General features: G+C 39.4%; 6 protein-coding genes, 2 long non-coding RNA genes and 1 pseudogene across 11 annotated transcripts; 3 read left to right on the top strand and 6 right to left on the bottom strand.

Annotated features, from left to right (window-relative positions):
• Positions 1–14,811: 14,811 nt before the first annotated feature.
• Positions 14,812–15,586, top strand: LOC131249655 (uncharacterized). Its single transcript, XM_058250438.1, has one exon. It carries the CDS (start codon positions 14,812–14,814, stop codon positions 15,475–15,477), a length of 666 nt encoding a protein of 221 aa, XP_058106421.1. The 3' UTR covers positions 15,478–15,586.
• A 20,837-nt stretch (positions 15,587–36,423) lies between these two features.
• LOC131249654 (uncharacterized) lies at positions 36,424–55,979 on the top strand (annotated as a pseudogene).
• A 3,085-nt stretch (positions 55,980–59,064) lies between these two features.
• Positions 59,065–60,275, bottom strand: LOC131248871 (uncharacterized). Its single transcript, XR_009172514.1, has 2 exons — positions 59,404–60,275; positions 59,065–59,314 (listed from the first exon to the last, which is right to left on the bottom strand). It is a non-coding gene; the product is annotated as an uncharacterized LOC131248871 (long non-coding RNA).
• Positions 60,276–61,619: 1,344 nt separating this feature from the next.
• Positions 61,620–64,618, bottom strand: LOC131248870 (uncharacterized). Of its 4 annotated transcripts, XM_058249366.1 has the most exons (5): positions 63,990–64,617; positions 63,843–63,911; positions 63,183–63,239; positions 61,941–61,987; positions 61,620–61,702 (listed from the first exon to the last, which is right to left on the bottom strand). In XM_058249366.1, exons 1-4 carry the CDS (start codon positions 64,479–64,481, stop codon positions 61,967–61,969), a joined length of 639 nt encoding a protein of 212 aa, XP_058105349.1. In that variant the 5' UTR covers positions 64,482–64,617; the 3' UTR covers positions 61,620–61,702; positions 61,941–61,966. The 4 variants fall into 4 exon arrangements, with proteins under 4 accessions (XP_058105349.1, XP_058105348.1, XP_058105351.1 ...); XM_058249365.1 differs by lacking the exon at positions 61,620–61,702 and having other exon boundaries at positions 61,715–61,987; XM_058249368.1 differs by lacking the exons at positions 61,620–61,702; positions 63,843–63,911 and having other exon boundaries at positions 61,715–61,987; positions 63,990–64,618.
• Positions 64,619–64,778: 160 nt separating this feature from the next.
• Positions 64,779–71,571, top strand: LOC131249653 (helicase-like transcription factor CHR28). Its single transcript, XM_058250437.1, has 3 exons — positions 64,779–65,148; positions 65,381–65,523; positions 71,478–71,571. The coding sequence occupies exons 1-3, from the start codon at positions 64,813–64,815 to the stop codon at positions 71,569–71,571; spliced, it is 573 nt and encodes a 190-aa protein (XP_058106420.1). The 5' UTR covers positions 64,779–64,812.
• A 1,391-nt stretch (positions 71,572–72,962) lies between these two features.
• On the bottom strand, positions 72,963–75,543 carry LOC131249652 (uncharacterized). The gene is made up of 9 exons (XM_058250436.1): positions 75,490–75,543; positions 75,303–75,440; positions 74,993–75,106; positions 74,756–74,839; positions 74,583–74,633; positions 74,425–74,487; positions 73,696–73,742; positions 73,483–73,577; positions 72,963–73,409 (listed from the first exon to the last, which is right to left on the bottom strand). The coding sequence occupies exons 1-9, from the start codon at positions 75,541–75,543 to the stop codon at positions 73,207–73,209; spliced, it is 849 nt and encodes a 282-aa protein (XP_058106419.1). The 3' UTR covers positions 72,963–73,206.
• A 546-nt stretch (positions 75,544–76,089) lies between these two features.
• Positions 76,090–82,182, bottom strand: LOC131248869 (uncharacterized). Its single transcript, XR_009172513.1, has 3 exons — positions 82,106–82,182; positions 76,732–76,812; positions 76,090–76,554 (listed from the first exon to the last, which is right to left on the bottom strand). It is a non-coding gene; the product is annotated as an uncharacterized LOC131248869 (long non-coding RNA).
• Positions 82,183–91,222: 9,040 nt separating this feature from the next.
• On the bottom strand, positions 91,223–93,632 carry LOC131248867 (pentatricopeptide repeat-containing protein At1g63080, mitochondrial-like). The gene has a single exon (XM_058249360.1). It carries the CDS (start codon positions 93,040–93,042, stop codon positions 91,846–91,848), a length of 1,197 nt encoding a protein of 398 aa, XP_058105343.1. The 5' UTR covers positions 93,043–93,632; the 3' UTR covers positions 91,223–91,845.
• Positions 93,633–97,234: 3,602 nt separating this feature from the next.
• On the bottom strand, positions 97,235–99,353 carry LOC131248866 (pentatricopeptide repeat-containing protein At1g62720-like). Its single transcript, XM_058249359.1, has one exon. The coding sequence runs from the start codon at positions 99,245–99,247 to the stop codon at positions 97,535–97,537; it is 1,713 nt and encodes a 570-aa protein (XP_058105342.1). The 5' UTR covers positions 99,248–99,353; the 3' UTR covers positions 97,235–97,534.
• Positions 99,354–116,089: the final 16,736 nt, after the last annotated feature.

The following is a 116,089-nucleotide window of genomic DNA, read 5'->3' as shown; positions in this document are numbered from 1 at the left end:
GAAAAGGAGAAAATGACCACTGTAGACAAAACCTTTTACCCAGCGGTTTTTATGAAGGAACACAAACTTAAGTTACCAACTTAGACTAGCACGTGCGGACAGCGACTTTGAGGACGAAAATACCCCTCCCTTCCTTTCGAAGACGAATGCTGACGCTCCTCCAACCGAGAGTTGTACGAACGGCTCAAAAGAGATCAAAGTTACATGGCCCCACAGCTATGCCATTTCGACGTTCACCCATATTTCGATATCATTTCGGAGCATCATCCAGAATAAAAAAATGAAAAAAATCATAACCAAAGATCAACTGCAAAGAGCAGCAGTAAAACTGATTTTCACCGTTAAAAAATTTGTAGGGCCCACCATAACATTTATTTTCCATCCAATCTATTCATAAGGTCACAAAGGCCTGGATGAAGAGGGAAAAAAAAAAAAATTCATAATGATCCAGAACGTCTGTAACCCCTAAAAGGGTTTCAATGGTAGACGTTCAATTCCTCACTGCCTTGTACAGCGTGGTCCACTTGATAGTTAGATCTGTCTTATTTTATGTCTCAAGCTTGATATGAGCTCGCCAAATGGATGGACGGTTTGGATATAACACAAACCTCATGATGGGACCCACAAAAGGCGGTGGGGATTACAACAGCAAAAAAATAAAAATAAAAATTGAAATTGGAACCCATGGCTACGGTTTTCAATAGTACGGGTAATAACCGTAGCTATATCCGTAGCCCCTTAGGTAACCAAGCTCGGCGATCAATCGCGGGAGTCGCGATTCCACCGCAAGTTACTGTCCCAGTCGGCGATCAGTCACGGATTCCGCGATTGCACCCTCGATCTATGGCTACAGATTATAACCATAGCTATAACCGTATCCATATCCTTTTTTATTTTTTATTTTTATTTTTATTTTTTAAACTTTTGTACATGGAGAATTTTATTCTACTTACATTTTTCTCTAACACATATTTATATAAATATGCATATATAAGCATATAAAAAAAATTATCTCTTTTTTTCATTTCTTTCTTTATTCATACAACAAGAATATCTTCTAAACCAAAATTAGTTGCTTAACGTACCATATATGATGTTAGGGTTGAAAGTTGGGCGGGCTCAACCCGACGTTGGGTTGGGCTTGGGAAGGATGTATTGAGTTTGGTCTTGGGGTTGGGTCATACAAACACTAACCCGATAAAACTTGGGTTGGGCTCAGGTTGCCTGACCCAACACAAACCCGATTAAGATATAAGTTCCTTATAAATTAATTATAATTGAGTGCAGATCATTTGTGTTGAAGGCAAAGGAAATTTCAATGCCTCCCCTCAAGCTAACAAGATATGTCGAATTTTCCTCTCCCAAATAAATTGCTTGATACAAAATACAACTTGTAATGGAGTAGTTGTCCTATATTTTAGCTTGTTCGTTTAGAAAAAAAAAATGCATGGAGATGATTGTGAAGTGAAGGGAATTGACCGTGAAATAAAACGGAATCACTGGAATTGACCGTGAAATGCATGGAAATGACCTTGAATCAACACAGAATCGCGCAGGATTGACTGTGAAATGCATGGAAATGACCATAAAGTGGAGCGAATTGATCGTGAAATGTGTGGAAATGACCGCGAAGTGAAGGGAATTGACCGTGAAATGCTTGGAATTGATCGTGAATCAGCACGGAATGGTTGGGAATGACCGTGAAATGCATAAAAATGACCATGAAGTGAAGCGAATTGACTGTGAAATGCGTGAAAATGACCGTGAAGTGAAGGGAATTGACCATGAAATGCTTGAAAATGGCCAATGATTCCAACATTCTCTAACTTGGGATAATCATGATATTCTTCAATATGCAATGTATTATATGGTAATTCATTAATGATTGAGATTCTACTAGATATTTTAATGGATCTTATAAAGTATCCTGAATTATTTGATCGATTGGAACTATTGACACTAGACCAACCAACCTAGTTATTTTCTAAGATTTCATCAAGTCGATGGTGGAAAATCCATTTGAGCAGGGCAAACATGAATTTCAGCGGGGCAAACATAAAATTGAGTGGGCCAAACTGGAAATTGAGCGGGACAAACCGGAAATTGAGCGGGCTAAACCGGAAATTGAGCGGGCCAAACTGAAAATTGAGCGGGCCAAATTGAAAATTGAGCAAGACAAACTGAAATTGAGTGGGACAAATTGAAAATTGAGCAGGATAACTGGAAATTAAGCAGGCCAAACCAATACAATGACATTATATTAGTGAATTATTAAGCAATGAAAGCTTGCCATAAGACAAAACTCGATTAAATAATAGAGGACCGAGTACTCACGTTCTATAATAGATGACGATGATACAAAGCTTAAGGAAATAAAGAGTAAACAATGCGTTAAATTTTTTAAATAAATAAGAAGAGCTTATATGGATTACAAATTTAGAGATACAAATGATTTCATGTGGTGCTTGTTAAATTCAGCGACACTATCTATCATGGAATATCCATATAGTCTTCTATTTTAACAAGGGACAGTTCTATCATGACCTAGTACACTTTAATATATATATATATATATATATATATATATATATGTATATATATATATATATATATATATATATATATATATATATATATACGAACCTAACATTTCTACATGACGATTTGGGTTTAAAATATGTTAAACTTACATCAATTTTCAAAGCTAGTCTCAACAAGAAGAGTCTAGGGTTGAAATTTCACCTAAATTTTCACTATTAATTATTTCTAATTGTTGGAACATACGAGAGATGTTGTTTCTGATCAACGAGATGTATTTGGGGATTCAAAATACAAAATCCTAGTCTCAATATGCTCCATTTAGAGCTGAAATTTTTTCTCAAACCTTTATAAATTCGCTTCTAGTTAGTGTTAATTACTAAAAGTTATGAGAAATATCATCTCTAACTAATGAGATTTCTTAGCGAATTTTCATTTTTAACTCCTAGTGTGGGTTTTAAGTTTAGGGAGTACTTAAATTTGATCTAATGTACAATGTAATGGGTAAGGAACCACTTACAATGCCTAAACTCGTTTCACCTACTGTCTACTGAGTGTCTTCACAATGTCATTTCAACTAAGGAAAATTATGGAAAAATTCAAATCCTAAGTTGCAAAAAAGTACATTAGAGGTCAAGTTCAAGGAACATTCTTGTTTAATCTAATATTCATCATAGTAGTTTATTTGTTCTCCCATAATTCCTAAGTTTGGTTCTAAGTTCAAATGATCATTCTAAAAGTTTTTAATGGGGACCTAGGTTTTGTTCCTAGGTTTCATGGTTATGCAGGTAATCTTCTAGAGAACTTAAAATATTGAGTTTCTATCTTCTCAAATGTCATAATTCTTATAACAAGAATATCTTCTAAACCAAAATTAGTTACTTGACGTACCATATTTGATTTCAGGGCTTAGGCAGGATGTATCGGGTTTGGTTTTGGGGTTGGGCCATACAAACACCAACCCGATAAAACTTGGGTTGCACTCGGGTTGCCTAACCTAACACGAACCCGATTAATATATAAGTACCTTATAAATTAATTATAATTGAGTGCAGATCATTTGTGTTGAAAGCAACGAAAATTCCAAATGCCGACAGCTTTTATTAGTCCACATCATTTTTAATGACTCCTCTCACATATAGACTCCTGCATGTCAACATCACATCAGGGGACAATATATACATTGACTTCCCAGATGGAAATGATGGTTGTGGAAGATGTGGATAGAGTGTTTGGAAGTTAAGAAATTAGAAAAATAGAGGGCTTGGAAATTGAGCGGGCCAAACTGGAAATTGAGCGAGACAAACTGGAAATTGGAAAATTGAGCGAGACAAATTAAAAATTGAGCATCATTCAAAGCATTCCTCAGAAGATCTATAAAGTATTCTTTTGGGACACCTCCATAGTTTAGTAGTGAAATTAAAGTATTATTTAAGAACGTTTTCCTTGGTTGGGTGCTAAAAAAGGAAGACAAGTAATTTGGATCAACTCTTTACATCACATTTGCAGATAACCCATAACCGTTACATACAAGCACTAAAAGCAAATAAGGTATTGTATTATTATTCACACAACCAATTCAAAAACGGAGAACCCCAACCAATTTGGGAAAAGAATACATTAAACCAATGGGGGTAGGCATTGATAGCTAGCCTTATATAAGATGGAAATAAGAATACATCAAGCTAAAGGGGGGCTTAATCCTTACCCTTGGCCCACTCAATTTCCAATTTGGCCCGCTCAATTTCCAATTTGTCCGGCTTAATTTCCAATTTGGCTCGCTGAAATTCTAGTTTGTCCCGCTCATTTCCATGTTTGCTCGCTCAATTTCCAGTTTGTCTAGCTCAATTTCCAGTTTGTCCTGCTCAATTTTTAGTTTGGCCCACTCAATTTCCAGTTTGTCTCGCTCAATTTCGAGTTTGGCCTGCTCATTATGAGCTTAACACAATAGCCCATAATGATGTGTTCTTGTCGTGGGTCTCATCATGTTCTGATTTTTTGTTTCTTATCCAAAATTTCAAGATTTTCAAGGTCCCATCATGTTTGGATTTTTAAAATAACTCTTAGTTCAAAGATTTTCAAGGTCATTTCTATGCATTTCATAATCAATCTCGGCGATTCCGTTTCTCATTTCACTCTGGAATCGGAAGTCAATGTATATATTGTCCCCAGATGTGATATTGACATGTAGGAGTCTACATGTGAGATAAGTCACCGAAAATAAGAAAATGAATTAAAAATTTGTCCGTATCCAATTTCTAATCATTCACGAAAATGAATTTAAAATTTGTCCGTATCCAAAATAAGAAAATTCTAAAAGATTGTCCATAAACAACCAACCACACCGCTAAAAGCATCCAATAACTAAAATCACTAAAACCCAACTTAAGAATCACTAAATTAAATGCCCCACCATCAGTTCTAAATTCCTCAAAAGAAGTTACTTCCAAATTTTTGCTCCCACTCAATACCAGAAATTTCAAGGGGAAGATTTTTTATTTTTTATTTTAAAAAAAAAATTCCAACCATTTGAGCATGAAATTTTTTGCTTTAAAAATAAAAATTAAAAAATTTTAAAAAAAAGGACAATAACTTAATCGCTAACAGATATTTCATCTACTCATTCTGATTACACGGTAAACTTAATTGCCTCCACTGTATCCTGAACAAATAAGCTACTTCACTAGCAGTTCTTGTACAAAAAGGAACTAAGAGAGGTATGTCTCAAACCACTCTTAAGGCATTTTCCACCAAGTACTCCATATTCTTGAGATGCATATGAATGATGAAAGAAATTTAATTTGCTCTAGTAAAAGTCCTTTTGGGGAAGAAAGGGCCCAATAAAATATGAAAGTTTCATTCTAGTGGATACAATCCAAGCACACTACATGAGAAATAAGTGATGAGGGCAGACTAGAATCTGCATGGGCATATACATGTTGTAAATGGATGATAATCCAAACTCCAATAACCAGATTGGAATTCAATTCGAACTCCAATGACGGGAAGCAGGGATTGAAGCTGTTACCATTGCAAATAACATCCTACTACACAAACAATACTATACTAGTGCTCATGTACTTACAATTTACAGCAACATTATCCCAACTTCCATGCAACCTAGCATATTGAAATATGGTGAAACCTCAATCGATTAGTTCATACATGAGTCAAATAGAGATAGGAAGACTTTATTTGATGTCTCATTACCTTATTTTTCAATGGATTATTGACCAAATCATATGCAATCTCATCATATTTTGCATGAATCATAACTTATGAGTAAGTGCATTCCATGCAATCTCTTATTACAGAGTTTGACACAAGAGTCCTTCATCACAGAATGCGCAGATTGATTGTTTCTACAATGTGCTTGTGCATATATGATTGGATTGGCATGATGAATGGCCCAAATTTCTCTTACACATAGCCAGAACATTTCTCCTCTTCAATGAAAGAATTTACAAACTTAATAGGATAATGGAAGTGACCTAGCTGCTTTTCAAGCAATGGCTCACTAGATGAGCGGTTTGCATATGGCTGAAATAATGTAGTGCAAAATGGAAAGCAAAATTTATCTAGAAGTACTATCAGTCCACACCATTAATAACATGAAGAAAAGGAGATTTTATTTTCATTGCATAACGGGAAGCTAAACTTAAGCAATACATATCGTGAACTCCCCATAAGGAGAAGATGACACCATGCTAGGGATGGGGCCACAAAAAGGGGCGGCATGAGGGCCTACTGGTCCTCAGAGTCAGGCAAAAGAGGGGGTGCTCCCTCTTTCTGTACATAGCATAGGACTGCTATCGTGCTTCTTCACTCCACCCTTCACTTTGGCAAACCACCCTGTCAGTGTACACCTAGATATTGGGTTGGGGATTACGGCAGAATATTTGTCGGCTAAAGAGGTGAATTGAAAAACATATCAAACATAAAATTCACAAGATAAACATAGTGGACAAAATCAGACATAATTGAAAACAATGTATGTATGATCTTATGAATAGGTTTGATAACAAACAAACAAGTTATCCCAAGGAGCATGTTATCCATGTTAACACAATGACCATGGTGATGTATCATTGACATAATTATACATTGGTGATCTAATATTCACAGACAATGATAGTGTTATGGTTGATGAGTTTATAAAGGCTACTTCGTATATTTGAAATGACAAATATGAGTCTTATGGCATATTATCTTGAATCAGGATAAATTAAATAGATGATGTAATTTTTAGATTTGAGAACACGTATATTCATGAAATTCTAAAAATCTTTGAGATAAAAAATTCTAAATTAGTATGCATACTCATGGAAATTACATTGAAATTGAGCAACGACAAGAAAAACAATCTAATAGATCCTAAAGGGCTTCAAGTTGTCGATTAGAAGTTTTAAATACTTGACTCATACTAGCCTAAACAGCTTGTATATTGTGGAATTACTTAACTACCACATGAAATTTCTAAGTTATATTCATCTACAAGTAGGGAAAAAGATTTTGCATCATTTAAAAGGTATACTTGATCATGATATTTATATGTGTGCTAAAGAATATAGACTCTTTTTTCTTCACAAATAGTGATTAGGTAGGCCAATTTATATAGACAATAAAAAAGTACATTAGGCTACTTATTATATGTTCGAAGTGGTTCATTCACATAATTCTTAAAAAAGTAAGATGTGATAACAGACAAACATCACTGTTGGGCCCACTATGGTTTCAATGGTGGAAATCATTATGCCCACTGTTTCCCGTGGTATGATCCACTTGATCTTTTGATATGCTTCAATTTGGGGCTAAACCGCCTAAATTAGAAGGAAGAACGGATGGACGACGTGGATATACTACGGGCCAAACTGAAAATTGAGCAGGCTAAACTGAAAATTGAGCGGGAAAAACTGAAAATTGAGCAGGCCAAACTAAAAATTGAGCGGGACAAATTGAAAATTGAGCGGGCCAAACTGGAAATTAAGTGGGACAAACTGAAAATTGAGTGGGACAAATTGAAAATTGATATGTCGGATTTCCCTCTCCCAAATAAATTGCTTGATACAAAATACGACTTGTAATGGAGTAGTTGTCCTATATTTTAGCTTGTTTATTTAGAAAAAATGCATGAAAATGATCGTGAAGTGAAGGGAATTGAACGTGAAATGAAACAGAATCACCGGAATTGACCGTGAAATGCATGGAAATGACTGTGAAGTGAAGGGAAATGACTGTGAAGTGCATGAAAATGACCATGAAATGAAACAGAATCGTTAGAATTGACTGTAAAATGCATGGTAATGACCGTGAAGTGAAGCGAATTGACCGTGAAATGTATGAAAATGACCGTGAAGTGAAGCGAATTGACCGTGAAATGCATGGAAATGACCGTGAAGTGAAGGGAATTGACCGTGAAATGCTTGGAAATGATCGTGAATCAACACGGAATGGTCGTGAATGACCATAAAATGCATGGAAATGACTGTGAAGTGAAGCGAATTGACCGTGAAATGCGTGAAAATGACCGTGAAGTGAAGGGAATTGACCATAAAATGCTTGAAAATGGCCAATGATTCTACGCTTCATTCAATATTGAGGCTAAAAGGGTTGGAGGTATAACAAAATATATGCAATTTTTGAGAGTGAAGCTTTAAGTATATATATTTTTTTACTGTTCACTTTGCTTGATTTGACACTTACACTCCGTATATTAACATCAGTTTGGGTTCTTTTGTAGACTATCTTAATAAAGAACTTGGAACCCACCCTACGAGAATGGGAAACGGACGCCGTTGGCTTGCTCCGTGATAGTTTTCAGTGAGATATCATGAGCATTTAATTGAAATAAAATATTGTTTAATTCACCTTGGAGGGAACAGACATGTAAAAATTCATCGATATACTATGCAGTGGTCGCACCTTGGAGGGAACAGACATGCAAAAATTCACTATACATTGGAGGAAGTCAATAGCATATGATTATTTGTCTGTAACCTGTAAATGATACTTGTCGTAGGCATGAGATGAGAAGGATAATTTTGTGAAATGTTGTATTATATATGGTGTTGTATATTTCCCGCATAATTTGTACTTCAGGAAAGTTTATAATGAATTAAATTTCATAACGTGTAAATATTTCCATCGCTCAACTTTCATGCTTGCTTTGTTCAACTTCTAGTTTGTCCCGCCTAATTTCAAGTTTTCCTATCTCAACTTACACTTACCCTCGCTCAATTCCTACGGTCTTGCTTAATTTATACGTTGCCTCGTAGAATCCGTAGGTTCCCTCGCTCAATTCCTAGCTTCCCTCGCTCAATTCCTAGGTTGCCTCGCTGAATTTCTAGCTTCCCTTACTCAATTCCTATGTTCCCTCGCTCATTTTCTAGGTTGTCTCACTTAATTTATAGGTTCCCTCGCTTAATTCCTAGCTTCCCTCGCTTAATTCGTAGGTTGCCTCGCTCAATTTTTAGGTTGCCTCACTGAACTTCTAGCTTCCCTCACTCAAATCCTATGTTCCCTCGCTCATTTCCTAAGTTGCCTCACTTAATTTCTAGGTTCCCTCGCTCAATTCTTAGGTTGCCTCGCTCAATTTCTAGCTTCCCTCGCTCAATTCGTATGTTGCCTCCCTCAATTCCTAGGTTCTCTTGCTCAATTCCTAGCTTCCCTCGCTCAATTCGTAGGTTGCCTCGCTCAATTTTTAGGTTGCCTTGCTGAATTTCTAGTTCCCTCGCTCAAATCCTATGTTCCCTCGCTCATTTCCTAGGTTGCCTCGCTTAATTTGTACGTTGCCTCGCTCAATTTCTAGCTTCCCTCGCTCAATTCCTAGGTTCCCTCGCTCAATCCGTAGGTTCCCTCGCTCAATTCCTAGCTTCCCTCGCTCAATTCCTAGGTTGCCTCGCTCAATCCATAAGTTCCCTCGCTCAATTTCTAGCTTCCCTCGCTCAATTCCTAACTTCCCTCGCTCAATTCGTAAGTTGCCTCGCTCAATCCATAGGTTCCCTCGCTGAATTTCTAGCTTCCCTCGCTCAAATCCTATGTTCCCTTGCTCATTTCTTAGGTTCTCCCACTGAATTTCTAGCTTCCCTCGCTCAATTTGTAGGATGCCTCGCTCAATTTTTAGCTTCCCTCGCTCAAATCCTATGTTCCCTCGCTCAATTCGTAGGTTGCCTCGCTCAATTTCTAACTTTCCTTGCTTAATTCGTAGGTTGCCTCGCTGAATTTCTAGCTTCCCTTGATCAAATCCTATGTTCCCTTGCTCATTTCCAAGGTTGCCTCGCTCAATTCCTAGCTTCCCTCGCTCAATTCCTAGGTTGCCTTGCTCAATTTTTAGGTTACCTTGCTGAATTTCTAACTTCCCTCGCTCAAATCCTATGTTCCCTCGCTCAATTCGTAGGTTGCCTCGCTCAATTTCTAGGGTTCCTTGCTCAATTCGTAGGTTGCCTCGTTCAATTTTTAGGTTGCCTCGCTCAATTTCTAGCTTCCCTCGCTCACGGTCAATTCGCTTCACTTCACGGTCATTTCCATGCATTTCACGGTCAATCCCAGCATTCCGTTTTAATTCACGGTCATTTCCATGCATTTTACGGTCAATTCCCTTCACTTCATGGTCATTTTCATCCATTTCACGGGCAATCTCGGCAATTCCGTTTCATTTCATGGTCATTTTCATGCATTTCACGGTCAATCCTGGCGATTCCGTTTCATTTCACAGTCATTTCCATGCATTTCACTGTCATTTCCCTTTACTTCACGGTCATTTCCATGCATTTCACGATCATTTTCATACATTTCATGGTCATTTCCATGCATTTCACTGTCATTTTCCTTCATTTCATGGTCATTTCCATGCATTTCACTGTCATTTCCATGCGTTTCCCGGCAATTCCCAAGATCTCAACCTAAGCCCAACCCAAGTTTTATCGAGTTGCTGTTTGTATGGCCCAACCCCAAGACCAAACCCGATACATCCTGACCAAGCGCAACCCAATGTCAGGTCAGTCACAGGTTGGTCGAGTTGAGCCCGCCCAACTTTCAGCGCTAAAATTATATATGGTACGTCAAGTAACTAATTTTGGTTTAGAAAATATTCTTGTTATATGAATAAAGGAAGAAATGAAAAAAAGAGAATTTTTTTTTTATATGCTTATATTTACATATTTATATAAATGTGTTAGAAAAAATGTAGGTAGGATAAAATTCTCCATGTAAAAATAAATAAAGAAGAAAAAAGAGAAAAGAAAGTGCATAGGTATACAGTTATAGCTACGGTTATAATCCGTAGCCACAGCCACAGATCGAGGGTGGGACATAGGGACAGAGATTTGCGGTGGAATCACGGGTTGATGATTGATGACCGAGCTACTGTTATGGCTACGGATTATAACCGTAGCTATATCCGTATCTCTGTGCATACACCATTACCATTCTGCTTGAACGTTTACCGTTGAAACCCTTTTGGGGGCCACACAAGTTTTGGACCATTATGAAATTTGTTTTTCCTCTTCATCCAGGTCTTTGTGAACTTATGAATAGATTGGATGGAAAATAAATGTTATGGTGGGCCCTACAAAAGTTTCAACGATGAAAATCAATTTTCCACTGCTCTGTGTGGTGTGGCCCAGTTGATCTTCGGATATGATTTTCTTTTTTTTGATAATGCTCCAAAATGATCTCGAAATACGGATGAACGTTGTTGATATGATAAATACATAGTTGTGGGGCCATGTAACTTTGATCTCTTTTAAGCCGTGCGTACAACTCTCAGTTGGAGGCGCGTCAGTGCTCGTCTTCGCAGTGAAAAGGAGGGGTAGTTTCGTCCTCAAACTCGCTGTCCGCACGTGCTAGTCTAAGTTGGTAACTTAAGTTTGTATTCAAAAACCGCTGGGTAAAAGGTTTTGTCTACAGTGGGAAAGTCGGTAAACAAGGCTATGCTCTCACTTTCTCGCGCTTCGTTTATTATTCTCTCACCGTCATTTATTACTCTCTCACTGTTTAAATCTCTTCTCTTTTCTCTCCTTTCACAAGGAAAACACAGTTTAAAAATCTCTCTCCAAACAGCACGGAGGAGATGTGGAGATGTGGGCTTTGCGTCCCACCGTGATATGCATGGGAAATCCACTCCAACCATTATGTGAATGGTAGAAATTTAACCATAGAGCTAAAAATACAAATAGATTTGTGAATAAGTAGGCCAAACCAAGAGACAATGGAAGAGGTAGATGTCAACCCTTGATTTTTCAATTAAGTCAGATATAGCTATGTCTAGATCTCAAAATTCAGGTTGTCATGCAATTTAGGTAGGCCACAAAAAATAAAACAACTTTGATAGGATGTCCACCATTAATTTTTTACCGGGCCTATCATAATGTTTATGTGAAATCCACTCCAAATATTAGATTCAATTTGGTAAGTTATACATTTGGACCAAATATTAAGGCAGAGTAGATTTCACATATAAATCAAGGAGAGGCACACCATTTGTTGGAGACCACATCATTATTCGCGTGACATGGAGACTAGTGGCTATATTCACGTCTCGGTTTGCATGGGATTGCAGAAGCTGCACACCATCCATGCAAATAATAAGGGGTGGGCTGGGGTGGGCCCACATTGACTTGTATGTAAAATCCACTTTTATTATATGGTGTGTTACAGAGATTTACCAATACCAATAAAAATAAAAACTCTGCCATATTCATGATTCATGTGGCCCCCATGAGTGGAAACATTGTCTATGGGGATGCCTACCATTCAAACTATTTAAAATGGTATGGCTCACATAAATTATATATGAGTTTAATTTTTGGTTTCAAGGTATAAAATTTTATGATTTAGGTAATTGTTGGAATAAATTTTATATAAACATAACAACGGACCCTATAAAAATTAACAGTAGAGGTCCCTCCAAATTGTTGCTTTAAGTGTAGCCCTACCTAAATCATGTGTCAGCATAATTTTTGGACCCTCAATGTAACAATGGATCAAGCTGTTATTGTTGGAGAGAATCTCAAGGGAGAGAGTAATAAATGAATGGGAGAGAGAGGCTACCTTTCTAATAAGAGGGATTATAATTTGGAGTTATACAAGTGTGACTTATTTAGATAATGGATCAAATATGTAAGGGATCTGATCCATTGAACAAATATAGTACCTTATAATCATGTTGTGTAAGAAAATAAAATATTATTTTCTAATTAGTAGTTAAAATAATTATAGGAGAAATTTGGACAGTTAAAAATGCATTACAAGGGTTCAAAACCAAATCTGGACAAATTGAACCCTAGTGCTCATTTAGCTTCGCTCAAACTTAAATCAGAGAAGCTGATCAGGGTAATTGAACCCTAGTCCAAACGTATCCTGCTATGAACCCTAGTTTGGGGGCTCAAACTAGAGAACTATATCATGGAAAGAAACCTAAGAAACCTTTTCCCAAAAATTTCATGCGTTCGAGAAAAATGAAAAATTTAATGGAAAATTACTTCAAAATGGACAACGACATGTGTGAGGTGATTGAATATGGATAGTTGTATTATTATATGATGGACACTTGCGCACGTGGGTCATCCACACTTATCTTGTTGAATCATTAAGTACTTATGAAAGCAGGAAAATAAAAGAGTACCATACAACTATCTACTGGAAATGGGTTAGGGTCGACATCGCCCATGCCAGACCGATTTGCTAAACGGGCCAATAATTCCAGCCTATACTTAACCCACAACTCATCATTCCGTGGCCCAACCTGGCCCATTTAAAATTCATCAAGGCCAAGCCCAACCTAACATGATCCGTTGAATTTTAATTAGTTTGGACTCAACCAATCTGACCAGGTTTAAGAATGGTCCATGCATCTTTCTAAAGGTATGTCAATGCTGATAAATCACGTGTATGTATATCTATACTAATTATCTGTTAATTTGTTATGGGGCTTGGAGTAGGTTGGGTCCTATATATCATTTGATCCAACCCCTGATGAGCTATCTAGGCTGGCCAGGTTGGCTCAGTTCTACCCGAGCACAACCATTTACTTAGAATGGCAACATTTTTTAACCCGAGCCCAACCTACTACCCATTAACTTGGTCCAAACCCATTCCAGAAGCAGATTGACCCAACCATTGCTACCACTAAGGGGGCATTTGGATCGTAAGTTACTTTAGATAAGTTACTTATGTCATAAATAGCTTATCTTAGTTTCTACTTAATCAATAGATAAGTATGTTTGGTAAGCAACATACTTATCATCTAAAAAGTAAAAAAACATATTTGGTTTCCAACATTGTTAGTATTCAAAAAGTTTGTTTGGTCCCCCTCACATCCACTGTCTATCATATGGGGCCAACCTTTGATGTGGATCATTCATTGTGTGGGCCGTGCCATTGATACGGGCCATCGGCCCACCTTGATTGTGAGTCATTCATCATTAGGGGTCAACCTTTAATGTATATGGTTCATTAGGTAGGGCCCTCCTTTGATGTTAGTCATCCATCATGTGGGCCCATGATCAATGTTATTATCTAGCATGTGGGGCCCATCTTCAATATCCACTAACCATCATGTGGAACCCACGTTTGATTTGGACTGTTCGTCATATGGCCCCACCTTCGACGTGGGACATCCATCATGTAGGACCTGCCCTGGATATGAGCCACTTATCATTAGGCAATCTTTAATGTGGACCGTCCATCATGTGGGACCTACCTTGATGTGGATCATCCATCATGCAGAGCCCACGATTATTAATTGCCCATCATGTGGAGCCCACCTTCGATGTGGGCTGCCCATCATGTGGTGCTTGCCTTGGATGTGGGTCATTCATCATTAGGGGCAGACCTTTGATGTGGATCGTCCATCATGTGGGGCCATGGGCCATCATCATGTAGGGCCCACTAAATCATCTACCCGTTCATTGGATGCTTTTCAAATCTCATGAACTTACACGGGTTTCATGGCCACTGAGCATATTCTCTAAAATAATTTCATAAGTTGCGTTGTTACCGATGAAAATAAAGTAAATAAGTAATCTTCGGAGGTTAAAAAATAATAAAAAATAACTAATAAAAATAAGTTACTTAAAAAAAAAAAAACTACTTATTTAAGTTTAATAACCAAATTAATTTATTTAAAAAAAGTAACTTTGTTAACTTATATAAGTTAAAAAAGCCACTTATTCCATAGCATCCAAATGGCCCCCAATTGACTTATTTAATACAATGTTCTCATGCTTCAATGGTGTGCCACAGTTACACTTGCGTGGTAGGACACATATCCTGATGGCCCACTCACTATATTTACACCACTGCATCCATCCATGCACCTCAACAACTAAATCATTCCTATTTTTTCATGGCCGTCGCGAATGCGTCCTTTTTCAGTTATCTGGGATCTACAAGAACGTAATCGCCACAGACGCAAGCCCAGAACAGCTCGCCTTCGCACAAAAGCTCCCCAACATCCGCTACCAACATACTCCCTCCACGATATCCGCTGAGGAACTCGCACGTGATGTGGCCCCACATGGAACGGTCGATCTAGTGATAGTAGCCCGAGCCTTCCACTGGTTTGATCACCCCACATTCTACCAACGAGTGAACCTGGTACTCAAGAAACCCAATGGAGTGCTTGCAGTATGGTGTTACACTGTGCCACGATTCAATGACTCAGTCGACACCGTCTTTTTGCGATTGTATGCTGAGTCGGCACCCTACTGGGCTTCGGCTCGTAAGATGGTGGATGATGAGTATAGGAGTTTTGATTTCCCGTTCGAATCGGTGGAGGGAACTGACCACACTGGACCGTTAGAGTTCGAGATGAAGAGATCAATGAATTTGGATGCGTATCTTACATACATACTATCATGGTCCACTTATCAGACGGCGCATGAGAAGGGAATTGAGTTGTTGAGTGAGGAAGTGGTGGAAGATTTCAAGCGTGCATAGGGAGAAGAGGATACCAGTGCTCAGATTGTGAGGCATCCCATTTTTCTGAGGATTGGGAGAGTAGGGAATTAAGTGGGAATAGTTTATTATGAATTCCTTCTTTTATTTTATGAGTAGGACTGTCTACAACTTGCACATAACCACTGTATATATACCACATGATATACATGTATCTCAATCAAAACCATTGAAAACATGGGCCAGATTTTTGTAGATGGATCACTGAATGGACAGTTGAAAATAGTTAACTGCTGAAATTTGACATATGGGTCGTATCTAATCAGAGGTTATTATCATCTAACGAAAGTGGGGCCCATAATTTGGTTGGTTTAGATTGAGAATGTAGGCTATGTGTACAATGGTTGTGTGGATGCATACGAATAATGAAATTTAAGAGGGGGTAATTGAATGTTTTAATAATTTCCTTACTGAAAGAAAATGGAGAATATGTTCTATGTTTCATCTTATAATTTGGCCAGGAATTCCACTTGGATGAGTTGAGAAATAGTTTTTTTCTATTTTTCATTTGCATTCGTAAATCGAAGAAAAAATCGTTCTGTGCACATGTATTTATGATGTGTTGTTTGAAAGTGTAAAAAAGAAATAAAATAAAAAGGATGCTTTTGTCTAATTTTTAATGATTGTAAATTTTGTGGTGCTGCAAATGTGCAGAATATCTCAGCCGTTCGTTGGATGAGTTTGTGGAACCTGAAATTTGATTATTTTTTTTTTTTTTAAAAAACCCAATTCCTAACTGAACTTTACTAATCTGTCGGTCGATCAAGTAGGCCATGCATGTAGAAAGAAACAGACACTCGGAGGAACGAAATCAACTGTCCATATACAATATGCATAAGTTGCGTAATTGAGGATTAGAATGACATATATGTAGAATATAAGACATGTATATATGAAGTCACGTTAGGCTAGGAGAGAATAGCTGGGGTTGGGTTAAAATGACTTTGAGCACAAACCTAGCTAGAATATTGATTGGGCCATGCATGCCAGGCCCAAGTCCTCCCCATAGGCCAAGCTAATACTTACAAGCCCGGTCCAAGCCAGGTGGGCCGCCCTAGCTCACTGCAACTCAAACAACTTCGCAGAAATCCTTTTAATGATGTGGAATAGCTTGGCCACAACCCTTAAAGAAACCAAGAAATCCTTGCAATATCCTGAATACCATTGTTTATCATTTGATACTCCTCTTTAATCTTCAACATGTGATCTCAACATGCATAGCATTTGCTCTAGTTAGTGAATCTTCATCTCTCCCAAATCCAACAATCGATGACCTGATGAACTGTTTTGACACAACAATCAACGGGACACCTCTCTGTAATGTGGCCAAGGCCCAGCTGGTCCACAAATAGAGACCCATGAACAGGGCCAGGAAGATCGGATTCCCTTTGAAAAATCCTACGTAGTTGGGAGCCACTAGCAAGCCTCGTTAGAGCATCCACCACCGAGTTCACTTACCTCAGGCATAGGAAAACTCTACCTCCACGTTCTCCTTGAGGCAATTAATCCAGGCTCGCCAATACTACATATTCCAATTTGCACAGCTGGCTGAGTTGACCATGTCCACAACTACCTTAGAGTCGCTCTCAACTATGTTTTTTTTTTCAAAACCAGGCTCTACATACAGAGAGAGCCCATCCAACACTGCTCTTGCCTATGCTCAGACGTTTGAACCCTGCCTGTACCCATTCAAGAAAGCTAAAATGAAGCCGCCAATGGAACTTTGACAAACTCCCCCACCTCCGGATTGACCCGAGTTGCCCCAACATGATCAATCTGCTTTCACTTTAACCCAACTTGAACTCGGTTTCAACCATCTCAGGTGGGTGAGAGGTGAGTTGTGCATCAGCCTTGGCTTCAGCTCTGGCATTTGGAATGCTATCCTTTTGGAGAGGATGCTATCATTGGGAGGGGGAAGGGCTGGGCTAATAAGCTTTAGCCATCTATGAATCCGAAGGATGACCGTCTTCACATCAATATGAGTACCTTTCATAGTGGGTTTCATTCCTACATCTCTAGATTTTCCAGAAGATGATACTAGGAAGGATGCCACGGATAGACAAGAAGTAGTTCGATGGAGATGCTGCATGCCACCATTGAGTTGCACATCCAATTCCTGTTTGTCCTGGAATGAACAAAAAATCAAAGAGTTTGGCTGATCTGAATCCAAACCTTTGTAGCTAAATCGCTAGATGCAAATAAGTGGCTCGGGGACTCCCTCTTTGGGTGCATATCTAACTAGCAGTAGATGCATCTTGATGCCAACTGGATTCCTTTTGTTTGAACTCAGTTATCTATTGTGACTGCACCTTGAATCACTTTTCAGTTGAAGATAGATATCTTGGGTGGTATTTTTGAATGCCAGACCCATTTGGCCCAGATTTTTCGCTCCCCAGACGATCTAATCAGCTCTCACGCTAAACTGACCGAGAAAACACATGAGGATTCTCGAGCCCAAATGTTCCTATCCTCATCCGGAGACATGCACAACCCCTCTTGGCTTGCTAGGCCTATTGGTTAACATGATCCAATTCTTTCAGAGGTAAAAGTCTAATGATAGGTGATTTGGGAGTAGCCCTGCCGGGCCTAGAGCTTCATGGACCTCGATGCGCAACATATATGGAGGAACTTGGGCGACGCTCCGGCCTAGGAGAGGGCCAAGGCCCGACCACTCATTAGACCAGAAATTGCACTCTCCTCTTCCCACTTGGTAACGCACTTGCTCTTTAAGCATTGGGAAGAGACTGCATATACTTTTCCAAAAGAGAGATTTTTAAGACCGAGGGCCTCCTAGGTTGCTACCATTTAAATCACCTTTACTCTTTTTCCTCATAAAAATTGACCAGATGCTACTTCCTCCGAGAATCTGATAGCCTATGCTAGCTTCAATCTCAGACTCATCAGAATTTGTATGTACATGTGTGTGTGTGTGTATGTAAAGAAAAAGCCATGAAACATAGATACTTGCAAAGGAAGTCTATATTGGATTTACTGTTGTGCATGTTGGTATATGGGTGTTTGATCTGGATGATGGAGATTTTCTCCTCATGGCTCAACCGGTCGAGTGCCTCGCATGACCGGTCGAGGGTAGTGCTCGACTCAAAGTCCAACGACTAATTGTGTTTATTCTTCCACGCTGCATGATCGGTTGAGCAGTCTGCTTGACCAGTTGAGGGTCCGCTCAACCGGTCGAGGACTCTGCTCGACTAGTCGAGGTTATGCAGATTCATGTCCGGATTTTATGCGGATTGCATAAATTTAAGGCGGTTTTCACAAAGGTGCATAAAGGAGTTGCCTAAACTATAAATAAGGGTTCCTAGGGCTTTTCTATAAAATGCAAGAGAGTTTTCTAAAGCTTTGCAAGGGTTTGCTAAAGGGTTTAGGGCTATCAAAGGTGAGAGAGAGAGAGAGAGAGAGAGAGAGAGAGGAAGCTTGTGGAAGGGAGGTTCTGCTCGTAGAGGTGATCTACTTCGTAGTCAGCGTTTCAGTGCTTCTACATCCTCGTGATCGGTGAGATCTCTCCGTTTTCTTTTATTCTTTTATTATTTATCTACTCCTGCGTGAGTGAAGAAGGTTTGATCCAAGTAAGGTGTGCTTGTGATCGGTTATAACGTTTTACTTCATAGTGGATTACCGATCTGGACTAGGTCCCGTGGTTTTTACCTCTTTAAGGGTTTTCCACATAAAAATCTCTTGTATCATGTGGTTTATGTTTTGATTTATTTCATTGCTTTATTATCCCATAATTCTGTTGTTTTTGGGTGGTTAGATCCTAAGGTTTTGTGCAACGGCCCCCAACAAAGTGGTATCAGAGAGTCCAGGTTCATTGAACGGAGTGAGATCGGTTCTGAATTATGGAAGGTAGCTTATCAAGGATGATCAATCTCAATGGTTCTAACTGGACCATATGGAAGGCTAAGATGGAGGACTTGCTTTATTGCAAGGACTTGTATGCTCCAATCTTAGGCATATCAGCAAAAACAAAGGATATGACAGATGATGATTGGAAGAAATTGGACCAGAAGGCAATGGGGTTTATTAGAAAATGGTTGGACGATTCCATATTCCACCATGTGTCTACGAAGACATCAACTGCTAGCCTATGGTTGAAATTGCAAGGGTTGTATGAGAGGAAGACAGCCGGCAATAAGATTTTTCTGATAAGATGACTTGTGAATCTCAAGTTCAAAGATGGTGGTTCTGTGGCTGAGCATATGAATGAGGTCAGCAATATATTGAACCAACTCTCCGCTATGAAGATAGTCCTGGACGATGAATTACAGGCTTTACTATTGCTTAGCTCATTGCCTGATAGTTGGGAGACATTGGTGGTGTCTCTGAGTAACTCTGCACCAGACGAAAAGGTATCCATGGAATAGGTAACTAGTTGTCTCTTCAATGAAGAGACAAGGAGGAAGTCTCAGGGGTCTACTTAGCAAGAGGCTCTTGTGACACAAGAATGGGGGAGAGGAAAGAACAGAAAGGGTGGGAAGGCCTAAGATAAATTAAGAGGCAAGTCGAGCGTCAGAAAGGATGTTGAATGCTAGAATTGTGGCAAGAGGGGCCACTACGAGCATGAATGTCGTAATAAGAAGAACGACAATAAAGGAAAAGAAAAGGAGAAGGAAGATGAATCAGACTCCACTGTGGTTGCTTCAGATGACGACGTTGTAGTTATTCTTTCAGCAGATCATGATGTTTGTCTCATGGCTACGAATCAGGACACCGACTGGGTGATGGACTCAGGAGCCTTGTTTCATGTGACTCTACGCAAGGATTTCTTTTCAAGCTACAAGTTAGGTGATTTTGAGACCGTAAAGATGGGAAATTCAGGCATATTAAAGATCGTAGGGGTCGGTGATATTTGTGTGAAGACCAATGTAGGCTGCACATTGGTTCTCAGGGATGTGAGACACTTTCCAGACCTTCACCTCAACTTGATGTCGACGGAAAGATTGGATGATGATGGATATGAAAGCCGATTTTTTGGCGAGCACTGAAAGCTCATCAAGGGTTCGTTGATCGCAACTAGAGGAAAGAAGTGTTGCACCCTTTACAAGGCAAGTGTCAATATGTGCAAGGGTGGGTTGAACGCCGCAGAAGATTTAGCTACTGACATGTGGCACAAGCATCTAGGCCACATGAGTGAAAAAGGGCTTCAGCTACTAGTAAAGAAGCGGCCCCTTCCAGACATGACAGGTATATCTCTCAAAACCTGTATTGATTATTTATTAGGGAAACAACATAGAGTTCCATTTGTTAAATCTACTTCTCATGTTAATAAAGTACTTGTATTAGATTTGGTTTCTTCTAATGTTTGTGGTCCTATGAGGATAAAACTTTGGGTGGTGCATTGTATTTTGTCACCTTTATAGATGATGCATTTAGGAGGGTTTGGGTTTATGCTTTGAAATTCAAGGACGAGGTCTTTGATGTGTTTAAATTATTTCATGCTATGGTCGAGAGAAACAGGTAGATCATTGAAGTGCATCCGCACTGATAATGGTGGTGAATACATTAGTGACTTCCACGAGTATTGTAAGTCCTTGGGTATACGGCATGAACAGACGGTTCCCAAAACCCCCAAGCATAATGGTGTGGCTTAGTGAATGAATCGCACCATTGTAGAGAAAATCAGATGCATGTTATCCCATGCGAAGTTGCCCAAGACGTTCTGGGGAGAAGCAATGCACACGGCAATGTATTTAATAAGCAGGTCTCCATCAACCCCTTTGAATGGAGAAGTACCTGAGAAGGTGTGGACTGGACAAGATCCATCGTACAGTCATCTCAGGGTGTTTGGATGCAGGACATCCATTCACGTACTAAAGGACGAGAGGTCCAAGCTCGATATGAAGATCAGGCAGTGTGTGTTCTTGGGGTACGGTGATGAAAAGTTATGCTACAGATTGTGGAATCCGACTGAGAAGAAGCTTGTCAGGAGCAGAGATGTGGCCTTCTTTAAAGATTAGTGCATAGAAGACATTTGTAAGACAGAGAAGTTACAGCCTAGTTCAGGTGAACTAAAGGACCTGGATTCAGTTATTCCTCCCATGGTGCCTGATGATGGGGGAGTACTGTAAGGTTTAGAGGACGAGGGAGTTCCTACAGAAGATGGACCGGGAGAGTAGCCCCTACTTGATTTACCTATTAAGCCACATGTGAGGAGGTCATCTAGGGACAGACAACCGTCCAAGAAGTACTCACCGCATGAGTACATTATGCTCACTGATGGGGGAGAGCTGGAAGATTATTCTGAGCCCCTAGCTGATGAGCATAAGGGGGAGTGGTTGAAAGCTATGCAAGATGAGATAAAATCCTTACATAAGAACCACACCTATAATATAGTGAAATTGCCTAAGGGCAAGAAAGCTCTAAGCAATAAGTGGGTGTTCAGAAAGAAGACTGAGCAGAAGAATTCACAAACGAGGTTCAAGGCCAGACTTGTTGTGAAAGGGTTCGGTTAGAGGGAAGGTATAGACTTCGAGGAGATATTCTCACCAGTGGTGAAGATGACACCCATACGGGTGTTGCTTGGGTTGGCGGCTAGCATGGATTTAGAGATAAAGTAGTTAGATGTTAAAACTGTCTTTCTCTATGGTGACCTGGAAGAAGAGATCTACATGTACCAACTAGAGGAGTTCGAAGTCAAAGGCAAAGAACATATAGTGTGTAGGCTGAGGAAGAGCTTGTATGGGCTGAAACAAGCTCCAAGGCAATGGTACAAGAAGTTTGACTCGTTCATGTTAAAGCATGGATATGACAGAACAGAGTCGGACCACTGTGTGTTCACGCGCAAGTTCTCATATGATGATTTCTTAGTTCTGTTGTTATATGTTAATGACATGCTCATCATGGGTAGAGACATCAAGAAGATTGACAGGCTGAAACAGGAGTTGGGCAAGTCGTTTGCAATGAAAGACTTGGGCCCAGCTAAATAGATCCTAGGAATGGATATAACCTGTGACAGAAGCAGCAGGAAGTTTTGATTATCACAAGAGCGGTATATTGAGAAAGTCATAGAGCGGTTCAATATAAATGCAACGAAGTTAGTTAGTACTCCACTGAATGGTCACTTCATATTGAACGACAGACAGTGTCCCAAGATGAAGGCAGAGGTGGATGAGATGCAGAAGATACCCTAAGCGTCAGCAATAGGAAGTTTGATGTATGCTATGGTGTGTACGTGCCCAAACATAGCATATGTGGTTGGTGTTGTCAACCAGTATCTTGTCAATCCTGATAAAGAACATTGAGTAGCGGTGAAATGGATACCATGGTATCTAAGAGGCTCATCCGGGTTAAGCCTATGCTATGGTGACGGAAAACCTGTGCTAGAGTGCTACACAGATACAGACATAGTAGGTGACATAGACTCCAGGAAGTCTACATCGGGGTTCATGTTCACGTTTGCAGGGGGAGCGGTCTCTTGGCAGAGCAAGCTACAGAAGGTTGTAGCATTGTCGAGGACAGTGGCCAAGTACATTGTGGTCATAGAGGCATGTAAAGAGATGCTTTGAATGAAGAGGTTCTTACAAGAACTTAACTTGAAGTAGGAGGAGCACGTGGTCTATTGTGATAGTCAAAGTGCTATTCACTTGAGCAAGAATCTATGTCAGCACTCCAAGTCAAAGCACATAGAGATTCGGTATCACTGGATCAAGGATACTTTGGAACAGAAGGTGATACAGCTTGAGAAGGTCCACATGGACAATAATGGGTCAGACATGATGACTAAGGCTTTCCTCAAGGGCATGTTTGAGGTTTGTAGAAACTGGGCTAGCTTGAGGAAGGTGAATTCCTCCTGAGTTGCAAAGGGGGAGAGTTGATGAGAATTTTCTCCTCATGGCTCGATCGATCGAGTGCCTCACACGACCGGTCGAGGGTGGTGCTCAACCAGTCGAGTGGCGCTTGACTCGAAGTCCAGTGACTAATTGTGTTTATTCTTTCGTGTTGCTCCACTAGTCGAGGAGTCTGCTTGACCAGTTAAGGACTCTGCTCGACCAGTCGAGGTTACGCAGATTCATGTTCGGATTTTGTGCGGACTGCGTAAATTTGAGGCGATTTTCACAGAGGTGCGAAAAGGAGTTGCCTAAAATATAAATAGGGGTTCCTAGGACTTTTCTAGAAAATGCAAGAGGGTTTCCTAAAGCTTTGTAAATGTTTGTTAAAGTTTTGAGGGCTATTAAAGGTGAGAGAGAGAGAGAGAAAGAGAGAGAGGAAGCTTGTGGAAGGGAGGTTCTGCTCGTAGAGGTGATCTACTTTGCAGTCGACATTTCAGCGCTTCTATGTCCTCGTGATCAGTGAGATCTCTCTGTTTTCTTTTATTCTCTTATTGTTTATCCACTTCTGTGTGAGTGAAGAAGGTTTTATCCAAGTAAGGTGTGCTTGTGATCGGTTGTAACGTTCTACTTTATAGTGGATTGTTGATCTGGACTAGGTCCCGTGGTTTTTACCTCTTTAAGGGTTTTCCACGTAAAAATCTCTTGTGTCATGTGGTTTATGCTTTGATTTATTTCATTGCTTTATTATCCTATAATTCTGGTGTTTTTTGGAGGCTAGATCCTAAGGTTTTGTGCAACGGCCCTCAACACTGGATAGCGTTAAAGTAGGTCCTTAGCCTATGAGCGTGGAGATGAAACCCTTGAAGGAGGGTGTGAAGAGGATCATGCTCATGGGGGGCCTTTTAGGCTTTCTGTTCATACAGTTATGACTCACGCTATTAGATATTTAACTTGGAGTCCCCACAGTTAATAAGCTCATATTTCCACAGTCAACTAGACTCTGCGGAATCTTAAAAATGAGAGAATATGAGAATCCATTATTTTAAAATGACTCCTGATCTTAACTTGGATTTTGAATAAGGGACCGTGATGATGGAGTAGAAGGGTGTTAGGCACCTTTTTTGCCTGTCCTAATGTATTGTCTCTATTTTATAGAACTCAATGAATTATTAGGGATTTGATTAGTTTAACGTCAAACTATGTAATGAAATGATATGCAATGCAATGGTATAATGTCCAATTCAAGAGTGGAAGTGAGGGATCTGTATGGGGGATTCGCAGGACCCACTTACTTAAAGAGGGATGGTTAAAAAAGAAAAATGAATATGCTTGATATGAGTTGTTGATGTGATAGGATCCGAGGAATCAATAAGTTATAGAGCATATACTTGAACAGACTAGGTTAGTAGTAGGGAGGAGGTTAAGAAGAGATGCTGATGTAAATGCTTAGAATGTAGGAATGATACGAACGACGAGTGCAATGTTTAACTCAAGAGTGGGAGTGTAATATCCCAAGTAAATTTTAGTGGTATAATTTTATTTTATTTTTTTAGTGGTTCATTTTTATTTTTTTAAAAAGAATTCTCCTATAAATATTAAAACTTGATACTAGTAACTATGATAAGATAACACTTTCTTTGGGTGAACCCTACATCACATTATCATTCATCTCTTATAACTTTTTAACCAGTCATTCAATTGATAAACTATCCATACACTTACTTATTCATATTTTAAGGAACTTAACCACCCGTTTACTTCCTTTTTTTTTTTCTTTTTTTTTTTTAAATTCTAAATATATATTTTAATAAATCAAGGGCCACAATTGCTTAAGTCCACTTACCCGAATTCCTAACTTTCAGATTATGATATAATTTTCATAAGAACTAAGATTCTTATCGGGTTAGATTTCATTAAACGTGATTATACATATCACAGGACCAACTTAAAATACCATAATTAGGATTCAAATGGTATATGTTAAAAATGACATATATCTTTTAAATATTTTGTCCGATCGTAAAACCCTCCGTACATTTACCTTGAAATCAGTAGATATATATTACATTCCATCTATAGGATTTTTGGACATCTCTATCATACCAAACAAAACGTCATATGATCAGATCCATCCATTTTTGGGACCCGAACAAATAGTTTGACATGACTATTGTGATTCTTATATTTTTCTATAGAAACCATGCCAATGAATTAAGATTCTAACAACTACAACTCGATCAATTTGGGCGCCAAGTAATCCCAGTATAAATACCCACATGTACAGGCCTTTCTCAAAAACTACTTTCTAGAGGCCCTGTTGAAAAACCGTTTGGACATTTTGTAAATGGCTATATGAGAATTCCAATCATCTATTTTGTTTTTTAAAAATGTCCGTCCAGTGGGTCCTGATCAAAATCTGACGATAGAAATCACCCATGATCAGTGACCCAATTACAAAATTGAGTTCATCACTACGTAGCGCTTAAAAACCCTTAACTAGGAACTCGTTCATTTAAGTTAAATCTTCAAAATGCGAGGTCCATCATTGATCCAAAACATCTAAGGGTGTAGATGCCCATGCTCATAGACTATTCTAAAAACCATGTTTGCACATGCCCATTTATAATTGAACTTATACCAAGAGCTATTCACCTACTTTAAACCAAAATCTCTTAATTTCTACACTTAGATCCATTATCTCACCATCCATTACAAATATGGATCATAACTCTCAAGTGGTCCATCTAAAAACTAACATTAATGGTTCATCATGAAGATCTTGTTATAATGCCCAACGCTCTTATCGGTCGGTTATGAGAAAATATCTCTTATGAGACAATTAGACTCACAAATCAATGGTGATCTAGGCCTAGAAAGTTAGTTCCGATTTTATATTTTAAAATAATGTGTGTACACTCATATATATTATTTCACCCTGTACATCACACAACAAACTCTTATACTTTAAACCATCCATGAAACCGTCTGTACACAAACTTCGACTCCTGTCAAGGAACCTAGTGGACCATACACTTCTCATTTACAAAATCATTCAACCGCTCATCATTCATCTTTTATTATTATCATAGATCGTCTTATCTATTCAATCGATCACCGAACCAACGTTACACATTATACAACTTTGAATATCATAAAACCTTACCGGTTTAGTTTTAGCCTGAGGGGTCACATTTCATATCAAGTATGCGGTTCATACCAAACTTTGGATAGTTTTCAATGTATATGAAATCCATAACTCACTAGCGTTTTCTCCAGCAAAGGAAAAAAAAAAAAACATGTGAAGATGAAATATCACGTGTGAAACCTCCCATGCATTAACATAAGTGGGACCCACCTTATAATATAAAAGAGAAGAGGGGAGACGTAAGTGACATTTCACTACCAAGCAGGAGAGAGAGAGAGAGAGAGAGAGAGAGAGAGAGAGAGAGAGAGGAAGAAAAAAAATACTTTTTCTTTTTATAAAAAGGTGAGTATCTCTCACTTGATATTTATATTAAAAAAAAATTATATATATAATATATATACATATATTCGTTTGTTCTTTTGTGCTTATAATTAATCTTTGCCATCTTAGATTATTATTATTATTATTTTTAATGTAATTACTTACCATGCTTCCTAAAAATGATCTTTAATTTTTTAATTTTTTTTATTACATCAGTTGTCATTATTTTAATATGCCTTAATTCGAGTTTTATATTGTCTTATTGTTAATCTTATGTTAAAAATTTATTTTTGCATTTTGACTTTGTTGTTAGAATTATTGCAAAAATCTTGAGTTTATATATAAATTTCTAAATTCTTAGATGTAATAAAGCACGTTGCATTGTTTATTATTATTATTCCTTTTCTTTACGTAGAACTTTAATCAAGATCTAATATATTACATTACATGTTTATTTTTTTCATAGAACTTTAATCATGTAAGGACAATTTACATTGATTGAAAATTTTATTTTTAGTTTGATTAATTATATACATAAAGTATTATGGATTGATCGAAGAATAGCAACAATTGAAGATTTTTTTGAAATATTTGATTAATGCAATATTAAAATCATGCATCATTAAAATAGTTATGAAACACCAGAAAATAGGTAGGGCGATCAAGTCCTCTGGGTTGAAAATCCTTAAAGCGTAAATAGGTGAGGCGATCAAGACCCTTGGGTTGAAAGTCCCAGAAACCCAATTGGTACCTTTTGGAACCTCTACCGTACCCTTTGAGTGGGTGAGCATGTCAGGATTGCAAAAGGTTCCCACTGTCAGGTTCGGTAAGGTAGTAGTCTAACCAGCTAACGTTCAAATGGGTCCCTCACCAAGTGCCCTTTGGATGGGTCAGCATGTTATGCGAGAGGTTCCCATTGCCAGGCTAGGTGTTGTATTGGCGCGGGTGTTGGCCAACCGGTGTAAACTGGCCCTGGTGTAAAAAAAAAAAGAATAAACTGCACATGTTATATAGGAGTATAACATATGTTGATTTCATTCATTCGTTTTCTTTGAATTTACATTGAAACATTTTGTTTATTAAATCTCCTATTTATTGCTTTACCTAAATATGCATTGTATCTTTTAATACATTTTTATTTATGTTACATGAGGTTATTTTGAAACCTGTTTTGAGATTACTCACTAGGCTTCGCGGCTTATCCTGTTGGGATTTTAAATTTTCAGGATCGGGATCTCATGGAGGAGCTTAAAGAGATTTTCTTTTATTTATTTTTGTTTCCTTCCATTTTCTAAATAAGTGTAATGAACATTAAGTATAGTATGATTGCATGACAATGACACGTGTTTGATGGTAATTTTGAATAGTCGGAACATAGACATTTTATTCTTCTTTAAATAAATGTTTGATTATTAAATTTTTGGATCATTATATTTTATGAATAAGATCATTTTGTCAATATATGTGTGGATTATGAAATGTAAAGATATAAAACATAAGTCATGCCTGCGGGTACGACATCAGGGTCGGATATACCCAGGTGCCGGATTTCGGGGCGTGATAGGGAGTGTGGTATTCGAACGGTGATCCACCGGGACCAATTTACTTGATGAGGGACGGTAAAAAATGAAAAAAAAACCATTAATTGAAGATTTTAATGGACATGATTCGGGAGGCCGACAAGCCATAAAGCATGAATACAATCGATATATAGTTGGGGGATTCTTGGGAGAGGAAGATGGGTGGATGTATTATTGTAATGATTAACTTAGTAGGTTGGATTAGCCTTTTAATGGTCAGGAAAATATGATTTGGGCTTGAAAGAGGCTCTCTCCTTGCACGCTCCTTCTCTCCTTTGTGGATCGATGGGATGAGCTAAGCTCAGTCTTTTTCTCTCCCTCTCTTTTTAAGGATAAGTAGTGTGTGTAAATGAAGAAGAGATGGGTATTTATAAGTGTGGAGGGTAACATTTTGGATATTTTTGTGAAGTTTAAGGATTAAAGAAGGGTAAGAGGGTTGTGATTGGCTAAAGGGATGGGTGTACCATGTGACACCTTACTATTAGTTAAAAGTGTGGTAAGAAGTGTAATTTTGGAGAAAGCTAGGGGCAAAGTGCTCAATATAGCTCGAGTGATATAATCGAGGTGTGGGTACAATTCTCTCTCATCTACCTCACCAGATCTCAAATTTCATGATTATCAATGGGTGTACCTAGATTCCACTAGGAGTTCTGGTGGGACCTAGTTACCCTTTTGGGCTTCTCTCTCTTAAGACCTATTTGGTGCTTCGTATTAGGTTAGATTAGTTGGTATGAAATTACATTTGGTCCCATGTAAATTCCAATCGGTGTTTAGAAATGATTGGTGTTGCTGCTAATTCAATCAAACAAGGCCACACGTGTGAACGAGGGCCTATACCTGTTGTTCATGGGTGGATATGATGCGTAGGCATGCCAAAGTCTATTCGACTTAAAGTTTGATTGAAAAGATGGTGTTCCCCTGTGTTGAGATTGGCATATTGAAGACTAGACGTATGATCCAATTATCCTCACAACCACTAATTGTGCTTAACATTTATGTGATTTGTGAAAGGGTAGGGTTAGCCCTTTTGAATGTATTCTTTTGCCTTTTGACAATATACGTGAGTCTACGAACTTGATGACTTTATCTTCCATTAGTACTTTCAGCTCAATATTTCTCAAAGGAATATGAATGTATAGATAAATAAAAGAAGGCTAAACAATACCGATTTTATTGATATTATGATATATGGCCAATATTCGGAACCTTCTTGATTGCTACAGAGTCTCCGAGCGTCTTTGGAAAAATCTCCCATTTTGGAAGGACCATGAGAGAGCCTTGTTGAGGGTGTCATTGCTAGATACATGATAAGATCCGTTCTCTTAACGGATGTCTTATAGTCGTGCTGGTCACATTGCCTCATTAATTAGTATGATAAATATGGCCACATGGCATATGCTAATTCATTCTCCTAACAACAGACACAGGGATTTGTACCTTCGCATTAATAACATGATGCGTAGCGCCGAAAGAAGATCAAACAAAGATACTCTTAGGTGAGAGTAGGTTTTTGTCAATACTAGCCCCGTAGTGTTAACACATGGCGACCTGTCATTGGTCCACGTCGGGGCACCAAAAATGGGTGTAAACAATGCCCCCACATCCTTTTGTATTGAGAGATGTGATAAGATGTTTGATGTTCATGTTTCAGTGGTCGTTCCGACATCTGACACGTGGTAGAGCGGGGTTCGCGCTCATCGTCTGAATTAATGCGGACGTCAGGATTCACTTGGCATGATTGCCAGCTTTTATTGTGGACGTGGATTGCGATGTTTCATTATACTTTTATATGGTTATGTTTTCATCGTAATCATTCTTCCTTTGGTCCTTAACTGATTTCATTCTCTTCTTCTCCAATCTCCTTGCGTCATGACTTCCTCCTCTAGAGTATCCTAACCTGAGTTTGAATCACCCATTATGGATGTTCCAGCCTCTAAGTTGATCAAGCCGAGCACTTGGCCGACTTTGTTCTTTTAAACACCTTTACTCATTATCAGGCGGGCGAATCGGACCAATACCTACTTGGTCCAGTCCTCACTCCTACCCGGGCTAAAGTTTTTTCATGTCTCTTCTATTTCTTCCCATTGTATCTCGAACAGACACTTGCTCCTTTAAATTGGTCTTGATGGAATCCTTCCAGTTCACACCATCAATTGTGGCCTTGCCCTACTCCAGACTGGATTGTCTAGTTTAATCATGTCTAATCTGTGTTTGTGGATAACTAGAGAACCATTGGTTTCTTCAATTGTATTTAAAATTCCCGAGTTAATACAACCATGCAACCTTTCTTATTGGCAACAACAGTCTTCTTCTCGGGTTCTTCGACCAATTGCTTTCACTTTTCTTGAGTTACACAGTCCTTATGTTTGTGCGCTCACGGGTCTCCTATCTTTAGACGAGTACGTCGAGCCTTCAAACTCATGGTCTTCTTTTACCTTTAATAACCAACAAGCCAATGTTGTGTACTCAATTGTTGAGACTCAAATATTGCATATTTCTTATCTCAATTGCACTAGTTTTCAATGAATTTAAGTGCTTAATTGATATATTAACATACATTTTCTGCATGTAAGGTAATTTGAGAACCAAAAATGAATATATGCTTAAAAAGGATAAATTGAAAATTTACCTGTAGTGTAATGAGATTACCATAGTTACGCGTGCAGAAGCTTGACGGAGCTAAGGAATGAAGGCTATGTCCTAGATGAGGGTAATTATGACCTATTAAAATTTTTATCTTTTAAACCACAATTGCCTACTTAAGTTAATATGTAAGTTAAGCTAAGTTAATTAACTCTAAGACTTTCAAGCTAATAGAGAGTCCGATCACAAAAAGTACAAATGATATGCCAATCAAGCAACTAGTCTATAAAACATGATAATGTATATGTGTGTATGGGATGTGCTAACTATCGATTCCTAGCATCCATCTAATCATGCGTACATATAGTTAAACATTCAATCACATAAGCATAATTAAATAAGTACGCAAATACTATCTTAAATACAAGCACGTATAGTGTTCAGTTTCCCTACTCCACTCTCGACAGATGCACTCAATCCATGAGTGTATTAGATTTCACTATCAGAAGTTTTAAATCAAGTTAACCTCTAACCTTTACATTCTTACATAAGGACCGACTCCCATAAGAGACTTTGTATAGTTTTCTATAGGCTTGACATGAAGCTCAGTCCTATACAAGAACCTACTAACATACACTCTCGTCAAAGGCTCCCTTAAGAGACTTTAGTTGGCTTTTCTTATGTTAACCAACAACCTCGGTCTTAGTCCAAGGACCTATGTTTACTCCAACCAGAGGCTCCCATAAATACTAACACGAACACACCCATGTCCCGTGGCTTACATAATGATTTGATATAGGCCTTACACAAGAGCTAATGTCCTACACATGAACCTGAATTTAGTCCCTACACTAGAGCTAATGTCCTACACAAGAACCTAGGTTTAGGCCCTACACAAGAGCCAAGGTCCTATAAAAAAAACCTAGTCGTGTTTGGGTCACAAACTCTTACCCTCAATCCTACACAAGGAAAGAGAGTATATGGACTTTTACACTTGATAACTTATTTGTCACATTGAGCCTATTTTGTAGCGTCTTCTTGGGTAGCTTGATTGATGCACTCCCTTACTTCAATCACTTTTCCTTTATTTCCCTGATCATGATGCCGATGTTTTGCTAAGGCTTCAGTTCCAAGATCAAACACCTTGCATATCCTACTCCGATGAGGTGATCAAAGTGATGGGAGGTTGATAAATCTCCAATTAATGGGAAGTTGTAATTCCTAAGGGATTCACCTAAATGGGTCTTCTAGAGGGTTTAGACAAGGGTATGCATATAGAAGTTGAGTTTAAACTCTAAAAAATGGAGGAGTTCAAGCACAGCTTCAAGGTGGAGGTTGAAATCTTCATTAGAGTGTTAGTATCAAGGAAGATGACTTAAAACTAATTGGTTTAGAGGCTTAGGATGAGGGATATGATTATGGAATCACTTAAGCTTCTATTACACTAAAAATCCATCTACATACCCAAGAACCGAATGCCCTTTATAAGAAGTTCGAGTTTTAATGGTCAAAAAATGGACAAATAACAGCTCTGTCGATGGGATCGAGCAAGGCTTTAATGCCATTGAATAAGGCTTCGATGTTATCGAAGGGTACTTCAATGCCATCGAGTAAGTTAGAAAAAATGATTAATTTTTGTTGAACATATCTAACTTACCTATTCGAAGCCATCGATTTGACCATTCGATGCCATTAAGAAAATTAGATAAAATGATCAATTCTTGCTGGACATATTTGACTTCTTATTCGATGTCATCGAGTGAATCTTCAATGCCGACGAAGACCTCTCGAGGTCTGCTCGATGGGATCAAGCACCACTCGAAGTCTGAAGTTTTGGACGTATGTTTTCACAGCATCTTCACATCTCTTCTAGCCTTACTTATCATGTTTCAATTAGGTTTTTAAGGTTAAGGGATGATCAATAAGATTTACCTATTAAGCCAAGATTATCTAGAGGTTCATGGGTTAGGGTCACCAAAGCACTTCATTTACATGTTCTTTACTCCTTGATGCTCTTATTCTTTTATGTCTTAGGTCTTCAACTTCTAAAGGCTCAACCGACTGCATGACACAAGGACTTATGAGATACACAAATCAGTGCAGTAACAATCTTGACTTCGGCCATGACGATATTGATGGAGATATCTTTGGGAAATGATCTTGGTTGACCCCCATGGTCTCCTTGGTGGGAAACTTGAGGAGAATTATCATGCCATTTATAGTAAATCCCTTGTTTTAGTTCCTCGGTCGATGAAATCTTCTGGTAGTCAGGGAGTCTGATGAATTTGACTTCTATGAGGATGTCAAAGATTTTCTCGACCTTAAAGATGTCGAAAGAGTACTACTTTACCGATTCGGAGGCACTCTTTTTAGGATTGACACCAGTCAATGCCTTTATCTCGACCTGTAAGGCTAAGCATTCATATGAACATGTGCCAACAATCTCAGCTATGACTGCCTCATAACAGACGTCATGGTCTTTGCCCAGCCATGCGGGAACTACCTCTGTGATGACCAGCTCATAGTTCGGGTTACGATAAAATGTGCCTCGGGATGCACTCATTTATTGTTTCTCCTCTCGGGGGATTTGTTCGTACTTGGTGGCCCTGGTTAATAACTCGAATAGATCTATGATGTACATGCCTTTAAACTTCTTATGAAGCTAGGAGTCCATGCCTTTTAGGGCAAGTCTGGTGAACTTGGCCTCATGAAGGACCATTAGACAATGATTTTTATTGCCTTTGAACTAGGCAATGAATTGCTTAGCCCTCTTTACTCGCATATGTCACAGCTTGGACAAGTCAGCCATGGTCACCTTAAGCTCAGTTTGGGGAAACTACAAGTGAAACCTCACTTCCATCTTGTTCTAGGTTTGGATTGAGTTGGATGGGATGTTTATGTACCATGTAAATGATGTTCATGTCAATGAGTTCTTGAATAGCTTGAGTTTCAGAAGATCATTATGGGACGCCTCACCACATTGCATGGTGAAGCAATCGATGTGCTCGATCGTGGAGGTTTTCCATTCTTTAGAGAAAATGTTGAATTCGAGGAACCTAAACCCTTTGAGGAACTCGTAGTAACGGTCAACCCATTTGGGGTAAGGTTTTATGTAGATACGTCAAGCAATCCCGCTAGCCATTCAGTTGGACCCTAACCCCATTTGGATTGTCTTTAGAGCACTTGTTTAATTATGCTTATATGATTGAATGTTTAATTTTATGTATGCATGATTAGATGAATGCTAGGAATTGACAGGTAGCACATCCTTCATATACATATACACTATCGTGTATAAATACTAGTTGTTTTATTAGTATATCTTTTGTAGTATATTTGATTGAACCATCGATTGGCTTAGAAGCGTTAGAGTTAATTGTCTTACTTTAATCTGCATATTAGTTTAAGTAAGTAATTATGTTTAAAAGTCAAAAAAATTATTTAGTCATAATTACCCTATAGAACATGTCCATTATTTCTTAGATTCGCCCAACTTTCACTTACATCTTGTGACCCCCACCGTACACAATTTCAATAAATAGCCTGCGTATGCCTATTAAATAAAAAAAATTACTTGGGTGGCAAGGTACTGCTTGGGTATACTTTTACTAACTTCCTAGAAAAGACTTCACTACAAGGAATATAAAAATTAAAAATTAAAAATCACTCTGTACATTATGATACACCACTGCTTGTTATGCCTTGATCTGAAAAATCACCATGATTCAACACTTGGTGGCTATCTCAATATATATATGTGTTGTCTACTTGTTTAATTTTTCCAGCTCATTTTCTAATGCAGTTACAAAAATTAAACAGATTTAAATCTCAGGTGGATCACACCACAGGAAACGGTGGTGAATATTGATTGCCCATCATTAAAAACAACCCAGGGCCCAAAGTAAATTTTATTTTCTATCCAACCTGTTGATAAGGTCAATAAGGTCAAACAGACCTGGGTGAATGGAAGAAAAAAAATAATCAAATTGATCCAGAACTTTTATGGCCAACGATAAGCTTTTAATGGTCAATCACAACAGTTTTCAGTGGTGGGTCCATATGAGATTTTGATATCCTTAAATTTTGGTATCAAGTCTTAAAATGAGATATGGAAAAATGGATGGACAACTTACACATACTGCAATTTCATGAGCCCCATACAGTGAGGGTAATACTCACTAATGTGTTATTAATGCTCCCGTTTTTTTTTTTTTTTTTTTACACATGCACACTTACCCCGAGGGTAATACTCACTAATGTGTTATTAATGCTCTCCTCTTTTTTTTTCTTTTTTTTTTACACACGCACACGCACCCCACACACGCACGCCGTGGGATTTCACCACTGGTGGGTACTCGAACCCTTGACCCGGTGTTGAAACTCTTGGGAGTCTACCACCCGGGTAAGAGTAAGGACCCAGGTTGTAGACTAATTTTTTAGGCCTCTGTTAGTTTTAGGAGACTAATTTTTTAGTAATGCTTTTATTAGACGCATCAAATGAATGGATTGTACCGTTGGGTCCTAACAAAACTAATATATAGCGGGCATTTCATCCCAACTTTTTTCCTTTGGTTTGACATACCTGATTACTAAGATATGGGGATTAAGGACCATGGGTTGGGTTCTATTACCACCAGCCACCAGGACCTAGTTAGGGGCGGACAGTCCTGTCAGGGGCTCAGTGTGGCCCACCGTGGTGTATGCGTTTTATCTAAGCTGTACATCCATTTTGAAAGATCTTTTTAGATATGAGCCTAAAAAGGAAGCAGACCGGAGGCTCAAGTATACCACATCATATAAAGCAGTGGTGACAATGACAGCAGCCACTGTTGAAACATTCCTGTACAGCCGGCTGTGATGTTTATTTGACATTTAACCTGTTCATAAGGATGAAGGTAAAAAATAAATATCAGCTTGATCCAAAGCATCCGTAGCTCGAAGAGGTAGGCATTCAATCTTCCATTGTTTCATATGGTGTGGTTCACTTGGCATTTGATGGGCTTCTTTTTTGGCATCAGTACTTAAAGGATTAAGGGTTTAAAAAAGTCATAGTACCCGATGGATGGAGTAGATGTAATGAAATTCCACCCTGTAAGGTGGAAGGTGCTCTGTGGGCCCACTATGATTTATGTTTTCTATCCATACTGTCCATCCATTTTCCATATCATTTTAGGGCACAAGACCTAAAATGAGAGAGATCAACGTTTCATGTAGACCACTCTACATAAAACAGCAGTGATTGAACGGCCACCATTGAGAATTTCTTGAGGGCCACAAAAGTTTTTAATAAAGATGATATTTTTGTTTTACCTTCACACAGATCTGTGTGACACAATCAACAGGTTGGATGGAAGGAAAACAAACATTACAGTGGGCCCATGAAGTTTTTAATGGTGGGGCTAAATCGACACTGTTTTCCTGTGGTGTGGTCCACTTGATATTTGGATCTGCCTCAGTTTTTAGCTCATTCTATAAAATGATCTAGAAAAATATATGGACAGCATAGATGAAAAACATGCATCATGTTGAGGCTCACATAATACCTTCCAGTAGCCACCTCAGCTACTTTCAGTTGTCAGTATTCAATCCGCATCCGGCAGGTAAGGCGGAAACGGATTGGCTACTCCCCTGCGAACAGCCAATGGCTGCTGGTCGGTGCTTTGTGGGCCCCACAATGATGTATGTGTTTCATCCATGCCGTTCATCTATTTTTATAGATCATTTTATGCTATGAAACAAAAAATGAGGTATATCCCAATCTCAAGTGGACTACGCTACTGGAAACAGTGTTGACCATTAAAAACTTTTTGGGGCTATAAAAGTTTTGGATTAAGCTGATTTTATTTTTTTTTCCCCTTCGTCTGGGTCTATATGACTTAATCAACATATTGGATGTCAAATAAACAGTACAGTGGGCCTTAGGAGGATTTTAATGGTGGGTGGTGTGATCCACCTGAGATTTATATCCCTCTCATTTTTTGGGATAAAGCCCTAAAATGATCTGTAAAAATAGATAATCGGAATGGATGAAACAAATACATCATGATGGGCCCACAGAGCACTGACCACCAGCCAATCCGTTTTCCCTAGGGCGGCTCATTTCTGTCTTCGGTAACTAGCGTTATGGCTTGCGTCAAAGGGAGACGTAACATGTCATTCAACGGCTCATGTCTGTTTATAAAATGCGCGGGATGGGATCCAAGTAGAGAAAGAGATAGCTGATCTGTTCAATAAAAAGGCAGAAGAGTATGCAGAAACTCGGCCCAGTTACCCGACACATCTTTTCTAATTCATTGCATCCAAGACCCCTCACCACGAGCTTGCATGGGACGTCGGTACCGTTAACGGCCAGGCCGCTGTATCCGTACATTCTCTCTATAATTTCTCTATCTGCTTAGAAGGTCTCAAGTTAATAATTTCCAATTCCAATCTATCAAGTTCACGTGACATTCAACCCTTTCAACAGTTTTCTCCTACCATGTTGATGACATGGTGCAATGATCAGGTCTATATATAGACTTATCATCTGGGCCACATTATAGAAAACAAATACATAAATAATAAAACATGTGTGGCTGGATATAGTTAATTGTTTTTTATTTTTTATTTTATTTTTAACAAGATGATGCACGTGATAGGACCAACCTATTGGACGGGTTGGATGCACTATATACTTAAAAAAGATTGAAAGTTATCTGCTAGGTGGATAAGAGCTCATGGGTGGTGTTTCCTTTGTTGATTTCTTCTCTCTGTGTTATTTATTTATTTTTAATTTTATTTCATCTAGCATGTGCAAGTAGGAACATGGCCATTCCTAAATTTCTCCACTATCATTTTCATTTTGATGTCTCAATATAATTGCACAAAACTAGCAGTGAGTTGCGACATGTGCTTGTGGAGAAAGCATGCAACTGTTGGAATTATATTAAGATCCAAGTCGTTCAAGATGTGGACCTTGCTCTTAATATGTTCGATCTCAAAATCCCAAAAAAATAAAGCAAGGATGGGTATCATATAGGCATTGATCTACACAAAGCGTGTGACCAGTAGGTAGAGTACCACTCCTTGAGTAGTCCTTAAAAAAAAGAAATTATTAAAAGAAACCGGCTCTATACCAACCTTACATTCAGTCATATCATGTTGTATTTGATGTCTTAAATCTAATTAGATTATGCACAGACTTTTTGCGTAACTACGAAAGTGCGGGATTTGTTTGCGATTCTTTCTAAAACTATATATATAGGTGTAAACGGAATTGGGAGATATTATTCTAAGGGATTCTAAGGCTTTATAAAATGGTTCTAGGGTTTGCAAATAGTGTAGCAAAGGTGAGATTCAAGCTTGTTTGAATCGGGTGAGTCTTTTTTCTTTGTAATTTATGCTTTTATAGTGAAGGTCTGTCGCTTTGTGTCATGATTTTTCCCGAAAGGGTTTTCCATGTTAAATCATTGTGTTCTCTTGTGTTTGCTTGTGCTCTTGGATTGCTATCTTAGATCCATCTGTGTGATTCTGCAGTCTAAAACCCAACAAGTGGTATCAGAGCTATCGTTGGGGCACAAATCTGGATCTGAAGGATCAACATCAATGGGAAACACAAAGTTTGATATTGAGAAGTACTCGGACAAAAATAATTTTGAATTATGGAAGATTAAGATAATTAGTTTATTAACTAAGGCGAAACTAAGGCTCTTAAGGAGCAAAAATTGACTATAAAAGATGAAGAATGAGATACTTTTGATAGTAATTGTAACGTCTCGAAAAAATCTGTATAAAGACCTAAGTATCACCTCAAGCAGAAATCACTAAAGATTGAATTCTTTAGAAATTAGACGAAAATTAGTTAAGTACTAAGTTAAATTAATTGGGAAATTATCTTGAACCATTATCTATACGAACCACGAGACTCAAAACTAATAGAATCGCCAACCTAACATTACCTAGAAACTTACGATCAATCTCAAAACTCAGTTTCTCTCGGGAGTACATTGAAACTCAGTATCGTACCTGAACCGCGCGTCGAAAGTCCGATTACCGCGAAAGTATATGGTTATGACTGCCTTACTGGGCTTGACAACCATTGCGGGAATCAAGTCCAAATAGTATCCAAAAACGCGCAATTTGAGTCTGGAGCAAAGTGTGTGAGAAACACGAATATCTTTATAAAATAAACTCAAACTTAAGTGAATTGGATCATTCGCTTGCAGGCTAAATTTAAGGTGTCAGACCGTCAGATTCTGACCCAACTACACCCTTAGATCAGAGAAATTTCCCTGCAACCATTGGTATACTTGTGGCCCTGATCAAGTGACGGTGACCGTTGAACTGCAACGGGTCCTCCACGATCGAACCACTAATCTGATAGGACCGAAACCTTAACTTGGCATAGATCCATTGTCAGAGAACTTTCTTCAGATCGTATGCGAGTAATGGACCTCCAGATAAGATCCATTGGCCCAAAACAGACGACTTTTGGCTATAACCTAAGTATACCATGGCCCTGGGGCCATTGACATCACTTCTGGGCCTATATAAGGGCCTTAACCGACCCCTCTCTCATTTTATACGAATTTTCTTGACCCTAGGAGAGAGAAGAAAGAAAAGAGTGAGGAGAAGTGTGAGAGATCTGTGGATTATTGCTGGGATTCACTCCCACTACTCCACATACCGAATCGCCTCTCCCGTGTCGCTACACCGTCAAATCCAACTCCGTTTTTGGGTAAGAAATCCTAACCCTAATCTGTCTTAGGAGTCCAAATAGAGAAATCGGTGAAATAGCTAACCTATTTCAATGTTTAGGTAGCCGTTGTGCCGTAGACAAGGACGTGGTGTACGAACCGAGTTCGTAACGAGCGTACTGACGAAAGGTGCGGACTATAAACGTTTAGGTTATGGTTTTTAAGGCCTTCAATGTCAGCAATGATTTATGTCTGAATTGATTGCTGCCATATGATCTTGGTTACGACATTTTCGATATATCATATATGTGTAAACTAGGCTGTACACTAAATGCATTATTCCATGTGTTTGTTGAAATTTTGAATGAATATGGAATTATGATTCATGCTTGCCATGATTATTATTTGAGAATACATGATTGTTGCATGTATGACAACTCCTTTGAGAAAGGGTTTGCCCTAATATATGTTATAACTGATTTACTTCATGTATGTAGTAATGAGTAGTCTAAATGTTTGATAAAATGCCTGAATGAGAAATTGTTTAATGTATTTCATTTAATAAGGGTGTTGAGATAGGATTCTTAATTGCCTTATCTATAATTATAGCTTTCTTCATGTAACCTACCTAGCTACTACATGACTTATGGATGAAATATATATGAATGATAACATGCTCATTATGTGTGTTAAAATGCTCAATGAGATTTATATTTGAATTGGTTGTTAAAGACTATTTTGATTATCACATATGAATGCATATTGTATTTGATCGTGATTGGGACTAATACGTAGTCCAGGCAATCGGTAACAGTTTCCGATCGAGTGACCAAGTTAGTTTCGCTACAACGAACACGTTCGATGCATCCGAGTCGTATGGTGATTATCGACAGTGGTTAGACCACGAGGAGTGCGTATGCACTTCATGTCGATTAATTTAGCGTGCGCTAGTAACAATCGAACTTGTCAAGTAACCCGATTGACCTAATGTGTGTTTACCATGTATGGACGCCACTGCTTGAATCTAAGGTACCACTTACCAATGAAAAGCCCGTTTCAACCTTGGTACCACAATCCGCTAAGACACATGAGCCGGACATGGTGGTGTATGGGACACCATGGTTGAGATGTCGGCCTACGCTGGGGTGACGAGCCTCCCCGTAGTGACCAATGAGCAATCCAAACTCATTAGCCGAATATGGTAGTGTATAAGACACTGTATTCAAGCTGTCGGCCTACATTAAGGTGACGAGCCTTCCATTAATGACCTCGAGTATAAACTAGGCCTACGCTAGGTGACGAGCCTCCCGTAGCGACCTAAACTTGCCTATCCACTGCTTTTAAATTAAGGGTGATGTTGCCCTATAACTTGCCTATCGTATGTGATTAACTAGCATTGACGACCCTAGATGGATCATCGTTTGGGTAAATGATATAAAGGGAGGTACGTTAGCTTCCTGAATCTACTGTATGAATAAGCCTAATCAAGAACTCGGCTAACACAACCATGCACCGCATTGCATGTGCCTTTGGCATGGAAGAGCACAGTGGGAGTAGCATGTGCGACCGTAAGATGGTGTCGCTGAGGGAGTGCAGGCGAGGGCATGCATCATTATAGCATATCATTCCTACATTAATAAGAATACTTAGGACATGAGTGATGTACTGCTTTATCATTACTGCTTGATTGAATTGATAACATGTTAACCTTTGCCATATAGTACCACTGAGTTGATCACTCACTCCCACTCTAGGACGGTGTTTTAAAACACCAACCAGACTCTGTTTTAGTTGCAGACGATAGCGATGCTTACGGAGCGGAGCCTGACTTTTACGACGATGAGGAGTTCTCCTATATGCAGCTATCAGGCGGGTCTATGTAGACCATGTACTGATCAACGGGATTACAGGGATACGAATTAGCTGGACATTACGCTTTGTTATTTTGTATATTTTGGAACAAACATGTATATATTCAGCCTGGTGCATGATCATACTTTGGGGGTTTATAACCACTTATATACTTATATATCTATCACAGTCTTCCGCTTGCTTAATTCAATCATCTTTTGAGTATGATATGCTGATTTAGTGTACTCCCATTTATGTTTATTGTGCTAATATGGACAACATTTAATCATCATTATTTATGTTGCATAAGTGATACGATGGATCTCGGGAGTTGAGCCTTTGCTCGACCCCCGATTTTTGAGGCGTAAGTTGGTATCAGAGCATGATTTGGATTAAATTGGACCTGGGTTGTGGTAACACGACGCACACTGACGTACTTTGACTTAGGAGGGAGCATTAAAATGTAGAAACGAATGTAGGATTCCAAGTTTCACCGACGGGTGAAACTGACCATTAAAACAAGACCCGTATGCATCTGTGACATGTGAGATGATCTCAATTCCTCTCTAGACCGTCAATCGATGAGTTTAGACGATAATTCAGCGTATTACACACTCAAGTGACCGGAACGTATGAATATGCGCGAGATGGACTTTGAAAACGTCTCAAATGGACACAGGGGCCCAAATGGCACAAATCGGGGTGAACCAAAGTGGCCCCCGTGCATTTTCGGCACCCTGGGAGGGGGATGCATCGCCCCCGGGGTGAGCCATCGCCCAAGGGTCCAGGTCCAATGGGCCGCGGTGAGCCGACCATGTGCACTCGTGTGGGGGCCACGAAATCATGTGGGACCGTCTCTTATTCCCTTTTTGCTTCCTTTCAACCCCCACCTAGCTTCTACACCCTTCAAAATCTCTCAAAAATCTCACTTTTCTTCTCAAATCTCCCTACCATTCTCATATCTTCTTCTTCTTCTTCATTACATACCCATCCTCCATCATATTCCTCAAACCCATCTCATATAACTCCCCATTTTCCCTATTTCCTACCTATTTGAGTACAATGCCTACTCCTCTGTGTCTCATAACACAAGCCTCACAATCCACCCTATTCCCAAGCTTTTTCGACTTTCATGGCTCTTTTTGAGCTAGTGGTTGCGATCTTCTCTCTCTCCACACTTCTTTTCCTCATGGGAAAGAAGAGGGCTTTCATAGATGAAGCTCGGCCTAGCCGCCCAACTCATCTAAGGAAGAAATTGGGCGCTGAAGCAAGTACAAGCACCACACGAGAGTAGAGGATGAAGCGGGATCTCGATCCCCAAATTCTGCTCAAAAGGGCCCTACCACCGGGCGTTGCACATGGTAGGTTCCAGGGTCGTAGAGTTCTCTGTGAAGTATACGTGGATGAAAAGCTATTTGGGCTATATCCAGTGATGTACCTCTTGTTAGACGCTGGATGATGTCCCATATTTGAAGGCAAGTCATGTGCGTGTGAGAGCACTGTCCGAGCCTTCTACGCCCACATACGAGACCCATTGTTGGAGCCTCTACAGTTCACTATTCCCGTGGGAAGGAGGGAAGCCATGGTTGATGTTGGTGTAATAGCTCGAATTATGGGGATGGAGCGTGGTGAGGTTCATGCTAGCGAGAAGAATCTCAAGAGTGTACGTGAAAGAGATCGTCGTACGCAATTTCTTTGGGGCTGACTGATCCACTGGAATCGAGGCAACTACCTCCCAATGACCAAGATGACTCATGACTTCCGCCTATTCTACCATATATTCACACACAATGTGTATCCTAGGTAGAGCAATCGCTCCGAATGCACGTGTTTGATGGTGGACTTCCTATACAGAGCTGGGTAGGGAGACAAGTTATGCCTGCCTACATTTGTCCTGCTACAAATAGTACAGACCGCACGCTTTGTTAGGGAGATATTTCACTCCCATTTGGCCGACTCATATGCAAGCTTGCTCGAGAGTTCGGTTACCGACTTGACACAGAGCTTGTGCCGATCCACTACATTAATGACACTACGCTCAACAACATGGGAATTAGCCCTCGACAACGTCAAGCCCGACTCAATGAGAGTGGGGATGAGACAGGAAGTGAAGAGGAAGAAAGTGATGAAGAAGAGGACGGAAAGGAAATAGAGGAAGGAAGTGAGGAAGAGGGAGAGCAGAAAGAGGAAAAGAGGAGGCCCAAGACTCTGATGGGGGCTCTCCTCTTGCTACACATAAGCGCCACCATAATCGGGCTGCTTTAGATGGCCGCTTGGCTCAGATTGAGGAGGGCCAAGTCGCCCTGCGATAGGAGGTCAGAGAGACCTGGGCTGAACTTGAAGAGAATAGGGCCTACATGAAATAGAAATTTGAGGTGTCTCGCACCTTGAAGGCTCTCCGGTGGTGTCTGCAGGACAAGGGTGCTCCTCCTCCATTACCAGAGTCGGACAACTAGTCATATGTTGTAGTCGTCTTTGAGTTTTCTTTGTTTTCTTATTTTTTATGTTATAGCCTTGATAGGCTTAGTAGTATGGTAGACTGGTTGGTATGTTTTAGTGTTTAAAAACTTTGTTTAGATTAGCTCATATGCATCTTCTGTCATGATCCATGTATGACTACATCTCATGTATTGTGATGATTTTGGTTAAATGAAATGCACAAAGCTTCTTTTGATTTGGAATGTAAATGATGTTTGGATGAGTGTGAGTTCTTATGCTGAATCTCACACATGTTGCACCCTATGTTGTATATAGGGAATGCCACCTAAGGCCACTCGGAGTACAGCACGTCTTACACTTGGCGAATCGAGTGACGGGGCACCTCCCCTAAGCGATAGCCATACGGACCCGAGTTTGGGCCCGAGTAGTGAGACTATGCCGGATTCTCAGCCGGCCACTGGCCCCACAAATGGGCTGACGCCTTTTGCACCACCGATTCCAGAACAGAACTGTGTCTTCATCGGCGCCACACATGCCTTAGGCGGCTCCTCCTCCTGATAGGTTGGAGCAGATGATGCTCCTTATACAACAGCAGCAGAAGATTTGGACCACCATCGCTGGGGCCCTTGTCCAGAACATGAATGTGGTTCCGCCTGCACCACCTATGCATCCTGCTGGAAACCTGAATGCCAGCGGCTTATTTGAGCGATTATAGCGCTTCCGACCTCCCACTTTTGAAGGTACTCACAAACCCAAGGAGGCCGAATATTGGCTTGACTTCATCTCTAAGATGTTGAAGCCACTGCACTGCACTGAGGCAAAGCAGGTTGAGTTAGTCACATATATATTTGAGAAGTAAGCCAGTCTCTGGTGGGACAGCATCCTTCGGAACGTTCCCGAGGGGTATGTGTGGACATGGGATGCTTTTGAGACCCGCTTCCACGGAAAGTATTTCCCCCTCACCTACCGTAACGAGGAGGGTGAATTCCTTCACCTCTGTCAGGGAGGAATGACTGTGGCCGAGTATGAGAATAGGTTCACGTAGCTGGCCAGATACGCTCCCTTGATATTAATAGACGAGCTGATGCGAATGTGGCGATTTTCTGAGGGTCTGTGGCCTGAGATACATACGAAGATGTGTTGTACTAGCATTCACAACTATGCTGAGCTAGTGAACATGTCTCTGTGAGCTGAGCAGGATGGGGATAGACTGGCCCGTACACATGTGCCTATAGGTCCTAGGCCTTGACCTGATTTGCAGAGTAGATCGTTCCTCGGCAAGAGGCCACGTCCAGATTCGCCTCCTAGGCTCATGGCTCCACCGACACAGCCTAGGCAATCAGATATGTGGTGCACCTACTGCAAGAGTTTGGGCCATACCGACACTTACTGGGATAAGGGACAATGACTTTGCGCCGCCTTAAAAGATCAATTGGCAATTACCTCAGGCCTTTTCAGCCCCTCCTCTACGATCGGCACCACCTGCACAATCATCTTATTGGCCACCTGCACCTTGATTTAGGCCGCCTTAACAACCTATAGTAGCACAGCCGAATCATCCTCAACAAGCTCGGGTGCACTCACTTACAGCTGAGGCTTTCGAGACAACAACCGCAGCACCATTGGCTTTCGAAGTCATGACACACATCCAAGGTACACCCGTGTTTCTGTTAGTAGACACTGGGTCCACTATCTCGATTATATCATGCGCAACAGTCAATTGACTAGTGTTAGAAACTACTCCTATGGTTAGGGTGAGACTCCTTGCCGCCACAGGGACCTTCTCAGACTCCACCAAGACTTGTAAAGGTTGCTCGATAGACTTAGGGAGCAGAACAGTGCTCGTTGACCTGATGGTCGCCCCATTATGTCATTATAACATCATTCTTGGTATGGATTGGCTCACCGAGATGAAGACAGAGATCAATTGCAACACTAGAGTAGTGACAGCCCATGGATCTGAGGGCACAACCTTTACTTTTCCAGTTCAGGTCAGTTGGTACTACCGTGTTAGTTGTTATGTTACCTTGCTAGAGCATGTTGATGGTCCGACACTTGGGAGCACGCTTGTAGTCTGAGATTTCACAGATGTGTTCAGGACGATACATGGACTACCTCCTTGGCGCGAGATTGATTTTATCATCGACCTAGCGCCAGGTGCGACACCTATATCTCTACCGAAGTATCGCATGCTTCCATATGAGATGGAGGAACTGAGGAGACAGATCGATGATCTGTTGGATGCAGGCTTCATACGACCGAGTGTATCTCCTTGGGGAGCACCCGTGTTGTTCGTGAAGAAGAAGGATGGATAACTGTGATTGTGTATTGATTATCGCAGGTTGAACTAAGTGATAGTTAAGAACAAGTATCCTTTGCCTAGGATAAATGATCTGTTCGATCAGCCGAAAGGGGTACAGTATTTTTCAAAGATCGACTTACAGTCAGGGTATAACTAGTTATGCGTCAGGGATGAAGATGTGCAGAAGACAGCATTCAAAATCAGTTTTGGGCACTACAAGTTCCTTATGATGTCATTTAGACTCACAAACGCACCCGCTGTGTTCATGAACCTTATGGACCGGGTGTTTCATCTGTATCTGTACCGATTCGTCATCGTATTCATAGATGACATCCTGATATACTCCAAGAGTCGGAAGGATCATGAGGAGCACCTGCGAGCAGTCTTTGATACGCTCAGGAAGAACCAGTTGTTTGCCCAGTACAAGAAGTGCAACTTCTGGAAAGAAGAAGTCAAGTTCCTGGGACATGTGGTGTCCAAGGAAGGAATAGCTGTGGACCTTGCTAAGGTGACCGCAGTTCAGGACTGGGAGCAGCCTAGTTGGGCTATTGAAGTGAGGAGTTTCCTTGGCCTGGTAGGTTACTATCGTCGTTTCATTAGAGACTTTTCCAAGATAGCCAGACCGTTGTCTCAGCTCACGCGGAAAGATCTCAAGTTTGCCTGGAATGAGAAGGCAGAAGTGGTCTTTCATGAACTGAAGGACAAGTTGACGTCCGCACCCATGCTAGTATTGCTAGAGTAGGGGGTCAGATATACCATTTACACCAACGTTTCTCGTGGTAGTTTGAGTTGTGTCCTTATGCAAAAGGATAGAGTGATTGCCTATGCATCGCGACAGTTGAGGAAACACGAGGAGAGCTACCCTACGCATGACGTGGAGTTGACAGCCGTCATTTTTGAATTAAAGCTCTGGAGACATTACCTCTATGGAGAGGAGTTCGAGCTCTTTTGCGACCACAAGAGCCTCAGATACATATTCACACACAGAGACTTGAATATGAGACAGTGACGATGGATGGAAACCTTGAAAGACTTCAAGTTTGAGGTTTCCTACCATCCTGGTAAGGCCAACCTTGTGGCAGACGCGTTGAGCCGCAAGAAGACGATAACATTTGTAGCTCCGCTGATGATAAAGGAATAGAATATGGTCGAGTTTGTGTGAGACTTCGAAAACAGAAGCTTATAGTAGAGGAACCGTTCGTGAGGATCGCGCATATTCGTATACAGCCACTTATTGATGACCGGATCATTGTGGCTCAAAGAGAAGATAAATGGTTGGCGAAGATGAGAAAACGAGCTAGTGACGATGAAGACTCGGAATGGAGAGTTGGGTTGGATGAGGGTTTACGTTATCGTGGCCGCTTATGCGTCCCAAATCTTCATGACTTGAGAAAGGAAGTTCTCGAAGCTGCTCACAATTCGAAAATGGCGATGCATCCTAGTAGTACAAAGATGTACTGAGATGTGGAGTATTCATACTGGTGGGACAACATGAAGGCCCACATAGCAGATTATGTGTCCCGTAGTCTCACGTGCCAGCAGGTCAAATCCGAGCATCATTGACCTCCAGGATTACTTCAGCCCATGCCTATAGCTGAATGGAAATGGGATTTCATCTCTATGGATTTCAATTTGGGCTTACCGAAGAGGAAGAAGAGACATGACTCCATTTGGGTGATTGTGGACCGATTGACGAAATCGGTTCATTTTCTCCCTATTAGAGTTTCAAACTCAGCAAATGATTTGGCTAGGCTGTACATCAAGGAGATAGTACATCTGCATGGAGTGCCTATGGAGATTGTGTCAGATAGAGACATGCGATTCACGTTTATCTTCTGGACTCGTATCCAGGAAGTAATGGGGGTAAAACTGAAGTTTAGTATTGCGTTCCACCCACAGACGAATGGGTAGACGGAACGAGTCAATTAGGTGTTAGAGGATATGTTGTGGGCATGTGTGCTCGATTTCAAGGATAGTTGGGATGACTGTCTTCTTTATGCAGACTTCACTTATAACAATAGCTTTTAAGCGAGCATTGGCATGGCTCCCTACGAAGCACTATATAGGCGTCCATGTCGAGCACCGCATTGTTGGGCAGAAGTTAGTGAGAAGAGCCTAATTGGCCTAGATTTAGTTCAGGCGACCTCAGAGAAGATCGACATTATCCAGCGTTGACTTCTTTCAGCACAGAGCAGACAGAAGAGTTATGCCGATACGAGGCGACGACCGCTAGAATTTGAGATTGGGGACCATGTATTCTTCAGGGTTTCCCCAATGAAGGGAGTCCTTCGATTTGGTAAGAAGGGAAAACTCACGCCACGATTTATTGGTCCGTTTCAGATTTTAGATCGAGTGGGTGTGGTAGCATACCGCATCGCTTTGCCCACACCACTCGCCGGCGTGCACAACGTATTTCACATATCGATGCTGAAGAAATATGTTCTTGATCCATCCCACATTATCAAATGGGAGCAAGTACAGTTGAGAGAAGATGCTACTTATGTACTGCGACCGACACGTATCCTAGACAGGAAGGAACAGGTGCTGCGCAGTAAAGTTATTCCGCTTATAAAGGTACTGTGTACGCATCACATTGAGGAAGAGGCTACTTGAGAAACAGAAGCCGAGGTCCGTAAGAACTACCCTCAAATTCTTGAGGAGTACGAAAAGGTACTAATTTCGAGGATGAAATTTTTCTTTAAGGGGGGTAGATTATAACGTTTCGAAAAAATTCGTACAAAGACCTGAGTATCACCTTAGGCAGAAATCACTAAGGATATGAAGGAAGTGATCAAAGATGAGGAACAAGCATGTATGTTGTTAAATTCTCTTCCGATATCGTATGCATTATTTAAGGACACAATGTGCACCGTAAATAAAACCCTGAGTGTTGACACTGTTATCTCAGTCCTTCAAGGGAAGGCCATGAAAAAGCTAAACCGCGGCATAAGGACATCTTCCGATGCACTGTTTACGAGGAAAAGAAATACTTAGCGAGGTATAAGATTTTTAAGACTTATATCCAAATCCAAAGGTAAGGGTAAAAGAAAATTAAAGTATTGAAATTGTGGGATGACTGGACACATGAAAAAAGATCGTACCAATCCTAAAATGAAGAAAGAAAATTCAGAGGCTTCTTCTAAGGAGGCCAATGTTGTCACATCTGATGAAAAGACAACTAGTGGTGATGTTCTATCTTTGGTCGAACACTTGCATGACAATCTTAGAGATGAGTGGATCCTTGACACATGAGCATCATATCACATGACTCCTCATCGGAGTTGGATCACCAGTTACAAGAAATGCGATGGTGGACAAGTTTTTATGGGCAATGATAATGCCTGTAATGTTGTGGTTATTGGTACTGTGAGCATCAAGATGTTTGATAGGATGGAGTGTACTTTGACTGATATTAGATACACTCTTAATATGAAGAAAAATCTGATTTCTCTTGGTGCACTCGTGGCTATAAGGTGCAAGTTCACTAGTATTGATGGTGTCCTTAAAGTTTCAAAAGGGACACTCATGGTTATGAGAATGCAAAGGCACGGAAAACTTTACAGGTTGATCAGAAGCACTTTAGCAGGTGGAGCAGTAGCAGCTGTTACAAATTTCACTTCTATACATATGTGGCATGCTCGTCTGAGCCACATGAGCGAGCGAGGCATGGAGGTACTATCTAATCGTTGTTTGATTCCAGCTTTTAAGAATTATGATTTAGCTATATGCGAGCATTGTATATATGGTAAACAATTTAGATTATCTTTTAAAACTGGAAAACATGTATGTAAGGGAGTGCTTGATTATGTGCACTCTAACGTATGGGGGCCATCGTAAGAGGTTTCCATTGGGGGGTCATCATGACTTGTTTCATTCATTGATGACTACTCCAGGAAAGTTTGAGTTTACTTCATGAAACATAAATCCGAAGTTTTCACCCTATTCAAAGAATGGAATGCAATGATGGAAAAACAGTCAAGGCAAAAAATAAAGGTTTTAAGGACCAACAATGGTGGATAATTCATTTCCACTGAGTTTAATGAATATTACAAAGATAAAGACGATCATTAGGCACAACACAGTGCGCCACACGTCCGAACAAAATATTGTGGCTGAGTGAATGAATTGGACTGTGTTGAAGAGGGCTCAATACATGTTAAGTAATGATGCATTAGGCAAGAACTTATGGACTTAGGCCATTAACACGGCTTGCTATTTGGTGAACCGATCTCCTTTTACGGCAATTAAATATAAAATTCCAAAGGATGTATGGACTGGTCATAAGCTAGACTACTCAGATTTGCGCATATTTGGTTGTGAGACTTAGTCTCATGTACCATAGAGCCAAAAAGTATATTTTTTTTTGCTATGATATTAGTGTGAAAGGTTACAGGTTATTCGACAAGGTCACACGCAAGGTTATCACTAGTCGTGACATCAAATTTGATGAAAGTTCCATATTCCACAAGAATGATCAAGAGGAACAATAGGAACTAGAAACGTTGATCGTAAACGTCTAAATTGACACAAATGATACTCAGATAGAAACAGATGCACAGATAGAAGTATAGGAGAAGGTGGACCAGTCATAGTGAGAAGGAACCCACTGTGTAATCGCAAGTTACCTGCAAGATACAGGAACGATTCTAATATCGCATATACCCTCATTACAGATGAGGGGGACCCGTCAACTATTCAGGAGACTCTTGATGAGTCTAATGTAGAAAAGTGGGAGGCGGTTATGGATGATGAGTTTGACTCGTTGCACAAAAATCACACATGGGAGCTGATGGAGATTCCAGTGGGTCGAAAAGCGATCAGATACAAGTAGTTATTCAAAAGGAAACATGATAGATACAAAGCAAGGCTGGTACCGAAGGGGTATGCTCAGAGAGAAGGAATCACTTCACAGAGATATTCACGCCAACGGTCAAGCAAGTATCCATCAGATTCGTGTTGGTACTGGTTGCCCAATACAATCTCGAGCTGAAACAGATGGATGTCAAGACTGCTTTCCTGCACGGGGACTTGGAAGAGAAAATCTACATGAAGCAACTAGAGGGCTATGAAGTTAAAGGGATATAGAAAAATGTTTGCAGGTTAATAAGGTCGTTGTACGGCCTGAAACAGTCGCCTAGGCAGTGGTATAAGAAATTTGATTCTTTCATGTTGAGTCAGAAATTTAGTAAGAGTGAATACGATCACTGTGTCTATTACAAGACACTAAGTGATGCCAAATTCATTATCCTTGTATTGTATGTTGATGATATGTTGATCGCCAATCATGATATGTATGAAATCAACGTATTGAAGACTCGTTTATCGGGAACATTCGAGATGAAAGATTTAGGGGCTGTAAAATGGGCTTTTGGCATAGATATTTATAAAGATAGGAAGAGGAGCAGGCTCTAATTATCGTAGGAAGAATACCTTGAAAAGGTACTGATCAAGTATGGGATGGACCAGGCAAAGCCAGTGAGCGTTCCCCACGTGGCTCACTTCAAACTTTCCTCAGAACAATGTCCTAAATCAAATGAGGAAAAACGGGTTATGTCTTATGTGCCTTATTCAAATGTGGTTGGCAGTTTAATGTATGTCATAGTTTGTACAAAACCAGATATTTCACATGCAGTTGGTGTTGTGAGCAGATACATGTCAAACCCCGACAAACAACATTGGGAAGCAGTGAAATGGCTACTTCGATACATTCGAGGTACAAAATACTACGTCTTAACTTTTGAGAAGACAGGGAAAAATTTAGTGGGGTATGTGGATTTAAACTACGCAGGCAGTGTGGATTCCAGAAAGTCAACTTCAGGATACTCGTTTGTACTAGTAAGTGGAGAAATTAGTTGGATGTCGAAGCTTCAGTTCGTAGTGGCACTTTCTACGACCAAAATAGAATATAAGGCAGTGACGGAAGCGTTTAAGGAAGGTGTTTGGTTAAGAGGCATGATAAATCAGTTGGGACTTCAGCAGGAGGCCATGTCGGTTAATTGTGATAGCGAGAGCGATATCAATTTGGCTAAAAATTTTGTTTATCACTCTCGTACTAAACATATTGATATTCATCACCATTTTATCCAATAGGTGCTTGAGGAAGGAGGCATAACTCTGAAGAAAATTCACACCTGCGTGAATCCAACAGACATGCTCACCAAGGTTGTTCCTACAGAGAAGTTCAAGTTTTGTGCAACTTCTCTAGGCTTGACAATGGCGTAAAACAAAGACGACTTGTGCACGAGAAGTATTGATAAAGCTATGATACGAGGCAGAGATAAGAGAAGAGGACAATGAGTTATACGTTTGAAGATTGAAGACATGGTGAAGATGGTTGTATTTGATGTCTTAAATTTAATAGATTATGTGCAGATTTTTTGCGCAACTACAAAAGTACGGGATTTGTTTCCGATTTCGTTTATGATTCTTACCGATTTTGTTTGGGATTCTTTTTAAAACTATATATATGGGTGTAAACGGGATTGAGAGGTATTATTCTAAGTGATTCTAAGGCTTTCTAAAAGGGTTCTAGGGTTTGTAAATGGTATAACAAGGGTGAGATTCAAGCTTATTTGAATCGGGTAAGTCTTTTCTCTTTGTAATTTCTACTTTCATAGTGAAGATCTGTCGCTTTGTGCCGTAGTTTTTTCTCGAAAGGGTTTTCCACGCTAAATCTTTGTGTTCTCTTATGTTTGCTTGGTGCTCTTAGATTGCTATCCTAGATCCATTTCTATGTGATTCTGCAGTCTGAAACCCAACAAATCCGAGGCCCAAAAAAAATTAATCCTTGGATTGCCTATCATATAACCCATACCAAAGCAAGAACTAGCTACCCAAAGCTGAGATTCTCTCTAATGGCTTTCAGCCCCACATGGTCTAGAAACAAACTCCCCTTGATAACTAGAGGGAGACCCAACTCCAAAGAAGAAGAAGAAGAAGAAGAAGAAAATCTCCTCCTGAAAAGAGCGAGCCAAACCATCCGCCACCATATTTGCTCCCCAGGCACATGCGCTATATACTACACACACACACACACACACGTAGGCTTCTCGTTTGAATTTAGCAACCTTGGCCCACCAATACCAAAGACGCCACTTGGGAGGGAATTCCTTGCTAAAATATTCAAATACTATTATAAAACGACTTTCTACCACCACATTGGAATATACACACTCCAAGCAAAAGTAGATCCCTTCAACCATCGCCCTCGCTTCTACTTTCGTGTTAGATCCCAGCCCATAGCCATTGGCAAAGGCATACAGAAAATCTCCACTACTGTTCCTACAAACTCCACTCCCACTTGAACTACCCGGATTACCTCTGGCTGAACCATCCACATTAATCTCTAAGCAGTTAGTCAGCGTAGTCTCCTCTTGAGAGAGACACTGTGGTTACTAAAAGAGAAAAAAAAATGATGAAGAAGAAAATGGTGTTTCTATGTTTCTCATTTCTACGAATCCGTGATTTTTTTTATTTTTTATTTTTCATTTTGGCTCTTCATTTTCCATTTGTTTACATACACCCATCACCTGTGCCCTTTCTAAAGTGATGTAGAGCAGGTCACAGACACTTTCATGTCCAAGATGGACCAGAGAAGGCCCGATCAGAGGCAGAAGTGATCAGGACCGTCAGAACCCTAAAACAGGTGTATCTTGCAAACTAGAATGAGTTATTCGACATACCATATATGATTTTGGGCAGGAGAAGCTACTTTAGCCACCCAACCCGCTATGCCGGATTGCGCTTGCCGAATTTACGAAATTCTATCATATCGACGGTCAAAAATCCTTTTTAATTTCATTTTTACTATTTATAGTAAGTTTTAGTTCGATTACAACTCAACTTTAGGAGTCGTGCCCAACATGAAAATGGCTTTGAAAAATTAGGAGAATAACATGGCTAGGCCAAATTGGACACTTATTATTTTGGCGGAAAACCAAGAAGTACAGCAAAAATCATGACTATCTATATATAGTAATTTTACTATTTATGTAAGTCACGTTTTTTTTTAAAGGGGGTTTGAGTTGGAGTTTTATTCTGAAACTTCTTCTTGGGTTTGATATCACTTTAAAGGATTATAAATTCATTTTTTTCATCAATCAATTTATTTCAAATTTATTAGGATTTTTTTTTCTATCTCTCCTTGTGGATTCAGGGAATATCTGTGAGGAGCCCAGAGAAAGACTGTGATTGACCTCATCACGTCCATCCCTACATCAAAGTTTCTCCAAAATCTTGTTTTTGAGAACTTGAAATAATTGAATAAAATGCAAACATGCCATCAACATAGTAGAATAGGGCAATTTCATTTCAATAGAATGGTCTGAAATCACCATAGGGCGGTTTCTTTTGAAATGTCTTAAAATTTGAACATTGAAGTTTAGGTAGATATAAATTGCAGCCGTTGATGGAAAATAAAATTAAATATATTTAGACAAGAGAGGGACAAACTATACCTTAAAAATGAAAAAGAAAAAGAAAATAAAAAAGAGGGAGAGAGTTTGTGAGCATAAAGAGGATTGTAGTCTCAAAGGTTTTACATTAAATCTACTTGATTGGAGGGTGTAAATTGTTTTATTTATTATTTAAATAATTAAGAGTGTGGTATTTTAGTTTGAAATATTTCTCTCTTCCCTCTCAAGCCCAAACCTTAGAGAAATCCCTCTCAATCCCAACCTGACATGACCCATTGAATTGTAGTTAGTTTGGGCTCGACCAATCTAAGTAGGTTTAAGAAGGGAATATGAGGGTAAAGGTATGCCTGCATTGATCAATAAGTGGAATCATACATATATCATGTATGAATCTATACTTATCATCTATTAATTTGTTTCAGGTATTCAATTGAGTTGGGTCAAATTATCTGGCCCAACCCTTAAGAAGCTATCTAGTTAGGTTGGGTTGGGTAAGGTTCCATCTGAGCTTGACCATTTACTTAAAAGGGCCACATTTTCTAACCCGAGCCCGACCCACTACCCATTTAGCTTGCCCAAACCCATCCCAGAAGCCAGTGGACCCAACCCATTCTTATCCAAAGTTACACTTCCTCCGTGGACCACAAGTTCTAATGGCCCACTCAGGGATGGTGATCTGATGGTTGCACATTATATTTACACCACTGCATCCATCCATGCTCCTCAATAACTAAATCATTCCTATTTTCAGTTAGTTGGGATCTACAAGAATGTGATCGCCATCGACTCCAGCTCCCAACAGCTCGCCTTCACACACAAGCTCCCCAACATACACTACCAACACACTCCTCCCATGATGTCCGCGGAGGAACTCGCATGCAATGTGGCCCCACACAGAACGGTCGATCTAGTGACAATGGCCTAAGCCTTCCACTGGTTTGATCACCCCACATTCTACCAACAAGTGAAATTGGTGCTCAAGAGACCCAATGGAGTGCTTGCAGTATGGTGTTACATTGAGCCACGAGTCAATGACTCAGTCGACGCCGTCTTTTGGCGCTTGTACGCCGAGTCAGCATCCTTCTCAGCCTTGGCTTGTAAGGTGGTTGAGGAGTATATGAGTGTGGACTTCCCATTCAAACCGGTCGAGGGAATAGACCACATTGGACCGTTTGAGTTCGAGACAAAGATAGTGATGAATTTCGATGCATATTTGAATTACATACAATCAGGGTCTCCGTATCAGACAACGTGTGAGAAGGGAACTGAGCTGTCGAGGGAGGAGGTGGTGGAGGATTTCAAGTGTGCATGGGGAGAAGATGATACTAAAAATAGTACCAAGATTGTGAGGTTTCCCACTTTTCTAAGGATTGGGAGAGTAGGGAATTAAGTGGGAAGAGTTTTGTATGAATAGCTTCTTCTTCTTCTTCTCTCCCTTATGGATAATCAGATTGAAGATGGGTTAACTGAATGTTTTAATCATTTCCTCACTGAAAGAAAATGGAGGAAATGTTCTTATGTTTCATCTTGTAATTTGACCAAGAATTCCACTTGGATGAGTTGAAAAATCATTTTTTCCATCTGCATTCGTAAATCAAAGTGATGATTTTTCATTTGCATTCGCCTATCAAGCAAAAATCGTTATGTGCACATTTACAAGTGGTGTTGCTTGAAAATGTTAAAAATAAAAAAATAATTAAAAAAAGGTTGATTTTGCCTATTTTTAAATGGTTATAAATTTTGGGGTGCTGCAAATGTGCCAAATATCTCTACCGTTTGTCAGATGAGCTTGGGGAACCTGAAAATTGACAAAAACCCAATTCCCTACTTGAATTTTACTAATATATCCGTTGATCATGTGGGCCACGCATGCACAACCAAATAGATACAATTACAAGAAAACTGGCCCGCCGGCAAATCCTTTGCCCGCGGTCAGCTAACAGCCGGTAAAGTCTCGGTCGGTGAAGGATTTACCGGCGGCCAGGACCTTTACTGACGATTGTGCTGGACGCCGCTAAATCTCCAGTTTCTGCTACACTACCAGAATGTCGATAAAAAAAACTACGAATAAAATCCGTAGCTAAAGATAAGCACACAGTGCGACCATAGCCATTTGTACCGTATTCTTTAAAACTTTACTACGGATTAAATTCGTAGCTGTAGGGATCATATCCACCGAAAATCCGTGGCAATAGAGAAAATCTTTCTTATCAAAAAGTTTTTAAAAAAAAAAAAAGAAAAAAAAGAAAGAAAAGGTGACCCACATGCATCCTAGTTTTTTTTTAATTTTTTAACACCAGTCTAAGCAGCTAACATACCTTGGTTAATGTCAATGATCTCCTTGTTGCCAATGATTGCCATTGTTTCCAAGGGACTCGTTTCTTCTGTCGATCTTTGGTGAGCTATGTAGTTGTTTCCAAGGGACAACGCCCACACATCTGAATGCACACAACAGCATAAGAATGCACAACCTCAGCTGCAAAATTTTCTACGCAGGTGCCACTGTCACTTTGAATTGTGTTTTTGATTGGTGCTCCTGCTCCTGCCTCCTAGCTGTTCATACTTGCTAACATTTTGAAGAAATAATGTGGGGTGGCAGTACAAAACCAAAACAAAATTCATGCAACTATGATAAAACAATTCACCTTGTGTGATTGGATGATCCCATATATGCTGTCAGGTTAATTGATTTGTGTGATCGCTGCAACTAGTAATTCAATATGGGGTGGCAGCTGGAAAATTGAATGTAAGTTAGTGAGTCAGATCATGAACTTGAAAAAATCGATCAATACAATTTAACATTGTAAGTCATGAAAAATTTCCTTCCCCCGTACTTCAATCAGTCAAAAATTTGATCCCTATAATTTCCCTCACACATAAAGCATGTAAAAGGTCAAGACCTGAAGTAATGTGGAAAAGGGGAAAAGCATAGTAGTTATTTCAATACTAACAGTTTCAATAGCAGTGAAAGGGATATGTTGGATTGCTTCCAAAAGCTAAAGCAGAACCAAACAGACCTGAATTACTCTGTTCAAGATAAATTTCGATATTGGAAATGGAAGAATCTCTATTGCAGTCCAATGCAATTGTGACAGATGTTCCTCTGTGATCTTTTGCAGCCCACAAACTTCTTTGATCTCATGGTATAGACGGTCCTAGAACAACAATCGGAATTAGAAACATATAAAACTGAAAAGGTAAATATGAAGAGATGATTGAATCTACTGAGAGAGCTACCTGATTCTTGGGGTTGGGCTCTAGCTGACCCTAAAATAAGGTTTTAAATATCAGTAATAGGCTTCAATCACTGATATGATACAGCCCCACATCTGCCTATATCGCCCTCTAAATGCCCCTTCAAATGGTGATATACTTCGCCACCCATCTTCATGCAGGTCCATAGCTAAAATTTCTGCATATTAATATTTGTCATATTATCTCATATTAAGTCAGCCCCATGTCTGGCTAAAGATCCACAAGAGAGAAGCATACTAGATTAGAGCTATTAAAAACACAAATGAAGCTCTAAAAATATTAAGTCAGCCCCATGTCTGGCTAAAGATCCACATTCGCCTATCCATGGTTTTTTTTTTTTTTTTTTTTTTTTTTGTCCTTTTTAATTATTCAAGCCAAATAAGCTCTAGTTGATTATCTGGAGTTATTATGTGCTTTGATTGGTTAGAGAGGACTCTAATTCAAGATTTTGCCCTTAGCATACAGATTTATTCTTCACTTGCTAACTCATCTTCAATTGTTGTTGTTGTTTTTTTTTTCTTTTCTTTTTCTTTTTATGCTTTTTGCTTCAGACTATCTTCAACTGGATATTCAAAAGATTTTGGTAAACAGGAGAAACTTGGTTGAGTCAACTTTAGAAAATCACATGTTTTTTCTACTGAAATTGTACTTGGTTACAAATTTTCTGTTCTTAACTTCTTAGAATTATATTTTCCAATTTCCACTTCACACTTTCTTTTGTCCAACCAATCCAATTTAGACATGTTTCATTGGAAAGAGTTTGGTGACTGGTCTTCTTTCTAAGACATTGCCCCTGAAAAAGGCATATGAATGCACCAATTGGGAGTTCCTGATTTACCTGTCTGGGAACAGAATTTGATTTCACTATACAAAGAGTTGAATTTCTACAAAATGCATTGAATCAGATGAATGATATAAATTAAAAGACTAAAGATCTCTTTTATCTTCTGATTACTATGTTACAAAAATTAATAAGAAGGAAGAGAGGCAAAAGGCTAAAACCAAATATTCTTACATCAAAGGCAAACAAGAATGAAAAATGTTTACCTACTGGCCCAATCGAATCACATCACCAACATGCAACACAGTGTAAACCGTTTTCTTGACCTGTTCAATGAAAAAGATGTATCCATTGGAAAAACCACGGCTTTATTATCAACAAAACTCATCAAAAACGAATCTTGCATTACTTTCTATATAAACACCCAAACCAATTGCCATAACCAGGTGCAATAGCAAATAAATCATCATAATCATCATCATTAAAATGAAAATTTCCCATATTTTGCAGCATTTTGCATACAGGAGCTAGTCAGTACCAGGGCATCGCATTTCTGGACACAAAGCCCTTCAAAAAGGTTTATACACAAACATTATACAAAAGCAAAGAGCTAGAACATGGTAAGCTGTTACTCATTCAACATAACATGGTAAGCTGTCGATAGCATGATACTCAAGTGGAACCCACAACTGAAAAGCATTTCAAGCAACCCGTGAGATAGAATCTATATTTTGTAAAGAGATGATAGTTAAAAGAAGAACAAAATTCAGTAACCAACATCTGCTACAAAGAAATCTGCCATGTAGAATGCCTTCACTCCTGAAAAGCCCATGAAATGCAAATGTAATCAAGACCCATCTCTCATTTTCTGCAGGTAAGAGATTCAAATGAAGAAAGACTGAATTGGAATGCTTTTGATGTTGAAATCTGCAGTGATGAACTGATAATTAAGAGGATGCAAGTTTAGTAGTTCATCAAACTACCCAAAGTTGTAGTCTCCCACTGTACATTGAGTACATGTTCATCCAGTGGGCTCATGTACTGCAGATTATCACAGCTAATTCATTTGTTGAAGATTAGACAATGGGCCACACAACTGGTAGACATTAGTTTATGATTCAAAAGATAATAATTAAAGTCAGCCAACAAAAGTCAATTTCTTGTAGTGATGTGTATAACCCAATAGATGATAGATTGCAATGGATTCATTCTTCTCTGATCAATGCTATCTTTTGGACAAAATCCAAATCAAACAAGAGGTAAAGCAATCAAAAGCAAAACATCCATATTGGAGACTGCAATACCTGAAAATGAAGCATGGGCACCTAAAATTAAGCAAACAGATTTAAATGTTAAAGCCAAAAACACCAAGCTCTTTGCCAAATGACCAAAACCACTAAACTGCATGAAGATATTGCCAAATGCAAAGGCAGTCTGAATCCAAGACAAATGAGTACAGTAGCTCAGTAAAATAGCTAAGATGAACAAAAGATATGTGATCCTTTTGCAGTGTAAGAATATGCTTTAGGATTGAAACATTCTTTCAAAACATTTAATAATATATTTGAGACTCATGAGTATGAGTTTCTACTTTATAATTTTTGTAAAAGAACCAAATTTTATTATTATTATTTATTTATTTATTTATTTATTATTATTATTTTGTAATTTCAAGATTGCATGCATATAATGGCCATTTCTAAAAACAAGGGATCATGATTGGGATTGCTCATCTGTTGGAAAATCAGGGTATGTTCATGCTTTCCCTACTAAAACCCACCAAATGTCAAGAATGGAGAGGAGTTACCAGGCATAGGATGAATCCCATTCTGTATGGGGGATAGTAAACACCAGGCATAGGTGAAAGCACATGCCAACCTTACCCATGGGCTGAGGGTCTGTGATGGAGGTTGGGAAGTTTCCTTCCCAATCCAACCTACCAAACGGTCCCTTCCACTGATTGTGCCTATTGGCTGTGTTTGGCAAGCATCAAGGTATCAAATCCACCATTTGACCAGTTGACCAGTAGACAGATTAACCTGCATTTTGTAGACATTGTAAGACATTACACCACAAACATCCGAGTTTATTAAAAAGTTGGAGGAAAACTTATATAAAATCCAACATGTCAATCAGCACTAACATGAGATGAGCTCAATTTTAGGTTTCTACCAAACAGGGCCTTACTATTTTAAAGGTATTTTAGTAAATTTTTATTTACTAATATAATTATACTTTGGCAGGATTTTAAATATCATTTTTTAGATGCCGAGTTCCATGTTTGTCACCAACATGAAACTTCCCTGCTTGGTTCCTAATCTGTAAATTTAGGGCTCATTACTAGTTCATCCATGCCATTGATCTGATGGCCGCCAACAAGATCCTAACTACCAAATCTTTTTTTCCATTCTTTATAGACAGTTGGAAACACAAAAGCAAATACATACCTGTGCAGAAGGGGCTGCTGTGCAAATGTCAAAAGTCTTTCCACCATGCTTGCCACAAACTAGTGTCCCATGGGCCTGAAGAAACTCCAGGTAAATGCCAGTGCATCAGATCAATCACTATTTTGTATGGCACAATCATGCAACTCTAATTGGAATTGGAAGCCACACTTACATCATTAATGACCAATAAAAATCCATGCTTCTTCCTAAGAATTACATAATGTAGTGCAAACATAATTTGAGGATGAATGATTGAACATGGCTGCTGTTCTCTGGAATATCAGATCTAGGAAATATTGAACATGTAACCATTCGGATCTCTAGCCCTTTTCCATTAAATCTGAACCATTTATGGCATTCTCAGGACATAATCCAGTGGTTAGGATCACCTTTACCCACCAAGTCTATCCAGAAAAAAAAAAAAAAACTATCAAAAGTCTAGGAAACTGCCCATTGAAGAAGACTATAAATGGACAACCAGAAACCAGCAGCCTCACTAAGCATGCCTCTTTTTCACGAAATGCATGCCTCACTAAGCATGAAGTCATGAAAATTCTTAGTTGAAGGCGACTATGGACACCCAACATGAAGTCGTGAAAATGGATTCGCTTTTTCCTCCAGTTAGATGGCCTGTGTAAAGACAATGGAAGTATTAGAAGTCACTAATCCATTGAGTGGACAAACATATAGTTTTATGGCTCAGATTTCAATTTCCTTGCAACTTACCCATAACAAACAACCCATTTGGGATATTAAATCAAGATCTAAAACTACCATGAAATATTCATTGAGGAGAATTAAGTCTCTTGTCTACTCTAAAAATATTACATATCAGTCAAAAGTACAAATGAGAAAGAAGAGTATTCACTGGCAAGAAAGTAACTTCTTTTTTCTTTAGTACGCCTCACGCTCCCCCTGCAAAATCACAGGCATTAATCAATATAAGCTTCCTGGAAACATGGGGCAAAAAAAAAAAAAAACAACAACAACAAAAGCAAAGAAACAAAAAAGGGGGTTATAGTGAATGTTTAAATCTATTCAGCTCCAAAGAATGTAAGGCTGTTACTATGTGTTCCCGAGTTTTGCAGAAGTTATTGAATGTTATTTCTAATAGGTAAGTATTATCAAGAATTCACTGATACATCCCAGTGGAAGTGCAATGCATGAAGAGAGGCATTCAAGAAGTCTTGCCCATCAAAGAGAAACATATAATAACAAAAAATGACATGTAATGGCTAAATTATACAAGTAATCTATGCATGAGTAGTCACTGAAAGTAAGCAATATATAAATTATATACAAGCATCCTTAGTCTTCTACTCATGTTCCCAAAAAAACACCCTTTCTTGAATTGCAACCACTGTAGAGAGCTTTCAAAAAGCCACTATTTACATCCCCATCCTTTTTGGCAAGATGCAACCTTTCTACATTTTCTTAGAAATTCAATAGTAAAAAAGTCATGTTTGTGTATTACCACAAGCAAAGATGGGGCATATCCATCATTGAGGCTGGGTGTGGATATCGGTTTGCATTTTCAACCTTGGTTCTAAATGAAAATCCACAGCTATAGTGAGACAAACCTAGACACTACAACCAAGCAAGGAGATCCTACGATGGCATATTCATGCAGCTCATGCAGTAGGCTAAAAGAGTTGATTCACTGCCCACATCTGGATATTGCCCACATCTTCCATGTGCATAGCATACCACATATTCTATTTTTCCCAACAACGACTGGCATAGCATTTCTAAATGAAAACTTACCAAACCCATTAAAGAAATGGCATTATAAAAAAAATAAAAAAATAAAAAATCACAACTATATGTATGTTGAACAAGGTTTTTCATCCATAACCATTAAAAACCATCATATCTTAGTGTTTTTTTTTTCAACCAAATGCAGAAACAGAATAATACACTTACATGACAAGTCATGCCACAGGCTCACCATTTATGTGCAAATAAAAGAAAAGATACATTAGTTACTCCCACCTCAGAAGCAAGCATCCACATATATGGTCAGAAAAGAAGTGCGGAGCAATTACAAAAAAGACAAGAAAACAGAAGGTAATAAGAGAACTCAATGCACATATCAGAAACCATCGAGTACCTGTACGAGACCATGCAGGGTCAACTTGGCCTCATCATCCACATATATCTCCATTGGCTGAAACGGAACAAATGTCAAATTAAAGCAGATTAGGAGCCTCTCCTCAAGCTAATTGAATCCAGTTGGACGATGTACAGAAAACTCTGGGAACCGATTCTGGTCCATGTCTGACTTGAAATACTAGCATTATGCTTCCTAACAGAAAGTTGTTTAATTCACAACCTTTTAATCCGTATCCTACCCAAAATAGATCCCATTAGTAAACAACTGATACTCAACTCCAGATCACAGCCTTATGTACTAAACAACCAGGTATACGACAACTGGGTGACATTGAAGACAGCAGCACAAGTAGGCTACAGAAATAGCTCCAACAATGTAGATGATTAACCATCATTAGCCCAAGTAAAATAATTGAAGTTCTAGGTGACCTGTATATTGTATTTCATACTTTTACTAGCACAAACCTGGAATTACTAAACTGAAGCATCCTAAGGAAGAAATACCACACCCCCAAAAGTGAACTGGAACATATAGGACCCAGGCAAACATGTCAAAACACACACACACACACACACACACACACACACACACATACACACACACACACACAAAAGGTTCCAAAGGAAAAGACCAAGCTAATTTGATGAAACTACACACCCGAATTTCCTCATTAAAGGCCATAACCTTTACTTCATCACTAGAAAGAGCAGCATCCTTCTTGGCTTTCTAATACCAACCACCATTCAATTTCTTTCAGCTCTATGAAATGATAAAGATAGATCTTAACAATGAATTTGCACTCACCTTGAGATCATCAAGATGGTCAAGTATGAAAAATCGTGCTTCGTCTTTCAATCTAGAGTAGAAACCTACAAAATTCTTTAGCTTTAGTTCAGCAGAAAAGTTTTGATGTGCATCTACAATCTCAAATTCAGGATTCCCATTTCCAACTGTGCCTTCTGAGAAGGCATCCTTGAATTCCCAGTCATTTTCATGCAAATCATCATCACCATTTACAAAATCTGATTTCAGGTCCAACTGAGTTGAACTAAATTCATTTGCAGTGGGTTGTCGAGTAGAATTTACAGTGGATATCTGCTCAGCTTGACTGTACAGATCTGAAATAAGATCACTAAAAGCACTGCTCCAACCAGAATTGACGCCATTGAAGCCATTGCTAACAGAGGTGGTGAGTCCATGAAAAAACCCCTCTTGGGCGTCAAACATATCACCATAATCCGGTTTTCCATTGCTAAAAGTATATGAAGGAGTGGTTCCTTGACTATGCTCCAACATTTCTTCAATGCCCTGCAACTAAAAATTATTGAATTATCAAATATAGCCAGCATTCTTACAATGCATGTGCCACAAGACCACAGGCAAACTTCAGTAGTAAATAAAAAGTAGGTGGTACATATTTTTAAAAAATGTGAAGAGTTACCAGCAGTCTATCACTGAAACATGCAACTTTTACAAAATTGTCCTTGATTTTAAATTAGCAAAGGAGGATTCAGGAATGTAAGCATGGAATCTAATTGTCAGCTACAATGACCCAATAAAACCAGATACACTGACCCATCCAAGCAGCTGGGCAGAGTTTGTGCAGTTCTAAAAAATTGGATCTGCAATGGAGATTCTTCATTCAGTTTGTAAATTAAAGAATCCAAGTTCCACAGTTAGTTGTGAGGGATGCAAAGATGTAGCTCTCTCTGTAGAAAGCACTTATGACCGTATCTCAGAGCAAGGCTACTCTAATGGCCATGCTAAAACAAATACATCTTTCAACTCTACAATGCAATCTGAACTACCTGACAAGGCTATTGTTTTCTCCCAATGGACTTGCATGCTGGACTTACTTGAGATTTCATTAAACCAATCATGTATACAGTACAGGAGACTTGATGGGAGGATGTCTCTGGCATCAAGAGACAGGGCAGTGAAAGATTTCACCGCTGATCCAGAGGTTCGACACTTCAGCCTTACAGAAATGTGTAAAGTTCATTGCTGTCATTAGTATGAAGCTCAGTTTCAGCCTTATGGGTTCTTTTTATTCTTACTTTCCTGTTGTTTTTTTTTTAAGAGATGCATGGTGCATGAGATGTAGTAAAAGTTCCCTTTGTTATTTTTCTGTTGCCTTCTAGAAATGTATTATACATTGATTAAAACTTGATTTTTTTTTATTTTTTTTTCTTCAGGTGACTGTCATGATCATGTCATTGAAGGCTGGAAATCTCGGTCTAAACATGGTTGCTGCCTGTCACATTATTCTTCTAGATCCTTGGTGGAGCCCAACTACCGAAGAACAAGCTACTGACAGGGCACATCGAATTGGGCATAGGCATCTTGAGATTAGGGCCCACTGTAATCTTTATTTGCCATCCAACCTATTGATTAGATCAAACAGACCTGGACGAAGGGATCCAAAACTTTTCTAGCCCCATATCAACATCTTCATGCAAATGAACCTCTGATACATGACTGTCTTCTCTCAGACAACACCTCTACACTAATCCGCAATTAGGGAATCGACACTACAAATCCCTAATTAGGGATTCAAAACTCAAAAAATCCCAATACACAAATCATTGCACAATGTTACTTGAAGGATTAAAAAAATGCCAAAAAATGCCCAAATTGATATGAATAGATAAGGGGAGAGAGAGAGAGAGAGAGAGAGAGAGAGATACCTGATGTTGCAGCAGAATGCTCCTTGATGTGCGGTAGATCGAGCGAAGAGAGATACCTGATGTTGCAGCAGAGGGCCGAGGAGATAGAGAGAGAGAGAGGACTAGGGTTTTGAGAGAGAGAGAGAAAGAGAGAGAGAGAGAGGGAGAGCGATCGGAGAGGGAGAAGGAGAGGCAGAGAGAGGGAGGGAGAGGGAGAGGGAGAGGGCCAGAGACGGAGAAGGAGAGGCAGAGAGAGGGAGGGAGAGCGAGCGGCAAAGTGATGGAGTGAGAGGGAAAGCGAGTGGCAGAGAGAGGGAGTGAGAAGGAGAGCGAGCGGCAGAGAGAGGGAGAGAGAGGCACGCGATAGGTTAGGTTTTTTTTTCTTTTATATATATCTATACGGACCTGCCGGCAGCCGTTAAAACTGGCTGCCGGCAAAGGATTAGCCCATCGGTCGGCTAAGGCCCATTTTCTTGTAATGTACTCAAGAGGAACGAAATCAACTGTCTGTATTCAATATGCATGGATTGCCTAATTGAGGATTACAATGGCATGTTTGTAGGATACAAGACATGCATATATGATGTCAGGCTAGGCTAGAACAGCTAGGGTTGAGCTAAACTGACTTGAGCACAAACCCACCTCAAAAATAGATTTGACCATACATACCAGGCCCAAGTCCTAACCATAAGCCAAGCTAATAATTCCAAGACCTATCCAAAGACAGGTGGGCTACCCTGGTCCACTGCCACTCTCATGGAGGAGCAGAAGACACAGGAAAATAACAAAGGATTTCAACCCTCCAATTCAAGAGCCCGGTTATCTGCTAGGAGTAAATGGTTCAAGTACCGATTATAGCGTGTGGATGTGAGCGTGTAAAAAAAAATGTTTGGTTTCTAACATTACATAAGTACTTATCCACCGTCCATCCTCTGGGTGCCAACCTTTGATGTGAACTGTTCATTGTGTTGGGCCCACCTTGGCCTTGTCTTCAATGTGAACTATCCATCACATAGATCTTACCTTCAATGTAGACCATCCCATTTGATTTGGGCTGTCCATCATGTGGGGCCCACCTTTGATGTGGACCATCCAATGTGTAGGCCCCACCTTTCATGTGGACCTTCCATCATGTAGGGCCTCCTTTGACATGGACCATCCATCTCATAGAGAGAGAGAGAGAGAGAGAGAGAGAGAGAGAGAGAGAGGCAGAAAGTAAAAAGTAAAAAGTTAAAAAAGCAAAAGTAAAGTAACTTTCTTCACAAGAGCTACTTTTATAATAGTGTTTGTCAAACTAACCTAAGTATTAAAAAAATAAAAAGTAACTTATTAACTTACATAAGTTGTTTTTTTTTTTTTTTTTAAAAAGAGTAACTTATTAACTTAAATAATAATAATAATTAAAAAAAAAAAAAAAAAAAAAAAAACTTATCATGTTGTACCCAAACGGCCCTACAATGTCATAGGCTATATTAGGTTTTAAGATGAAGTTGGGTGTGAAGTCCTGCATCAACCTACATTGGAGCATCACTATCCAAACGCACGCATTGCAACATACACAAGGTAAAAACAAGTAACTCAATCCAAACTACTCAAAAAGCACGCCGGTTAGAGATGTGACATAATCCACAGACTGCATTGTGGATCCTGACTATTAAGTCAGTGGCTATGAAATGGCTGGCTAAGATGAAAAGTGGTAAACAGTCCTACCTGAAGTGTCCCCAAATTTTCAGTATCGATTTTTTTTTTTTTTTTTAACACACGCACACACACCCCCACACACTCACTCCTTAGTGGAATTTCACCACCTATGGGTACTCGAACCCTTGACCCGGTGTTGAAACTCCTGAGAGTCTACCACCCGAGCAAGAGTAAATTCCCTTTCAGTATCGATTTAAAGACTATACTGTGGCTACAATGTCAGATGATATATTCACAGTGTGCCCCACCTGATGTGCGGATTGGAACTCACACACTTACACTACTAATGAACTGCCTCTTCAATCAGTGGTGAGGAAGGTTCTAGTTATGTCTGCATTTAAGTTTATGGTACAAGCAACAGAAGGAGAGATTCACATGCAACTGTTGTGGAGACATCAAACAACAAGCAAAGCACCCAAAACATAAGCATTACTAAGACTCCAGTTTCAAAGAGGCGACTGATGTTTAGAGTGAAAGAAAATCATAGTTTCCCTTCACCAAGTAAGGTAAGTAAGAAGTCCTTATAATCTCATCCAATCCGCGCCCGTATTATTTATATCCACACCGTTCATCCATTTTTCGAGATAATTTTAGAGCAGTAAACAAAAAATGAATAATATCCAAAGCTCAAATGGACCACACCAAAAATAGCAGAGAGGATAATTATTTTCACCGTTAAAATATTCGTAGGACCCACCATAAAGTTTATTTTCCATCCAATCTGTTAAATAAGGTCACAAATACATGGATGAAGAGGAAAAACAAATTTCATAATGATCCAAAACTTCTGTCACCCCAAAAGGGTTCCAGTGGTAGACGTTCAATCCCCCACTACCTTTTGCAATGTGGTCACTTGATCTTTGGATTTGTCTTATTTTTCAGCTCAAGCCTATCAAGTGGACCACAGTGCAAGAAGCAGTGGGGATTGAACTTCTACCATTGAAACCCTTTTAGGAATAAAAGTTATGGTGGGCCCTACGAATTTTTTAACAGTGAAAATCATAATCCCCGCTGCTATTTGTGGCGTGGTCCATTTGATCTTTGGATACGATTCATTTTTTTGTATAATGCTCTAAAATGATATCCAAGAATGGATGAACGGTGTGGATATAATAAATACATCACTGTGGGCCCATCTACCATTGATCTCCTTTGAAGCGTTTGTACAGCTCAGAGTCGGAGGAGCGTCGACGCTCGTCTATGCACGACATGTACCAGTAGCTATAGCTGGTGTGTGAAATCTATCTTCTGCGGTGCTCGAGGACTGTCAGCTCTTCCTCTTCTATTATTCCTACAAGAACTTTTCCATCATTTACCCACGGAAACGGATTGGATGCTCCCTGCCACTAGCCTGGTGGCTGCTCAGTGCTCTGTGGGCCCCACCATGATGTATGTGTTTCATCTATGTTGTTCATTCATTTTTAAAGATGATTTTATATCTAATCCCAACAGTGAGAGGGTTATAAATCTCAGTTGGACCGCACAACAGGAAAACAATAGTGATTGGATATTCACCATTAAAATCCTCATAAGGCCCACTATACTGTTTATTTGACATCCAATATGTTGATTAGGTCATACAGACCTAGATGAATAGATGAATGTAAAAAAACAAATATCAGCTTGATCCAAAACTTTTATGGCCCCCAAATAGTTTTTAATGATCTACATTCATTCAACACTGTTTAATGTAATGTGGTCCACTTGAGATTGGGATATACCTCATTTTCGTTCTCATACCATAAGATGATCTAGAAAAATAGATAGACGGCATGGATGAAACACATACATCATGGTGGGGCCCACGGAATACCGACCACCAGCCATTGGCTGGGGGTAGGAGTAGGCCATCCGTTTCAAATTTATACCGATCGTACCGTTGTGGTGCTCGAGGTCGCTGGTGTGCAGTACACCAATGGTGAAATGCGAGACATCGGAGGCCGATTTACTGCAGAAGCCTTTGGCAGCTGTGATGCTTGGTGAGGCCCACCATAATGTTTCTTAAATATCTAGTCCGTCTATATGTTTTCCCAGATCATTTCAGGACATGATACCAAAAATCAGTTGGATTCAAAACTCAAGTGTGCCAAATGAGAGGAAACAGTGGAGATTCAATGACCACCGTTTAAACATTCCTATAACCACAAAAGTCTCGTATAAGTTAAATTTCTTGTGTTTTTCACCAAATCTAAGTGGGAATAACCTTATAAATAGTTTGGATGGCATATAAACCTCAAGGTGGAGCCCAAAAAGGTTCCAACGGTAGTAAACTCTTTATCTAATTTTCCTTCTTGTACGGCCACCTTGAGTTCCACAATATTTTTATTCTAATGTCCTAAAATGATCTGGAAAACGGATGAACGAGGTGGATTTTTCAGAAACGTAGCCCTTACAATGATCTGAAAAACGGATGAACGAGGTGGATTTTTCAGAAAGGTGGCCCCAACAAAAAAACAAAACAAAACAAAAGAAAAGAAAGAAAGAAAGGAGGCCGGAGTGGGAAACGGATTGGCTACTCCCCCAGACACCAGCCATGTGGCTGGTGGTCGGTGCTCTGTGGGCCCCACAATGATGTATGTGTTTCATCCATTCCGTTCATCCATTTTTACAGATCATTTTTAGGATTGATACGAAAAAATGACAGGGATATAAATCTTAGGTGGACCACACCACAGGAAAACAATAATGATTGGATATCCACCATTAAAATCCTCCTAAGGCCCACTGTACTGTTTATGTGACATCCAATCTGTTGATTAGGTCATAAAGACCCAGATGAAGGGAAAAAATAAATATCAGCTTGATCCAAAACTTTTATAGCCCCCGATATGTTTTTAATGGTTAACGTTCATTCAACACTGTTTCCTGTAATGTGGTCCACTTGAGATTGATATATAATTCAAATTTTCTCTCATACTATAAAATTATCTATAAAAATAGATGTACGACAAGGATGAAACACATACATCATGGTGGGGCCCACAGAGCACCGACCACCAGCCAATGGCTGGTGGCAGGGGTAGTATGCAATTCGCATCTATATCTGCCACGCCTCCTTTTCAGCCAAGAATACCTAGACAAGTGGAACAATAGTGAACAAGAAGAGCGTCACTACTCATTAGTGGACGCGGATTTCCTACAAAGCCCTTTGCAGGAAGTTACTGCACAAGGATGCTTGGTGGGGCCAAAATCAATGTCTTTGAGAAATCTACCCCGTTCATCCGTTTTTAGATCTCATTTTAGGTTATTAGGCCAAAAATTAGGAGGTAAAAAATTCAAGTGGACCACACGAGAGGAAACAGTGGGTATTCATTGAGAACCGTTGAAACATTTTCATGGCCATAAAAGCTTTATTTCAGGCTAAATTTTTTGTATCTTCACTTTATCACAATGGTAATGACATTATAAAAGGTTTGGATGGCATATAAACATCAAGGTGGATCCCAAGAAGGTTTCAACGTAGATATTTCTCTCCCACTTAAGTTTTGGATCCACCACTTTCTTTCAATATTTTCCTAAAATAAGCTCGAAAAAAGGATGAACATGGTAGATTTCCCACAAAGATGTCGCTGGGCCTTACTTAGAATCCTTGCGGAGGAACGTCCGCGGAAGGCTTTGGCATAAATCTGCGTCCGCACTGCTTTCTGGCTTTCTTGAACAAGGGGATGCGGAAGTTCCTGCCTTGGATGCTAGATAGGGCCCACCGTGATGGTTTCTAGAAATCAACTCCGTCTATCTACTTTGGTATATCATTTTAGTACAAGATATCAAAAATATGGGGGATCCAAAACTCAAAAAGGCCATATGAGAGTAAAAACTAGGGAAATAGGTTCCTATTTTGAGCAGCCAACTATTTTAGCTTGACCTTTCATGTATGTTGGTGCTTTGTGCTTAATGATTTTCTGGAAACTGCCCCTCCTTGCAGCTTTATAAAGTACGCTCCTAAGAAAACTATTCAGAGGACTAGCAAACAAACTGTGAATGATAGACGAAGGCAAGAAAAGAGTCCAGCATCCTAAGAAAACCAGTGTAAGAATGAAATTAGAAAATTCAAACCAAAGAAAAATGCTCACCCTCAACAACCTTCATGCAGCTTTATAAACATCGGGCGCCTGCAAAGAGAAAATGTTGGAAATTGTGTCAACTGAAGTAGATGGCTTGAAGTTACAATCATTAAACGACTTTTGCAGTTGTGTCTTCCAGGTCAGTCGCTGGAACCCACTCCACTATAAGTTTCCTGCGACAAACAATAAAAGCGTGCAAAAGGGCCTGCACAGATGGTAGGGGTTTTGTGAATGGAAGGGATCTAAATTAGAAACTGAAGCATTGCATCATCTTGTACCGCACAAAGAAAAAGAGACTAATTTAGATATTGAGTATATGTTCTTATTATATACAAAGCACAAACATGCATGCACCTGCTGCAGTTGATCCCATAAAAATTGTTCATGGCGAAAAAGTTGGTTTAACACCCTAATCCTAATAGATTCAACAAGTAGGTGGGTAGATGCTAAAATGTTGGATTTGATTCCTTCAGAGGGTGTGATGAGGTGGAGGTGATGTGGAGTCCAGATGATACTAGGTAGGAGGTTCAACCCACTTGTGTTGTAGATGTTTTCAAGTTGGGTGATGCAGGACAATTAACCACTTGCTCTAAAAGCTCGAACTGTTAGAGTATGGCAAATTAATCCCTTTATCTCATAGCCCAGGCCCCACATCTCATGGGTTAGGACCTCAGTCGAACCTCCCTCGTGGGCCCCAAATCGCATGGGTCACCCATCTCGAGTATGCCCCTGCATCCAACAGGCGACCCCACTCGAGCCTAGTGTGAAAATGCCCCTGCATTAATCACCCCCCGTGAGAAGTCTCGAACACAAGACCTCCCGCTCTGATACCAATTTGATGCAGGACAATTAACCACTTGTTCTAAAAGCTCGAACTGTTAGAGTATGGCGAATTAATCCCTTTATCTCATAGCCCAGGCCCCACATCTCATAGGTTAGGACCTCGGCCGAACCCCCTTCGTGGGCCCCAAATCAAATGGGCCGCCCACCCCAAGTGTGTTCCCGCATCTCACGGGCTACCCCACTTGAGCCCGGTGTGAAATACGCATTAGTCACCCTTGGTAAGGAGTCTCGAACACGAGACCTCCCCCGTGGGCCCCAAATCGCATGGGTCACCCGCCCCGAGTGTGCCCCTGCATCCAACAGGCAACCCCACTCGAGCCCAGTGTGAAAATGCCCCTGCGTTATTGGGGCTTGATGCAAGATAAGGTACTGAAAGGGGCGAGACTAATGGGATGAAAGGGATATGTGAACAAGAATTTAAAAACTTACAAGGCATTGGAACCTTGTGGAGCAACGGATCATGTTCCGCTTGCAGTTGCTTGAAGCACCTTTCCTTTGGTCTATGTTGAAACTTATTCCCAAGGAAGAAGAACAATCATTTTGAGTGTGAAACTTACTTGAACACAACGGACTATCTTCTGTCATTCTTTTGGAATGAAAAAGGCCCCAAACTACTTAGATTAAATATACATGCTACGCATTTATGTGGGTTCCTATCCTCAATATTCTACTGCAATATTTACAAAACCAACAATGTTTTATCACCTTCCAACAATCACCGGATCAGGTACCTGGAAACTATCGATTTTAAGGGATGGACAGCCAACACACTGACAGTAATTTACAGTAAAACGGGATGGACAACAACTGCGTATGGAAATAAGGCATGAACAGCAACTGCCTCAATGCTCTGGAAAGTGGAAATACAGAGTGACAAAAGCATTCACCTTCAACACAGAGAGGTAAGAATCTGAAAGGCCAGTATATTTTCCGACCATTGCAATTCTGACCTGCAGATCATGTTGTACGTTAGTGCTTGACTTGCAATCATCTAACCATGAAGCTAAAGCAAAGATTACCAACATGAAAAATGTCTGAGACGTACAGGATCATGCAACCTGTCACAGAGTCCAGCCCTGCTGGTCCATTCCTCCAATATGGGCTCCCTAGTAACCCTGCTGTAATGAATGGCATAGTCAAGGAGAATGTTATATCGTACGGTAAATATTCATGACATAGTTCAGCACCAAGCAAAACGTGGTGATACAGGAGACGAGATGAGTACAGTAGACAAACCATAGAAGGTTCAGCACTTTCAAAATAGCTTCATGTGCCTTCTGGTTCTATGAAGACAAAGAACCACATGATTGTTGTTAGAAGATATACAATTTGTTGAACATAATCCTTGAAGTGGTTAGCTATGACAAGAAAAGATACCGGTAAAACTATAAAACAACTCATTTCCACATTACTCCCATCAATCAGGTGCACCCTTCCACGGTGAGCCACGGGCCTAAAAATCAGGCCAATCCATGACTTAGGTGAGTGGGCCACACCATAGATAACAGTTGAGAGTGGATGCCCGCCCATTGAAACCTTCTTGATAGTATATAGGGCCCAGTGAGATTTGGTTTAGACATCCAACCCATCCATTGTGTCTCACTTGGATGAGGGGTCACATCAAATTTCAAGCCATTACAATACTCAGGTGGGCCCCATCAAGTGCTTCTAGATGTTTTAGGCATGATTTCCCATGGTTTCGGATGGTGTGGCCCACCTGAGTTCCCGATACGGCTGATTTTTCACACATCCAATAGCCTAGAGGGGACCTACCAAATGCACGGCCTGGATGTCCATCACACATGATGGTGGGGCCCACAGAGCTATCAGGAATTGAACCCTGGATCACTCACAAACACTACACTATCTCTACCAAGCTCATCTAACAAGCAGGAGACACCACCACACGTCTGTATCCAAGTTTCATCAGAACTGTATACAAACTCTGAAAAAGATATCACCTACCCTTAATAGCAAAGGAATGTGCCAAATGTTTGAAACATCATGAAGGATGATGATGTTTGCCGCCTGAAAGAAAATTGTATTCGAATGGTTAAAATTTCTCATACCCAATACAAAACAGTTTTAAAGAAGCAATAATATCAATATTCTGGCTACATTACCGGAACATGGCAAAACTGTGACAATTTTTCTTTGACATTTTCATCAAGTGCCTATCCAAGACATTAAAAAATAGGCATCAGATGAAAGATATGATATATGTGCGTGCCTGCATGCACGGACACACACAAACAAACAAAAAATGCACAACAGAAACATAGAGAGAGGTCGAGACCGTAGCACTGCGACAAGCTAAGATATGTGGAGTCAATCCCAGTCCTCGCAGTCCCCGAACACTGTGCTGAGTTGGCTTTGTTTTCTGAAGGTGGAAAACAACAGCATCACCGTCAAGCCCAAATACTGGGTTATAACTTAAGAGGTTGCATACAGCTGAGTTAATTCTTATGCCTACTAATGGAATAGATTATGTATCCACCAGTGCAAGTAACTAGCAGAAGCCACTATTATCTACCTGTTCACCAACGACATTCAAAACAGGAACAAGACTGACATAAATGAGACAGAAGTTGCCTGTGCCTGTGAAAAAGAATGGGAAGAAGATTAATTGTGTGATGGATCTAGAGCTCTATAAGCATCAGGGTCCAATATGATCAGATGCAAAATCTCCTTTCCCACACGATAAGAGAATTGACCCAAAGCCTCAATAAACGGCATAGATTCGATATCCCCTACACAAAAAATTGCCAACATTGTAATACCACCAAAGATGATAGTCCACATGCTGAGCTGTTTATCCAATGCAAGGACAAACATAAAATTACCACTTCAAAGTCAATTCCAGCTATCATTCCGCCCAGTTCTATGACACATACGTCAGCTAGGCCTTCTTTCCCATCCACAGGAATAACTGTTACACGCTCAATCCACTCTTGAACAACATCTGTAATGTGGGGGACAACCTAAAGAAAGGTAGAGAGAAAAAAATAGATACTAAGCTCAAGATCATACATCAAAGGATGTCAAGTCATGAAGACAAGCAAGAGAAATGGTGTTGACAGGCATCGTTGATGTGCCACCTATTATGATTCTGACCTTAGATTATGCATCCCTCCCAGGAATCTCTTTATGATCAACAACTATGAAAATGTCCTGACCATATTGATTATAGTATAAAGGTTCGATTATTGGTCTGGACCATTCATCACGTGGAACCCAATCAATTTTTATTTTTATTTTAATTGGAAGGATCCTAACCTTCCGATGAATGGAAAGGAAAATGGATAGTGCATATCGATTTTGCTAGAAAAGGTTCCTCCCAAGTTGATCACAAAATGTAAAAATAGGAAGGTTAGGATCTTCTAGCCATTTTGCTAGAAAAGGTTCCTCCCAAGAGAACTAAAAAATGCAAAATGTATATAACAAAAAACAACATAACAAAATAGCCACGCAAACAACATGCACCTTGAGATCTCTTCACGCAAATGTCTCATTAACTTGTTCCTAACTAACTTGGTGCAAGCCTACACTAATTGGGAACTCACTTTAGATAGGCGTCAGGCACATGCCCCTGCATCAAATGGCTGTGCTCAGCCCCTGTTTTGGCCCAAGTCTAGCAAGAATAGCAATCGGGCTTCAAAGACTATGCTCGAGCCCAGCCTGCATGCAAAATGCTTAATAATCAAGCCTGAGCCTCACTAAAGTCAGGTCAAGACCAAACACCTGATGGGCTGCCCAGACTGTTTACAGCACTAGTGTACCCATATATTTGGGTAAATCAATGAAAATTCAGTTTTTTTTTCTCTTTTTCTTTCAAATCTGCAACTGGTTTAGCCTAGGGGTTTGACCCTCCTAATTAGTGGTTGGAATCCACTACAGTTTTGAACATGAAGCGATTCCAATTCAAGAACTGCTCCCCGACAATTTCTCCCACTGTAAGGTCATGTTTGTTTGCATATGTTTTGGGTCTGCAATAGCTGATCAACTTCTCTCAGATAGGGATTCCACAAACACATTGGATGAACTTAGCTGAAGGTTCCAATAAATCCTTAAGTGCTCACATTTAATTTCAGATTCCTACACATCAGTAGTCAGATAGGCAGTTACAGGGTAGTCAACATCAAATGCCAATTAACGAAAAAATTACCAGCACAATCTAATATTTAGACAAGATACGCATGTGTGAGCAGGACCCAAATGCAAGAAGAGCATAACCAATCACAATGGATAGAGAAAGTAATTAGATTTCCCTACCTCAAAACCTAGAACTGTCAACTTTTCTTCTGCTACTGCTGGTACACAGCTCATATAAGTAATGTAAGTCTGTTTCCCACCCTCCAATGTGAATGAGACATCCAGTAATCTCCTCCATCTCAGATGTCTTAGTGCAGCTGCAGCATGCACTTGTGAATAGATCAAAACAGTGTATACCGTAGGTGGATGATAAAGTGTCATGTTTTGAGGTGTAGGTGACCATTCTTGAATTGATAGTTATAAATCTATGTGATGTTAGATGGAAATTATGAATGTGGCCAAATCCAACTACTAAAGTCCCGACGAATCTCATTATAATATTTTGGGATGTATTCAACTAAACTTCTATTTTAGATTCATCTAATGCATTGAAAATTAATGAAATTTAATGGAAGATAAAATTTCCACACCATTTTACCAACGAGTAACTAACTGAACAGTAGATAGTTCTACTTACTAGCTGAACCCTACTTTCTTGGACCTAGTCCACACTTTCATATCTCCCTCCCTGGATTCAATACATGCCACATGCAACTAGGGCAGGATCAGGAAAGAAGAATGAATAGATGAGAGATAATGACCACAAGATGAGAGGACGTTAACGTGTGAGTGGTAGAGCCAAGACGCTTGAATAGTACCGCACAACTAGACTGACTCATTCACCCAACCAACGAAATGATTGTTTGGAATTTAGCTATTTTGATCACTTGTGTAAGGAAGAATTCCTGGCCCTTTTAGAGACAAGATCGGCATGTCAATTCTTTCTATTTTCATAAAGATTTCTTCAAAGCACTACACCATACACACCATTCATAACAATAATATGAAACTTCCATTTCTTTCTTAAGTCGTTGACCATAAGAGAAGAGCAATCCTCTAGCCATGAATTTAACCAAAATATGTGACCAATATGGAAGCGAAAACATCTTGCAAAAATCCTTCCCACTCTACTTGGAAAGTTCTCCTTGCCCTCACAAGAATCCCATGTCGGAACATACGGGCCTCAACTGCATCTTGATGCATGCACCCAAGGACACCCATATGTCAGCCACTATTTAAACCTATAGCTGAGCTAAAGAACATAACATTGAAACCTCGAAATCCGCATACATCTTTAGGTCTAAGGATTAGTCAAAGCAAGTACTGGATCAAGTCAATCCAGGCCCGACATGATGGACTTGTCAGATCAAAGATGATGAAACCAACCACATGCAACTTGTGGCTTTCATTCTAGCCTGATAGAAGTCTTCCCTAGTATCTAGTAATTTAAAAAGGAGAAAAAAAAAAATAGAATCGAATAATGTGGTTTCTAGTAGGAATTGCTAATTAGGCTAAGTACTAAATTACAAGTTCCAGTGAAAAGAAAACCACAACATGATATGATGCTACTTGCCCCAAGTACATTTACAACTAGGATGACAAAAATATGAGTGAGATAGTAAAATACCACAGAAGCTTCCAAATCATTGCACTTCTTTACATTACTCTATTTTAGTAATTGGAATATGCCTCTTTGGACAAGGTATGTTGGGTTGTTCTTCAACATTATTAAACCTAAATGTAGGCAAGAATATCAAAATAAATTAGTTCAGTATGACAAGAACCTAAAAAAAGACAAATTGTAGACGAAGCCAAAAGATTATCAGGTGAAAATAAAAATGAAGCAAATAGACACGATGTTAACAAATGTGTACACTTGATATATAGTGAGCTCGAAAGTTGAATTTGTGCACTGATAGACTTCAAGATCTACCTAAATTTGTGAGCATGAAATTTATCTTTAGAGTTTAACAAGTTGCTCTACAATGGGATTCTCACATCCCAGTTCCCAATCCAGAATGATACTCCCATGAACAAGCCTTAACCGAAAAGCATGCATACTGCATTCTCTTGATGGCTAAGTTCAATTGAGAAAGTTGCAACTTACAAGCAAGTGTGACACTCTCTCTCTCTCTCTCTCTCTCTCTCTCTCTCTCTCTCTCTCTCTCTCTCTGTCTGTGTATATATATATATATATATATATATATCAACGATACTGAGAGAACAATGCCCTTCATGAAAAAATAACAGAAAAAAAAATGCTAAAAATCCATTTTTCCTAACTTTTTTGGGGATTAGATTCCTCAGAGGACTTGGAAGTTGATTGGGAAAAAAGAAGAAGAAGATGATTTTGGTGGGGAAATCGAGATTAGAGCGAATACCAACCAGAACCCAATCAGTGAGTTTTTTTTGTAATTTAAAGTGTTTTTTTCTTGTTTAGGTGGTTTAAAATCAATGGAACCAAGTTACTTATCCATGATTTTGTATCAATACATTATAATTTTTACTTCCTTATTGGCTTTAGAATGTATTAGTCATGTTTACACACTTATCTTATATGATTTGATGATATGAACTCGTTTTGGATATAATTGCATCACTTTTCTACAATGTTGACAAATCGCATAAGCAATCACGTGCGACAGTAGGAAGTTGTGCGCATATGCGATGGCATAACGCATATGTGATCGCACAACCCCAAAAAATTTTATTTTTATTTTTATTTTATTTTTTTTGAAAAACATCAGAAAATTTTAGGAAAAATGGAAAATTTATGAAAAAATATGTAGAAATGCTACAAGTGTAGGGAATTCCTTTTTTTTCAATCTTATTACCAATTGTATAGCCCACATCCTTCTTCATTAACAGAAACAAGTGGGTCGGACAATCAATATTAGGGCCTTATGGATGGAACTTCTTATTACTAAATATGTCAAACAAAGAAATGGTTGGCATATCAATAAAGCAAATACGAGACGTGGTTCAAACGTGTGGTCTGTGACATAAGTCGATCCTATGCAACTACTTAGACCTGTAACAAGATCGAAAGAAATAGAAAGAGGCAAAATCAACTATCAAATTCTATATTTGTAATCAATTACGGGTCTGAGTCTTTAGGAACTAGACCCGGACCCAAAAGGACTCGAGAACTCATGAGATCATACCCAATTAACCAGGTATGGAACAGTATGAATCAAACACATTTAATATTCAGGAAAAAAAAAAAAACTTCTCCTAAGCCATATGGCATTGTCATGCGTATCTCAAGCAATTTGTTTAGGATGTTCTTCTCATACTTGTCTTGTTGTATGGTAACATAACCTGAATTTTAAATGGGTCCAATTTATTGGGCCTTAATCTTGTTAAAATCAGGTCGAATTCATGAGATCATACCCAATTAACCAGGTATGGAACAGTATGAATCAAACACATTTAATATTCAGGGAAAAAAAAAAAAAAAACATCTCCTAAGCCATATGGCATTGTCACGTGTATCTCAAGCAACTTGTTTAGGATGTTCTTCTCATACTTGTCTTGTTGTATGGTAACATAACCTGAATTTTAAATGGGTCCAATTTATTGGGCCTTAATCTTGTTAAAATCAGGTCGTATTCATGAGATCATACTCAATTAACCAGGTATGGAACTGTATGAATCAAACACATTTAATATTCAGGGAAAAAAAAAAACATCTCCTAAGCCATATGGCATTGTCACGTGTATCTCAAGCAACTTGTTTAGGATGTTCTTCTCATACTTGTCTTGTTGTATGGTAACATAACCTGAATTTTAAATGGGTCCAATTTATTGGGCCTTAATCTTGTTAAAATCAGGTCGTATTCATGAGATCATACTCAATTAACCAGGTATGGAACTGTATGAATCAAACACATTTAATATTCAGGGAAAAAAAAAAAACATCTCCTAAGCCATATGGCATTGTCACGTGTATCTCAAGCAACTTGTTTAGGATGTTCTTCTCATACTTGTCTTGTTGTATGGTAACATAACCTGAATTTTAAATGGGTCCAATTTATTGGGCCTTAATCTTGTTAAAATCAGGTCGTATTCATGGGTCGGATCCATCGAGTACCCCTAGCATTGGATACCCATTGACAACCCTACTAGCCCAAGCACAACCCGTTTGATAAATGGTTCAAATTTGGGTCAGGTGGCCAGTATTAATTCATTAAATTAATGGGTCGGCGACTTTCGATTTTAACATGACTTAGACCAAACCCGAATTTTTTTTATTTGTGTCTAGGTCTAAAACAATAGCTGTATTCTTAAATGGGTTGAGTACGGGGCACCCCTTGACCCAACCTAACCCAACCATTTGCACTCCCTCTTTTACTAAAGGACGATTGTTGTCTCACTTTACTAATCTGGAGGGCTCAAGAATGTTTAAACCTATTTCAAAATAGCAAAAACGATAAAGCAAACTGATGGTTTGACTGTTAAAACCCTACATGCCCACATATATTATTAATTGGTTGGGCCACATGTTCTGCATATATCACCTTTTGCTTGCTATGACTTTCACTTTACTTCTTTCATAATTTCAGAAATTGCTTTCAGTTTCACTACTCTTTAAGAAGGGCAACATCTACAGGTAGGCATATATAGGTGGCTACTATGTTTCGGTTGCTATTTCGTTATGTTGTTTTTTGTTATATACATTTTGTATTTTTTTAGTTTTCTTAATGGGTCTATATAGGTGGGCTACTATGTTTTGGTTACTTAATGGTCCCATCAACTTACCCATTTGATTGACAACTTACATATTCGACTAGTATGCACATGCAATGCCTTATAGACATCATGCCTTGTACATGAGTGGGCTTCACATAACTCTTAGAGAACTTTGTTGAAAGGGTTGTTAACAGGTTGAGTTCGTGCTTCCTAGTACCCCCGTACCTAGGCCTAGCTAACCCAGATGGGTTCTTTCCGAGTTCAAGTCTAGTTTTAAATATCCAAAACCAAATCCAATCAAGTTTAGGTATCTCTTAGGGTACTTGTTCGAATATCCTAACAGTAAGACACACATAGGCTTTGCAAACCTCAGGTCCCAATTTGAGGGAAATGATCAAATCATGTAACCATAACCACTTTCTCCAGTCTAGCTGATGTGTTTCATTTGCATAAGTAGAAGCCATCACTCCTTGCTCTTGTCTTATGCTCATTCCAAAAAACTTATCTTGCCTAAAGGATGTTTTGAAAAACATGTTGCTACTTTTTTACAAACTTCATTTGGCTTTTGTGGAGAGAACTAGAAACATTTTATTTGGGATTATCTTTATGAACTATAGAGACAACATGCTTGGTAAATAACATCTAGAAGGCATAAACTTTTTGCTTGCCAAGAAGGGGCATATTGCCCTCTATAGGTTGTGGGTTTCTTCATACTCTCTAAAGTGATTCCTCTTCTTTAATGAAGTCTAATTATTCATAGTAACAAATAAATAGAGACTAACGAACACAAGGATAGGAACGACAAGCCTTCATAAGTGATGGTGAGAAATTGCTACAAACCTCAAAAGTAAACATTGAAAACACAATTGACATAATGAGGCTACTAGCAAAGAGCATTGGCTTTGAAGTTCAAACCCAAGCATTCAAAATGAAAAAAAACTGGAGATAGTCCTCGTGCGCGGACAGCGGGCCAGGCCTGTCGCATGTGCAAGGGGGCGCCGAACGCGGAGAGCGCTTCCTTGGCTCTGGTCGCCAGAGGAGGGCTTCAAAACTCCCAAGTTTCGTTTCGATCGGATGCGCGGTCTGTGCGTGGTGCTCCGCCGAAGTTTCAGCCATCCTGCAGGGCCAAAATCTGGAATTCTACTGTAAATAGAAAAATTGTTGCAATAAATGACAGATTTGAAGCGCGGACGGTGGTAGGAGATGAGAATTAGAGATGGTAGAGGATGGGGGCGAATCAGGATCGATGTGACTTCGCACCACGGTAGTTAACCCTTCGATGAAGGGAGAGCTTCGCACCCAATTGGATTTCCACAACTCGAGAACTCGAAAGAGTAGAAAAATGTAAAATTTTCATTAAGCTTCAATCAATAAAAAAGCTACAAGGAATGCCTATTTATAAGAAAAAACCTATACCCCAAAACTCGCGCCATGTGCGCAGCCTATTACTTGGCGATGAAGTAAACCAAAATAAAAACTAATCAAAGAAATTTAAAGTGTCCATAATACTCTAAATAACATTAATAAGCAAAACCTAAAATATAAGATTAATCTGACTAGTGGGTCACGATCATGAGATCCTATGATGGGCTTTACTTGACTACCGGGCCCACTCCAATGAACCAAAATTTAGTCTTCTAGCTAAAAGGCCCTCCCTGGATATCGTCATCGATCTAGATCAACGGTAAGGCCCTCCTCCTCCTTGGGTATGTACGTAGGGGGCAGCGTGCGTGCGCGCTTGATGTCCCCATCAACTCTCCCCAGCTGTGAAGATTTCGCCACTGGCGAAATAAAACTCCTGAACCACTCCAAGATGTCAGGATCAAGTCTCTGAAACTCCTTTTCAGTGATTCACGTGCTGTCTGAAGCTGGGTGTGACTTCCATTTAACCAGGTACTTCTGAAACCCGCCGTCTGACATTGAAACTATCTGATGGTCAAGGATATCCTCTATTATCTCTCTGGGTGTCGGAATGGTAGGTATGGGAGGTAAAGGCTGAGATGATGGGTTGGGATGGGTTAGTATAGGAGGTAGAGGCTAAGAAAATGGATCGGGAAGGGTAGGTATGGGACGTGGTAGCTGGGAAAATGGGTCAGGACGGGTAGGTATGAGAGGTAAAGGCTAGGAAAATGGGTCGGGAGGGGGCCATGGATCAAGGGAAAGGTCCGGAGAATCAGGATGGTTAGGTGATATGCTTGACAATATATCAGTGGTCCCCTAAAATGCAACTAGATCTTCCTCATTGAATGTGGAACTACTTTCCATGGAAGGTGGAAGATCTACCACATACGCATTGAGACCGTTTCGTTTTATAATTTTAAATGGTCCAGCGCTACTTGCATGTAATTTATGAACGGCTCCTTGAGGGTACTGCTCTGGCCTAATGCGGACCATCACAGAGTCCATTACTTTGAATTCCTTGAAACGTTTATGTTGGTCTGCAGAAAGTGTGTAATGTTCATTACTAGTCATGGTCTTCTGCCTGATTTCTCGATGCCATGAATGAATGTGATGCGCAAAAGACTCTGACGGCCTATGAGATAACAACATAGGGACAAGATCAATAGGTATCCTAGGTTTGTAACCAGTAACGACTTCACAAGGACTTAGATCAGTGGTCCTATCGATAGAACTATTAAACGCAAACTCGGCTATAGTAGTATGGTGTCCCATGTTTTGGTGTGTCATATATCCATCATAGGGGGAAACTCATCCGGTAGATCATCAGGAAAGACATCACGAAACTTAAACACTACCAGAATGGCCTCAATGGGTAACTCTACACTAGCCTCTGGTGCACTCTTCACAGTGGTGGGGTTTATCCTGACGGATGTCTCTAATTGGGTATTGCGCACATCAAATTGCTCAAAGCATTGGTCTATATGTTGTTCCCAACGCTTACCCAAAGACTCAAACTGCTGGGACAGCTTGTTTAGTGACTCTTACAAATGTTCCATTTTTATTTTATTTTATTTTTTATTTTTTTTTTTAAGAAACAATCTAGTTTCTAAAAACGAAAAAGGAAAGTTTCTAAAAACAAATTAGAAAAGTTTCTAAAAAACAAATTAGGAAAGTTTCTAAAAAAAGACAACTTAGTTTCTAAAAAAAAAAGGAAAGTTTCTAAAAATAGAAAGTAAGTTGGTTTCTAAAAAAAGAAAAAAGAAAGTAAACTAGTTTCTAAAAAAAAAAGGAAAGGAAATTAGTTTCTAAAAAGAGATTAAGAAAGTTTATAAACCTAGAAATAGAAAGCTAAGTTAATTTCTAAAATAATTCAAATAAGGGGATAACAAAAAATTTCAGCAGCTTATGTCAGGGTTTATGGACCTCTAAACAACCATATATGATGAGAATTGATGCGTAATGGACATAAACAATTAAACCCTAAACATGTAATGCATTCCCCTATAAGAACCCTAGGCTCTGATACCAAATTTGATGTAGGACATGAAAATTAAATATGATATGCAAGATCTCAGGCTTTAAATTATACTAATTTAGAAACAATCACATAAAATTCCACATCCCACACAAAAGTTCAAACATTCAAGCAAGGGGAATCTCTGCGGGTCCAAACCTACACAGGCTAGGGCTAGATCAGTAAAATTATGGACCAAAAGACATTCAAAGGGAAGTAAAAAAATCATCCACACATGCACAGCAATCAGTCCTTAATCCAAGGGATTCACCAAATTCAATTCATAGAACCCTAGGGTAAGAAAAATGGCAAATAAATTGAAAGTAATGCAATATAGGGTTAGGGTTATGGAGAATAGGTATGAGAGGAGTAAAATAGGCGGAAATCTAAACCTGGAAATAGTCCCCGCGCGCAGACGGCGGGCCAGGCCTATCGTACGTGCGAGGGGGCGCCGAACGCAGAAAGCGCTTCCTTGGCTCTAGTCGCCAGGGGAGGGCTTCAAAAGCCCTAAGTTTCATGTCGATCAGATGCGCGGTCTGTGCATAGTGCTCCGCCGAAGTTTCAGCCCTCCTGCTGTAAAGAGAAAAATTGTTGCAATAAAGGACAGATTTGAAGCACGGATGATGGTAGGAGATGAGAAATAGAGATGGTAGAGGATGGGGGCGAATCGGGATCAATGTGGCTTCGCACCACGGAAGTTAGCCCTTCGATGAAGGGAGAGCTTCACACTTAATTGGATTTCCACAACTCGAGAACTCAAAGGAGTAGAAAAATGCAGAATTTTTATTAAGCTTCAATCAATAAAAAAAGCTACAAGGGGTGCCTATTTATAAGAAAAAACCAATACCCCAAAACTCACGCCATGTGCGCAACCTATTACTTGGCGATGAAGTAAACCAAAATAAAAACTAATCAAAGAAATATAAAGTGTCCATGATGCTCTAAATAACATTAATAAGCAAAACCTAAAATATAAGATTAATTCGACTAGTGGGTCACGATCATGAAATCCCATGATAGGCTTTACTTGACTACTGAGCCCACTCCAACAAACCAAAACTCAGTCTTCTAGCTAGGAGGCCCTCCCTGGATGTCGTCATCGATCCAGATCGACGGTGGGGCCCTCCTCCTTGCATACGTACGTAGGGGGCAGCATGCGTGTGCATGCGCGCGTGATGTCCCCATCACCATATGGCATGGAGTACTATCCACCGCGATAGACGAAACCGCTTCTCCAACTTCTTCCAAAAGAGGCGAGGGCATAGAAGGGCCTCATTCATTTGCCCTGTCACCTACCTTGGAACACAATCAAGGATATTCCCCACTTCAATGCCTTCCAAATAAAAGATGTTCTTAAAGCATTTCAACTTCCAATGCAATATCATCAATAGACTCAAGGATGATGACTGCCTTTGTCTTAATTCTCCACACCATGGATCTACACCTTTTTACAATCGAGCATAAAAAAATCTAGTGTTGCAGTCTCCCTCTTTTAGCCATATATTCCTAGCTTTTTGTTTTTAAAAGATTTCCTCTTGAAGTTGCACTTTTGATAGTGGGTCTTGGCAAGCTCAAGTTTTCTGCAATCTTCATATGATCTCGATCTGAGAAACCTCGATTAACATCGAGTGTGGGCATCTACTCCATGATTCTGAATGATGGTATCAGTCACCGTATCGACCTGGCGGAAAAATGATATGAACAGCGTCGCTTACTGGTATCGAGGCCGTATTGGGCCATATCGGCCTGTATTAGTCAGAATTTTTTTAAAGCAAAAAAAAAAAAAAAATGTGGAAATATATTAGAAAATAGGAAAATTGAAATTTTCAAGAATCTATCTTTTTTTGTGTGTTTGGACAATGTATTGAATGGTGTATCGGACCGTTCTTTGGTAACAATGTTATCCTAACAGGTTAACCTACTATAAGGTGTGGTGTTGATTTTATTTTATTTTCTATAAATTGTTGATATGTGTCAGAACTTGATATTATATATTGCTTATATGATTATCTATTAACTAATATAATTTTTCTAAATTTATTTAAAAAAATAGAAAACACCCAAAAAGTAACTTTTTTTTTAAGATGAGCATTTTATTGAAAGCCAAATTTATATTATAAAAAAATTATAAAAAATTTAAAAAAAAAAAAAAGAAAAAAAAAAGAAAGCTACTCCATAGTAGCTAGAAACCCCCAAAACAAAGAGAAGAACTACATAACCCAATCTCTAAACAAAATTAGAACCCTCGAAAACACCCCCGCCTTGGAAACTCTACAGTTGTGGAAACAACGGTTGTTTCTTTCTGCCCAAACTGCCAAATGGACCGCCATAAGGATAATCCTCCACTTCTTTTTCCCTAGGGCTACTCAAAAAATTAACTTGAAACTAGAAAAAAATGCAGAAAATATTTTTTTAAATCAAAGCATGTGTGAAATAATTAGATCCATAGTCTTCTAATACTCCTCATGCATCATAACAAGAATTTATAAAATTTTAAAATAATAATAATAATAAATAAAAATTAAAATTAAAAAACGACTTAAAAACTTTTTTATGAAATTTTTAGAAAAAACATGTGTAAATAAAAAAGAAATTAAAAAAGAAAAAATGCAAATCTTCAACAAATCAGTAGATCCATATTCTAATATTCTTCAAGAATCCGAAAAATAAAATAAAAACTAATTTAAAAATCTTTCTGAAATTTTTAAAAAATACCTATGTAAATAAATAAATAAAAGAAAAAAGAAAAGGCCCCAAATCTTTAATAAATCAACAGATCCATGATCCTCTAATACTCCTCAAGGTCATAACAAGAATTGGAAAAAAAAAAAACTAATTTAAATTTGTTTATAAAATTTTCAGAAAATACCTACATAAATAAATAAATAAATAAACCTCCAAAACTTCAACAAATCCATAGATCCAGTCTTCTAATATTCCTCAAGCATGACAATAAAAATCAGCATAAAAAAAAGTACTTAAAAACATTTTTACTAAAATTTTCAGAAAATAGCTACATAAATAAATAAATAAATATTTTTTTTTTAAAAAAAAAAGGGAAAACACCTCAAATCCAAATCAAAGCCAACAATATTTTATGGAAATAATTTATATTGTTGTTCCGATGTGATTCCAGATTGAAAACGCAACAAAAAAAAAAAAAGTTTTTTTTTTTTACCTTTTCTACGATTTTTGTAAAACCGGACCCGGGAGGTTCAATTCTTCGATTTGATGCCAAAAAAAAAGTTTCGATCTTCAAATTTGATCTAGATTTGGTCGGAAATGCCTTTAAAATAATCCCTCTCTATAAAGAAATTAAAAGGAAAAGAGGGGGGGAAAACAAAACAAAACAAAGAAAACTTTTTCTTTTTTTTAAAGTCATCTTTAGGCTATCAAATATCAATGTTAATACGGCTCGATACAGAAAATACGGGCCGATGCAGCACCGTTTTTTCATAACGGGAAGGTCACAATGTCCCTTTAAGTTCTAGATATCCTTGATATCATAGTCCAAAGACAGAACACCATTCCTAGATCAAGCTATCTACAACCTTATGCCCTCCTGCAATTGTCCTTTTGAGAACGTTTGCCTGAGCCATATCAATAATTGACTCTTGAAGATATATTCAACACTTACGAGGTGCAAATCTTTGTGTTGAACTTTGAATCTGTGAGTTCATTGTATCCTAAAGACAATTTGTCATCTCCTTTCTTTTGCACTTGGAATACCAAACAATCGCAGCAAATCTGTCTTAAGATATTGACTATTCAAGTCAACACTTGAACCCACAAATCTGTTTTTTCCTTTTTTTTCCTTTTTAAATTTCTTCATTTCTTCCATTGCGTGCTACTCCCCATATTCCAACAATTATGAATAGAATGAGGCTACCTTGCTACTCTTGTTTTGTTACTCTTTATGAATTGAATCAAATTATTGCAATTCAGTTCACAGAGCATCCAAAAACAGCTAGATGTTTCCTTTTCCAATAATTTACATATTCCAATTCTTTTGAATATCCAAGCAATCTAATCACAATCTTTCATTGTCAAGAAAAATTGAATCCTAACCGTGAGACTCTAAACCAAAATGCTGAAAACATAAATCATTGTTTTAATAAACATCATGGACATACCAATTCATTTCAACAACAAACTAAGCAGTGGAGTCCAGAGGAGCATCAGAGATCGTCTCACAAGTCATGTTAATGGCACGGTCTTCCAACCTGTAAGCAGCTCCGTTACTGACGGAAGATGTGACTGAATTTCTGCTCTTACCTGCATATTATAGTATGTGGTTCATTGAATGTGATTGATCATGGAAGCTTTCTCTTGGAGTTGCATTGCACCAATTATCAGCTGAGAGTCTACCTCAATCCACAGTTTCTCAATAAACCATAATCTTCAATGCTGCAAATGGTTCTCTCTTTCTTGTTCTTGGAGACATTGAGAAGCCTCCTCAAGGAAAACATAATTAGATTGAAATTGCCTTCAAGACATGAGAGACCAATGTTACCTAAATCACCAATCCCCTTATGTTAACCATTCCAAATCCCATGATCCGGATTGTGGGTCATTTGCAACCTGGATGCTACTCTTACCAATCCGAAACTATAGTTATATACTCCCAGTATGGATTGAGTCGTAATGTCAATGTACATTGAGAACGTAGAGATTTATACTTGTATTATGGATGTGAGACCACTAATAATAATACCATCATTTTATACATAAATTAGAATATTGATTCATATATTAAACTGTACACACAGCTAGTGTCTGTACTGGGGTGACCCAAATGATCTTACCCTAGTGTACCACATATTGGAGGTAGCAGTGTACCATATACCTGTTCCAGCATCACATAGAGCAACCTGAGATCCAGTTAACCTTGTGACAGACCCTAGAGAAAAGGCAAAAGAAACTGACTTCATGATGAAAACCTTTCTTGCAGAAGTAACAATAATGACTTGAAAGTAGCTTTAGGCTGTGTTGACAAGTTCAACTGAATCCAATTGCAACAATGTAACTCGATAAAGAAACAACAACCAAAGTCGGGCTTGCACTACTTTGTACATCCTGAGAGGCAAACCCAAAGTTGAAAGTACTTCTACTTCATGTCCAAACTAGAAACATGTGGAATTGCAATTGGGGGTTTGGTTGTCACTATGAATTAAAATGGTGCCAAACCCTGGTTAACAAATTCGTGTTCGAAGGACTTGAATTGCAGTCAGTTCAATTGAGCATCCAAACACGCCCCTAATTATTTTCTTGAAACTAAAGTGACCATCAATGGCATAAAAATGCAAGCTGCACACAAAAATATCTCCAATAAATATGAATGGTGGAGAATTGAAAGGTGAGCTTCAATAATTTACTAAAGAGCTTCTAAAGAGTCTCAACAAATTGGATTTTACCTCTTCTTGCATTCAGATGTTTAAAGCCAACTACCACAGCATTCACTTTTGGAATGTTGAAGTTTTTTCCTTTGCTTGTAATGCCTTTCTGAATCACCTGCAATCCAGGTGACGACAACTAAACATTTGTTGGTATGCATCAAGAAATTATGCTGATTCCATTAGATTACATGCCTTCTAACTGACTTAGCATTTGAGGTTCTGATTGCAGCTCCAAAAACAGGACAAATCCAAGACCTCTCCAAATTGAGAAAGGTAAAATAACTCAAGTTGTACTCATCCACCATACACATGGAATAAATTCCTTCCAATCCAGATCATCCAACTAATGTACCCCAATTTGGATGGAGCTTGGCACTAAAGATGCTCTAACTCGTTGATCACAAGCATCACATTGGCGACTATCACATGGAAGTTTGAAAGAAAATGATCAGCACTCCAAATTCACAGAGATTAAGTCAGTTAAGATCATCCAAATAGTGTGACTTTCACAATGTCCTCTATCTACAGTGAGAGCTACAATTTGGAAAGTGCAAAACTGGATCAGTTGCCACACTTGAGAGAGGTCTGGTTCCCAACCATCTACCATATTTCGTCACTCTCCGAACCCTTCAAGCAATGAATCTCTTCATTGATTAATCATTACTCCCATTCCCTTCATCTCTTCATTCTCGGATCTTGTGGTTTGCATCATGAAAACTATGTAGTTAAATTTTTTGGATTTATTGCAATTGGTATTGATCTTCAATCCTAGTAGGATCACAGCTCTGTACTTCTGATCTAGCTATTACTTGACCTATTATGATATTATGTTAGTTAGTCTTACAACTACATTGTAGACATCTAGTATGAGATTAGGTCATCATTACCATAAAGCAAATAGTCATCAGTTATCAACTTACTATACTTATCAGCCTTCCGCACAAAGTTAACCAGTTAATGGAGCCATAGTTATAAAACTCAGTGACTCAACTCAAAACTTGGCCTAATCAACTCAACTCGAGATATTTGAGTCCCTTGGAAACTTGCTAATGAGCCTGAATTGGTCAGGAGACTCAGGACTCAACAAGACACATTGAGTTGACACAAAAACTCGGTCAGCTCAACATGACTTGGAAACCACGAGTGCACGCAGAGTGTTCAAGTGGGGGCGTCTCACAAGCAAGTGCACTACCAGTGTGCTATGACACGTATTTGTGTTTGAATGAGAGTATTTAAAAACTATGTTATTTTCAAATATACCACATAGGCTGGATACTTCTAAACTTAAATATCGAGTCAAGTCAACTAAAGACTCGTTGAGTCTTCGGGTTGACCTGACCCAGCTAGATATTGAGTAGAGTTAAGTCGAGTTAAGTTTTTGAATTATCGATGGAGCAAGGGTTACATCGCTAATTCTAGTAAGATGAGGCCGCCAACAAAAATGTTTTTTTTTTTATAAAGGAAATATCTTAATTAATTTGTCTAAAAAAATCTACAAATTAGAGCTAGAAAACTAATGAATGAGTAATTGGGTTATTTCACGGAATATTGCCTAAATTTGGAATGAAGCAACTTGTGCAGTTCTCACTGACCATTTAGATGTCTTCACATAATGTCGCGTGCAGGAAAGCTTTCAAGAAGATATTGGAAGATGCATATAGATATTCTTACAAAGTGCAGCATGTAGGAAAGCTTTGAAGAAGATATCGGACGACCAGCAGCAACATTCATTACAGCAAGTAAAATGAGCTGATGTTCAATTGGAGTTCAACAAATCACCTCTCCTTCGCCCTAGGGGACAAATTTATTAAGCATTCCAAGGTATTCTTGACCTTTTTCACCCTCTATGAGCAAGCCCACTAACATAGATGTAGTGGATGCATCCACAGAAAAATGTCTTTTAGCCATTTCACCAAGAAGTTGCATTCCCTTGACGGTCTCATTGTTTTGTAGAAAACCCCTAATTAAAGCATTGAAGGTGACACTATCTGGTTGGCAACCCTTCTCTTCCATTTGCAAGAACAATCCATTAACTTCCTCCATAAGCCCTTCTTTACAGAGCCCATTGATTAATGTGTTATATGTTCTAACATTATTCCCCAAGCCCTTGGCAGAGGCCCAACTGAAAAGCTCCTTCACATATTTGAGTTCCTTAGCTTCGCACATCCCATTGATAAGGACATCGAACACTGCATTATTTGGTTTAATTCCTCTAATTTCCATCTCATTGAGTAGTTTCATTGCCTCAACAGGACACTCATTTTTACACAGCCTGTCCATCAGAATGGTGTATGTGAGGACATTCGGACATTGTCCATGAGTTTGCATCTCATTGAAGAGCTCTTGTGCAGCCACAACTCTCTGTACCTGGCACAACCCACATATAAGAGTACTGTAAGTAACAACATTAGGCTCCAATCCCTTGCAAGGCATTTCTCGGAAAAGCTGCATAGCCTCGTCCACCATCTGATTCTTGCAATATCCATCGATTAAGATGTTGCAAGTCACGACACTAGGCTTATGGCCTTTAGACACCATGTTATCAAATATCTTTAAGGCAGCATCCATTTGGCCAGTAAAACAGTAGCCATCCATCAATGCATTGTACGTGATTACATTAGGCTCCTCACCTCTCTGGGTCATCAATTCTAGTAATCCATAGGCTTCTTTAATCATTCCTTCTTTGCAAAGAGCATTCACCAGTATGTTGAAGGTTGTCACATTAGGAGAGATTCCTCCATCCAACATTTCCTCAAACAGAATCATTACTTCTTTCCACTGCCCTAAATTGCATAGTCCATGAATTAAAGAACTGTAAGTGAAAACATCCGGCCGAATCCCTTTACCAACCATTTCTGAGAAGAGGTTAAGGGCCTCCTTTGTGAGCCCATCTTTGCGTAGACTATCGATGATTGAAGTATAAACCGTAAGGTTAGGCCTACATTTACCCGCACCCTTCTCCATTTCCCAGAGCAACCCAAGTGTCATTCTGTTATTCCCAAACTTGCAAAGACAATCGATAAGTATCCCAAACGTCACCACATCTTTCCCTTAAGCAAATTTAATTTCTGGAAAAGAGAGACCGGCCCCACCCCAAACTAAGAAAGAAGACCCACATACTTACACCTTATCCGAGAAACCCTACACCACTAAGGAAGCAAGCTCGAACATAAAAGGACGCAAGCCCCAATCCTCATCTTTCATCTCTAAAAAGATCGGGCAATGATCGGATATTAGCCTAAACAGAACTCTTTGAAAAACTAAAGGAAACTTTTCAACCCAATCCGTTGAGAGCAAAAATCAATCCAGCTTCAACTTAACTGCCCTAGTCTGACCATTAGATCACGTGAATTTTACTTCGCCCATTGGTAAATCTACCATGTTGTTATAGACTATCCATTTTGAGAAATTCCCCATGCTTCTGGTTATATGGTTGCCACTTGATTCTTGAAAAGAGAATCTCACAACATTGAAGTCTCCACCCACCACTCATGGCGACTATTGTTTGCTCTAGCATGAATCCAATTCAGCTTAGAATAATTGTCATGAGCTCAATCTATTTGGCTCGTAGACAACTGTAAAAACCCACTTAAAACCTGATAAAACCTCTTTTACTAGCAGAAATAGGGAGAAATGCCCCTCCCAACAGTTCCCCTTTGACCACAACTTTGAGTTCTAGATAGTTAAAATTCTACCTATTGAACAATTTGTGTTCTACGCCACCCAGCCTATGAAATTTCCCCTACACAACAAGTCCACTATCCTCTGATCATATGATTGCAGCTTTGATTCCTTGAAGTAAAGTGTTTTGTATTTATTCTGATATGGCCATAAAGGCCGATACGTATACGTAATGGCAATGACCATTACACGAAACGGGGATGAAACGGGGCAATTGGCTTTTTTGGGGCTATAATGGCCATTATGGGTCATAACAACCATTACCCCCATAACGGTCAAAAAATGACAACTTTTTTCTATTTAAATTCATTTTTTCATTTTTCTTATTCTAAAAACTTTCTTAGATTATTCTACAGCAGATTTCCACCACTCTTAATATATTTTTTTAGGATTAAAACCATACATTGAAGCGATTTAGGTGAATAGAAGCTTCGAGGGTCTTTTTTATTTTTCTTCAAAAAACATGTTATTTATGCCTTTTTTCATTTTCTAGTTCTATTGCTTAATTGTGATGTGTAAATATTAGAGACATGTAACCATGTTCATAAATTCACCAAACAACCAGATACAACACTCTCGCCAAAAGAGTAGATTGTTACGCTACCATAAACATGTTTTTTAAAAAAAAAAAGAAAAAAATGAATACATATTTGGAATATTTATATTATTCCAGAACTTTTCAGGGAAAAAAAAAAAAAATTCAACCATTATGGAGGTTGTAATGATCGTTATGCCCCCCATATCGGCCGTTACGGCCGATGCCCATATTGGTAATGGTGGTGACCGTTACGGGCATAGTTACCTATACGAAATACCTTGCCTGGAAAGCTACTATTTAAGCCTTATATTATTTACAATTATTCCTAATATGTGCCCTCTTTTACAGACACTTCAGATGACGCGCGTTCCAACTTATTATCTTCATAGAGAAATTGTGCTTGCCCTTCTCTTTGTTGAGCTCCTCTCTTTCTTCTACACCTCGTGAGAAACTATCAGATCAACCATTACCAAACTCTCTGTCGATGCCTCTTCATCTTCCTCTTGCCTCTGTGGATTTAACAATGACGACAGTGTACCTTTATGAACCATCATCACTTGGTCGGAACTTTCAACTGATTGATGCTTAACGTAGACCCCATTGCACTCTCCAAACTCTATCTAATTCAAAAATGGAAACGTTCGATTGCTTCTGAAGATATTCTCTTTCTCCTAGCAATCCGAAGTCAAAAAAAAAAAAAGAAGAAGAAGAAGAAGAAGAAGAAGAAGAAGAAGAGACAAACCACCATATCGTTATATTAATTTCAAGCACATGCCGTCACTACTTTCCCCCATCTATGTGAAGCAAACCACACATGTGGTTCCCAGTTGTGTTAACAAAACCACTCGCGAGACACCTTCCGCAGGCAATGTGAGGACCACAAAAAGTTCCATTCAAAACTTTGCTACGCTAAAAAGCATTTTTTGTGACGTCACCACCACATGTCACCATTCTCTTCTCCTTCATTAAAACAAGAAACGTACCCTACGCTTATTACTCGGCTTCTCGTTCGAAGCATCTTGACCCCCCTAAAGAGACCCACACCCGTTGAAAGCTTCGGCCATGACTGACATTGGTATCATTACTACCATGCATCAATACCTCCTCTTTTATTCCCTCCACCTTTCTGCCCACCAATGAGGGACTTACAAGACAATGATTTATCATCCATTGCTCGATATGGTGTTCCATCATCTTCCATGTTCTGATTCGCTATCAACGACGAGCTCGAGCTATCTTTCCCTACACCTATAACCAACTCCTGAGATTCCTTCTGCAACTTTATGAAAATGCTATCATTTTTTACTCTATTCAAATATTTTTCGGCACCATTTGCAGTTTTTTCTTCCGTATTTAGATTATAGCAAAACGAATTTTCTCACAATATTCGAACAACAAATCAATCTCTACTACCATTTTGATACAAGCCCTGATTTCTGTGAACACTTTGTTTATCTAAAATATGAAAGGGAGGTTCCAAATTTGGATACAGACTTTGTTTTATGATTTAAGTAAATATAAGCAAGAGGGTAGGGGACGTCCAACAGTAACTCTCCCATCCTTTCCCATTCTCTTTGTTCCCTTTTCCACTCTTTCTTCTCTTACATCTAACTAGATGGTATTAGAGCGGTAATCGATCAAGTTCCAATCACTTTCTTTTCCCTTACCTATCAAAAACCTTCTCTTCCTTTCCTTCATGCTCTCTTGTGCTCATAGCTTTTTAAGAAACTTAGGGTTATTTCTAGTGCACTGTCCTCTTCAATGGCCTATGTGTGAATGGTGTTGGTGATGTGTACATGATCGTAGTTCTTTCTAGAATTTGGTTAAGGTGTATGGGCTGATTGGTGCATCCTGTACTGTGTACGCATTGTGTTGGATTGTGTGGCTAAAGCATTCAAGTTTCCAGAAGCATTAGCCCTTACTTCTATAAGCATTGTACATCCATTTCTTCTGGTTTTTATTGCCTCTATTTGCAATGTATATGAAGGGTAAGCAAAAATCAGATTCGTAAATCCATATGACTTTTTGAGGGTTCAAATATCCACTATCAAGTTAAATGACCAGTATTCTAAATCTATACAAGTCTTAACAACCAAGGGGAACAATAGGAGAAATTGGATGAAAAGAAGTAAATATGATGAATGGATTTAGGGCAATGCTCAGATCGTGACGTGCTTGTGGAATTATATGGAAATGTCTATTAGAAATGTTTCTAGATAATGGCAAATAAAGTTTAGGATTCTCCATGAGTAGAGTTGTAAATGAGTCAAACCGAGACGAGCTTGGCACAGCTCGGCTCAGCTCAACCAGTAGCTAACCCCAGCTCGAACTCGGCTCGGCTTGTTTCTTGAGCCTAACTGGCAAGCTTGGCTTGATTCAATCAACAACTCAAACAAGTTCGAGACAAGTTCGAGCCTGTGCGACAATTTCTCAAACACATAGAGTACATCTTCAATTTCAAACAAAATGTAAAACAATGACAACACTTTACAGGTATTTCATCAAACACTCAGTGAGCAGCATCAAAATCAAGATATGAGAGCAGTCTTAGAATGTAAAGTTTTTTTTTTTTTTTTTTTTTTTTGTAGTGATTTGTTTTGATTCCATTCCTTCCTCGCACCAGCCGATCCTGCGGAGAATGTATGTGCCCGAAACAACACTTCATTGAGTCATTTCATCAACCACTCGGCGAGCAGCATCAATATCAAAATAACTGAGTCATCGAGCCGATTCGATCCAAGTCAATTCAAGTTGAGGTTCGATTTGAGTCGAGTCGAGCTCGGGCAAGCTTGAACTCAACTTGAAATTTTTTTCAAGCTCTAAAAACCAACTCGACTTGGTCTGAATCCAATTTCGAGCTTTTCTGAGTTAAGTCGAGCGAGATGACTGAGCTAACTCGATTCATGTACAGCTCTATCCATGAGAGATGTGTTCATAAAAAATAAAATAAAAATAAAAACATCACTCAATCCACACCAATTATTTGAAGAGGTTTTTTTCTTTCCAACAAGGAGATAAATTGCTAGGTGAATATTACAGGAACTCAAAGGAACATGGGAGGAGTTGAATGTGTATCAACCTCTTAGAAGCAAGGTATTCCCTAACAGTAACAGTGGTCAGAACAAATACTATTGTTACAATTATGGTATGGGCCGTTACAACTTGAGAGAGAGGGAGGGAGAGAGAGAGAGAGAGAGAGAGAGAGAGAGAGAGAGAGAGTTGATGTTGAATCGATGTTCACCAAATCACCTCTCCTTCGCCCTAGGGCACAAATTTATGAAGCATTCCCAGGTATTCTTGACCTTTTTCGTCCTTTGTGAGCAAGCGCACTAACATAGTTGCGGTGGATGCATCCGCAGAAAAATGTCTTTTAGCCATTTCCCCGAGAAGTTGCATTGCCTTGGGGGTCTCATTCTTTTGTAGAAAGCCCCTAATTAAAGCATTGAAGGTGACACTGTCTGGTTGGAAACCCTTCTCTTCCATTTGTAAGAATAATCCATTAGCTTCCTCCAAAAGCCCTTCTTTACAAAGGCCATTGATTAGTGTGTTATATGTCCTAACATTATTCCCCAAGCCCTTGGTGGAGGCCCAACTGAACAGCTCATTCGCATATTTAAGTTCCCTAGCTTTACACATCCCATTGATAAGGACACCAATAACTTCATTATTTAGTTGAATTCCTCTAATTTGCATCTCATTAAGTAGTTTCATTGCCTCGACAGGACGCTCACTTTTACACAGCCCATCCATCAAAATGGCGTATGTGGAGAGATCCGGACATTGTCCATGAGCTTGCATCTCATTGAAGAGCTCTCGTGCAGCCACAATTCTCCGTGCCCGGTACAGCCCACCTATTAGAGTGTTGTAAGTAACAACATTGGGCTTCAATCCCTTGCAAGACATTTCTCGGAAAAGCCACATAGCCTTGTCTACCATCTGCTTCTTGCAATAGCCGTTGATTAACATGGCATAAGTCACGACACTAGGCTTATGACCTTTACACACCATGTAATCAAAAATCTTTAAGGCGGCATCCATTTTGCCAATAAAACAGTAGCCATTCATCAATGCATTATATGTGATTACGTCAGGCTCCACACCTCTCTGAGTCATCAATTCTAGTAATCCATGGGATTCTTTAACCATTCCTTCTTTGCAAAGAACATTCACCAGTATGGTGAAAGTTGCGACATCCGGCAGAATCCCTTTACCGACCATTTCTGAGAAGAGGTTGAGTGCCTCCCTTGTGAGCCCATCTTTGCCTAGACTGTCGATGATTGAGTTATAAACCAAACGGTTAGGCCTACATTTACCCACACCCTTCTCCATTTCCCGAAGCAACCCAAGAGCCATTCTGGTGTTCCCCGACTTGCAAAGACCGTCGATTAGTATCCCAAACGACACCACATTATAAGGATATCCCATTTCTACCATCTTCAGAAAGAAACTATTCGCTTCCCCAATCCGCCCTTCCATGCAAAACCCCTTAATAAAAGTAGCCAGAGTCGCGGCATCCGGCTCATGGCCACGTTTCAGGATGTCGCTGAGAATAGCAAAACCAGAACCGATGCCATTCAAGCGGCAGGAACAATTGAGAAGAATGTTCCATGTATAGATATCGGATGGGATCCCTAACCAATTCATCTCCCGATGCAAAGAAATCACGGTCGAATAGTGTTTCATTTTAGCAATAGTAGTTAACAGGCGATTAAAGGTCTCGATTGAAGGCAGCGGCTGCCTGCGGACCATACGATTGAAGAGGCCCACTGCATCCTCTAACCTCACAAAAGCACCGGCTCGAATCGAATTGAATAGATCATTCACCAAATGGTTGAATTGGGTTGGAGTCGGGATCTTGTTCTCTGTGATTTTAGAATCAAGGGCAGAAATGGTAATTTCAATAGAAGCTGGAGAGGAGAGAGTTTTACCCTTTTGAGCAGCGGCAGCGGCAGCGGCAGCTCTTCTCGACGACATTTTACGAAATCGAAGATTTTGTGGGTGCCAAACGACTCCTGATGAGAGAAGAGAAGAGGGGATGGCAGTTATTGTGGTCCTGTGGAGTGCGGCTGCCACCCCGGAACCATTGATATATCCACGCCGTCCATATGTTTTGTAACTATATTGTGAAGCATGGTCCCAAACGGGAGGAGATTTCAGTGGCTAAAAGGCTACTGAAGTGACGTGGTGAAATACAATTGGTTGAATACCCAGAGCATATTCCCTTACCATTAATGCTATTTTCCCTGGAGTTCCGTTAGACGTCTCCCTCCATTTGCTAGTAGACGCACTCGACTGCGTAGGGTTGAACGTTATTTTCAAGTCATTTTTTTTCTTCGCTCCCCTACTTAAGTTAGGACACCACTTTCCATGGACAAAATCATGATGCATGTAATGTATCCACACCGTCCATCCATTTCGTGATATCATTTTAGGGCATAATCCAAAGAGTGAGAAAGATCCAAATTTCAGGTGCACCCCACCATAGAAAACAATGGAGATTGAATGCCTACCATTAAAACCTCTTTGGGCCACAAGCTTTGGATCAAGCTAATATTTATGCTTTTCCTTATTTCATGTCTTTTTTAACTTATAAAAAGGTTGGATGTCAAATAAACATCATGGTCGGCATCAAGAAGGTTTCAATGGTGACCGTCACCTCCCACTGCTTTCTATGGCGGGGTCCACTTGAACTTTGAATCTGCCTAATTCTTTTGCTCACTCCCTAAAATGGTCTCTCCAAATGGATGGATGGTGTGGATACAACACACACATCATGGTGGGGCCCAAAGAACGTGGTGACTAGACATCAAAACGCCCTGCAACGACTACTTCACCACTGCAACCTTTAAAAAACAAAAATAAATAAATTGCAGGGGAGGCAACCTTAACATGCCATAACAACACCTTGGACTAAATCAGCCCCGGTAGGAAGTAGAACAGTAGCTGATGTTAGAAAAATTTAAGAGTTTCTTGTACACAACGGAGAATAGTTAGAAAATGATAAAAAAATGATCAAATCTATCAAGTTCAAGGCTCGACTTGAATAGTCAATTTCTCAAGACAGATTTGCTGCCCTTTTTCTGGAAGTTCCAGCAAGTGCAAACGAAGGAAATCTGCAAATTGTCTTCAGGATACAATGAACTCTCAATCCAATTTTCAACACGAAAATTTGCACATTTAAGTGTTGAACAGATCTCTAGTTTTGACACCGATATGCCTTAAAACGTTCAGAAATACTCAACAAGAGATTAGATCGAGAGTAATTGTACAAGAAATGATATAAACTCAATGATTAAGAGTCTGTACTTCTGGATTATAGTATCCAGGATTTATATCAACTGAAGGGTCATGGATTTCTTCCTGAAGAGGTGCTAAAGAGCCTCTTCAAGAAATCCATACCCATTCACAGCAAATAATTGCCTTTCCATGAAAGGACATGACTCTATGTCATATGGCAGTTATTTCTGTACCCATTCAGACAGGAGCAGTTATCCAACAGGAAAAACTGTATCCACATAAGCGACACATGGCATAGGTGCCACATGTACAATCATGTCACAATTACTCTCAATTAGCCAAAAAAGGTAATAAAACATCAGGGTACTATGGCCCAAAAAAATTGAACCGTGTGCCAAAAAGACTAAGGCTCTTATTGCTCCTTGCGACGATGCGAACGTGCGAAGTGCGCCTAATAAAGCGCCCAAGCAGCCCTACAACCCACGCCACGCACGCACGTGCGGTGCTTCGCACCGTCCTCGAGGAGATTTGAACCCTGGTTGCATAAGCAAAAACCCCTTCTCTTACCGATTGGCTATACACACTATTTATGAAAAGTTTAAATAATTAATATATTTATTTACTTTCTAAAAATAACTTTTATTTTTGAAATTTATTTTTTATTCTAAAAACACAACAGCTGAAACCTGACCTAATCAACAGCCTTAACAATTGAACAAAGCAATGAACTCCAACTGACTTGGGGCCTTGAACAACTATCAATCCAGCCACACCAAAAACCGAATGGCCGAGGTTGTATCTTTTGTATCTTCAAGCGGATACATTGATGGGCAGAACTCCTTGATGGGAGGCAAAGCTACAACCACCAGCAGTTTCCACTCCACTGCTACTAAAGCTTCTTCAGTGGCTACTGCTGCCGAACTCGAGACAGATGACACTGCGCTCTTGCTTCATCTGCGAGGAGCTAAGAAACAAAGTATTCCCAGAAAGAAGCTGAAAAGTTTTAATGGTGAGAACCTCATCTAAACTGTCCCTTGTTGTGTGAACAAAACAGGCTTTGGATCAGACTGATTTTTAGTAACTACCGAGTGAACTTGAAGGGGCACCTTGTGGACGGATTGGATGTGATAACTACAACACGGTGGGCCCCACACAATGCAAGGTAGAATAAGGTTGTTACACAAACATTGCAGAGAAAGCAGCCGACAGAATATAATAAGAGAGTATCCAACCCGCCCATCTGGCTCTATCCTCAATTACAGGATGGGGCAGAAAATCAGTGAAATACACAAACTAGGTGCACCGATGGGTTGGGATGCCACCCATGGGTTTGTGTGGGGCCACCATGGTGCATATATATCATCAACAACCAACAACCGTTGTTTAACATATCAAGATGAAGCAAAAATACAAAAATCAGCCTCATCCAAATATTAGGCAGGACAAACCCTATGAACTTAAAAGTTTTAATATCAATTCCACATTACATTGTTCATGTTAGTGTAAGATTTGGTATATGGCTGAACTTTTTTTGGTATGTATAATTGAAATAATTTTTCTCATGGGATGAACGGAGTAGATTTGCTTATAATAGAGTTTGAGTGTTTTATGTATAAAACAGTTGTATACAATTCGGTCCAACCAACTGATAACTACCAGACCGATTACCCATTTTCTTATGGGTGAGATAATTAAGTACAGGGCTCCAAGAAAAGATCCCATGCATGTGCAATCCTTTAACATGTGATGCACGTGCATGATCAGGGCCATTCGTCCATCAGTCTCTGCCTTACACGTCCACCAGTACCACCGTAAGCTAATGGTGACACCAGGGAGATGTGGGTCCGTGTGGAGTAGTCACACTATCCAACTCATCTATCAGATGTTGGGATATAGAGTTTGAAAAACTATTTAAATAAATTAAAATTAAAATGAGAAAATAGAAAACTTATCGATTTATAAAAGTCGAGGCGTGACGTGAGTCACTCAGCTTGAAATCTAATTTGCTCCTCTTGGACAGCATCCCAAGTGCAACGAGTTTCCAGAGCCATCGATCTCCAGATACAAATACTATGACCCGGTCCCAACAATGTACTCACTGTACACGGGCTCGAACCACTTGCAGTTTTAACCCGAACTAGATGACACTTAAACCACACTTTTAACATAAAACATACTAATTTAAAACAGATGAGAGAAAGTCTATTTATAGACTATGTGAAGACACCCTTAAGAGTGTAGAGACACCTTTTCAAAAAGATTTGTGACTATTGGATTTAAACTCAATTGACGTGACCCTCTGGCTTTAAAAGACAACTTTTCAAAACAAAATATAAAATGATGCAACTTTTCAAACTTAAGTGAAAAGACACATCCATAGGGCCATGGTCTGTTCCAATGAATATTTTAAAACACTAAATTATTTTAAAATTATTTAAAACACAACATCATATGCGTCCCCTCAGAAAAAGCCTACGACCAAAATTCAACCTGATTTGAAACTAAGGTGGGCCACAGGAAGGTGAGTTTGGCTCTTATCTTCATGAAATCCATCCCGTCCATCAGGTAAGCCGCCTCATCTTAATCTTGCAGCCTTAAAATCATGACCATCTAAAACTCAGATTTGCAGGCCCACCTTGGTGTGCATATGCCATCCAATCCATTCATATGGTTGTGTCTCATCGGGACAAAAGAATTCCCTAAAAATCACATTATTTCAAAAATCATGAGTATTAGAATATACCACGTGAATATCAAACTCGTGATGGCCCGTGAATTTAGAATTCCATAAGGGGTGACCCACCTGAGCGTTGAATCAGACTGATTTTTGGAATCAAGCCAAAAGAAGTGGGGCTGTAGCTGATGGACGGATAGGATTTCATGAAAGTTCCACAAGTGGCACTATGTTAGCTTTATGCAGTAACGAGAACAGCCCTCTCTACTTATCCCGTACAGCCATATGAACCCGAATATGGTAGAGCCGTATTACTTCATCAATTTTGCGGTTAGGATTATCCAGGACTCATTATGGATGGAAATCGATTCCAGATATGCATAGATTCGATGATCTTAGCCATCTAAATTGATGGTGGGAATGAAAAAAACAGTTAACGGTCAGTAACAAGCCATGGAAAGTAAAAATATGGTCTTTTCAAAAAGTATGATTCTCTAAATACCGTCCATCCATATAAGGCCCGGTAGTTGGACAATTCAGATTGATAGACAATAATCTGAACCGTCCAAAGTATAGCAGAAAATGGAGATTGTTCATGAATGAGTTCATTTTTTATCAGCATGTGTGACCCTTCTTATGTCCACCTATAAAGGTGGTCCCACAATAGACCCGTCCATGTACTGGATGCTACATGAAACTTCAGATTAACGGATGATTCTAACCGTTGACATGTAGGGAGATCCGGACCGTCAATGGGAAATTGTTGGACGGACATCAGATGATCCTAGCCATCTGATCAGTGACTTTCAAATGCGGTGAATAGATTATCTAACATGGGTAGTTTTGAAACAGACCATCTATGGATGGAGAAATGAAAAGCCACAGGAGTCATCCTTCCAGGAGTGGAGGGTTGTGAAGGGCATTAGCTCATCAATTTGGAGCCCACTAAATTGACGGTCAAGATCCTTAGGCTTAGTGCTCTGCTGAAGGGTTGTGAAGTTGATACCATAATACCATTAGGTGATAATTAGGTAGAGTCTATCTAGATAGCGTGTTGTATACCATATCAAAATGGTTAATCCAGCGAGCCCCGCTGTATACGGACGGTGGCCAAAACAACAGGCTGGATATAAAATCATAACTAGTCAATTTGATCAAGAAAGGCCACTTTGTACTTTTGGCCCTTGTCCCTGATCCAGCGGTTACGATTGTCTGCCGGCCTAAGTTTTGAGTCACGGCTGGCATATCGTGAGGTCCAAATGAGTAGTTTGCATCTCATTTGCTTTTGACCGTCCAAAATGAGCACTGTGAATTTCATCAGCTGAATCATTTGTGTATGGTCGATGACCCAAAAATCAGACTGATCATACGATCCCAATCTCTTACTTTGTTCAAAAGGACCACTTTATACTTTTGGCCTTTGTTTCGATCAAACGGATAGGATTATCATGTCAGGCGTGCTTTTGGAACATGACTCTCAATATGGTTTTTTTTTTGGGGTTAACTTGTTAGTACACACCCATGTCAGTACACACACTCCATGTTAGCCACCCTCGCTAGGGATCGATTCCCCACTTGGGAAGTTATGCCTTAGCGATGTATCAGTTGTAAATTATATAGAATAAAATATTTTTGTAAAATATGGAAACCGAAAAATCACGATGATCAAAACTAAGGACAGGTTGAAGCACGTCTGAAACGTTGTTCTTAAAGCGTTATTTGCCTCTACTCAAGTGAATTGAGTATGCTGATAGGTTACAGGCAAACTGCTTCTAGGATACGACGAGCCTGGTGTGGGTCTGCGTTCAACAAACACGAAGGCCCACCTATTGAAACTCTGTTACACTCAGTCTGACAGAAATACAATAAAAGAAAAATCACAGAAAAAAGAAAGAGAAGAAAATATGTGATTTAGACCACTGCACTGGTCAAGTCTTCAGTCACTGGTTCAGTCGAACCGTTGGTCTGTTCTTCAAGCAAAGGTTCAACCCTTGCTGTCTTGCTGGAATTACTGGAGTATAGGAGAGGAGTGGAGGACTGTCTCAGTTCGTATGGGTCTGCTGGAGTGGGTTGAGAGATTGTTTGGAAACTCATCTAGGCTCTCCTTTTATAGGCTATGGTAGCTGGGGGTTATGGTCCAGGGAATTAAATCCCATGACTGTTTTTTAGCTATTGGAGAAAACTAGTAGTTTTATAGCCGTTTTCTGACTGTTGTGCATGGGCCATTAAGCTGCTGCATGCTGACTGTTGTGAGACAGCAGCTAACTGTTTTCTAGCTGTTGGGCTAGCCATGCAGCAGTTACTGCTGGACCCTGCACTAATGGCATAGCTGTTACAGATCTGCTTCGCTCCGGTTCGCTCAAGGTCGCGAAGGAGTGATCCTCTACGATACGATGCGGATGTGCGAAGTGCAAAGTGCGTCAATAGCGCCTCTACAGCCACACTGCCTCACATGCCCACGCCCTCGCATCGAGCCCGTGCCCGTGACTGAGACCGAGCCCGAGCAGGCGCACCGGTGTTCCAGTGCTATGCACTGGAACACGCAAGTCCCTTGGTCAACGGACTAGGTAGGCAAATATTATAGTACTCCAAAACTTTCATTTAAACCACAAAAAGTTCGTCTCTTTTTTTAATGTGGGACTATTCCCAAAACCTACAAAAAGGTATTTTTTTTTCAAACACTTTTTATATATTATATATTATTTTTTATTTTTAAAAATCAATATTTTGCAACAATCCCCCACTTGATTTTAAAAAAATATTTTTTTCTCGATTAAACATTTCTGCCAGAATAATCAGCTTATATGCATGAAGAAAGATATCTTTCGATTTTAATCTTCCCTTAGTGTAAGTATTTCAAAACTCTGTCGAAATGAGTGGTAGTCGTAGCGTTGAACCAGTTATTCCTAGATAACAGAGTCGGAGAAACCACAAACATATTCGATATGTGTTTGTTAGAGTTCCCACAATCTTACTCAGCACAATTAATGACCATGTGCTTATCCTAATTCGTGAACGATCCTGAGAGAAAACTCCTAACTCTTATGAGAGACGACACTATCTCTACGTTCATATATGTGAAATCCTTCCAATATTTCCGTTACTATAAGACACTTATCCTATAGACTGGATTTCATTAAGAATTCTAAGACTCAACCCTCTTTCGTAATGCTCAACACTTATTTATTATAGATGAGGTTTCTATATTTTAGTGCTGAAAAACTTTTCACATATCAGTGACTTGTTTTTACCTATTAAACCCAAAATTAGAAATTTTCTGACTTTAGGTTGGGTTACTATCACTGGTGGAACTTTGGTTGAAAAGTTTCAACCCCATTTCTCTAAATGTAGCCTTTACTACCTCTCTCGGTAGAGGTTTAGTTAAAGGATTTGTCAGGTTATTGCTGAATTTCATATAGGAAATAACAATGATTCCATCTCGAATTAATTGTCTGACATAATCATGTCGAAGACTGATATATCTAGACTTACCATTATATGTGCCGCTATAGGCTCTAGCTAATGTGGCTTCACTATCATAATATAGTGACACAGCCGATATATGATTTACACATAAAGAAATTTCTAATAAAAGATCTTTTAGCCACTCAGCCTCTTTGCCTGTTGCAGTCAGGGTTATAAATTCAGACTCTATAGTCGAGTGCGTTATACAAGTCTATTTCTTAGATCCCCAAGATATAGCTGCACCCTGTAGTAGACTTGTTGTCCCCTACACTCAATATCCAACTCGCATCGGTATATTCTTCCAATACGGCAGAAAACTCTGAATAAAATAGTCTTAAGTCTTTAGTTGCTTTTAAGTAACCAAGGACTCTACTGATTGCATTCCAGTGTTCAGTACTGGGGTTGTTAGTAAACCTACTAAGTTTATTCACAGCATATGCGATATCAGGTTTAGTGCATTGCATAGCATACATAAGACTCCCTATATCACTAGCATATTCTAATTGTGCAACTGTTCTTCTAGTATTTTTTTTAGCTTGATACTTGGTTCAAATGGGGTCTTTGCTTCTTTTATATTTAGAAGGTTAAACTTATTTAGTATCTTCTCAATATAATGAGATTGACACAAAGCATAACCTCCACAATGTTTTTTAACTTTGATGCCTAAAATGGTATCAACTTGTCCAAGATCCTTCATTTTGAATACGGAAGATAGAAACCTTTTTGTTTCAGTCACACCTTTTTTTTATTACTTATTATTAACATGTCATCAACATACAAACAAATAATAACGATATAACTACCATTTACTTTAGAATATATGCATTTGTCAGCTACATTATGCATGAAACCATGAGATAGTATTTTGGAATCAAACTTCTCATACCATTGTTTTGGTGCTTGTTTTAATTTATACAAAGATTTGACTAATCTACATACTTTGTTTTCATTTTCTGGTAGAACGAAACCTTCAGATTGTTTTATGTATACCTCCTCATTGAGGTCACCATTCAGGAATGCGGTCTTTACATCCATTTGGTAGATGTGAAGATGATGTATGGAAGCTAGCACAAATAATATCCCAATGGATGTTATCCTAGCTACATGAGAGTATGTATTAAAGCAATCTATCCATTCTTTTTGTCTAAAACCCTTATCTACTAGTTGAGCTTTGAAGGTTTGGATAGTCCCATCAGTGTAATATTTCTTCCTAAATACCCACTTACAACCTGTGAGTCTAGAACTTAGATGTCAGTTTACTCGTTCCCATGTTTGATTTGACAGTATAGATTCCATTTCATCGTTTATAGTTTCTTTCCAGAAAGCTGAGTCTCTAGACGATACAGCTTCTTTATATGTTTTAGGATCATCTTCTATAGTCATCATTATAGGTATTTTTCTTATAATATTTTCTCTATCTCTTTTTACAAGATGGAAAATGATATGTTGTGAGTCTACGTAGTCATCTCCTAGACTCTTTTCTATTCTTGTCCTTTGACTCATACAAGGTTCAATAGGAGCTTTCACTATCTGTAAAGCTGTGCTATATAGTTCTCTATTAGGAGTTTGGATTTCATTATCCTTTGACTCTAAGGATAGTGAGTTCTCAAAGAACTCCATGTCTCTTGATTCTATTATCGTATTAGATTCTATATTTAGTAGTCTATAAGTTTTACTATTTTGTGCATACCCTACGAAGGCGCACTTAATAGCTCTTGGTCCTAACTTAGTTCTTTTTGAATCAGGAGTTCTGCAATATGCAAGACACCCCCACACTTTTAGATATCCTAGGTTAGGTTTTCTGTCTCTCTATGTTTCATATGGAGATATTTTATATTTTTTAGACGAAATTCTGTTTAGTATATGACACGCTGCAAGCAGTGCCTTACCCCATAGATTTAGTGACAACTTTGCTCTTATCAACATTGAGTTGACCATTTCTACTAATGTTTTATTCTTCCTTTCAGCTATTCTATTTTGTTGAGATGTGTGTGGCACTGTACATTGATGTATCAGTCCATATTCTTCACAGAAGTTATCGAATTCATTGGAGAAGTATTCTCCTCCTCTATCGCTACGGAGAATTTTTATCTTCTTATTTAGTTGATTCTCTACTCCTGATTTATATATTTTAAACATGCTTAATGCTTCATCTTTACTCTTTAACAGACAAACATACACATATCTAAAGCAATCATCTATAAAGGTTATCAAGTACCGTTTACCTTTACGAGTAAGAATGTCGTTTAATTCATAGATATCACTGTGCACAAGATCCAATAGTTGAGACGATCTTTCAACATTTGGAAAAGGTTTCTTCGTCATTTTGGATCGTATGCACACTTCACATTTATTGGTTTCATTATCTGTTTATGAGATTAAATCATTTTTAGCCATGAACTTCAAGGTACTATACCCTATATGGGCTAGCTTATCATGCCACAATCCAACGGATTCAACCATATACGCAAAAGTACTACTTTCATTCAGAGAAAACTTAACCATCCCATCACAAGCATATCCATTTCCGACAAAATTCTCATTCTCAGATAGAAACAGTTTACCTGATTCGTACACCACCCTTATAACTAGTTTTCCCAGAAGATCCCTAGAAACTAAGTTTCGCCTCATATCTGCGACATGCAGTACATTAGTCAGAATCACTTTTTTCCCAGAGGTGAATATTAGTTCGACAGTTCCTTTGCCGATGACCTTCGATCGGACTTCATTACTCATTTGGACTTCTTGACCATCGGCCAATTCCTCATAGGTTTTGAAGGCTGATTTGTCGTAACACACATGTACTGTAGCGGCAGTATCATAACACCAACCTGAAACTTTACCTTGGATGGTATTCATCTCAGTGATCATAGCCATAATATCCCTTTCTTCTACTGCACTTGCCTCTTTTTTAGATTTGCGATATCGGCATATTCGAGCATAGTGCCCGATTTTTCTACAGACATGGCATGAGCCTTTGAACTTTCTGTTCTTCATTTGGGCATTTTTTTTTAAAATTTCCCTTTATTGGGTCTCAGGGGATCGTCCTTCTCGGGATTCTTGTTACTAGTATTCTCTACTGCATGTACCTTGGACGAGGCATTCCCGTTATCATTCTTTCTGTCGCGATTATGAGATTCTTCCTCAATTCTGAGGTATTTCTGGATTTGTTCCAGTGTGTAGTCCTCAGTTTTATGCAGCAACTTCTTTCTATAGTCTTTCTACATCGGTGGCAATTTGGTGATTATAACCCCGACTTGGAATGATTCAGGAAGATCGATTTTGATGACTTTGATTTTGTTTACTATTAGCTGCAGTTCTTGGATTTGGGGCGGCAGCGGTTTATTATCTACCATGTTAAAGTCAAAATACCTGGTGATGAGAAACTTGTTGGTACCTTCTTCTTCAGCCTTGTATTTGAATTCTAGAGCGGCACAGATCCCCTTTGTTGATGACGTCTATTGGTACAGATCGTACAGGCGGTCGGAGAGCGCGTTCAGAATGTGTCATCAACACAAGAGTTCGTCTTCGGCTCTTTTGGTGCGGGCAGCCACCTATTCAGGTGTGTTTGTGTCAAATACTTCAGGTAGTACTTGCAGATTTGAATCTAATATGTCGTAGATCTTTAGCGCCGTCAGAAAAATTTTTAGCTTGTCTTGTCATCTCGTAAAATTTGTTTCATCGAACCGATTAAGACGTATCAAGTCTTGATTCATCAACTTGATGGATGAAACATTATCGGCTTCCATCACAATAACGCTTTTAGATTGTTGTAAATTATACAGAATAAAATATTTTTGTAAAATATGGAAACCGAAAAATCACGATGATCAAAACTAAGGACAGGCTGAAGCATGTCTGAAACGCTGTCCTTAAAGCATTATTTGCCCCTACTCAAGTGAATTGAGTATGCTGATAGGTTATAGGCAAACTGCTTCTAGGATACGATGAGCCTGGTGTGGGTCTGCGTTCAGCAAACACGAAGGCCCACCTATTGGAACTCTGTTACACTCAGTCTGGCAGAAATACAATAAAAGAAAAATCACAGAAGAAAGAAAGAAAAGAAAATATGTGATTTAGACCACTGCAATGGTCAAGTCTTCAGCCATTGGTTCAGTCAAACTATTGGTCTATTCTTCAAGCAAAGGTTCAACCCTTACTGTCTTGCTGGAATTACTGGAGTGTAGGAGACGAGTGGAGGACTGTCTCAATTCATGTGGGTCTGCTGGAGTGGGTTGAGAGATTGTTTGGAAACCCATCCATGCCCTCCTTTTATAGGCTATAGTGACTGGGGGTTATGGTTCAGGGAATTAAATCCCATGACCGTTTTCTAGATGTTGGAGAAAACTAGCCGTTTTATGGCCTTTTTCTGACTGTTGTGCATAGGCCATTAAGCCGCTACATGCTGATTATTGTGAGACAGCAGCTAGCCGTTTTCTAACTGTTGGAGAAAACTAGCTGTTTTATGGCCATTTTTTTACTGTTGTACATGGGCCATTAAGCTGCTGCATGCTGACTGTTGTGAGACAGCAGCTAGCTATTTTCTAGCTGGACCCTTTACTAATGGCACAATTGTTATAGATCTGCTGCAACAGCTCTTTTTCAGCTCTCTCTCTATATATATACTGGAGGACTCTCATTCAGTCTTCTAGTCTCCCCTTCATCCAGCCATCTGCCTTAGCCATTTAGTCGCACCGCAAGGTCGCGAAGGAGCGACCCTCTGCGATACGATGCGGACGTGCTACCTCATATGTCCACGCCCTCGCACCGAGTCCGTACCCGTGACCGAGCCCGTGCCCGTGCCCGTGCCTGAGCCAACGGACTAGGTAGGCAAATATTCTAGTACTCCAACACTTTCATTTAAGCCACACAAAGTTCTTCTCTTTTTTCAACGTGGGACTATTCCCATTACCCACAAAAAAGGTGTTTTTTCAAATGCTTTTTATATATTATATATTATTTTTTATTTTTTAAAAAATATTTTTAAAATCAATATTTTGCAACAGTGTCCTCAGTCCCCGTGCAAAAAGACGAATGGGACTCATCGAGGCCTATGTACATCTTTCCCATCCATACGTTCCATGCAGTAAGGCATGCAACATGCTCTGTAAAATCACCGTGAGGAAAGTTTGATACTCTGATAGTGATGGTTGATGATACACAGCAAATAAGAGATTTCACACATGGATGCAACTTGAATTAACATGTACAAAATATGATTTCCTGAAAATCCGATTAATGTATATTGTGAAGTTTACGTTCCCATAATCGGATGTTATGATCAACGCATCCAGTGGGCCACACCACAGGAAGCAGTCGGGTGGAAATGCCTACCATAAAACATTCCTGGGCCCACCGTATGCCATCTAACCCATTCATAAGGTGAGCCACCAGGATGAAGGGATCGAAACAAATATCATCCTGATCCAAAACTCTGTCCCTAATAAGATTTCAATGTTCAACGTTTAGTTATCGCTGTTTCTTCTTATGTGACCGACTTAAACTTCGATCTGATTCAGTTTTAGATTTGTATTGTAATATGAGCCAATGAAACTGATGAATGGAGTGGATTTCACCGGGACATTGAGGTGGGCCCCACAGCCCTTTGTGTTAGGGAACTCCCGTACCAGGTGTTACAACGTTGCCTGGATATTACTCTTTCCGCCACGCTGGCATGGAAGCGGATTGCGTACTGAGTAACTCACTACGCTTATTAGCGTACTGAGTAAACTCTGTGTGGTACACCATGATTTATGTATTTTATCCGCTCCGTCTACCAGATAATTTTAGGACATAAACCCAGAAATGAAACACATACAATGTTCAAATGGACCACACCAAAGGAAACAGTTGAATTGAACGTTTATTGTTGAAAATTTCTTGGGGGCCACAGAAATTTTGGATCAAGTTTATATTTATTTTTTCCCTTCATCCATGTCTGTATGATCTTATGAACAGGTTGGATGACAAATAAACATCATTGTTGGGCCTAGCAAAGTTTCAACGGTGAATATCATTATCCCCTCTGTTTCCTGTGGTATGGTCTAGTTGATCTTTGGATATGATTCGATTTTTGGTTCAACCCCTTAAATTAGATGGAAAAACGAATGGACGGTGTGGATAGATCACATACATTCAAGGTGGGCCCAACTGAGTTTACTCAGTACGAGTACCCTATCCAATTTCCGCTGGCATATGCAGTTAGGGACCGCGGATCAGGTGGTGTTGCCCACACCACTGCCTGGGTAGGGTGGTGATATGTTGGCCCTATGAGTCTCACTTTGATTTATGTGTTTTATATCCACACTGTTCATATGTTTTGACAGCTTTGAGTCCCACTTTGATTTGTGTTTTATATCCACACCATTCATATGTTTTGACAGCTTATGAATTGATAAAAAATAAAGCAGTTCTGGAGCTCAAGTCGACTATGCCATAGAAAACAACCTTGATTTAATGTGCCCCATTAAAAACTTTTTGAGGGCCACAAAAGTTTTAAATCAAACTGGTGTTTTTTGTTTTCCATTCAGGTCTGTGTGATCTTATCAACAAGTTGGTTTGGCAAATAAACGTTACATTGGGCTGAAGAAAGTTTCAACCATGAATGTCATTATTCCCACTCTTTCACGTGGTGTGATCCACTTAAGCTTCGGTTCTGCTTCATCTTTCTACTGATAGCATAAAATGAGCTGGAAAAAAGGATGGAACGGAGTAGATATAAAACACATACATTAAAGTGAGCCCACATCACCCAACACATCACCACGCCACCGTGGGATGGTGCGGCACCAAATCGTGCAACCCCTGATACAATGATTTCCTGGTACATAGAGCTTTGTGGGGCCCACCGCATTACCTGTGTAAAATCCACTCTGTCCATCAGTTTCGTCCAAACATGTTAGATGAGATCCCAAAAACAAGGTAGTTCCAAAGACCCAAGTGGGCCATATAACAAGAAACAGTAGTGATTGACGGTGGTAATTGAATAATCACCGTTTCCTTTTGTGTGCCTCCCTTGATTTTCTCGTTTTAGGTGGCATGTCCTACAATGAGCTCACAAAATGGATGGACGGGTTGGATTTCTCACAAACATCAGAGTGGACCCCACCTTCATCCCAGCGCATGAATTGCCTGCGAAAGTCATTGGAGGGAATTCCGCGCGTTCCTGGAAACACCATCCATAAATAAAGAAGACGGCCCTTTCTTCCTAACCATATTTACTCTCTCTTCATCATCCAATTTCTCTTTCTTATCTCTTTCTCAACTCAAGAATTCAGGTGAGTACACAACACCAACCATGTCGATCGTTCAAGAAGACTCGGTCACACCATCCCATGCTGAATTCAACCCTTCCACCACCTTTGAAGATGAATTCGACATGTTCGCTGCCATTGAAGATTACTTGGACATGTCCTCCGACGATGAATTTGATTTGCCCATTGATGAATCATACATGGTCCACCATGGAAATATCACCCGTTTTTATTGGCAAAGTGTCCATGAAAAATTGGATGAAATAGTATGTGAATCCCAAGTGCCCACACTATCCATAGAAATTCAGTTGAAAGAATACTGCAGACGGATAGATGTAGAGGGACATCGATCCGAGGAGGAATTTCGTACAGTGGTGGAGACGTTCTCGAATGATCTCCACAATTTCTTGGAAGCCGAGACATCTAAAAGGCATGTTGCTGAGATGGTTTCCCACCTAAACATTCAGACAAATTGTGTTGAATCAGTGGCCTTGAATATTAGTGACATAGTGAAGAAGGCCCATGAAGTGGGAAGGAAGACGGTACATGTTGTTGCTGACTTTGAAGTTTTGATGTTGGTTGAAGAAGAAGAAGAAGAAGATGATGAAGAAGAAGAAGACGAAGATGAGACACTGGCTGAGGCCCTGAGAGAATCAATGGACTTGGCTTATGAGAGGAGGGCTAGTATAGTACCAGCATTAAGATCTTCAGTTGAAGTGTTGGAGAGGATGAGGTTCAACAAAGGAGAGTCAGACGAGATCAAATGTACAATTTGTCTGAATGAGTTGTGTACAGGGATGGAGGTCATACGTATGCCATGCTCACATATTTTTGATGTTGAATGCATAATTCAGTGGTTGGAGATTAACCATGTGTGTCCTCTTTGCCGGTTCAAGATGCCTCAACAGTTGGAGGAGATTTGATATTCTTCTTTATTTAAATCTTTAAAAATTGACCGACCCCAATTCACTTGGGAGGAATGTATACTGCTTGGCAAGGAGTGAGTCTTCAGTAACAAATTCAGGCTTTTGAATATCGTGCTTGCTAACAGTGCTTTGTGCCTAATGAGACGTTGCTCTATCAAGATAAAAGCATTAATTAATATTAGAAAAGCAATTCTTTATGTTATGGAATGTGCTCATTGTATAGATGTTTATAAAAATTGTTTTTATTCTTTTATTCTTTTTTAAGGGAAAGCCTTTATCAAAAAGAATGTTTCAATTATATATATATATATATATATATATATATATATATATATATATATATATATATATATATATATATATATATATATATATATATATATATATATTGGAATGCTCACCTGTACACTAGTTGTCACCCGTTCTTGTGAGAAATTTTCTAGAACTCATCTCACGTGAAATGAGTCCAAAATCTGAACATTTCATGTAATGCAGCACCTCATATAACCATTTCAGCCCAACTTTTACCTTGATCTAAAACTTTGGTGGGCTATGGCAAAAGAAAAATAGTTTCTTCCTTTGCATCTTTCTTCTTCCATAGACTACCAAAACTTTGGAATAAGGTAAAAGTTAGGCGGGTCCTTACTCTTGCTCCGGTGGTAGACTCTAAGGAGTTTCAATGCCTAGTCAAGGGTTCGAGTACCCATAGGTGGTGAAATTCCACTTAGACCATTAGGGTTTCATGGGGTGCTTCATAATGCATACCGTCCAGATTTTTAAGTTATGGGAGATGAGTTCTCAAAAATTTTTGATGAGAATCCATGAGCACTAGTGCACAAGTGAGTATTATATTTATATAGCGTCCTTACTCTTGCTCAGGTGGTAGACTCTCAAGAGTTTCAACTCTCGGTCAAGGGTTCGAGTATCCATAGGTGGTGAAATTCCACTAGTGTGAGTGTGTGGGGTGTGTGTGCGTGTGTAAAAAAAGAAGTATTATGTTTATATAGAACACCATCATGGGGTGCTTCATAACGTATACCGTCCAGATTTTTAAGCTTATAGTATGGGAGATGAGTTCTCAAAAAATATTGATGTTCAACACGCATCACGGTGGCCCATGCAACTCCACTTCATGGGAACTTTCCATGAGGTCGACCGCATAGAACCGTTTCCCGTGTATATATATATATATATATATATATAGAGAGAGAGAGAGAGAGAGAGAGAGAGAGAGAGATGCTCACCTGCCCACCTTTTTAGC

Source organism: Magnolia sinica, chromosome 6, assembly GCF_029962835.1.
Source record: "Magnolia sinica isolate HGM2019 chromosome 6, MsV1, whole genome shotgun sequence".
NCBI lineage: Eukaryota > Viridiplantae > Streptophyta > Magnoliopsida > Magnoliales > Magnoliaceae > Magnolia > Magnolia sinica.
The sequence above is the reverse complement of the archived record's forward strand: the minus strand, read 5'-3'. Positions and strand labels throughout refer to the sequence as shown.

What these genes read in the sequence shown, in the direction of transcription:
- LOC131248866 (XM_058249359.1), bottom strand. Translation starts at nt 99,247, where the DNA reads ATGTCGTCGAGAAGAGCTGCCGCTGCCGCTGCCGCTGCTCAAAAGGGT.
- LOC131249653 (XM_058250437.1), top strand. Translation starts at nt 64,813, where the DNA reads ATGGAGATTCTTCATTCAGTTTGTAAATTAAAGAATCCAAGTTCCACA. An exon ending in ATTTCACCGCTGATCCAGAG is followed by an intron (nt 65,149 to 65,380) that starts GTTCGACACTTC and finishes TTTTTTCTTCAG; the next exon opens with GTGACTGTCATGATCATGTC. An exon ending in GCACATCGAATTGGGCATAG is followed by an intron (nt 65,524 to 71,477) that starts GCATCTTGAGAT and finishes CCCTCCTTGCAG; the next exon opens with CTTTATAAAGTACGCTCCTA.
- LOC131249655 (XM_058250438.1), top strand. Translation starts at nt 14,812, where the DNA reads ATGGCCCACTCACTATATTTACACCACTGCATCCATCCATGCACCTCA.
- LOC131248870 (XM_058249366.1), bottom strand. Translation starts at nt 64,481, where the DNA reads ATGTTGGAGCATAGTCAAGGAACCACTCCTTCATATACTTTTAGCAAT. An exon ending in CCTTTAATGAGGAAATTCGG is followed by an intron (nt 63,240 to 63,842) that starts GTGTGTAGTTTC and finishes GTTCCGTTTCAG; the next exon opens with CCAATGGAGATATATGTGGA. An exon ending in CCCTGCATGGTCTCGTACAG is followed by an intron (nt 61,988 to 63,182) that starts GTACTCGATGGT and finishes GTGATTTTGCAG; the next exon opens with GGGGAGCGTGAGGCGTACTA.
- LOC131248867 (XM_058249360.1), bottom strand. Translation starts at nt 93,042, where the DNA reads ATGACACTTGGGTTGCTCTGGGAAATGGAGAAGGGTGCGGGTAAATGT.
- LOC131249652 (XM_058250436.1), bottom strand. Translation starts at nt 75,543, where the DNA reads ATGCCTGTCAACACCATTTCTCTTGCTTGTCTTCATGACTTGACATCC. An exon ending in ATGACTTGACATCCTTTGAT is followed by an intron (nt 75,441 to 75,489) that starts GTATGATCTTGA and finishes ACCTTTCTTTAG; the next exon opens with GTTGTCCCCCACATTACAGA. An exon ending in CACAGTTTTGCCATGTTCCG is followed by an intron (nt 74,488 to 74,582) that starts GTAATGTAGCCA and finishes ATTTTCTTTCAG; the next exon opens with GCGGCAAACATCATCATCCT.